This window comes from Puma concolor, chromosome B1 (genome assembly GCF_028749965.1).
Source record: "Puma concolor isolate L17-30 chromosome B1, mPumCon1.1.hap2, whole genome shotgun sequence".
Classification (NCBI taxonomy): domain Eukaryota; kingdom Metazoa; phylum Chordata; class Mammalia; order Carnivora; family Felidae; genus Puma; species Puma concolor.
Window position 1 is genome coordinate 35,914,957 of NC_141670.1, and position 117,734 is coordinate 36,032,690.

Here is a 117,734-nt window from a genome sequence, read left to right on the forward strand (position 1 = left end):
AGCAATTTAAGGTTCACACAAACTGAGTGGAAAGTAGAGATTTCCCATGTACACACAGCTTCCCCCACTACCAATATCCCCTACCAGAATGACCCATGTGTCACAACTGATGAACCTACATTGACACATCATAATCACCCAAAGTCCATAACTTATATCAGGGTTGATGCTTAATGTTTCACATTCTACAGGTTTGGATGAATATATAATGACATCTATCCATCATTACAATATCATACAGAAATGTCCTTGCCCTAAAAACCTTCTGTGCTCTGCCTGTTCATCCCTCTCTCTCCGCAACCCTGATCTTTTCACTGTCTCCATGGTTTTTCCCTTCACCAGAATATTTGGAATCACACAGCATATACCTTTTCAGATTGGCTTTTCAGTTAGTAATAAACATTTAGGTTTCTTCCATGTCTTTTTGTGGCATGATTTTTTTTTCTGCTGAATAATATTCCATTATCTGGATGTACCACATTTTATTTATCCTTTCACCCACTGAAGGACATCTTGGTTGCTTCCAAGTTTTGGCAGTTAACGAATAGAGCTGCTATAAACATCTGCATGCAGGTTTTTGTGTGGACATAAGTTTTCAACACATTTGAGCAAATAGCAAATACCAAGGAGTGTGACTGACTGCCAGAGAATATGGTAAGAGTAGGTTTAGTTTTTGAGGAGTCTGGCTAAAGGGTTATCAATTTTGTCTTTTCAGAGAAAGATCCTGAATTCATTGATTTTTTTTTTTTTTTTTTTTTTTTTTTTTTTTTTTTTTTTAGTTTCTATTTCATTTATTTTTGCTCTAATCTTTATTATTTCCTTCCTTCTACTGGTTTTCGGTTTTGTTTTCTAGTCCTTTAGGTGTGAAGTTCGGTTGTTAATTTGAATTTTTGTTTCTTGAGGTTGGCCTATATTGCTATAATCTTCTCTCTTAGAACACCTTTTGCTGCATCCCAAAGATTTTGTGTTGCTGTGTTTTCATTTGTCTCTCCGTGAATTTTTTAATTTTCTCATTGATTTCTTCTTTGACCAACTCATTGTTTAGTAGCATGTTATTTACCTCCATGTATTTGTGTCTTTTCCAGATTTTTTTCTTGTGGTTGATTGCTAATTTCAGACCATGGTCAGCAAAGATGCACGGCAGGACTTCATCTTCTCTAATTTGTTAAGACTTGTTTTGTGGCCTACCATGTAATCTGTTCTGGGTAATGTTCCATGTGCACTTGAAAAGAATGTGTTATTCTGCTGGAATGTTCTGAATATAGCTGTTAGGTCCACCTGGTCCAATGTGTCATTCAAAGCCACCATTCCCTTCTTGATTTTCTGTTTGGGTGATCTATCCATTGATCTAAGTGGGGTATTAAAGTCCCCTGCTACCATTATATTACTATCAATTACTTTCTTTATGTTTGTTATCAGTTACTTTATGTATTTGGGTGCTCCCACCTTGGGTGTATATTTACAATTTTTATATCTTCATGATAGATTGTTCCCTTTATGATCATATAGTGTCCATTTATTTTTTAGTTTTGTTTAACATTTATTTATTTTTGATAGAAAGAGACAGAGAATGAGCAGGGGAGGGGCAGAGAAAGAGGGAGACACAGAATCCGAAGCAGGCTCCAGGCTGTGAGCTGTCAGCACAGAGCCTCACGTGGGGCTTGAACCCACGAACCCTGAGATCATAACCTGAGCTGAAGTTAGTTGCTCAACCGACTGAACCACCCAGGCGCCCCATATCGTGTCCATTTTTGCTTAAAAAATTTTTTTAACTGGAATAAAGCACACATAACCTTTGCTACTTTAACCATTTTATTATTTTAAGTAATCTCTACCCCCAATGCGGAGCTCGAACTCACAAGATCAAGAGCATGCTCCACCAACTGAGTCAACCAGGCAGCCCCTTGACTTTTATTAGTCTTTCTTTTAAAGTCTATTTTGTTTGATGACAAGTAGTGTTATGCCAGCTTTCTTTTCACTTCCATTTGCATGATAAATGCTTCTCCATCTCTTCACTTTCAGCCTGCAGGTGTCTTTAGGTCTGAAGTTAAGTCTCTTCTAGGCAGTATACATGGATCTTTTTTATACATTCAGTCAGTGTTACCTCTTTTGGAGTGTATGTAAAAAAACTGCCAAACTGTCTTCCTAAGTGGTTGTACCATTTTGCATTCCTACCAGCAATGAACAGAAGTTTCAATTGTTCCATATCCTTGTCAACATTTGATTTTGTCAGTGTTCTGGATTTTGGCCATTCTACTGGGTGTGTATCTTGTTTTAATTTGTAATTCTGTACTGACATGTGATGCTCAGCATCTTTTCATATACTTATTTGCCAAGTGTATATCTTTTTTTTTTAAGTTTTTAATGTTTATTTTTGAGAGAGAGACAAAGTGTGAGTGGGGGAGGGGCAGAGAGGGAGACACAGAATCGGAAGAAGGCTCCAGACTCTGAGTTGTCTGCACAGAGCCTGATGACGGGCTCGAACCCATTAACTGTGAGATCATGACCCGAGCCGAAGTCATATTCTAAACCAACTGGGCCACCTAGGCGCCCCTACCAAGTATATATCTTTAATGAGAAGTCTGGTCATGTCTTTTGCCCAATTTTTAATCTGGCTGTTTGTTTTCTTCCTATTAAGAGTTCTTTGTATATTTTGGATAAGTCTTTTACCAATATTTTTGGCAAATACTTTCTCCTAGTCTATGGGTCATTTTCTCATTCTCTTGATTTTCCTCATTTTTTAAAAAAAACAAAATAAATCCAGACAGGAAAACTAAGAAACTCAGATAAAGCTAGGTATGGAGCCACAAAGTGAAAGTAGGGTCTTCTCCAATAATCTCAAATCACTGAGAAATTTCAGGCACAAATTTTGTTTTCAATGTAGAGAGACAGTCATTTAAAAAAACTTCTTCCTTTTTCACACCATTCAACAAAATGTTGCCCAATGAAAAGGGCCCTATAACATTGTACAGAAATTAGGTTCTGTCTAGGGGTGGCTAGATGGTTCAGTCCGTAGAGCATGTGACTCTTGATCTGGGGTCATGAGTTCAAGTCCCATGTTGGGCAAAGAGCCTACTTTTTAAAAAATTGGTTCTCTTGAGAATGAGTTCAAGAAGCACTGCACCATTTCAGAATGGAGTTTCTAAATAAACTGAAAGAGATGTAGTAGTGAAGCAAGCAACCAGGGTGCTTTGGGAAGGTATTTTTAAGGGGGTACAGACACACTGTAAAGTATATGGAAAGAAGGGCAAGCATTAGAATAAGGGGAGAGAAGAGGCCACTCTTGGAGCTTTCACATAGGCTAATAGAAACTGTCTGATGGGAAAACAGATTTGAAAAACAACACATACACACACACCCCTCAATTGTCCCAGAAGACTATTAGTCTTATTTTCCAAGAAATCTTACTACCAGATCACAGTGAAATTACCTAATATTACTGAAGCTGCACCTTGCTTGCTGAGTAATAAATCAGTAATTCTAACAAATGCTATACAGCTCTACAAAGGAAAAGAACTATATCAATATATCAACAGCACTATTTCAAATACAACTACATGTTTATACAAATTTGTTTTTATTTATTTCCCACCCCACAGCCCAATCATTGCACACTAAGACTGAAAAAAAAAAAAGCAAGAGAACAGGAATAAAAAATGAAGAAATTTTGTATTATATTCAAGCATTTGTCTTTTCTGATTATATAAGAGAAAATGAGTATTAGGAAATCCAACTTCAAAAGAGAAATTCAAAATGCTTCCACAGAGAATCAGAAAGCTGATCTGTTGAGACGGAGACCAGTGGTCCAATTTGTTTGATTCAGTGGGTTTTAAATTCCAGGCTTTAGCCTTGCCCTATGTCCCACACTCTAAATGAAACTAGGAGTGCACTTCAGGACTAGCAACACTCATTCAAAGTTCCTCAACCTCTGTGGGGCACTGCAACAAACTGAAAACTTGCTTGCTTTTATTCTTCTAAGGAGTTTTAAGCTAAAGTTTCTCTTCTCAGACACTATTATATAAAATGGGAGTTTCTGCTTTGTCCCCTCCCTGCCATCACACCAAAAAATAAATAAATAAATACAAATTTGAAATGGGTAAATAAAATTGGCGTTTAAAACCAGTTAAAGCAAGTTAAAACTGAATTAACCCTGAAGGGGTCAGAGGATTTTAAAACAGGGAAAAATAAACACAAAAAAACCCCACAGACATATTGACAATTTTCTAAGCTGAAATGTCTGGACTCTCGCAGGAGTGTCATGTTTTCCAAAGCTGACTTTTGGAAATCTTAAGCTGGATTCAGAAAAATTCCTAACAATATGAGCCAACAGCCAGGAATAGGTTATTGAGCAAGGGAAATGAGTGATTCCATTTACAAACACATCAACGAAAAGAAGGCCACACACCCAGGAAAAAGGTTTAAGAAAGACTCACTCCATCATGAATCTTCCTAGCTGTTGAATTTCACCGTGTTCTGATTCTTAATTTAAAAGCTGAAACTTTATTAAAGATCAATAACAAAGAGCCAATGTGTGGGGGGGTGGGGTGGGCGGGGTAGGTGGTGTAGGAAGAAATCAACATGGTACACTGTAAAGCAACTAAAATATACAGAAAAAAACTTCATCTGGCCTTTCGCAGGAGGCCAAGGAATGGCTAAATGCCCCTTTCAAAGCTTCAAAGCCAACTCTAGGCACAGGTGTCATAAACTCAATTCCCAGACAAGATTAGGTCAGTAGGACTTGACTAGCCACCAGCTGGTTTTACTACGTGCCTTTCACACTTACTAGCAATCACAATATCTAGAAAAACTTTGCCTCACAGGTGTTTTTACTACCTTTCTCAGTTGCCCAAATAAAGTAACTCTCTACTTCAAGAAACTTGGAATGACTTCATTCATTATCACCTCTGGCACAGAAATAGGAAGTGCTTAGTAAGCATAACTTACAAGGTGTAACTGCTGTTTCTGCAGGTTTCCACAGCTCATGTTGGCTATGGGGGCTTTTAGAGGTTCCCTTGTATTCACCCCCTCCATATATACAGGACCTGTACTGCCACCACTTGCTCTACAAAGGCAACAAGGAAATTTCCAGCTGATATTTAGAAATGGAACTTACTTCTTGGTGATATCAGGTATAAAACAGAAAAAAAAGAAAAAAGAAATCTTATTCTACCAGGTTGGTAAAAAAACACACACACACACACACACACAACAACCCACCACCAACACAAAAACCCCTTGGGTCCCTCTTGATCCTGCCTGAGTTGCAGCTGAGTTCAGAAGTCTAATCTCCCTAAGCACCCATATCCTGGCTGCCCAGTCACAGGAAGAACAGGTTTTCGCACAGCTGGATGGCTGGTTCATGATGCAAGATCTGTCCTGACAGAAAAGCTAGCTTGTGGGCATACTTGCAGGGAGCTGGGACTCTGATGGTGCCAGGCCAGTTCCAGTACATGTGGCACAGCTTGAAAGTCAACCTGTAGGCCAAGAAGAAAATAGGATCCAAATCACTCTCCACCTTTAATTTTGGGACATGATTAGGTACTAATGGGTGTATGACACACAGCATGCTTTCCAGAAAACTGGGGAACTAAGAAATACATGATGCAACTTTTGGGAATCATTACTTTTAAGTGGAATTATTTCATTTCATTTCTATTTGTAAGTAAGAGGGACATGGGTAAATTCCCTCACTTTAGGTACCCTCATTTTTAGACTGAAACAAGGAAAACAACAGGATTTTTTTTTTTTTTTTTTTGCCTCAAGAATAGGCTGAAGAATGCGTTAAGTACCCCAGCAAAGTACTCAAATAATCTGAGCCCGATGACATTGGGTCTCAAAACTGGCTGTGTGTTGTAATTATCCAGAGTAGTTTCTTTTCTTAAAAGAATTATTTTTTAAAAAAATGTTTGGGGCACTTGGGTGGCTCAGTTGGTTGAGCTTCTGACTTCGATTCATGGGTTTGAGCCCCGTGTCAGGCTCTGCTCTGACAGTGCAAGCCTGCTTGGGATGCTCTCTCTCTCCTCTCTCTGCCTCTCCCCAGCTCATATTTTCTCTTTCTCAAAAATAAATAAATAAGGGGCACCTGGATGGCTCAGTCAGTGGAGCATCTGACTTCAGCTCAGGCCATGATCTCACAACTCGTGGGTTTGAGCTCCACATTGGGCTCTGTGCTGACAGCTCAGAGCCTACAGCCTGCTTTGGATTCTGTGTCTCCCTCTCTCTCTCTTCCTCCCCCCGCCCCTACACTCTGTCTCTCTCTCTCCTAAAAATAAATAAACATTAAAAAATTGAAAAATTGTTTTAAGTAAAATAAACAAAATTTTAAAAATGTTTATCTACTTTGAGAGAGAGAGAGAAAGAATGTGTGCAAGCACATGCAAGTGAGCAGAGGAGGGCCAAAGAGAGAGAATCCCAAGCAGCCTCCCTGCTGTTGGTTGAGCTTCTGACTCACGACCTAAGCAGAGATCATGACCTAAGCAGAAATCAAAATTCAGACTCTTAACCAGCTGAGCCACCCAAGCACCCCCAGAGCAGTTTTTTTTTTTTTTTTTTTAACGTTTATTTATTTTTGAGACAGAGAGAGACAGAGCATGAACGGGGGAGGGTCAGAGAGAGGGAGACACAGAATCTGAAACAGGCTCCAGGCTCTGAGCTGTCAGCACAGAGCCTGACGCAGGGCTCGAACTCACGGACCGCGAGATCATGACCTGAGCCGAAGTTGGCCACTTAACCGACTGAGCCACCCAGGCGCCCCCAGAGCAGTTCTTAAAATACAAATGCCTAAGAATGCTTGGGGTAAAGCCTGGGCATCAGCTTTACCAATGTTTTGTTTTAAGCTCTTCAAGTAATTTTATTTATTAATTTTTTTTCAACGTTTATTTTATTTTTGGGACAGAGAGAGACAGAGCATGAACGGGGGAGGGGCAGAGAGAGAGGGAGACACAGAATCGGAAACAGGCTCCAGGCTCCGAGCCATCAGCCCAGAGCCTGATGCGGGGCTTGAACTCACGGACCGCGAGATCGTGACCTGGCTGAAGTCGGATGCTTAACCAACTGCGCCACCCAGGCGCCCCTCTTCAAGTAATTTTAAAGTGCACAGGAATTACCAATCACTCTTCAAAAAAAATACCATTATGAAAGACATGAAAAAAATTAAAGGGTAAATATTCCAGTCAGGTGGCAGTGACCCCATCTTAGCTAGTTGGCCATGATTAATTATGAGAAAGAGTAAGTTATTGGTCAGCTCACCTCTGCATGTGATCAGGACTCAGGTTTGCAGTGTTGAGAACACAGACATAATGGGTAGGAATGCCACAACCCTGCCGTACGTGATGGGCAAGAAGGTAGAAGTCCACCCTAGGAAGGAAAAAGTACAAAGGAATGATATGGTCAGATTTGGCCAAAGAGAGCTGAAAAAGATCTTGGTGATCATTTTGCCTCCTTCACCTAAGGCTCAGAGAGGTCAAATGACTGGATCAAGGATACACACAGACCAAACCATATTATAGCTCAGGAATCTGGACTCAACAGTATATGGTATTAGAGGGGTACCTGATTGGCTCAGTTAATAGTGTGTGACTCTTCATCTCAGAGTTGTAAGTTTGAGTCCCACATTGAGTGTAAAATTACTTAAAATTGTTAAGAAAAAAAAAAAAGGGATCGGTAGCAGAAACTACCAAATCTGTGTGCAGGAAGTTAAAAGTATACATAATCTTAGGAAAAGAATGTGCGTTCAATACTTTATACTTAAGAGGTAAAAGATTTATTGTTGGTTTGTTCTTCAGTTGTTTTGAAAATATTTTATGACCATAAAATCTGAGGATTCCATTCCACATCTCTCTAGTCAACCTCCCCATTCCAATACCCAAGGAACAAATAACCCCTCCAACCTATTCTTGCTGAAATATAATGTTTTCCCCACTTACCACTCACAGCTTGTTATGGTATGATCTACCACAGTCCCAGGGGAGGGAGTCACAAAGTGCTCGGTAGCAGCCAGGTACAAATTGGTACTGATTTTCTTCTGAACTACAAATACTACCATCTTGGGCTGATAATTCTCAAAAGCTTCAAAACACTTCTGTAGCTGAGGAATCTCATAGTTGGCAACTGTCTTTAGTTGGCCATCAGACACTCCGTCACGGTATACCACAATCTTCTCTGGGAGACAGTGGTTCACCTGAAACGACATCCTCCTGAGGTGAACTATGGAGTCTGGGGTTGATGACCGCAGGCAGTATGAAGCTCACTCAGCACACAGCTTGGCAATCTGGCAGTAGGTCCCTCTGACAGCTGGGCCCAAAGCCACCATGTCAGAAGGGAAGGGAGGAAAAGCTTCTAGTCATTTCTAGACTTCCTCAGGGTAGTAAAACAGACCTGGTACAGCAAAAGTGTTATAAACTATGAAAGTAAAATAAGCCAGTGATGAGTCACATACATAAGGCCCATACTCAAAAAATATGAACAAAGTTGAAAGAAATGGTAGGAAAATTATGGGATGAATCAACCTTCCTTTGACTTGTATTTCACATGAATTACCATTTAGACAAAGAACAAGGTAAGTGTTAGAGAAATTCTAACATAGGACTGCACAACCCACAGATCCATCTTCTTCACATTTTTATGTACAAGCAACATCTAAAGTTGCTAACAAGTGAAAGGATCCCTTACAAAATATTATCCTACAATCAGGTATAATGTGAAACATTTTTACTAAATAATTAAAATTAGCATACAGTTATGGTAAATTATCCATGGATCCAAATCAAATTTGGATGCTGGATTCAATCAGTTTGAAGAATAATGCTTTTCCCATTTAGAGAATATAATTATGTTCTAGCTGTGTTTGATTTCAATAGTTCAAGAGAATAAGCTGTTCTTTTTTTTTCGGGAGAGAGAGAGAGAGAGAGAGAGAGAGAGAGAGAGAGAGAGAGAGAGAGAATGCTCATGTACACAGGCAGGGGAAGTGCAGAGGGAGAGGGGGAGAGAGAATCTTAAGTAGGCTCCACACCCAGCCCTGAGCCTGACACATGATTCTATTTCACAACCATGAAATCATGATCTGAGCTGAAATCAAGAGTCAGATGCTTAACCGACTGAACCACCTAGGTGCCCCTAAGCTGTTCTAACTTTAAACTAGAAGTTCCCTGAAAAGTGCTTTAGTTTAGTCCACAGTCCGTAAGTGGTAGTTTGATTCTAATCAAGTCGTATAGATTATTCACAATTCCCCTCAGAAACCTAAATTATTACTGAATTAAATATATATACACTATACATTCTTTATACATTTATTCTTTTTAAGTTTCAATTCAAAGAATCCTATTTTTTTAAAATGTTCTATTTATTTTTGAGAGACAGAGAGAGAGAAAGGAAGAAAGAGCGTTGAGTGGGAGAGGGGCAAAGAAAGAGGGGGACAAAGGATCCAAAGTGGACTCTGTGTTGACAGTAGAAAGCCTGACGTAGGGCTCAAACTCACAAACCATGAGATCATGACCGAGCCAAAGTTGGATGCTTAACCTACTGAAACACCCAGGCACCCCAAGCATCCTTTTTTTAAAAAAAATGGTTATTTGGGGCACCTGGGTGGCTCGGTTGTTAAGTGTCCAACTTTGGTTCAGGTCATGATCTCACAGCTAGTGGGTTCCAGCCCCGTGTCAGGCTCTGTGCTGACAGCTTCAGATTTTGTGTCTCCATCTCCCTCTGGCCCTCCCCTGCTCATACTCTCTCTCAAAAATAAATAAACATTAAACAAAAATTTTTTAAATGTTTATTTTTGAGAGAGAGAAAAAGTGGGGAAGAGTCAGAAAAAGGGAGAAAGAGTATCCCAAAAATCTGCGCTTACAGCGCAGAGCTGGACACACGGCATGATCTCACAACCAAGATCATGACCTGAACTGAAATCAAGAGTCAGACACTTAATTGACTGAGCCACCCAGGTGTCCCCAAAGAACCCTTTTTAAAAAAATGTTTATTTTATTACGTATTTTGAGAGAAAGAAAGAGAGAGAGAAAGAGCATGCATATGCAAGTGGCAAGGGGACAGAGAGAAGGAGAGAGAGAATTCCAAGCAGGCTCTAGGCTGTCAGCATGGAGCCCAATGCAGGGCTCGATCCCATGAACCGTGAGATCATGACCTCAAACGACTTGAGCCAACTAGACGCCCCTCAAAGAATCCTTTTTAAAAATAATCCCCTAGAATCTTGCTGAAGTTAAAGCTCAGAATTTCAAATATTTTTATAAATGTGTTTTTTGAGACACCTCAAGTATTACATTTACAAATGTGTAATTCACCTCACAGTCCCAAACTGTAATTATTGCTCTTGTTTGTATGACTTTTCTGTTTTTGTGTTGTCTTTGGCTGTCCAGAATCTATTCTATCATTTTTGGTAAGAACGTTTAGTTTCCTTCTCCCCCCAACAGGATACGTCTGCTGGGACTATTAATTGAGGCGCCTTCCCCTAATCCAGGATATCTCAACACTCATGATCTATGGAGCTAGATTATTCTGTTTTGGGGGGCTGACAATGTTTAGAAGTATTCCTGGCCTCTACCCACTAGATGCCAGTAGCAATCGCCCCCCACTAAAAATGCCTCTAGACATTGCCCACTGGGAGGACATAACTGCCACCAGCTGAGGACCACTGCACTAATCAAAGGACATAAAGATGACCCAAGTTATGCCAACATAATGCGCCTCCTTGCTTTGAATCTCGAGCAGATAATGAAAATCACTTGGAGTATGGTCCCTCTGTGGTGGTGTCTCTTTAGGTCCCTGCGTCTGGAACTCCAGGAGCTACCCTGACTCCTGTCCATTTCCCAGTTTGATGTTAAGCCTTCTTACCAATCATCTGAGACTCTCCATGATTTTACCAATTAATTCTCACTTTGCTAAAGCTAACACATTTCTATGACTTCTCAAAGACCCCTTACTGATACACTATGTTAAAAGGTAGATACCAGGGGTACTTAGATCAGGAAGAAACCGTCATTTCAGAGAAGGAAACAGAGTGGCAGTCCAATGGATCTGGGGTCAGGAGACCTGGGACTGAGTATGATTCTGCTGTTCCTTGGCTATGATCTCAGAATACTGTTTCCTCAGTTGAAAAATGGAGATAAACCACCACCTTACCTTCTTGTCAGAGTTGTTAAGGGGGATAAAGTAAAAAATATACACAGTTGACTCTTGAACAACATGAGTTTGAACTGTGTGGGTCCACTTATATGTGAATTTTTTCAATATAGTACATTACTGTAAATGCATTTTCTCTTCTGTATGATTTTCTTAATATTTTTTTCTCTTATTTTATTGTAAGCATGCAGCATATAATGCCTTTAGCATACAAAATATGTGTTTCATCTACTGTTTATGTTATTGGTAAGGCTTCTGGTCAACAGCAGGCTATTAGTAGTTACTTTTTTGAGAAGTCAAAAGGTATACAGTTTTTTGACTGCATGGGGGGTAAGTACTCCTAGCCCTTGCATTGTTCAACAGTCAACTGCATATATTTTTAAAAGTTGTTCAGAATGCACTAGATTAAGGAAATGCAGATATTCCAAAGCATCGAGAAGTAACATAACGAGATAAATGGAGTGAAAAATAGAATCAAATTCATCTGAAGTATTCACTGACATCACCTCTTTCTTTAAAATTTGCTAAGCAACCACTCAGTGTGAGATACTATACTTGGCCCTATAATATAAGCTGCCAGTAGAAGTGAAAGATGATTCCTGTTATCAAGGAGCTTAAAAATCTAGTAATAGTCAACGATGGTAACTCTTCTAGGTCATCTAATCCATACTCTTTTATTTCATAAATGGTTAAGATTAGGGTCTAGACAAGGGTCAGGATATAAGACAAATCACAATACTGAAACATAGATGTTAAATGTGTATTATTAAACCCCTTCAGTATAAGAGTAAATAAATTAATAAATTAATGAGTACCTTGAAAGCAGGACTGTGCCTGTTTGACTTGTATTGCTAGCACTGAGTACGATGGCAAGGACCAAGTAGAAAATAAATATCTGCTGAAAGTTTGAGATGTTCTTTTAGGCATGGCTCCATTCGTTCATAAAATAAACACTTAATGCCACTACACACAAGCAATTGTGTTAGTCTCACAAAATTAAAAAATTACTTTGATACAATCCAAATGTTCATGGAACTCAAATTAGAACTGGAGAGACAGACACATAAAGTAAATGTTTGCAACAAATTACAAATAACATAATAAAGATAACATTTGTTGTCTGCAGGGAAAAGTCAACATTATGCCTCAGGAAAAGGTGTAATGAAAGAATCAGCAGATAATTCAGGCAGCAAAGAAGGGTAAAAGGTTTCCAGGCATAACACAAGCAAAGGCCTAGATTGTGGCTGGACAAGGGGTAAGAAAACAACTAGAGACCACTATATTATCAGTCATACATTTGAAAACTACTCTGGCAACCATCTACAAAACAAATCAAAGATGATTAAGAATGAGTATTAGGACCAGATCACTTCCAGTTGAGGATGTCAAATGAGAACACTGAAACCCTTCACTCTTATGGTAACACCACAAAAATCAAAATAACATAAAAATCACACTTACATATGGGACTATCAAAGACCAGTGGAAGCAAGAAAGCCTCGATGAACTTGAACAGAGAGGAGCCTTCAAAAAGGAGCAGTGAATTTCTGAAGCATCCATGAGACAAATGACAAGAGTGAATGTGGGTAGCAGGAAGAGGCGGCCTGAGGTTGCAGAAATTTTACCAAGAACAGACAAGACTGACAGGATTCTGGGGAGATAGCAGAGGAGGAAGAAAAGGACATTCTCTCCCCACCTAGATAACAAATGTACTAGCAGAATCTGTCTGATGTGAATAATTTTGGAACTCTGGAGTTTGTTGAAGGCTTGCAATTTCCCAGGGAAGATGTGGACAGTGAACTGCGGTTAATTTCCACTCTTGGTACAAAAGCTGTCCTATACCTATGCTCACCCACACTGCAGGGCCCTGTCCTACAAACACTGGGATCTGTTCTCTGAGTGCTGCTTCTGATCACAGAAGTGCAGACAAAGAGGCTGGCAGCCATTCTTGTTGCATCTAACTCTCCAGCTGAAGTGACTTCCAGGGTATTTAATGGGCAAGTGCCATCCTCCCCTGACCCTTCATTTTTCTCTTTATCCTTTTTTGGAAGTCAGACATTAAAGACTGGAACATTCAAAAACAACTGCATAAATGTCAAAAATCAGAAAGTGACAATGCATGCTCAGATAAAAGCTCAAAACACTGAAAGACCTTAAGTTCTAGCACAATCATAACCTACACCAGCCAAGAAATAAAAAGTAACAAACAGAGCAAAGGCCTGAAGAAGGGGGCCAATCTGATTTCTAAAGTTACCACATTATTAGATTCAAATGTCTAGTTTGCAACAAAAGTCATAGGGCAAAGAAAGAAACAGGGAAGTATGGACCAAAGGAAAACATTAAATAAATAGAAATGTCAGTGACTAAAACCTCATGGCAGTTACACTGACCAAAGACCTTAAAACAATGGTCTTAAAGGGGTGCCTAGGTGGCTCAGTCAATTAAGTGTCTGACTTTGGCTCAGGTCATGATCTCATGATTTGTGAGTTCGAGACCTGCATTGGGCTCTGTGCTGACAGCTCAAAGCCTGGAGCCTGCTTTGAATTCTGTGTCTCCCTCTCTCTCTGCTCCTCCCCTGCTCACACACTGTCTCTGTCTCTCTCAAAAATAAACATTAAAATAGTAAAAACAAAACTAAAAAACTATGGTCTTAAAGATGCTCAAAGAACCAAAGGGGATGTGGACAAAGTAAACAATGTTTGGAAAAAGTGAAGTATTAATAAAGAGAAAACCTAAAAAGTAAACAAAAATAACTACCAGAGCTGAAAAGTACCATAACTGCAACTTCACTGGATGGATTCAAATACAGATCTGAGCAGGTAGAAGAATGAACCAGCAAACTGAAGATTGTATAATGGAAATTATTGTTCACAAATAAAAAAGACTGAAGAAAAGAGAACAGTGCCTAAAGGACTTGGAGGACACAATCTAGCAGACCAATATTTGCATCTTGGGACTCCCATGAAGAAAAGAGAAAAGGGGTAGAGAGGATATCTGAAGAAATAATGGCTGAAAACTTCCTAAATCTGATCAAACACATGAATATAAACAGTCAAGCTCAATGAACTCCAAGCGATATGAATTCAAAGAGAACCACACTGATACACACAATTAAATTTTCAAAAGCAGAAGATAAAAGAAATCATGAAAACAAGATAGAAGAAAATCATTGCACGCAGAAAAGATTATCAGCAGACTGCCCATCAGAAACTCAGGAGACCAGAATGCAGTGGGTTGATATATTCAAAGTGCTAAAAGAGAAAAACCGCCACTCAAAACTTATACCAGCAAACTATTTCTTTGTCAAAAATAAGAAAGAAATTAAGACATTCCCAGATAAAAGCTCAGAGAGTTTCTTGCCAAGAGACATGCCATGCAAGAAATGGTCAAGGGAGTCCTGTAGGATGAAATAAAAGATGACTCGACAGTAATGTGTAGCCATAGAGAGAAATAAAGATTTCAATAAAGGTGACATATCATTGTATTATCGTAACAGTGGTTTGTACTACATTTAAAAATTTTCTATATGATTTATGACTCAAGTAAATTTAAAGAAAAAAAAAGCATTAGTCTAAGACCGAGTATTATTTAACTTTGGTTTATAACTCCAAATCTTGTCTTTTTTACAAAATTTAAAGACAAATGTATTTAAAAGGATTATCAGTCTATATATGAAGGCATAAAATATATAAAGGTATATAATTTTATGACATCAACATCTAAAGAGGTAGAGATAGACCTGTAAAGGAGCAACGTTTCTATATGTTACTGAAGTTAAACTACTATACATTCAAATTAGAGTGTTTTAACTTCAGGATATTAAATGTAATCCTCACAGTAACCTCATACAAAATAGCTATTGAACATACACAAAAGGAAACAAGAGTCCCCAACAAAATTAACCCAAGGAGGTTCACACCAAGACACATAATAATTGAAATGCCAAAAAGCAGTGGTAAAGAGAATTTTATTTTATTAAAAGAAATTTTTTTAATGTTTTATTTTTGAGAGAGACAGATAGAGGATGAGTGGGGGAGGGGCAGAGAGAGAGGGAGACACAGAATCTGAAGCAGGCTCCAGGCTCCGAGCTGTCAGCACAGAGCCTGATGCGGGGCTCGAACCCACAAACTGTGAGATCATGACCTGAGCCGAAGTCGGACACTCAACCAACCAAGCCACCCAGGTGTCCCTAAGGAGAGAATTGTAAAAGCAACAAGAAGGACGCCTGGGTGGCTCAATTGGTTGAGTGTCCAATTCTTGATTTCAGCTTAGGTCACGATCCCAGGGATGTGAGGTTAAGCCTCATGTCAGGCTCCACACTGACAGTCGAGCCTAGTTAAGATTCTCTCGCTCTCCCTCTGCTCCTTTTCCCCACTCATGTGCTCTCTAAAACAAAACAAAACAAAACAAAACAAAACAACAGATAAGATAAAATAAAGTAAAAGAAAAAAAGAAAAAAAAAGAAGCAAGAGAAAAGAAAACAGTTACATATAAAGGGAACCTCAAAAGCCTATCTATCAGCTGATTTTTCAGCAGAAACTTTGCAAGGCAGAAGGGAATGGCATGATATATTCAAAGTAATGAAAGTACAAAATCTGCATCTATGAATACTCTACCTAGCAAGGTTATTAATTCAGAATAGAAGGAGAGATAAAGAGTATTCCAAACAAAACTTAAAGAAGTTCGTCACCATTAAATCAGCCTTACAAGAACATTACAGGATATTATTTGAGTGAAAAAAGGCCATTATAGAAGAAAATTAGGATCACAAAAGCAGTAAAATAAATTCTATCTATAAAAATCAGTCAAGGGAATCACAAAATAAAAGGATATAAAGTAGAACATCATATAAATACACCATGGGGTGGGGAAATAAAAATTTAGTGCTTTTAGAATGGGTTCAAACTTAAGTGACCCATAAGATGTTATATATGAACCTAAGGGTAACCACACATCAAAAACCTGTAACAGATACACAAAAAATAAAGGAAATGGAATAAAGGCAGTTCACTGAAGAAGGCCATCAAACCACAAGGCAAAAGAGCAAGAGAAGAAAGGAATAGAGAAGAACTATAAAAACAACCATAAAACAACAAATGTTAATAAATACATACCTATCAATAATTAATTTAAATTTAAATGGACTAAATGCTCTAATAAAAAGACATAGGGTTATTGAATGGATAAAAAAGCAAGATCCATCTATAGGCTGCCTACAAGAGAAATCACTTCAGATATAAAGACACATAAAGATTGAAAAAGAAGGGATGGAGGGGTGCATGGGTGGCTCAGTCAGTTAAATGTCCAACACTTGGTTTCAGCTCAGGTCATGGATCTCATGTTTTATGGGACTGAGCCCCATGTCGGCCTCCATGCTGACAGCACAGAGCCTGCTTGGGATTCTCTCTCTCTCTCTTTCTCTCTCTCTCTCTCTGTCTGCCCCTCCCCTCCTTGCATTCTCTCTCTCTCAAAATAAATAAACGTTACAAAATAACCCCCACAAATGGATGGAGAAGCATTTATCATGAAATAGAAATGAAAAAAAAGCCAGGGAAGTAATATCTGTATTAGACAAAATAGACAAAGGAGGACACTACATAATGATAAAGGCAACAATCCAACAAGAGGACATAACAATTATAAATATTTACCCACCCAACAAAAAAGCACCTAAATATATAAAGTAACTATTAACAGACAAGGAAAAAAATTGACAGTAATACAGTAATAGAAGGGAACTGGAAAGACATTCCATGTTTGTGGATTAGAAGAACAAATATTGTTAAAACGTCTATATTACCCAAAGCAATCTACACGTTTAACGCAATTGCTATGAAAATACCAGCAGCATTTTTCACAGAGCTGGAGCAAACAATCCTAAAATTTGTATGGAACCACAGAAGACCCTGAACAACCAAAGCAACCTTGAAAAAGAAAAGCAAAGCTGGAGGCAACACAATTCTGGACTTCAAGTTCTATTACAAAGCAATAATCAAAACAGTATAGTACTAGCACAGATATAAGACACATATATCAGTAGAACATAATAGAAAACCCAGAAATAAACCCATAACTATATGACCAATTAATCTTCAACAAAGCAGGAAAGGAAAAGGACAGTCTCTTTAACAAATGGTGTTGGGAAAACTGGACAGCAACATACAAAAGAAAGATACTAGACCTGTCTTAATCATACATAAAAAATAAATTTGGAACGGATTAAAGACCTCAATGTGAGACCTGAAAACTTCAAAGTCCTTAGAAAAGAGAGAGCAGAGGCAGTAATGTCTCTGACATCAGCCATAGCAACATTCTTCTAGATATGTCTCCTGAGGCAAGGGAAACAAAAGCAAAAATAAAGCATTGGAACTAATCAAAATAAAAAGCTTCTGCACAGTGAAGGAAATAATCAACAATGAAAGGCAACCTACAGAATGGTAGAGGATATCTGGAAATGACATATCCAATAAAGAGTATCCAAAATATATAAATAACTTATAAAACTCAACCCCCCCAAAATAAATACAATTAAAAAATGGGCAGAATATATGAATAGACATTTTTTCCAAAGAAGACATACAGATGGCCAAGAGACACATGAAAAGATGTCCATCATCACTTACTATCAGGGAAATTCAACTCAAAACTACAGTATCACCTCACACCTGTCCTAATGGCTAAAACACAAGAAACAGGTGTTGTCAAAGAGGTGGAGAAAAAGGAACACTTGTGCACTGTTCGGTGGGAATGCAAACTGGTCCAGCCACTGTGGAAAACTGTATGGAGGTTCCTAGCAATTGCACTACTATTTACCCAAAGAATACAAAACACTAATTCAAAGGGACATATGCACCCCTATGATTATAGCAGCATTATTTACAATAGTTAAGACAGGGAAGCAGCCCAAGTATCCATCAACTGATGAATGGATAACAAAGATGTGTCACACACACACACACACACACACACACACAGAGGAATATTATTCTGTCACAAAAAAGAATATTTTGCCATTTGCAAAAACATGTATGGAGCTAGAGAGTATAATGCTAAGTGAAACAAGTCAGAGAAAGATAAATACATGATTTCACTGATATGTGGAATTTAATAAATGGACAAAAGAAAAAAAAAGAGAAAAACAAAAAAACAGACACTTAAATACAGAGAGCACACTGGTGGTTGCCAGAGGGAAGGTGGGTGGGGAAGATGGGTGAAATAGAAAAAAGCGATTAAGAGTATACTTATCTTGATGAGAACTGAGTAATGTACAGAATTGTTGAATCAGGGGCTCTTGGGTGGCTTAGTCGGTTAAGCACACTGTTGATTTTGGCTCAGGTCATGATCTCACAGTTCATGAGTTTGAACCCCACATCAGGCTCTGTACTGACAGCCCAGAGCCTGCTTGGGACTCTCTCTCTCTCTTCTTCTCTCTTTCTGTTCCTCACCTACTTGTGTAATCTCTCTCAGAATAAACATTAAAAAAAATAATAATTATTGAATCATTATGTTGTACACTTTGAACTAATAATATTGTATGTTAATTACACAATTTTGAAAAAGGAAATGAGAAAGGAATTTAACCATTTCCCTACAAAAAAATGAACTAAACACAAAAGAAGACAGTAATACAGTAAATGGAAGACAAAAAAAGGAATAAGGCATATAGAAAACAAATAGCAAAATGACAGAATTTCTCCCCTTATTAATATGGATTAATCTCTACAGTAAAAAAAAACCCAAGATTGGCAGAATAGATAAAAATACATGATCCAACTATATACTGTCTACAAGAGACTCAATTTAGATCCAAAACACAGATCGACACAGAAATAATGAAAAATGATATTCTGTGTAAATAGTAATGAAAAGAAACTAGGGAGGGCTATACTAATACCAGACAAAACAGACTTCAAATTGGAAAGAAAAGAGACAAAGGTCATTATATATTAATAAAAGGTTCCAAAACTGTGAGAAGATATAACAATTATAAACATGCATACAGTTGATAACAGATCATCAATATATATGAAAATGACAGAATTGAAGGGAAATGTAAACCAAAACTACAATAACATACCACCTCATGTCCATTAGGATGGCTAATATATACACACACACAGAGAAAACAAGTATTGGCAAGGATGTGGAGACACTGGAACCGCTGCACACTTATGGTGGGGTTGTAAAATGGTATAGCTGCTGTGGAAAACAGTATGGCAGTTCTTCAAAAAGTTAAAAATAAGACTTACCATATGTTCAACCAATTCCATTTCTGGATATATACCCTAAAGATTGAATGCAGGCTCTCAAAGAGATGTTTGTATATCCATGTTCACTGCAGCATTATTCACAACAGCTAAAACATGGAAGCAACCCAAGCGTCCATAGACAGATGAATGGATAATCATGACTTCATACATACATACAATGAAATATTATTCAGTCTTAAAAAGGGAGAAAATTCTGCAATATACTACAACATGAATGAACTTTCAGGACATTAAATTAAGTAAAATAAGTCAGTCACAGAAAGACAAACACTGCGTGATCCCACTTATGTGAGGTACTTAGTCAAATCAAAAGAATAGAATGGTGGTTGCTCAGGAGCTGGGGAAAGAGGAGAATGGAGATTAATATGTGCAGTGTTTCAGTTTTATAAGATGAAAAGAATTATGGAGATGGTGGTGGTAATGACTACACAACATTATAAATGTATTTAAAACCAATGAACTGTGTTACTCAAAAATGGTTAAGACGGTAAATTTTATGTTATATGTATTTTACTCAATTAAAAAAAATGTGAAAAAAAAAAAAAAGTAAGAAGAGGCCAGGCAAGCTACTGGCAACTGTGGGTTCAGGAAGGACAGGCTGACATCTGGAAGACCCCTCTAAACAATAATCACTTGCTCGAGTTAGCACTCTGCCCCAATCTCTTCCCAATTCTGCTAAAAAAAAGAGAAGTGAAGGTGGAACTGAAAAGCAGAAAGAACCCATACCACATATTCTACAGCTGCCTGCAACTTTTCATTCCAATAGCAATACCTTGGCTCTTCCGCCTCTAAAGTCAAATACTAGTCAAGAACACTCTAGCCCTACATAGTCCTAGCCACAGCCAGAATCACATCAGCAGCAACAAGGGTTGATCAGAGCTGAGTTCCAGCTTCTTAAGCTCAGGCAAAATAACTGATGAACTGAATATCTGCTGATTACTCATCACGAGTGATAAAGCTGAGGTGGCTTGGTTTTGATTTTCACACTTGAGCAGAAGTAAACACTGGCATTCAGACTCACATACTAGGTGTTTCAATGACCCCTGAGACACTGAACTAGAGAGGCCAGGTAGGTAGTTGGAGATAAGAGTAGGAGTTCAGATGAACAGTATAGGCTAGTGTGTTCTCTGGGGTCCCATCTTTCTCTACTCAGAAGTCCTTGAAACATTCTAGGGAGTCCATAAAGTCAAAAATATGCTGCTGCTGCTGCTGCTGCTACTACACTATCTGCCATTTTCTCTGTAATTCTCTCATAAATATATACTAGAATTTTCCAGAGTAAATGATATGTGACATCACAACAGATTAAATGTAGATTATTTACTTGCGGGGTGCCTGGGTGGCTCAGTTGGTTGAGTGTCCCACTTCAGGTCAGGTAATGATTTTCTGTCTGTGGATTCAAGCCCCACATTGGGCTCGCTGCTGTCAGCACAGAGCCTAATTCAGGTCTTCTGTCCCCCTCTCTGTGCCCTTCCCCTGTGCTCTCTCAAAAACAAACATAAAAAAAAAAGAATATTTACTTGCATTTTGTTAACCCAAATATTAAAAGGCTTTTGCAAAAATGCAAAGCAATGGCTCTCTTCTCACTAAACATTTTGGAAATAGTTATCTTTAATTAAAAATGTTATATTATTGGGGCGCCTGGGTCACTCAGTTGGTTGCGCCTCCAACTTCGGCTCAGGTCATATCATGGTTCATGAGTTGGAGCCCCACATCAGGCTCGCAGCTGTCAGTGTGGAGCTCAGTTTGGATCCTCTGTTCCCCTCTCTCTTTGCCTCTCCTCTGCTCATTCTCTCTCAAAAATGAATAAACATTTAAAAAATGTTATATTATTGGGGCACCTGTATGGCGCAGTCAGTAGAGTATGCAACTCTTGAACTCAGGGTTATGGTTCTAGCCCCATGTTGGGCATAATGCTTACTTAAAAAATATGTAAAATAAAAACAAAAATACACTGAGTTTACAGTTTTTCTTATTTTTATGATATAATTGATACAGGACATTCATTTCAGGTGTACAACGTAATTATTTCATATTTATATATACTGCAAAATCATCACTAAAATCAATCTACTTAACATTCATCCCACATAAAACAATTTTTTTCTTGTGATGAGAACTTTTAAGATCTAGTCTGTTAGCAACTTTCAAATATACAACATGTGATATTTATTAACTATAGTTATAATGCTGTTCTTTACATCTCTTTGACTTTTATCATTTTATAACTTCTACCTTTCAACTTTTTCCAACCGTTTTGTCCACTCTCCTTGCTGCCCACCTCTGCAACTACCAATCTGCTCTCTATGAACTTAGGTATTTTATTTATTTGTTTTTTAAGATGACACATATAAATAAAGTCATATGGTATTTTTCTTCCTCTGACTTATTTCACTTAGCATAATGCCCTGAAGGTCTATCTATGTTGTTGCAAATGGCAAGATTTCATTCTTTAAAAAAAAATTTTTTTTAACGTTTATTTATTATTGAGAGAGAGACAGACAGACAGAGCATGAGCAGGGGAGGGGCAGAGAGGGGGAGACACAGAATCCGAAGAAGGCTCCAGGCTCTGAGCTGTCAGCAGAGCCCAACGCAGGGCTCAAACTCACAAACTGTGAGACCAAGACCTGAGCTGACGTCAGTTGCTCAACTGAGCCACCCAGGCGCCCCTAAAAAAATTTTTTTTTAATCTTTATTTACTTTTGAGAGACAGAGCCTGAGTGCGGGAAGGGTGGGAAGGGGAACGACAAGAATCTGAAGTAGGCTCCAGGCTCTGAGCTATCAGTACTGAGCCCGATGCGGGGCTTGAACCCACCAACCGTGAGATCGGTACCTGAGCCGAAGTCGGACGCTCAACCAACTGAGCTACCCAGCTGCCCCAAGATTTCATTCTTTTTTAATGGCTAAGTAATATTCCATGGTGACATATATACCACAGTTTCTTTATTCATCCACTAATGGATAATGACGTTGCTTCCATATCTTGGTTACTGCAAATAATGCTGCATATACCACTTTAAGTTAGTGTTTTCATTTTCTTCAGATAAATACCCAGAAGGGGAATTGCTGAATCATATGGTAGTCCTATTTTTAATTTTTTTGAGGAACCTCCATACTGTTTTCCATAGAGACTGCATCAATTTACATTCCCACCAACAGTGCACAAGTGTTCCCTTTTCTCCACAACCTTGCCGGTATTTCTTATAGGTTTTTAAGCTTATGTATTTATTTTGAGGGGGAGAGGGGCAATGAGAAAGGGAGAGAGAATCCCAATCAGTCTCTGTGCTGACAGTGATATAATTAACATAGTGCTCTAAATTAAATAATGAGTCACTTAACCGACTGAGCCACCCAGGTGCCTTCAATGTTTTGTATTTTTAAATTTAATTTAAAATAACAGTAAGAGGGGCATCTTGGTGGCTCAGTCGGTTAAGTGTCTGACTCTTGATTTCAGCTCAGGTCATGATCACATGGTTCACGAGATCAAGGCCCATGTGGGGCTCTGCGCTGAGCATGTAGCCTGTTGGGATTCTCTGTCTCCCTCTCTCTCTCAAAAATAAAATAAACTTAAAAAATAGTTAAAAAAAATAAAAGTTCCTCAGTTTTCACTCTGAAGAAGGTAATTATTGATAGATATATACCATATAAACAAAAACTCATGAATTTTGAAGAATGTAAAAGGTTCCTTAGACCAAAAATTTGAGAATGGCTGGATTAGAAATATAAATCTAAATATAGATATTAAATAAAGCCATGATGAGTTTAAAGCTTGCCTGCAATGCTTCAGGTGGTGGACCAGGAATACTGAGGAAACCTTACAACTGAAAAGCTGGACCAAGTACATAAACATTCAGGGGAAGGCCTTAGATCCAGGTAGCATCAGTGAGAGAATGGGGGCTTAAGGAAACAAACCAGGCTTCTGTATCTGTTCTTCCCCTGGCAACAGTTGCTGGTTTTATGATTCCACAAAAGTGCCTAAAAGGCTAGAAGGTTTGGCGGTGTTTTCTTTCTTTTTTTGAACAGCTTTATTTCGTTCTAATTTGCTATACCATAAACTCACCCCTTTTAAGGTATAAAATTCAAAGGATTTTATGTTTATAGAATTTTGCAATCTTCACCACTAATTTCAGAACACATTGATGACCTCAACAGGTAATCTCACACATATTAACAGTCACTCCACATTGCTCCCCACCCCTCTTGGAACACATCAATGTACTTTTTTTTTTTTTTTCTTGGATTGGCCTATTCTGGACAGAATCATAGAACATGTGGTCTTTTGTAACTAAATAATTTCACTTAGCATGTTTTCACAGTTCATCCATACTGTAGTATATATCTGTCCTTCACTTCTTTGTGTTGCTAAATAAATTCCATTGTGGGATAGACCAGATTTTGTTTGCCAGTTCATCTGTTCATGGACAGTTTGGATTATTTCCATTTGCAGCTATTATGAATAATACTGTACGAACATTTGTGTACAGGTGTTTATGTGGACATATGTTTTCAATTCTCTGAGGTATATACCTAGGAGTAGAATTGCTGAGTCATACAGTAACTCTATGTTTACCATCCCGAAGAACTGCCAAACTGTTTTCCAAAGTAGCTCCACCATTTTACAATCCCATCAACAATGTATGAGGATTCTAGTACCTCCAAATCCTCAACAACACAGTATCTTTTAAAACTGTAGCCACTGTAGTGTGAGGTGGTATCTCACTGTATGTTAAGAGATTATTTTTAGACCACTTAAGTTCACACAAAAATTGAGGTGACAATACAGAGTTCCACATACTCCCTCCCCTAACTACAGTTTTCCCCCACTACCATATTACATTAAGATGGTATCGGGGCGCCTGGGTGGCGCAGTCGGTTAAGCGTCCGACTTCAGCCAGGTCGCGATCTCGCGGTCCGTGAGTTCGAGCCCCGCGTCAGGCTCTGGGCTGATGGCTCAGAGCCTGGAGCCTGTTTCCGATTCTGTGTCTCCCTCTCTCTCTGCCCCTCCCCCGTTCATGCTCTGTCTCTCTCTGTCCCAAAAATAAATAAACGTTGAAAAAAAAAAAAAATTTAAAAAAAGATGGTATCTTTGTTACAATTAATGAGCAAATATTGACACATTGTTAGTAAGTAAAGTCCATAATTTATATTAGGGTTCATTTTTTGTGTTGTATGTTCTTTAGGCTTCGACAAATGCATAATGCCATGTGTCCATCATTGCAGTATCATATATAATAGTTTCACAGCCCTGAATATTCCTTGTGTTCCCCCTATTTATGCTTCCCTTCCTTATACTCCTATACCTCTGGCAACCATTATTCTTTACTATCTCCATTGTTTTGTGTTTTCCAGAATGTGCTGGAGTTGGAATCATGCAGTATGTAGTCTTTACAGGTTGGCTTTTTTTCACTTTGTAATATGCATTTCAAGTTCTACCACATCTCATTATGAATTGATAGCTCACTTCTTTTTATTGCTGAGTAACATTTCATTGTCTGGTGGTACTGCAGTTTATTTTTCCATTTACCTGAGGGACATCTTGGTTGCTTCTAAGCTTCAGCAATTATGGATAATACTGCAATGAATACCTTTGTGAAAGTTTTTGCACTGACATAAATTTTCAACTCATTTGGGTAAATACTAAGAAGTGCTACTGCTGGATCTTACGGTAAGGGATATCTTTTTGTTAAGTAGGTTCCACTCCCAACATGGGGCTTGAACTCACAACCATGAAATCAAAGAGTTGCATGTTCTACCAACTGAGCCAGCAAGGCACTTCAGGAGTATTTTTAATAGAGTTTTGAAAAAAAACCTGCCAAATTGTCTTCCACTGTATCTATACCATTTTGCATTCCTACCAGCAATAATGAATGAGAGTTCTTGTTTCTTCACATCCTCATTGACATTTGGCATTGTCAGTGTTTTGGATTTTGGCCATTCTAATGGGAGTGTAGTGTAGTGTTATCTCATTGTTTTAGTTTACAATTCCCAATGTTATATTATTATATTGAGTGTGTGTGTGTGTGTGTGTGTATATATATATACACACACACTTATTTGCCATTTTTATAACTTTTTTGGTGAGGTATGTGTTCAAGTCTTTTGCCCATCTTTTTTTTCCTAATGTCTGTTTTGAGAGAGACAGAACAACTGGGTAACAAGCAGAGAGAGAGGGGGTGGGGGAGGGGGGAGAGGGAGAGAGACAGAAAGAGGAAGGGAGGGAGGGGGGAGGGGAAGGGAGAGAGGGAATCTTAAGCAGACTCCACACTATCAACACAGAGCCCAAGCAGGGCTCGAACTCACAAGCTGCAAGATCATGACCTGAGCCAAAACCAAGAGTCAGATGCTTAACCGACAGAGCCACCCAGCTGCCCCCAAGTGTTCTGGCCATCTTTTAATTAGACTGTCCTAAGTTTTAGAAGTTCTTTATATTTTAGATAATAATCCTTTATCAGATAGGTGGGTTTTTTGCAAATATTTTCTCCCAGTCTATAGCTTCTATTTTCTTAGTGTCTTTCACAGAAAAGCTTTTATTTATTTATTTTTTAATTTTGAGAGAAAGAGCAAAATCAGGGAAGGGGTAGAGAGAGAGACAGAGAGAGAGAGAATCCCAAGCAGGCTCTGCACTGTCAGTGCAGAGCTTTATGCAGGGCTTGAACTCACAAATTGGGAGATCATGACCTGAGCTGGCATCAAGTCAGACACTTAACCGACTGAGTCACTCAGCCACCCCTAATCTTTTTAAAAAGTTTTGTTTATTTAAGTGATCTCTAGACCCAATATGGGGGACGGGGCTTAAACTCATGACCCTGAGATTAAGAGTCACATGCTTTTCTGAGCCACCCAGGCACCCTGGGGAAGTTTTTAATCTTAATTAAGTCCAGTTTATCCTTTCTTTTATGGACTGTACTTTTGTATCTAAAAAAGTCATCACCAAAACCCAAGGTCGCCTAGATGTTTTTCCCTATGGTAACCTGCTATATCTCCAGTTGGGTTTTTTTTTTTTTTTTAAGATTTTATTTTTAGTAATCTCTACGTCCAGCATGGGGCTTGAATTTACAAGCCTGAGATCAAGAGTTGCATTCCGTATTGACTGAGCCAGCCAGGTACTTCTCCTATGTCACCTTCTAGAAGTTTTAACATTTTGCATTTTAAATGTAAGTTTGTGGTTCATTTTAAGTTAATTTTGGTAAAAGGTATGCATTTAGGTTTTTGTGTGTGTGTTTTGTAGGCAGTTGTTCCAGCATCATTTTTTGAAAAGACTATCATTTTGTGGGGCCTGGCTGGCTCAATTGGTGGGGTATGTGACTGTTAAATCTCAGGATGATGAGTTTGAGCCCCATGTTGGGTATAGAGATTAAAAATAAAATCTTAAAAAAAAAAAATTTTTTTTAAAAGCAAAGACCAGGGCTGCCTGGGTGGCTTAGGTCACGATCTCACAGTTCATGAGTTCCAGCCCTGTGTCAAGCTCTGTGCTGACCGCTCAGAGCCTGGAGCCTGCATTGGATCCTGTGTCTCTCCCTCTCTCTGCCCCTCCCGGCTCATACTCTGTCTCTCTCAAAAAGAAAATAAACATAAAATAAAATAAAAAATAAAAAAAGACCACACTTTTTCCATTAGTGTCTATGCTTCTTTATCAAAGATCACTGGACTCTATTTGTAGAAGTCTATTTCTGGGCTCTCTATTGTGTTTCACTGACATCTATTTTTCTGGTCAAGACCACACCACCTGGATTACTATAGCTTTATAGTAACTCTTTAAGTTGAGCAATGTCAGTCCTCCAACTTTGTTCTCCAGTATTGTGCTGGCTATCCTGTGTCCTCTGCCTTTACGTGTAAACTGTATACTTTGTAGATAACCACAAAATAACTTGCTGAGATTTTTATTGGAATTGCATTGGCTCTACAGATCAAGTTGGGAAGAACTGACATATTAATGGTAGTGAGTCTTCTTATCAATGAACATGAAATATCTCTCCATTTATCTTTTTTATCACAGTTTTATAGATTTTCTCATGTAGATCTTATACCAACTTTGTTAGATTTATACTTTATTTAATTTTTTGGTGCCAATAGAAATAGCATTTTTAAAATTCAAATTCCAGTTGCTCACTACTGGTAAATAAGAAAAAAACTGACTTTTATATATTAGCCTGGTATCCTGCAACTTTATAATTCTTGTTCATTCCAGGTTTTTTAGTTGTTAATTCTGTGAGGTTTTCTACATAGACAGTCTATCTGCAGTTTTCTTTCTTCCTTCACAATATTTATATATTTTATTTCCTTTTCTTGTATTTTTGCATTAGTTAGAACTTCTAGTATGATGTGAATAGGAAAGGTGAGAGGGGAAATACATGTTCCCAATCTTAGGGGAAAGTATATACTGTTTCATAATTAATAATAATATTAGCGGTAGGGTTTCTGCAGATGTTAAGTTTATGAAGTTCTCCTATTGCTAGTTTTCTGGGAGTTTTTTTTTTTTTTTAAACATTCTTAAGTTGTTTTGTTTTGTTTTTTTGAGAGAGAGAGAGAGAGAGAGAGAGAGAGAGAGAGAAAGTGGGGGAGGGACAGAGAGAGAGGGAGACAGAATCGAGAGAGAGAGACAGACGGAGAGGGAGACAGAATCCCAAGCAGGCTCTGCACTCCACACTGCCAGCACAGAGCCTGATGTGGGTCTCAACCCCATGAAATCACGAGATCATGACCCGAGCCAAAGTCAAAGGGTTGGACTCTTAACCGACTGAATCACCCAGGCATCCCTGTTGTTGTTGTTTTAATGTTTATTTTTAAATATTTTTGAGAGTGTGCATGAGCAGAAGAGGGGTAGAGAGAGAAAGAGGTCTTCCTCATAGATTTACCATTATAAAACATCCTTCCGTGTCTTTATTAACAATTGTTATCTTAAAGTCTATTCTGTCTGGTGTTAGTACAGCCACTCCATCTCTCTTTTGGTTATTATTTGTATGGTATATATTCTTGTTCTATCCTTTACTTTCAATCCACTGTGTCTTTGAAACTAAAATATGTCTCTTGAAGAAAGCATAACCATGTATTTTTCACTTAATCCATTTTCTAATTTTTTTCTTCTAATTTCTATCTTTTGAATGGAATGTTTAGTCCATTTACAATTAAGGTAATTACTAATAGGGGAAGATTTACATGTGCCATTTCACTGTTTTCCACATGCTTTGTAACTTTTTTGTCCCTCTGTTCTTCAACAACTGCCTTATATTTTCTATTAAACAGACACTTTCTAGTTACCATTTTAACTCCCTTTTTTATATTTTTCAGAGTGCTTTTCATAGAGTTTTCCCTGGAGATTACAATTAACATATTCACTTGGAATAGTATCATCTAGTTGACTAATATAAAATTAATTCCAGCAATATTAAAAACTCTGCTTGAAAAAATAAAAATTAAAAAAAACTCTTGCTTGTATGACTCTATTCCCTCCTCTCTCCTTTGTGCCTTTATTGTCAAATTGCATCTTAATACACTGTATGCACATCCACTCACATTTATTGCTTTATGCAGTTGTCTCTCAAAAATGGAGTAGAAAAAAAGTGACAAAAATAACATTTTTGCTCTCTTTTATATTTATCTGTATGGTTATCATTTCTGGTGCTACTGAGTTTTTCATGTGGACACAAGTTACTGTCTAGTGTTATTTCCACATGAAGGACTCCTTTTAGTATTGCTTGTAGGACAGGTCTACCAGTGCCAAATTCTCCCAGTTTTTATCTGGAAATGTCTTTATCTAAAAAAAAAACTGACATAAATCACATACCATGAAATTCCCCATTTCAAAGTGTATAACTCAGTGGTTTTTAATATGCTCACCAAGCTATGCAGTTACCAACATTAATCCCACATTTTCATCACTCCCCACCCCCCAAAACCCTGTACTCGTTAGTAATTACTCCCCACTCTCACCCACATCCTCATTCTCTGGAAACCAGTCATCTCTTTTCTGTGTCTATGGATTTGCCTATTCTGGACAGTTCATTGAAATGGAAGAATATAAAATGCAGCTTTTTTACATCAAGCTCTTTCACCGAGCTTAATATTGTCAAGGTATCTCTCATTTTTAAACAGTTTTTCCTGGATATAGAGTTCTTATTCAACCTTTTTCTTTCATTACTTTGAATATGTCATCTCACTTCCTTTTGATCTCCATGATTTCTGATGAAAGATCAGGTCTTAATCTTACTGAAGATGCCTTGAATATAGTAAGTGGCTTTCTCTTGGTGCTTTCATGATTCATGCTCTTTCAGCAATTTTAGTGTGATGTGTCTAGGTGTGGATATCTTTGAGTTTTTACTACTTAGTATTCATTGGGCTTCTTGGATAAGTTTGCTACTGGTTTTCATCAAATATGAGAATTTGGGGCTATTCTTCCTTCCAATATTCTTTCTTCTCCATTCTCTCTGTTGTCCTTCTGAGAATCACATTATGTTTATGCTGGTACGATTAGTGGTGTCCCATGAGATCTCTGAGTCATTTTCTTCATTCTTTTTTTCTTCATTTTCCCCACACTGGATAATCTCAATTGACCTGTCTTCAAGATTGTTGGTTATTTCTTCTGCCTAGTCAAATCTGATATTAAACTCCTCCACTGAAATTTTCATTTATTGTATTTTACAACTCCAGAATTTCTGTATGGTTTTGAAAAAATTTTTTAAACATCTTTTTATTCAGATATAATTCACATACCATACACCCCACCAATTTAATGTGTAAAATTTACTGACTTTTGGTATATTCATAGATATGTACAATATTACATCAGAAACATTACCACCCTAACCACCATTTCATCCTCTCTCCCCACCTCAGGCCTAAGCAACCACTGTATACCTTTTGTCTCTGGTATCTCCCTCTCCTGAACATTTAAAAAAAAATTTTTTTAAGTTTATTTATTTGGAGAGAGACAGTACGAGTAGGGGAGGGGCAGACAGAGAGGGAGACAGAGAATCCCAAGCAGGCTCCATACTGCCAGCACAGAACCCGATGTGGGGCTTGATCTCACGAACCATGACATGATGACCTGAGCTGAAACCAAGAGTTTCAGTTTGGAAGTTTCAGCTTGGAAGCTTAACCAACTGAACCCCCCCAGGTACCCCCTGAACACCTGAATAAATGGAATCTGTGGTCTTCTGTTCACTGAAATGACTGGCTTCTTTAATGTGGTATAACATTTTCAAGATTCAAGAAATGCATGCTATTTGACTCACCTGTTCCACATTTTCCCTCTCTTCCTTTTTTTTAAGTTTTTAAAAAATTATTATGCTTTCTCTTATCTTGATATTTATATACTTTTATTATACTTTTAGTGGCTAACCTGGAAATCACAACATAGATCCTTAACGAATCTAGTGTAATATAAATTAGTATATTAAACAATTCAAGCAACTAAAAGCAACAGAATTTCATTTACTTCCTCCTGATGTATGCACTATTGTCATTAATTTGAAATTTTTTTTTTTTAACGTTTATTTATTTTTGAGACAGAGAGAGAGCATGAATGGGGAGGGGCAGAGAGAGAGGGAGACACAGAATCTGAAGCAGGCTCCAGGCTCTGAGCTGTCAGCACAGAGCCCGACGCGGGGCTCGAACTCACAGATCATGAGATCATGACCTGAGCCGAAGTCAGCCGCTTAACCGACTGAGCCACCCAGGCGCCCCTAATTTGAAATTTAAACACACACATGAATATATATCAGGATATATATTATCAGGATAGTATATTATCTTAGATGGTATGTATTCATTCAAATTTATCCCATTTTTGCCACTTTTATTCTTAAAACCACTTCTAAGCTGCTCTCTAGGATAATTTTCCTTCCAGGTAAAGAATGCCATTTAGTATCTTCCTTCAATACAAGCTTGCCAGTGACAGAAAGTCTCAATTTTTTTATTTGTCATGGAATGTCTTTATTTCACTTTATTAAAAATTAGTTTTAGTGAATACTAGATTCTATGATAGCAATTTTTTTTTTAAGATTTTATTTTTTTTCAATAATGTCTACATCCATTATGGGGCCTGAACTCACGACCCCAAGATCAGAGTTGCGTGCTCTACTGACTGAACCAGCCAGGCACCCCTGGCAGTTATTTTCTTTAAGCACTGTATAGCTATTAATTTTATTATCTTGTGGCTTACACTTTTCCTTTTGACAAGTTAGCTTTTAGTCCATTTGTTGCTCTTTTAACGTAACCTTTCTTTTATTTTCCTTTCACTGTTCTTAACGTGTGTGTGTATGTGTATTTGTCTTTCAAGACTTTTATTACAATGTGCCTAGTATACTTTTGTTTTTATACATCCTACTTGGGATTTTGTGGGTATCTTGTATCTGTGCTTTGTTATTTTCTATCATGACTCTTGGAATATTCTTTATTATTGTCTTTTCAGGTATTTCTTCTGTTGTATACCCTCTTTAACTTCCCTCTGGGCCACTTATGCATATATTATATTTTAACCCTTTATCTCCCATCCCTTTGTATCTCAATGTTTCAGTTTGATATTTTTCTTATCTTTCAGTTGACTTTTTTTTTTTTTTGGTTTATTTTTGAGAGAGACAGAGACAGAGACAGAAGAGAGAGAGTTCGTGTGCATGTGCGCAGAAACTGGTGAGGGGCAGAGAGAGAGGGAGACAGAGGATCTGAAGTGGGCATTGCACTGACAGCAGAGAGCCTGATATGGGGCCTGAACTCAACAACCGTGAGATCATGACCTGAGCCAAAGTCAGATGCTTAACCAACTGAGCCACCCAGGCACCCCATCTTTCAGTTGACTATTTACTGCCTCAATTAAGTCTAAACTACTGTCACCCATTTTTATACAAGGAACAGACTCTAATCAAATATGACTAGTAGTGCTTTTATAAGAATATATTAGGGGGGGTGCCTGGGTGGCTCAGTTGATTAAGCATCTGACTCTTGATTTCAGCTCATGCCATGATCTCATGGTTTGTGGGACTGATCCTTGCATCAGGCTCATGCTGACAGTGCAGACCCTGCTTGGGATTCTCTCCCTCTCTCTTAGTCCCTCCCCCACTTGTGCACACATGTGCTCTCTCTCTCTCTCTCAAAATAAATAAATAAACTAAAAAAAAAAAAAAAAAGGAAGATATCAGGACACAGATCCTGATATACACAGGATGAAGACAGTATCTATAAGACAAAAAGAGAAACCTCAGAAGAATCCAGCCCTTCCAAGAAACAGTAAAATATGGCCCATTCACATGAAAAAAAAAGTAGTCAATAGAAACTTCCTGGGATAAATCCAGATGGCTTTACTGGACAAGGACAAGGACTTTAAACCAGTATTTTATTTTATTTATTTATTTTTTATAATGTATTTATTATTTTTTTTTAATGTTTATTTTTGAGAGAGAGAGAGACAGAGAGCGAATGGGGGAGGGGCAGAGAGAGAGGGAGACACAGAATCTGAAGCAGGCTCCAGGCTCTGAGCTGTCAGCACAGAGCCCAATGCGGGGCTCAAATTCATGATCTGCAAGATCATGACCTGAGCCAGAGTCAGACGCTTAAGCGACTGAGCCACCCAGGCATCCCCAAACCAGTATTTTAAATACTGTCCAGGGGTGCCTGGGTGGCTCAACTGACTGGGTGGCTCAGTCGCTTAAGCATATGGTTAAGCATCTGACTTGGGCCCAAGTCATGATTTCACAGTTTGTGGATTCGAGCCTGGCGTCAGGCTCTGTGCTGACAGCTCAGAGCCTGGAGCCTGCTTCAGATTCTGTATCTCCCTCACTCTCTGCCCCTCCCCCATTCGCGCTGTCTCTGTCTCTCAAAAATGAATAAATGTTAAAAAATTTTTTTTCAAATACTGTTCAAAGAACTAAAGAAAACCAGATCTGAAATCTTTAAAGAAAGTATAGGAAGTATCTCACCAAAAAGATCATCAATGAAGAGAAAGAAGTTACAAGCAAGAACCAAATAGAAATTCTGGAGTTAAATGGGGCGCCTGGGTGGCTCAGTCAAGTCAGTTAAGCATCTGACTTTGGCTCAGGTCACGGTCTCATGGCTTATGAGTTCAAGCCCTGCACTGGGCTCTGTGATGACAGCCTGGAACCTGCTTCGGATTCTCTGTCTCCCTCTCTCTCTGCCTCCCACCCCTGGTTTGTGATCTGTCTCTCTCTCAAAAATAAACATTAAAAAAATTTTAAAAAAAATTCTGGAGGTAAAAAGTGTAATAACTGAAAGGGAAAATTCCACCAGAGGGGCTTGACAGCAATTTGACTAGGCATAAGAAATAACCATTGAAGCAGGAGATAGGTCAATTGAGATTATCCAGTATGAAAAAGAAGAAGGGAAAAGAAGAAAAATGCACACAGCCTCTGAAACAATGTGATGTCATCAAACATACCAAATACAAATAACTGTAGTCTCAGTAGGAGAGGTGAGAGAGAAAGGGTCAAAAAGGATATGTGAAGAAACAGTGGACCCGAAATTACCAAACTTGATGAAAAATTTAACTGAACATCCAAGAAGCCTAAGGAATACAAATTAGGATAAACTCAAATTTGATCTTCAACATCAGCTATTCTCTAGGTCTCCAGCCTGCTGACCCACTCTGAAGTTTTTGGACTTGCCAGCCTCCATAAATTATGTAAGCCTTAACGTAAACAAATCTCCTTCTATACACACACACATACACACACACACTACTGATTCTGTTTCTCTGGAGAACCATAATATAGAATTAGCACACAAAAACAGGAGAATAGAATCACATAAGAACAAAGTTTTTATGTACTACCAAAATCAATTTGGTATTAATCTGAACAAGATTGTTAAAAATTAATATGCAAAAAAAGCATTTGATAAAACCCAACATGCTTTCAACATAAAAATGCTCATCAAATTATGAACAAAAGGAAACTTCCTTAACATGATAAAACAAGTTTACGGAAAACTCACAGTTAACATATACTTAATACTGAAACACTTAAAATTATTCCCTAGTAAGTTCAAATTTATAGATTCAAAGCAATCTATAAATTCAGTGCATTCCTTATCAAAATTCCAATGGCTTTTTTTTTTTTTCAGAGATGGAAATCTCATATGAAATTCTAAGGGGCACTGAACAGCTAAAACAATATTGAAAAAAGAAAACCTGGAAGACTCACACTTTCCAATTTCAAAACTACCTAAAAAATAAAAAACAGGGGTGCCTGGGTGGCTCATTCAGTTGAATGAGCTCAAGTCATGATTTTGAGGTTTGTAAGTTTGAGCCCACATCAGGCTCTGTGCTGACAGTTCAGAGCCTGGAGCCTGCTTTGCATTCTGTGTCTCCCCCTCTCTCTCTCTCTCTGCCTCTCCACTGCTTGGACTCTTTCTCTCTCAAAAATAAAAATAAACATTTAAAAAAATAAGATCTATCAACATTATAAAAAATAATAAGTAAAAATAAAAAAACAGTAATCAAAACAGTCTTGTACTGACAAGAATGATATTTAGACCAACAGAATTTAGACTTCAGAGATAAACTCTATGAAGTAAACATCTATGCCCAACTGATTTTTTAAAAATATTTATTTTGAGAGAAAGTGAGAGCATGCACACACAAGCAGGGGAGGCACAGGCAGAGAGCGGGAGAGAGAGAATCCCAAGCAAGCTATGTCAGTGTAGAGCCTGACAAGGGGCTTGATCGTACAAACTGCATGATCATAACCTAAGCCAAAATCAAGAGTTTGACACTTAACTGAGCCATCCAGGCACCCCTATGCCCAGCTGATTTTTTAAATTTTTTAAAAAGTTTATTTAAAATTTTTTTAAATTTATTTATTTTGAGAGAGTGAGCAGACCAACAGGCAGATCCAGAGGGAGAGAATCCCAAGCAGGCCCCATGCTGTCAGCACACAGCCCAACACAGGGCTTTATCTCATGAACCATGAGATCATGACCTGAGCCAAAATGAAGTTGGACACTGAACCAATTGAGCCACCCAGATGCCCCCCAACCAAACAAGGATGCCAAAACCATTTAAACAAGGATGCCAAAACCATTCTATGGAGAAGGAATACAGACTCCTCAACAAGCGGTGCTGGGATAAGCGGATAACCACATGTCAAAGAATAAAGATGGATCCCTACCTCACTCCATATATAAAATATAACTCAAAATGGATCAATGACCTAAATACAGGAGGTAATACTCAAAATTGTTACATGAAAACATAGGGGTAAATGTTCACGACCTCAGATTTGGCAACACATTCTTAGATTTGACACCAAAAGCAAAAAAAGAAAAAGAAAAATACAAAAATTAGACTTTATAAAAACTAAAAATTTTTATGCATCAAATTAACATTATCAAGAAAGTGAAGACATCCTATAGGATGGGACAAAATATTTGCAAATCACTTATCAAATAAGCATTCTGTATCCAAAATATGTAAAAAAAACTCTTTACAAGTCAACAACAAAAAGACAAATAGCTCAATTAAAAAATGGGGAAAAGATCTGAAAAGACTTCTTCAAAGAAGATATACAAATGGACAATAAGCACATGAAACGATGTTCAACATCACTGGTTATTAAGGAAATGCAAGTTAAAACCACAGTGAGATACCACTTCACAATGGTTATAGTTAAAAATGGAAAACAAAGTATTGGCAAGGATGCAGAGAAATTGAGACCCCTATACATTGCTGGTAGGAAAGAAAATGCTGTAACCACTGCAGAAAAGTTTGCTCGTTCCACAAAAAGTTGAATACAGAATTACCTTATGGCCCATCAATTTTACTCCTAGGTATCTACCCAAAAGAAATGCAAATATGTACTCAAGCAAATACATAATCAAGCATGTTACAGCAGTATTCTAAAGTCAAAAGGTGGGAACAAGTCCAAATGTCCATCAATAATGAATAGATAAACCAATTGTGGAATAAATATGCAATGGAATATTATTCATCCATACAAAAAAACAAAACTTGCATGAGCTACAACTACATGAGCTACAACTTGCATGAGCCTTAAAAACACACTGAAGCAATAAGGCAGACACAAAATGTCATGCATTTTACGATTACTTCTATATAACCCAAAATCAATAAATGAGAGACAGAAAAGCACAGTAGACATAATCAGTAAGTAGGGGGGAGAGTAAATGGGGAATCATTATCTTGAGGATCAAAAAGAGGTTGGAAGTAATAAGCAGTTATTTTGGTGTGCTTGTTTGTCTGAGGTGACACCTGGATCCATGAAATGACACTGGGGGCTACGGCAATGCAGAAATGGGTTGAATCTCGATATTTCTCTTACACCCTCAGAAGTGCAAAATGCCAACAGGAATTCTTCTGACAAGAGGAGATACAGAGAATGCAGATGGTTCTGGGGTAGATTCCCTGAGCGGAAGGCCTTGCACATAGTTGGCAAGTTACACGGACCCTGGTAGCTCCGGGAGGCAACAAACAGTTCTTGACATAAACAGACATCTATTGTTGACTGGGCTATGCATACCTGCTGGTAGATATAAATGTTCAAAATACTAAACAAAAGGACTGAAACAGAAGATACTGCACCAATTTGGACTGCCAACTCACATTTCCTCAGACCAAGGAACATATTTTCACCCTCAGAGTAACAGTTTGGTAGAGAATAGAATGGGCAATTGAAACGTTTTTTGTCTAACACCAAAGGGATAAAGTCGAGAAAGGCTGATGTGCATGCTTTCGAGAGTGTGTACTAACATTCAACATGAACAGGGCCCAGAAAATGTCCCTCCCCTTCCCTGGGGGATCTAGAGAAGAGGGAGTGGAGAAGAATGCTAGTATAACAATATTTTGTTTTCCCCACAAAATCTCAATATTCTTTTTTCCTACTGGTTCTCAGACCAGAGCTGAAACTGCAGGTGTTAGAACTGGGATGAACTGTGTATTTGTTCACTAGGTCTACCATAACAAAGTACCACACTAACTGAGTGGCTTCAACAACACAAATGCATTGTTTCACAGGGTTAGAGGACAAGAGTCTAACATCAGGGTGCTGGCAGGGTTGACTCCTTCTGAGGGCTATAAGGGACAATCTGTTCTACGACCTCCCTCCTAGCCTCTGGTGGCCTTAAGTGTTCCTTGGCTTGTACATGGTGATCTTTGTCTTCACATTGTCTTTTGTCTACATGTATCCACCCCTGTGTTCAAATCTCCTCCTTTCATTAAGACCACAGTCATATTGGATTGGGGCCCACTCTAATGACCTCATCTTAACTCCATCTCATCTGCAAAGGTCCTATTTCCAAACACATTCACTAGTACTGGGTGGTGGTTAGAACTTCAGTATCTTTGTTGGGGGTAGGAGGAGATACAATTCAACCTATAACAATCCCTAAGCAAAAAACTGTAATCAGGGATGCCTGGGTGGCTCAGTCGGTTGGGCAGGCTACTTCAGCTCATGTCATAATTTCATTGTTTGTGGGTTCGAGCCCCGTGTCAGGTTCTGTGCTGACAGCTCAGAGCCTAGAGCCTGCTTCGGATCCTGTGTCTCCCTTTCTCTCTTTGTGCCCCTCCCTAGCTTGTGCTCTGTCTCTCTGTCTCAAAAATGAATAAATGTTAAAGAAAAAAAACTGTAGTCGTATATATTTTTTATAACTATATTTTTAAACCTTTATGATAAAATTCCTAAGGGCCTCATGAGGTGCTTTGATCCCCTCTAGCAAAAATGGAGGTTCACAGGAAATACAACTAAATTGTATTTAGCTAGGGGCGCTTAGGTGGCTCAGTCAGTTGGGAGCCCGACTCGGCTCACGTCAAGATCTCACTGTCCATGAGTCCAATCTCCGCATTGGGCTCTGTGCTGATGGCCTAGAGCCTGTTTCAGATTATGTGTCTCCCTCTCTCTCTGCCCTTCCCCCACTCACACTCTGTCTCTCTCAAAAGTAAATAAACATTAAAAAAAAAAAAAAAACCTTTATAAACTGTATTTAGCTAGAGGTCAGAGAGTTCACTAATTCTGAACCTGTGTAACCCTTCCCTATTAATGAGAATGGATTAAGGGGGAAGCACCTGCCATCCTAGCACTGCTGTCAGCAATCTACACCAGCACAGTGGCCAAACCTAACACTGGCTCCAAAAGTAGAAATGTTAGGGTAGAACTGGAAAGATGAAAGAATGGGAGCTGAGGATAAAAGAATGAATCAATCGTTATGCAATATTGTATTTGTATCTCAAATAGGCTTAGAGTAAGAGATGATCCTATTGTGTGTTAGCTCAAGTATACCAGCAACCTGAAAGGGTGAAGCCATGTTGCTGAGACTACTTTTGCTTTTAGAACCTGACAATGTCAAATGGAAGTCTGGAAATGTAACTGGCATAGTTCTGGGAGACATTTTGGTCATGTAATATGATGAAAAACTAATTATTCATGCCTGAGTGGGACTCTAGCAACATGCCACTATCTTTTGACTCATATTTCAGATTATATTTACTACCATATCACAATGTGATGTGACACTAACCTCACTGGTAAGATTCAGTTATATTACTTACACAAATCTTATGATAATCCTGATACTGATAATCAAATATATTGGGAAATTGGGTTAATGCTTCTTCAGGATATAAAACTGATGGAACAAATGACCTGAGAAAGCACTAGATTGGTTAACAAACCACCAGCTACTTTCTATGCCAAAGAGTTCTGTACAAATTTATTGTGTACAAACAGTGGCAAAACAAGGGTGGGGGGAAGGCAATTAAATTAGAACAAAAATATGAAAATGTATGTAACAGCTTTAAAGAGCAGATTAGTTGTTTCTTTAAATCTATCCTTACTCCACACTGGCTCCTCCACTTATAAGGCATATTCATAATGATATACTGGACAAATGGAATGCAGTGAACGTGATACTGCATAACTTTCAAGGCTAAGGTATAAAAGCAACATGACTTCCACGTGACTCTCAGTTTCTTGGAAACCGTACATCTTGAACTCTGCCACCACAATGTGAGGAAGCCCAAACTAGCTCATGTGGAAAGACCACATGAAGAGGCACCAGAGCCCACTGCATCCTGTCCAACTTCTTGACTTAAACGTTATAAATGCTCACGGCATGCTACTAAGTTTTATGGTAAATCTGTTACACAGCCATCAATAACCAAGCAGTGCTCAAGTAATTTACAACCCGGAGAAATAAGGATGCAAATAACTAATATAAGGCAGGATATAACATCCACTAGACAGAATATAAACAAAGGGCCTTGGAAGAGGAAGGAACATAAAGAAATAAGTCTCTTTACGGGAAAAAGCAGTGGGGAGAAATGGAAAAGCCTTCACAGAAGTAATCTTTGAGCTAGGCCTTAACAGACAGAACTTGAAGGAAAACCATAGCATCAACAACAAGGAAAAGGAAGGTGTGGGGAGGGAGTTAAGATGGCAGAGAAATAGGGGAACCAGGATTTTCCTTGTCCCTCAAACACAGCTGTATTGAGGTCATTATCACTTGGAACACCCAGGAAATTGATCTGTGGAGTGGCAGAAGGATCTCCACAGTTGGAGGGAAACAGCTTGGCAGGATCAAGGCTTCCCCTCACCTTTCCTTTTGTTTCCCAGGGTTACTTCAACAAATGAATCAAAGCATACCTGGTTGAAGGTCTAAACACCCCACTACTACAATCAAGGAAGAGCTCTACAGAGGACTGACTAGTGGGATAAAGCAGCCAAAGCACAACAGAGTGCATGCAACACACGCCTGAAACGCTTGCTGAAGTGCCAGGCTTTAGACAGTGTTATGACTCCTTCTTAATATAATACTCTCAGGTGCAGGACACATAACAAGCTTTTAAAACATGCAAAAGACAGAAACTTAGCCAAAATGATAAAACAGAGGAATTTTCCCCAAAAGAAAGTTCAACAAGAAATCACAGCCAGAGAATTGCCAAAACAGATATAAACAATATATGTGAACAAGAATTTAGAGTAATGGTCGTAAGACTAATACTTGGGCTTTAAGAAAGCACAGAAGACACCAGAGAAACTCTTGCCTGCAGAGATCAAAGACCTAAGAACTAGTCAGGATGAATTTAAAAACGCTATCACTGAGATGCAAAGTAAACTAGTAAACTAGTTACAGTGACTAGGCAAGGATGGAAGAAGCAGAGGAGAGAATAGGTGAAACAGAAGATAAAATTATGGAAAATAATGAATCTGAAAAAAAGAGAGAGAGGAAAGTACTAGATCATGAACTACGTGATTCCATGAAATTAAACAAAATCTGTATCATAGGAGTAACAGAAGAGGAAAAGCAAAAGAAAGGAGCAGAAGATTTATTTGAACAAATTATAGCTGAGAATTTCCTTAATCTGGAGAAAGAAACAGGCATCCAAGTCCAAGAGGCAAAGATAACTCCCTTCAAAACCAACAAAACAGGTCAGTACCATGACATATCATAATGAAACTGGCAAAATACAAAGATAAAAAGAGAATTCTGAAAGCAGCTAGGGACAAAAGGTCCTTAGACTACAAGGGTAGACACATAAGGTTAGTAGCAGAACTGTCCACTGAAACTTGGCAGGCCAGAAGAGAGTGGCAGGAAATATTCAGTGTGTTGAATAAGAAAAATATGCAGCCAAGAATCCTTTATCCAGCAAAGCTGTCATTCAGAATAGAAGGAGAGAGAAAGACTTTCCCACACAAACAAAAACTAAAGGAGTTTGTGACCACTAAACCAGCCCTGCAAGAGATCCTATGGGGGACTATGTGAGTGGAGAGACCATCACAACAAACACGAAATGTACAGATAACAGAATGGTACTAAATTAGTATCTTTAAATTATGATTCTGAATGCAAATGGACTAAATAAAAAGGCACAGGGTATCAGACTGGATAAAAAGACAAGATCCATCTATATGCTGTCTACAAGAGACTCATTTTATTTAATATTTATTTTTGAGAGAGAGAGAGCTACAGAGCACACGCATGCATGCTGGGGGGGGGCAGAGAGAGGGAGACACAGAATTGGAAGCAGGCTTCAAACGTTGGAGCTGTCAGCACACAGTCCAATGCAGGGCCTGAACTCACAGACTGCAAGATCATGACCTGAGCCAAAGTTGGACACTTAACTGACTGAACCACCCAGGCACCCCTAAGAGACTCATTTAAAAAAAAATTTTTTTTTTTTACATTTTATTTATTTTTGATAGATAGAGACAGACAGAGCACAAGCAGGGGAGGGGCAGAGAGAGACGGAGACACAGAATCCGAAGCAAACTCCAGGCTCCAAGCTGTCAGCACCGAGCCCGACGCGGGGCTCGAACCCACAAATTGCGAGATCATGACCTGAGCCGAAGTTGGACACTCAACCAACCGAGCCACCCAGGCACCCCTCTGAGAGACTCATTTTAGACCTGAGGACACCTGCAGACTGAAAGTGAGGGGATGGAAAACCATCTATCATGCTAATGGACATCAAAAGAAAGCTGAAATGGCCATACTTGTATCAGACAAACTAGATTTTAAAGACTGTAACAAGAAATGAAGAAGGGCATTATATCATAATTAAGGGATCTATCCATCAAGAGGAGTTAACAATTGTAAATATTTATGCCCCCAACATGAAAGCACCCAAATATATAAATCAATTAATCACAAAGAAACTTAATTGATAATAATACCATAATTGTAGCAGACTTTAATCTTTATTTATTTTTGAGAGACAGACAGAGTGTGAGCAGGGGAGGAGCAAAGAGAGAGGAAGACACAGAATCCGAAGCAGGCTCCAGGCTCCGAGCTGTCAGCACAGAGCCCGAAGCAGGGCCAGAACCCATGAACCACGAGATCACGACCTGAGCCGAAGTTGGATGCTCAACTGACTGAGCCATCCAGGTGCCCCAATTGTAGCAGACTTTATTTATTTTTTTTAATGTTTATTTATTTTTGACAGAGAGAGAGAGAGATACAGAGCTTGAGCGGGGGAGGGGCAGAGAGAGAGGGAAACACAGAATCCAAAGCAGGCTCCAGGCTCCGAGCTGTCAGCACAGAGCCCGACGCGGGGCCCGAACTCATGGACTGCGAGATCATGACCTGAGCTGAAGTCAGATGCTCAACCGACTGAGCCACCCAGGCGCCCCTAGCAGACTTTAATACTTCACTTACAACAATGGACAGATCATCTAGGCAGAAAATCAATAAGGAACCAAGAGCTCTGAATGACACACTAGACCAGATAGACTTAACAGATATATTCAGAACACTTTACCCTAAAGCAGAAGAATACACATTCTTCTTTAGTGTGCACATGGAACATTCTCCAAATAGGTCATATTTTGGGTCGTGACACAGCCCTCAACAGGTACAAAAAAACTGAGATCATACCATGAGTATTTTCAAATCATATTATGAAATTTGAAATCAACCACAAGAAAAAACTTGGAAAGCCCCCAAAATACATGGAGGTTAAAGAACATCCTACTAAACAATGAATGGGTTAACCAGGAACTTAAAGAAGACATAAAAAAAAAAAATACATGGAAGCAAATTAAAATGAAAACATGACAGTCCAAACCCTGTGGGATGCAGCAAAGGCAGTCCTAATAGGAAAATACAATGCAATTTAGGCCTATCTTAAGAAAGGTCCCAAATACACAACCTAACCTTACACCTAAAGAAGCCAAAAAAGGGGGCGCCTGGGTGGCGCAGTCGATTAAGCGTCCGACTTCAGCCAGGTCACGATCTCGCAGTCCGTGTGAGTTCGAGCCCCGCGTCGGGCTCTGGGCTGATGGCTCAGAGCCTGGAGCCTGTTTCCGATTCTGTGTCTCCCTCTCTCTCTGCCCCTCCCCCGTTCATGCTCTGTCTCTCTCTGTCCCAAAAATAAATAAACGTTGAAAAAAAAATTAAAAAAAAAAAAAAAAAAAAAAGCCAAAAAAGGAGCAGCAAATAAAGCCCAAATCCAGCAGAAAAGGGGAAATCATAGAAATTAGAGCAGAAATAAATGTTACAGAATCCAAAAAAATAAAAAAACAAAAACAGTAGAACAGATCAATGAAACTAAGAACTGGCTTTTGGAAAAAATAAACAAAATTGATAACCCCTAGCCATACTTCTCAAAAAGAAAGGACCCAAACAGATAAAATCACAAATGAAAGACAAGAGATCACAACGAACACCACAGAAATACAAACAATTATAAGAGAACTATAAAAATCATATGCCAACAAACTGGACAATCTGGAAGAAATGGACAAATTCCCAGACACACACACACACACACACACACACTACCAAAACTCAAACGGGAAGAAACAGAAAATCTGAACAGACCCATAGCCAGCAAAGAATTTGAATCGTTTATCAAAAAAATCTCCCAAGAAATAAGAGTCTTGGGCCAGATGGCTTCCCAGGGGAATTCTACCAGACATTTAAAGCAGAGTTAATACCTATTCTTCTCAAACTATTCCAAAAAATAGAAATGGAAGGAATGCTTCCAAACTCATTCTATGAAACCAGCACTACCTTGATTTCAAAACCAGAGACCCCACTAAAAAGGAGAATTACATGCCAATATCCCTGATGAACCTTGATTCAAAAAAACTCAACAAGATACTACCAAATCGAATTCAACAGTATATTAAAAGAATTATTCACCACGATCAAGTGGGATTCATTCCCGGGCACAAGACTGGTTCAATATTCGCAAATCAGTCAACATGATACAGCACATTTGAAGAAAGGATAGGAACCATATGATCTTGTCAGTAGATGCAGAAAAAGCATTTGACAAAGTACAGCATCCTTTCTTGATAAAAACCCTCAAGAAAGTCGGGACAGAAGGAACATACCTTAACATCATAAAAGCCATATATGAAGGCCCACAGCTAATATCCTCAATGGGGAAAAACCGAGAGCTTTCCCCCTCAGGTCAGGAACACAATAGGGATGTCCACTCTCACCATTGTTGTTTTACATAGTGTTGGAAGTCCTAGCCTCAGCAATCAGACAACAAAACGAAATAAAAGGCATCCAAATTGGCAAAGAAGTCAAACTTTCACTCTTCGCAGATGACATGACACTACATGGAAAAACCTGAAAGATTCCACCAAAAACTACTAGAGCTGATGCATGAATTCAGCAAAGTCGTGGGATATAAAATCAATGTACAGAAATCAGTTGCATTTCTATACATCAATAATGAAGCAACAGAAAGAGATATCAAGGAATAAGTCCCATTTACAATTGCACCAAAAACCATAAAACACCTATGAATAAACCTAAGCAAAGAGGTAAATGATCTGTACACTGAAAATTATAGAAAGCTTATGAAAGAAAATGAAGAAGACAAAGAAATGGTAAAATATTTCATGCTCATGGATTGGAAGAACAAATACAGTTAAAATGTCAATACTACCCAAAGCAATCTACACATTCAGTCCAATCCTTATCAAAATAACATAAGCATTCTTCACAAAACTAGAACAAAGAATCCTAAAATTTGTATGGAACCACGAAAGACCCCAAATAGCCAAAGTACTGCTGAAAAAGAAAACCAAAGCTGAAGGCATCACAATCCTGGACTTTAACCCGTAAAAACAAACACATAGACCAATGGACTAGAATAGAGAACCCAGAAATGGACAAATAAATGGCCAACTAATCCTTGACAAAGCAGGAAAGAATATTCAATGGAAAAAAGACAGTCTCTTTAGCAAATGGTGCTGGGAGAACTAGACAGCAACATGCAGAAGAATGAAACTGGACCACTTTCTTACACCATACACAAAAATAAATTCAAAATGGATGAAAGACCTAAATGTAAGACAGGAAACCATCAAAATCCTACAGGAGAATGCAGGCAGCAACCTCTTTGACCTAGGCCACAGCAACTTCTTACTCAACATGTCTCTGGAGGCAAGGGAAATAAAAGCAAAAATGAACTATTCGGAACTCATCAAGATAAAAAGCTTCTGCACAGCAAAGGAAACAATCAACAAAACTAAAAGGCAACCAACAGAATGGGAAAAGATATTTGCAAATGACATATTAGATAAAGGGTTAATAGCCAAAGTCTATAAAGAATTTACCAAACTCAACACCCAAAAAAACAAACAATCCAGTAAAGAAATGGGCAGAAGACATGAAGAGGCGCTTTTCCAAAAAAGACATCCAGATGGCAAACAGACACATGAAAAGATGCTCACCATCACTCATCATCAGGGAAATACAAGTCAAAACCACAATAAGATATACCACCTCACACCTGTCAGGAGGGCTAAAATTAACAACTCAGGAAACAATAGATGTTGGCAAGAATGTCGAGAAAGAAGAACGCTTTTGCACTCTGGTGGGAATGCAAACTGGTACAGCTACTCTGAAAACAGTATGGAGGTTCCTCAAAAAATTAAAAATAGAACTACCCTACGACTCTGCAATTGCACTACTAGGCATTTATCCAAAGTATACAGGAGTGCTGATTCAAAGGGACACATGAACCCCAATGTTTATAGCAGTGCTATTAACAATAGCCAAATTATGGAAAGAACACAAATGTCCGTCAATTGATGAATGGATTAAGAAAATGTGGTATATATATACAACGGAATATTACTCAGAGATTAAAAAGGCTGAATTCTTGCCATCTGCAACAATGTGGCTAGAACTGGAGGGTATTATGTGCTAAGTGAAATAAGTCAGTCAGAGAAAGACAGATATCATGATTTCACTCATATGTGGAATTTGAAAAACTCAACACATGAACATAGGGAAAATGAAGGAAAAATAAGATAAAAACAGAGGAGACAAACCATAAGAGACTCTTAAGTACAGAGAACAAACTGAGGGTTGCTGGTGGGGATGGAGTAGAGGTTAAATGGGTGACAAGCATTAAGGAGGGCACTTTTCAGGATGAGCACTGGGTGTCCTTATGTAAGAGATGAAATCACTGGGTTCTACTCCTGAAGCCAACACTACACTGTATGTTAACTAACTTGAATATAAATTTAAAAAAAAAGGAAAAGGAAAAAAAAATGAAGGTGTTAGAACTTGGTGACAAAGTAGTGTATCATACAGGTCTCCTTAGAGACAAAATTCAACTTTTTTTTTTTTTCCTTATCTCTAACACTGAAAAACATCAAACTGTTTGAAGGACAGTGTAGGGAACATTAATCTAAAAGGAAACAAGGTGGAGTTCTAGTGACTGACTGTAATAATATGAAATTATTAAATTTCTTGCTGTTAATCTCCATGCAAAGGGCTAACTCTGACCCTAAGAAATGAAAGCCACTTATCAACGCTTCCTTTGATGTACTGGCCAAGGCAAAACCCAGTATTTTGCTTGCTCATTGTGCCAGACCCAATATCAGTTTAATGACAGCAATTCTCTATGGTTAGCATTCCTGGGAGTTCTAGGGGTGATTATAGGGAGGCATTGGTCTTGAACCAAAATGAAAAGTGCCTAATAATAGTCATAAAAAGCTGAGTAAATTCAAAAGCTTTAATTGCTGAAATTTACCCTCACTTCCCTGATAAGGGCATGAGATTATATCTATAGGCATCAGGCTTATTACAATCTGGGAAATAATCATTACTTACCCAGCAAAATCAAAGCATTTATCTCTTTATGCTGCTCTGTACAAGTAGAAGCCTGAAGGCAGTCCCTTTGAGCTGCCTGTTCAGCAATGACTAACTTTTGAGTCTGTTTAGGAGATTCACCTCCAATATGGGATCCCTCCCACTAAATCAGACTTCCTCTTAAAGTGGTCAGATAGGTAGTCCTTAAAAACAACTCTAGAATTTCTGTTCCCCTTACCTCATAAAACTTTTTTAAGGAACCCACCAGGCATAGCTTCAGGCTATCCACAATCTCCTGATGAGGCATCTGGAACACCACTCGTGAATACCATTTTGTGAGTGTGCTGTGGAGGAGGTAGTAAAGAGAGAGAGAGAGAGGTGAACACACACTCACAGAGGAAGGCTCACAGTCTGAATGTCAGCACACAGGCACCTTTATGCACCGATACGGTATCTAGTAAATGCATTTATGTTACGGATAAAAACATACGTTAATATGAGAAAAGATATATATGTAAGTCATACACAGAATGTAAAAATATAGGCATAATTGTGGCATTTGATACAAAACTGCTTCCAACTGAAAAAATTTCAGATATCCACCAACAGAGGACTAGTTAAATAGTGTTCTGGCATACAATAAATTCCATGCAGCAGTTAAAAAGAATTGGTTGAGATTCTTTGTATTGATATGTGAAAATATCTGCAATATACAATTTAAGTACATAAAACAAGTTAAGAAATAGTATACATAGCAATATGCCATTTTGTAAACATACATGCACCACCTATACGTGTTACTATGCACATAAGTGAGAATTTGAAAAGTATATATACTTCAAACCTTTGGTGGTGGTCAATAAAAGATGGTCCACGAGGAACCCTCACTTTCTAAATTTCTGCAGGTATCTGCATGAACAGGTCTTGTTTTTAATCAGAACAAACAAAAAAATCCCTCATTCCTAGGGGGAAAAAACACCAAGACAGAGCCCCCATTCTGAAGAAGACCAGACCACATTTGAGGCAACAAACTTACAGACCTGACAAGCTTGCTAAACAGACTGCATAAACTAATAGAAAGATAAAGGAGAAAATAGAGTTTAGTATTCTTTTCTAAAGTATACTTTTACTATAATACAAAATATTCAAAAAGTATTTGCTGGATTTACAATAAGATTAGGCATCAAAATGAGGTAACCAAACAAAATGGAACTGAGTAGACTTACAGATTGATGCTTGCAACAAAGCCAACCACGGAGCGCATGCCTCGGTTGGGGTCATGGTAAACATCCATCCCAATCACCATTAATTGTTTCTGGGTTAGAAAACAAAAAACAAACCAGAAAAACCAAGCAATCCATCACCCCATCTTCAATTATTATCTGAACCCCAAAAGCAACATATGAAAATGAATTCTGGAGGAAGAAAGAGACTGTAATCAACTTGACATTTTTTTAAACACTATGAATAAGTCAGAGATCTAGAACAAGGATCAGCATGCTTTTCCTGTAAAGGACCGTACGGTAAGTAACACTGGGCTTTGTGAGCCACAGTCTCTGTAGGAACTACTCAATTTTGTCTGTCATTACAACACAAGAGCAGCCACAGTTAGTCTATAAAGAAGTATAGCTATATTCCAATAAAACTGCATTTAAGGACAATGAAAATGGAATGTCATATAATTTTCATGTGTCAGAAAATATCAGTCTTATTTTTATTGGTTTCAGCTAAGGTTATAGAAACCATTCTCAGCACGTGGGCTACACAAAAGCAGGCCATGAACCATTTAGACCACTAAGCATGGAGAATAAGGATAACTCTATGAGGAAAACTAGGAAAATAGCTAGGTAGGAGTCTCTGGAGAGCTAAATTGAATGAAGAAACATCTCAGCATCACTCACCAGAGGAATATCCACTCCCCAGAGCTCACCACCCAATTTACAATTAATCTGAAGTAAAATTTTCTGGGCCACACTCCGAAGCCTGGTTGGCTGACCAATGGTTCGAACATTGATGACCTATAATAAAGGGGTGTGGAGAAAGGGGACACTATAAGCCTGTCAGACGATATAAACAATCCTGAAGTAAACACTACATTTGTTTAAGAAACCCCAGTTAGCAGGCAATACACTATGCATGACTAGCTCTAATTCTAGGATTTCTATGTAGGCATGCACGCGCACACACAACACACATCAAAACAAAAAGACAACCAAAACCCAAAAACTTTCAAAAGGATCTCACACAGAATAAATTAAACAAACAAACAAACAAACAAACCAACAAACCTACTTAGGATTAACAGCTTTCCCCTTTCAGAGTGAAGCCTATACTCTCAGAACCCAGTCATGTGAAACCACCCAGCAGCTCACTGTCTCAACCAGCAAGAGTACTCATTTGTGGATATGAAGGCAGTATTTATTTACAAAGAGCCTCTGCTTTTCACCAGGTTACTCTAATAAGGGGAACTTTCCACCAGAAGGGTTACACATGATGGCTTCTAATAGTAACTTCAGTTTTTGAACATCTGTACCCCTCTTTTCAAAACCTCAAGGGAGGTTATAGAGTTTCCATGTATGCCTCCTGCCTAGCTCTCCACTCACCTGTGAGGGCACAGGAGCCTGCACACAGCACAGCTTTTTAATAGCCCCATAGAGATCGTCACGTGTTCCCATGATGATGCAAACAACCATCTGTATCTTCCTCTTGAAGAGATAAAGTACATATAAGTCAGGCTTTGGAAGTCGCAGGGGACCTTGATGGGACTCCAGCTGTGGGCAGTCTAAGAGCCTGTGAAGTCATAGGACCTTTAAGGCAAAAGGGACTGAAACAAAGAGGGTAGACACTCCAACCCCGAACAGGTCCTTGAACCTTTGCTGGATTCAGGGCTTCTTTGTAGAAATACGGGATAGAATACCATAAATTATCTAGAGGTGGCCCTGACTACCTGAGTTCTTCCTTAGGAAAATTAAGATGCCTGAACAAAGCAGGCTTGAAAATTTGCAAAGATTACTTTTTAGTTGCTGCTTTCAATTCCCTAGAATGCTTTTACCACTCTCTTCAGTAAACCAAGCACCTTATTACATTCATACCACAAAACTGAGCAAACATGGAATGCAATACCACAAGAAAAGATTCAGAGCCAAGTACAAAGAAATGAAGCTACTGCCAAATCTGTAAGTGGCTTTTCCTAACTTCCTGGTTAGGAGAGAGAATGATATTCCCAGCAGCATATCTCATATAAACATCTGTGATCCCTCACCATTTAAGAGATCCAACACTGGAAACACAGGATCTTTCAGCATAAATAAAGAAAAGTAGCACTGAAGGGAAATGAAAGTGCCAATCCTTTATGCCAGAAACAGCTATTAATGGTAAATCAATAATATATTATTCCAAATCAAGATTAGTGTTAGATTAAGACTTCTCAGAGAACACACGTTCCAGCAATCACATCAAAGAACTTCTGAAGTCACGTAGAACACAGGCTGCACACTGGGAGCCTATGGGTTGGATCTATCAAACACATATAGCTTTTTAGTCCCTGCAATGAGTTACATGTTTTTTTAAATTAACATTTAAACATATGGAGGGGCACACACATACAAATCCAGATTTTTTGTTTCTACTGAAAAACAAATAAATCAAAAATTAATTTGATAATGCTGGGCTTTTATCTGCAGTCATGGGGTTGATTACTCTCTTAAGTTCACTATAGTCCCCTCCTAGCCCACTACACTTGTGTTTCTCATCTGGCTCCTGTAGACATGTGTGGGATAATAAATAAATAATAATAAATTAATGAGTAAATAATAAAAATAATAATAAAATATAATAAAACAGCATGCCCTAAAGACGACAAAGAGACAGTAAGACCAAGATGAGTTAAGTTTGGTAAACATGAATGAAACTTCTATCCATGCTGCATGAAAACTGTTGGAAGTACACTCTTCTAAAGAGAACATGAACAAGTATGAGATTGGGGAGTTGATGCACTACACTGGGCAATTCTTCTGAAAGCACAGCAGAATTATCAATGATCAGGCTCAGGGGGTAGCCATGGCAGAGTACAACTAGCATGGGGAACCAGAAGGAAATTACAAAGACAGAATATGAGGGTGCTGCTCTGGGTGATAACCCAGAGTTGGGGATCAGAGAGATCCCAGAAAAATCTAATTCCAGTACTGATCTCACAACAATGGACTCTTCAAGTCACAGACTAGTTACTTCCCAAAACATTTGCTTTCCTTTGTTCCTTAAGCTTCTTCCTCTGTTTTGTGTGCAAACAGGTAAGAACCGCAGGCTTGAACTACTGAGTTATGAGTGCTATGACCTGCTCAGCTGCAGCGCTCACAATCAGCTATCAGGACCGAGCTGATGGCCCAGGTGCCAAGTTCATCGCCAGAGCAATTCAAATCTTAAGCCAGACCAGACCGTGACAGTGCAGTACTGAATTGTGCAAAATGGCACTGGGCCCAAAAAGTTGCTTTCTGAGCACAACATGTTCTATATAGATAACAAACTAAAGTTAAGTCAGCTATTCTCTCCGTCAATTACGTGAAAAAAGAACACCAGAGTGAGAGAGACTACTGCCAACATACAATGAGAGAATCAATTAACCAAAGGGCATGAAGACTACTTGGTATAGTATTTCATGTGTACATGAGTAAGACACAGATTTCTGGGCATCATAAACAGCAGACTGATAAGCAAGAGAATTTAAAATCAAGTATGCAAGTATTTTAAAACAAGCATTCTAGGGGCGCCTGGGTGGCGCAGTCGGTTAAGCGTCCGACTTCAGCCAGGTCATGATCTCGCGGTCCGTGGGTTCGAGCCCCGCGTCAGGCTCTGGGCTGATGGCTCGGAACCTGGAGCCTGTTTCCGATTCTGTGTCTCCCTCTCTCTCTGCCCCTCCCCTGTTCATGCTCTGTCTCTCTCTGTCCCAAAAATAAATAAAAAACGTTGAAAAAAAATTAAAAAAAAAAAAAACAAGCATTCTACTCATATACTCAAATTAGTTTATTACCTCAACTCCTAGCATGGATTGAATGCTTCTGACATAGGTCTCAATTCGATCATCCTTTAGTTCAACCCAGGCTGGTGGGCTCAGGCGCATACCAATGGGGCCAGCTATCTTTTCCAACATATTAACCAGTTCTCGGGCCTGATCCATTGCTCTCTTTGGGTAAAACAGTGCCCAGAAATGCATGGGGACCTAGGAATAACCACAAGCTATTTTTAGCACTTCCCACAACTTAAACACTCCAAACTCACACCCAAGAGATATTAGTCTAGAGAAGAAACTGCTTTTAATTCTCTCTTGCTTGAGTCCTTTTTGATCTAATTCCTATAACTAACATAGTTGTGGGTGATAAGTAAACTGTGGCATACTCCCACAGTGGAACACTGTATACTTGTAAGTATACTTTTCCTTTAAATATATTTCAGGGGCGCCTGGGTGGCGCAGTCGGTTAAGCGTCCGACTTCAGCCAGGTCACGATCTCGCGGTCCGTGAGTTCGAGCCCCGCGTCAGGCTCTGGGCTGATGGCTCAGAGCCTGGAGCCTGTTTCCGATTCTGTGTCTCCCTCTCTCTCTGCCCCTCCCCCGTTCATGCTCTGTCTCTCTCCCAAAAATAAATAAACATTGAAAACAAAAAAAATTAAAAAAAAAAAAAAGTTTAAAAAAAAAAATATATTTCAATAAAAAGTTTTAGAAACAGATGTACTTTATGCATGGCCAAAAAGACCACATTAGCCAAAAACATTTAAAAATACTGATACACAATTTTGTTCTTCAGTTCTCTTGGTGGGAGACTGTTTTAATTACTTCTTTCATGGATAAAAACATCTTCAAGTAACTCCCCAGGGAAAATCCAGGAAGATAAAGGAAAATAAATGGGAGACTGGGTATTAGGCTTGCACTACATGAATTACCATAGCAATCTATTTCCTTTTCCTAAGTCTATGGCCAACCAAAGTGCTTCCCTCTAACAACTCGTCAATTTGCTCTATTTGAAGGACCCCTGTTTAGCAGATAATTCAGGATGGGAATTCAGTTGGTACTCTCCCTCAAAAAGAAGACACTGAATCATCCCTGCTTTCTAATTTCCATATTTTTAGTAATACTGGTCCTCTCTTCACCACCTTAAAAGTCACTTACAGTCAAGATGGAAAGGTCTCTGGTTACTTCCTTAATCCAGTTTAGTTCCTGAGATGTGATAAATGAAGTATTTCTTAAGTTAATTCTTTCCATTGGCAGAACACGTCCTTCAATCTATAACAGAAAACAAAGTATACATGACATGAGTCATTTGCAAACACTAATTTAGGAAAAAACACTGACACTGTTCTCTCTTGGGCCTTGTCAACTCCACTGTATAGACCTGTTCCTGTTATAACCCCTGAGAATGGCACAAAAATGAAACTGCTAGCAATGAGTCCAGGTCAATAAAACCCTGGACAAATACAGGTAAAATTTTTATAGGCAAGGCTTTTTAATTATTGAAGTTTCCAACATGGTCTCCCAAAACAAGGATTAGAAAGCATTATCTCTTTAGAAGTAGACAATGCATATAAAACAACTATAATTTCAAGATAAATAGGAATATAATCTTTAAAAATATTTTAAGGGACAAATTGCAAGTAGAAAATTAAAAGTAAAATTTCTTTTTTTAAAAAGAATTCTTCTAAAGTTTATTTTGAGAGAGCGAGCGAGCACGCACACATATGTGCAGGGCAGAAAGAGAGGGAGACAGAATCCCACGCAGGCTCCACACTGTCAGCGCAGAGCCTGATGTGGGGCTTGAACTCACAAACTATGAGATCATGACTTGAGCCAAAACTAGACGCTTAACCAACTGAGCCATCCAGGTGCCGAAAAGTAAAATTTCTCAAGAAGGCTGAACATAAACTATACCTACTATTATACTCTAAAAAGAAAAGCAGGCAGGAAAAGACATAAATATAATGAAAGAACAAATTAAAGTTAGGAATAAGTCAATCAGATCTAAATATCCAAACACAGGAAAATAATTTAGTTGATATAACAGCATAATGAACCATTTTGCCAACATTGAAATCACTTTTTTCTATAATTTATTTTTTATAATCTACACCCAAGTTAGTTAGCACATGGTGCAACAATGATTTCAGGAGTAGCTTCCTTAACTCCCTTACCCATTTAGCCCATCCCTCCTCCCAAAACCCCTCCAGCAACCCTGTTTGTTCTCTATATTTAAGAGTCTCTTATGTTTTGTCCCCCTCCCTGTTTTTATATTATTTTTGCTTCCCTTCCCTTATGTTCATCTGTTCTGTGTCTTAAAGTCCTCACGAGTGAAATCATGTATTTGTCTATGACTAACCTTGCTTAGCATAATACCCTCTAGTTCCATCCACGTAGCTGCAAATGGCAAGATTTCATTCTTTTTGATTGCCGAGTAATACTCCATTGTGTGTGTGTGTGTGTGTGTGTGTGTGTGTGTGTATATATACATATATACATCTATATATATGTACAACATTGTGTATACAATGTGTGCGTGTGTATATGTATATATATATGTATATATATACGTATATATATATGTACCACATCTTTATCCATTCATCCATCGATGGACATTTGGGCTCTTTCCATACTTTGGCTGTTTCTGATAGTGCTGCTATAAACATTGGGGTGCATGTGTCCCTTCGAAACAGCATACCTGTATCCCTTGGATAAATACCTAGTAGTGCAATTGCTGAGTAGTAGGGTAGTTCTATTTTTAATTTTTTGAGGAACCTCCATACTCTTTTCCAGACTGGCGGCACCAGTCTGCAGCCCCTTTGTAACAACAGGTAATATGATCCTGTTTTTACAAAAAAATAAATAGTAATGTATGCATCATAAAAATTGAGTCTGGGGCGCCCAGGTGGCTCAGTCAGTTAAGCATCTGACTTTGGCTCAGGTCATGATCTCAAGGTTCATAGGTTCAAGCCCTGCATTGGGCTCTGTACTGGCAGTGCAGAGCCTACTTAGGATTCTCTCTCTCCCTCTCTCTGCTGCACTCCCACTGCTTGCGCTCTCTTTCAAAATAAACTAAAAAAAATTGAATGCATCTACACTTAGTGGTGATTATCTCTGGGGATGTATAATTACAGAGGATTTTGACTTTCTATGATCTCTACCATTTGCTTATTAAAAAATAACAGAGGTGGGGCACCTGAGTGGCTCAATTGGTTGAGCATCTGACTTTGGCACAGGATCTCACAATCTGTGGGTTTGAGCCCTACATTGGGCTCAGAGCCTGGAGCCTGCTTCAGATTCTGTCTCTCCATCTCTCTCTGTCTCTCCCCTGCTTGCACTCTGTCTCTCTCTCCCAAAAATAAATAAACATTAAAAAAATTTTAATACAAAAAAGTAATAACAGGGGCGCCTGGGTGGCTCAGTCAGTTAAGCATCTGACTCCGGCTCAGGTCATGGTCTCACAGTTCCTGAGTTCAAGCCCCACATCAGGCTCTGTGCTGATAGCTCAGAGCGGAGCCAGCCTCAGATTCTGTGTCTCCCTCTCTCTCTGCCCCTCCCCTGCTTACACTCTCTCTCTCTCTCTCCCAAAAATAAAAAAACATAAAAAATTAAAAAAAAATATATCTACTTATTTCATCTATAATCAAAAGAAATTTCAATGATTTAATTACCATTATCAAAATCTAACATAAAGAATAACAATGCCCATATTAGCATGAGTGTAAGGAATCAAACTCATGATATGAAAGTAAAAACTTGAACCTTAAACCTTGAAACTTGAGCCTAGAAGGCAACTGGCAATATACAACAAAAGCACTAAAAACATAAGTGTCCCCTGACCTAATAATTCCACTTCCATAAATCTGACTATGAAAATAAACATGTAAAAAGATTCAGTTACAAGGCTCTTCACTGAATAACTATTTCTAACAGAAAAATACTAAATTCAATTTGAATGTAAAAGAAAAGGAAATTGTTAATAAACTATCTGGCAGCCATTAAAATATTCAGAAAAATATTAAATGACATGGAAAAACTGAGGGGAAAAAAGGAAACTATATGAATACATGCTATGTGTCAGTGTGCGTAAGCATGTAAGCATGCACATACATACACACACACAAATCCAATGAAGGTTATGTACCAAAATGTTAAGAGTAGTTATCCTGATACAGCAAGATGAACTTTTTTCTTCTTTGGTTTATGTTTTCTATGTCTTCAAACTGACACTTAATAACACGAAAACATGTTCAGGATATGATATTAAATGAAAAAGAAGATGTAAAACCATACACAATATAATCACAACTTTGTAAGAAAAAGATTTATTCTCACAGAAAAAAGTGTAGGGAAAGGAAATACACCAAAGTATATTTTATGTTATTTTGTTATGTTATGTTATATGTTATGTATTTATTTATTTATTGAGAGAGAACATGTGTGAACAGAGGAGGGGCAGAGAGAGAGGGAGAGAAAGAGAATCTTAAGTAGGATCCACGCTCAGCTCAGTACAGAGCCCGACACAAGGCTTGATCCCACAACTTCGAGATCATGACCTGAGCCGAAATAAAGAGCTGGACACTTAACAAACTGAGCTACCCAGGTGCCCCTGAAGTTATCTTTTATAAATATCTAAAATAAGTCACCGAGATATCATCTTTGGATGATGAAATTACTGATGTTTTTATTTCTTTATATTTTCTAAAATTTCAAATTTTCCTTATTCACTATCCATTACTTTTATTAAAACAGAGAAAAAGAAATTAAAAAAAAATTTTTTTAACATTTCTTTATTTTTGAGAGAGAGAAGAGTGTGAGCAGAGGAGGGGCAGAGAGAAAGGGAGACACAGAATCTGAAGCAGGCTCCATCCAGGCTCCAAGCTGTTAGCACAGAGCCCGATGTGGGGCTCGAACTGTGAGATCATGACCTGAGCTGAAGTTGGACGCTTAACTGATTAAGCCACCCAGGCACCCCGAGAAAAAGAAATTTTTAACAAGGAGTCAATTCAAAATGCAAAAGAATTACAGAAAAGACAGAATTAATTATTTTGGTATAATCTCGAAAGCAGGTGAAAAATAATAACAGCTAATGTTTACTGAGCACCTGCTATGTGTCACATATTATACGAAAGATGGTACCATTTAAGTTTTTATAATTCAATCATTATCCTCATTTTACAGATAAAGAAACTACAATATGCTATGCAATTTGTTCAAAGTAATTAAGATGGCAAGTGGTAGAGCTGAGATTCAAAGCCAAATAAAATTTTTTTTTAATGTTTATTTTTGACAGAGAGAGAGAGAGACAGAGGGGGGAGCTGCAGAGAGAGAGGGAGGCACAGAAGCCAAAGCAGGCTCCAGGCTCTGAGCTGTCAGCACAGAGCCTGACGTGGGACTTGAGCCCACGAACCCTGAGATCATGACCCGAGCCACAGTTGGATGCCCAACCGACTGAGCCACCCAGGCGCCCCCAGATTCAAAGACAAATAAGCAGATACTGAAGGCCAAGGACTCTACCATCTCATGCTGCCTCTACCCTACGGATCACGTTGCATAAAATACAACATAGCAGATTCCAGCAAACTGCAGGTAGAAAGGGCCGTAAGAAAATTCGATTGTGTAAGACTAAGACTCTCTATGCCTACAGAAAGCATGACAATAGTATATTCAAAGAATCACAAGTTACTTCTTGGAGAAGAAAAAAAAAAGAAAAGGACATACAGAACCTTAAGAATTATTTGGGTTGGAAACCTGAAAATGAGGTAAATTGTAAGTCAATATTCCTTGTGCCATCTGCCTGACTAAAAATTAACACCTCGGAGCCCTGGGAAATATAGAAGAAAAATCTGTAAGAGCTAGTAGCAAATTAAGATAAGGAAATTCAAATATTATGACTAGGACCCAAAAAAAGTATAATAATAAAGCAAAACTCCAAAATAAAGATAAGGTAGGGAGCTATCAGCCAGTTTCATTCATTAAGCTCTTAAAATTGCTGGTCAATGCTGGTTCCTACTCCACTACATCCTCCAGTTCACCTTATGTACATCCTTCTGGAGACAGAGTCCCCAGCGCGCCAATTCATTGCTAGCTGTCTCATTCTTCGAAATTCTCTGCAGCAAGCATTCCAAAGCATTATGGTGCTGTTTGGGGCTCAGGTTGATCTGCTGGGTTAAATCCTAAATAGAATTAAGACAGAGATAATGTTATAAGTATTACTTTCTCCAACATGAAGTTAAACCCCAATGTGTCTAAAAACATTTCCAAAAGAAAACCTCTTTCCCATTGAAATCTGTAGAATTTTCAAATACCTCCAAGGATTTTAATAAACATCTGTCAGGAATGTGAATGAGGTCTACAGTTAAAATTTTAACCATAAAAGAATTTGAAATGTTATTGTTTCTTTCTCCCATATGACCTTATCTCTTTCTCAAAGCCAGGTTCTGAATTTAAAATTCCTAAGAAAGTCTATGAAACAGGAGCAAAGGGGGCTTGATTATACCTATTTAATATTTCAGAAAAATATGGGGGAAAGCGTTCTGTACCCAGCACAGAGTCAAACATAACAGAATGGAAAATCACATCCAGTCTTAATCTTCATGTCATACTACAGAGCACTATATTTAATGTCACCAATAAGACACTTTTTGTCCAATGTTTCAACAATAATAAGTGCTTTCTAAATGTTATTGTTGAATGAATATCTATCTAGAAGGTGTATATGAAGACTATCACATAAGTGAGTTCTTTATTTTTCTGAGACCAAAGAACAGTACAGTTGTTCCCTGCGAGGCAGTCATTAGCACCAGTCAACGTGGCTACACAGATAGCTCTGTGATCATAAAATCATTAGGTGACTGAGCCTTGTAAGGAAGGAGCCTTGACCTATGTAAGAAACAGAGAAGGAACAAAAGTAAACATGAAAGAAATCTCTTACAAGAATGTTAAGCTTCACTTCAGGCTCTTGACGATGTTACTGAAAATAGTCTGTGGTATTGGAGACAGGAATGGATCCAAGGGTAACACAGACAAGGGCTGAAAAAGTGAGGCAGCACAGTAGTTCAAGTGTGGAAAGTCCCAAGCGTTGCAGACAGAGTGGAGGCAAAGCACTCTGGCTCTGGATTCATGCTGCTGCGCACGTCTCTGCTTCTCAGCTATTTCCTACCGGGGCTGAGCCTGACACCTCCTGGACACTCCAAGCCCCAAGATAAACTTTTATCCTTTCACGTCAGCCTCTGACTTGTGGATTGCCTTTTGCTACATTATCTCCTCCACTCCTTCAAATAGACTGAAGGCTTGTAGCAATGCTAGAAAAACTCAGTGCTCTCAAAAAACCTCTTATGATCATATGACTAGCTTACAGTCATCTATTTGATTGGTTAGGGTTAAAACAGAGATACTTGTTTCCTTTTACCTTATAATCCAATCATTCCATTGTTCTAACACTCTTCAAAAGGGAAATCTGATCAGCTTTTTCATAGCGTGTCGGAAGGGACATTGGATCATGTTTTATAGAAAGGAGAACTGGAGCCTGGAAGACCAGACCTACCCAGGTGATGCCACAAGCCTGCCCAGGTCTAGCTCAAGCTGCTATCAAAAAGGACTTCCATTCAACATGGGCAGTTCTCACCTTCATGGCTCTGAAGTCCTTCTTCATCTTCTCAGGGATTCCAGTCATGAATGAAAGCTCAGGCAGCAGCAGGATTTCGCCTTTCAGCAGCTTTGAAGAGAGAATGGAAAGCAAAAATAAGGAAGTAGAAGATTGTCTTGTTCCCGTGACCTGACAGACATGCCATGCTCATGGCTGGGCCTGCAGGGACATAACTGGCACACTAGGGAACATAAAACCCCAAAGAGGGCAATGAAACACTGCAAGTATTTTACCCTTTTCCCTTCAGTCACAATACTTTGAGCCTGTTGTATTACGTAAAGGGAAAAAAAATATTTTTTAATGTTTGTTTATTTTTGATACAGAGAGAGAGTACAACCAAGGGAGGGGCAGAGAGAGAGGGAGACATAGAATCCGAAGCAGGTTCCAGGCTCCCAGCTCTCAGCACAGAGCCCCATGCTTGAACCCAAGCTTGAACCCATGAACCATGAGATCATGACTTGAGCCAAAGTCAGAACCCTAACCAACTGAGCCACCCAGGCACCCTGGTAAAGGGGAAAATACTGATATGGTAAAAAAGAAAGGAAAAACTAGAAGAAAACAATCTGTCCCTCTTGGGCCTCCATACAAGCTAAGGTGATACCTCCATCTCATCTAACCCATTGATCTTCAGCTTTCTCACCTAAGACCGAGGAATCAGCATCAAGGCACTTTCCCCTGGCCCCTAGCCCTGTTTGTTAAATGTCTACAACTTCCCTAATGGATGCAGTGCTCTAATCTTTAGCAGCAAATTCTTTCTTCCTTAACCTAACTTGCTCATATGGGTACTTAGCTCCTCACTACGGGGGCTTCAAAAGCAAGTCCTAGCCGTGCACAGCATTCCCCAACCACATTGTAACTCTGCTCCAGGGTCCCCAGCACCATGGATGAAGATGAAGAACTTAAGCTGGAAGTACAAATCTGACACTCCCCACTCACCATCCCTTGGTTATTCTGTCTCTCACTGGGCCTGTGGATCAGCAGTGGCTGGTCCTCTTCCTTAATTGTGATCCCATAGTTTTTGCTAGAGCAGGGCAGAGGCAGGAAAACATTTCAGAAGCAGCATCACTACTCTTAACAGCAACACAGTCTGACTCTCTTAACTAGCACTGAGGCACACAATTTGCATAATACCCTTGTCAAGAATCCACTAGAAACTCATTATAGCGTATTTATAGCTGGAAAAGGCAGGCTCAAGTTAACACTGCAATTAAATGGAGGAGAAACTGTCTAATAGTCCAGGGAAAAATTTGCTTAAAACTGTATCAGGTTGAAGGCTTGGGCAACTGGAAAGGCAAAATGATAGTCAAATGATTAATGACTCGAATTTCATCTCTCCAACCAGACTTCTAAACCAGCAAAAGAAATATAATTCAAAGCCCTGGCTTTAATTTATAAAGTAACTTCCAAATGCACTAAAGGAAATGAAATTGTAAGGGTAGCATATTGAAATCAAATCCCACAAACAAACTCATTCAACCTTAGGTGTATTACCAATCCAATTATTTTAAAAGTGTCCTGCTGTTTGCTACTATGGAACTCAATATCCTGCAATAGAATGGTAGATTACATTCCACACCCTCCCAAAGGCACAAGCCCAGTCAGTCTCTTCTTTCCACCTGTAGTATTCCAAGAATGTGATCTCCTTCCCATCAGACATTGTGAAGCTATCTTTTGGTGTCTTATTCCAATCCACATCATCAATGCGATAGGTACGATTGTTGTATCGGGTTATAACAATATTGCCAACCAGAAGCTTAGTGCACTCATCCTGGAAGTTTTCTTTGTTCTGCTGATACATGGCATGCCTTTGGAAAGAGACAAAAGACTGTTCATATTTGTACATGCAGAGCACAATGAAAAGGATAGGGGATGCAAGTAAGTACCTCAGGGATATGATCACAGCTATATAGCACCAGAAGGCTCCAGTTGTCTCTTTAAAGAGATAGGACTCTCATCTCTTTTCTTTAACATTACCAAAAAAATCAAAATCAATAAAAAATAGTGAAAAGGTAAAAGTCAAAAACAGCAACTACAAATTAGTAAAATTCATAGTTTGCCTTCAAAAAGGGTATTTATTCAAACAAATCAAACAAAATAATTATTTTGTATCATCATTATTAGGATAGTCTACAGTGGAACAACAAAACATTCTTTCAACTATATTTGCCCTTTTGAGCTAATGGAAAGGATTACAAATACCTATCATTATACAGCACTGGTGAAGATGCTGAAGATGCAGATAAGCAGACTCACCACAGGCAAATGTACCCTCAAGGTAACCTCTAAACAATGCCGTGAACAAGCCCAACACAGGTAACTCACAGGAAGCATGTGTGAATATGCCCAGGGAGTCCAGGAAAGTTTACAGAGGCAGCTGATACTTGAAGAAGCAATCTGCCAAGCAGAAATGCCAGGGGGCAGAGGAATGAGTGACACTCCAGGCAGAGGCAGCAGTATGCAGGGGACAAGCAGGGATCTGGGGATGGGGAGGACAAGGAGGTGGAACAGGGACAGAAGATGGTAAGCACAGGCTGAAGATAGGCAGGGACCAGATGTGAATGTCCTTGTAAGTCAAGGATCGGAGCTTGGACTTTGTTCTGTGGGTCAGTGTCACCCAGGGTATATTCTTCAGAAACACTGGTCCCTTGAGAAGTTGTGAGAAGTGTGGAAAAGGTTGTACAATCAAAAAAGTTGAGTCCATTCTGCATATTATAAGCCCTGCTTAGAGATTCACTGCATACATTAGCATATCAGGCTACTAAAGAAACATACTTAGCTTGATTTACCTCCAATGTATTTAACCAGATTCCTCCCACCTTTTTCCTTTTTACCTCATAGAATGAACATTCAGTTCATTACCACTCTGGATAATTAGTGTCCTGCAGAACTCTCCCTAAGAAAGACTATAGTAAGTGATGAAAATCAGACACCTGAAGCAGTTCAACATTGATGACAGACCCAGAGCCAAAATGCCTGGGTTCAAATCTTGCGTCTTACACTTACTAGCCTATGAAACTTTTGAGCGAGTTACTGCTCTTTGTGCTTTGGTTTCCTCATGTGAAAGTGGGTCAGTGAAAGAACCTAACTCATAGGGTTGTTGAGAGAACACAATGACTTTATATAAATGAAGCGTTGAGAACAGTGCCTAGCACAGATAATAGAACTGTGTTAAGTGCTTGCAAATATCATCTCCATCATTGCCATTAGTGCTTGATACATGCCGGATGCAGGTGTGTGTGTGTGTGTGTGTGTGTGTGTGTGTGTGTGTGTGTGTGTGTGTGTGTGGCCTTATTCTGTCTGCTAGGTTAAATACAGAGGAGAGATGGCTACAAACACAGTTCGCTATATATATGTAGCTGTGGAAGTCAAAAGTAACCACTAGTATACAATCTATATTCAAACACTTTTTAAGCTGTAATTTATTTTCAAAATCTTCCATGACAGTTTTTAATATTCTCTCACCAAAGCCCATTCCCCTAATCATTGTCTTTTGCATTAGAAAAGGTAGGTGGGAGATGTGGAAGAGGGAGGCCCAATCAAGAAAAAGCTAAAAATGGACTGAGGAAGGCAGGAGATAAAGAATATAGACCTATATCTTGTTACTCCAATATTCAACATTGAAAAGTAGATAAAAATCAATGATTTTTAACTGTACTATTTTACTCTGAGATTAAAATAAAAAATTAAAATAAAAAAAAATCATGCTGAAAAGAAAGCAGACCAAATAACAAAAAAACAAAAAATGAGTCTATGCCATATAATTCTACTTACAATTTCTAGAAAATTCTAGAAAATGCAAACTGATCTCTAGTGGCAGAAACCAGATCAGTGCTTGCTGCCCATTGTGGGTAGAGAGAGGTCTGAAACAGACATGAGTAAATTTTGAGTGGGAAATGGGTATGTTCATGATCTTCACTGCGATGTTTCATAGGTATATAAGTATAGTAAAACTCATCAAATTGTATACTTTAAATTTTTTTTTTTTTCAACGTTTATTTATTTTTTGGGACAGAGAGAGACAGAGCATGAACGGGGGAGGGGCAGAGAGAGAGGGAGACACAGAATCGGAAACAGGCTCCAGGCTCTGAGCCATCAGCCCAGAGCCTGACGCGGGTCTCGAACTCACGGACCGCGAGATCGTGACCTGGCTGAAGTCGGACGCTTAACCGACTGCGCCACCCAGGGCCCCCAAATTGTATACTTTAAATGTATAAGGTTGATTGTGTCCACTGTGCCCTACTAAATCTGAAAAAAGAAAAAACAGAATAGAGTAAGATCCAAATGAGACTGGAATATACATTAGGATTGAGTGTCCAGTGATCACTAGTGGCATTTCAAGTTAGTGAGGGGAAATATATCATTAAAAAATGGATAAGAACACTTGCTAATCATTTACAAAATAAATTCTTATTAAGTTAATGTTAATGTGTAAGAAATTAAGTAATAAAAGTAGATGATAACAAACATTCACATCCTCCTGGAAATCAAAAAAGAAATCATCACAAACTTTGGAAAAGATAATTTTGTAGCCACAGTAACCAGTAGCCACAAAATCCAGTTTAAAAAAAATTTTTTTAAGTTTTATTTATTTTGGGATAGAGAGAGAGAGAGAGAGAGAGGGGGAGGCCGAGGGGGAGAGAGAGAGGGAGAAAAAGAAAATCCCAAGCAGGCTCCGCACTGTCAAAGCAGAGCCTGACGTGGGGCTTGAACTCAAGAACCCTGAGATTGTGACCTGAGCAGAAGTCAGATGCTTAACATATTGAGTCACCCAGGTGCCCCTAAAAACACTTTTTTAAATGTTTATTTATTTTTGAGGGGGGGGGGTAAGTAGGGGAGGGGCAGAGAGAGAGGGAATCCCAAGCAGGCTCTGCACTATCAGCACGAACATGAACCGTGAGATCACGACCTGAGCTTAAGTCAGACAGATGCTCCACCGACTGAGCTACCCAGGCACCCCCATAAGATCCAGTTTTAATACATCTGTATCAAGTCATCTCTTGCAAGCTATCTAACCAATGTCAACCCCTTGTTTCTATACATTGAGGAACGCCTTAATCCAATAAGCATCCCACAGAGTACTAATCAATCAACAATAGACTGCCTGAGCAACCACTTTCTACTGCTTGCCCCTCTGCAAGACTGCCGTCCTGAACTCCATACCTCTCCAATACTCTATGTAAGGTCAGCAGTCTCTTTTTACTGCAATAAGCAGGAACTCAGCCTTTTCTTTATTTCAGATAAAACAGAAGTCTCGGGGCGCCTGGGTGGCGCAGTCGGTTAAGCGTCCGACTTCAGCCAGGTCACGATCTCACGGTCCTTGAGTTCGAGCCCCGCGTCAGGCTCTGGGCTGATGGCTCGGAGCCTGGAGCCTGTTTCCGATTCTGTGTCTCCCTCTCACTCTGCCCCTCCCCCGTTCATGCTCTGTCTCTCTCTGTCCCAAAAATAAATAAAAACGTTGAAAAAAAAAATTAAAAAAAAAATAAAACAGAAGTCTCATCATTCTTTGGCAATTCTGAAGGTTTCACCAAGGTAACTATGGAAGCTCTTCCTCAGCAACACTCCAGGAGTTTCAGACCAACAGATGCACTCACTGGGCCTTTTGTGCTTAACTCTATTTGTCCACCAGATCTGCTGCAGTGAGTCAATCCCAACAACAAGCTGAGCTCTGACTAGTTTCATTAGGCTTTGGTTGCCTAATGACCTTTCAGGTTAGAAGTCATTGTTTGGCAATCCCTATCAAAATAATGCCAGCATTCTTCACAGAACTAGAGCAAATAATCCTAAAATTTGTATGGAATCAGAAAAGCCCCTGAATAGCCAAAATAATCCTGAAAAAGAAAACCAAGCCTGGAGGCATCACAATTCCGGACTTTAACCTATATTACAAAGTTATAATCATCAAGATAGTATGGTACTGGTACAAAAACAGACACGTAGATCAATGGAAAAGAATAAAGAACCCAGAAATGGACCCACAAATATATGGCCAACTAATCCTTGACAAAGCAAGAAAGAATATCCACTGGAATAAAGACAGCCTCTTCAGCAAATTGTGCTGGGAAAACTGGATAGCGACATGCAAAAGAATGAACCTCGACCACTTTCTTGCACCATACACACACACAAAACTCAAAATGTAGGAAAGACCTAACTATAAGACAGGAAGCCATCAAAATCCTAGAGAAGAAAGCAGACAAAAACCTCTTTGACCTAGGCCACAGCAACTCCTTACTCAACATGTCTCTGGAGGCAAGGGAAACAAAAGCAAAAATGAACTACTGGGACTGCATCAAAATAAAAAGCTTTCGCACTGCAAAGGAAACAATCAGCAAAACTAAAAGGCAACTGATGGAATGGGAGAAGATATTTGCAAATGACATATATGATAAAAGGTTAGTATCCTCTAAAAAGAATTTATCAAACTCAACACCCAAAAAACAAGTAATCCTGTGAAGAAATGGGCAAAAGACATGAAAGACACTTTTCCAAAGAAGACATCCAGATGGCCAACTGACACATGAAAAAATGCTCAACATCACTCATCATCAGGGAAATGCAAATCAAAACCACAATGAGATACCACCTCACACCAGTCAGAATGGCTAAAATTAACAACTCGGGCGACAACAGATGTTGGCAAAGATGTGGAGAAAGAGGAACCCTTTTGCACTCTAGTGGGAATGCAAACTGTTACAGCCACTCTGGAAAACAGTATGGAGGTTCCTCAAAAGATTAAAAATAGAACTACCTTATGACCAGCAATTGCACTACTAGGTATTTCTCCAAAGGATACAAGTGTGCTGTTTTGAAGGGGCACGTACACTGTTTATAGCAGCGCTATTGACAATAGTCAAAGTATGGAAAAAGCCCAAATGTCTATCAACTAATGAATGGGTAAAAAAGATTATGATACACACACACACACACACACACACACACACACACACACACACATATACACACAATGGAGTACTATTCAGCAATCAAAAAGAATGAAGTCTTGCCATTTGCCAATAATGTGGAGGGAACTGGAGTATATTATGCTAAGCAAAATTAGTCAGAGAAAGACAAATATCATATGACTTAACTCATGTGGAATTTAAAATAATGAACATAAAGGAAAAGAAGCAAAAATAATATAAAAATAGGAAGGGGGGTGCCTGGGTGGCTCAGTTGGTTAAGCGTCGGACTTCAGGTCAGGTAATGATCTTGCAGTCTGTGTGCTGGAGCGCCGCGTCAGGCTCTGCGCTGACACACAGCTCAGAACCTGGAGCCTGCTTTGGATTCTTTCTCTCCCTCTCTCTCTGCCCCTCCCCCGCTCGCATTCTGTCTCTCAAAAATAAATATTAAAAAAAAAACACAGAAGGAGACAAAACGTAAGAGACTCTTAAATACAGAGAACAAACTGAGGGTTGTTGGGGGGAGGATGGGGGGGGAGATGGGCTAAATGGACAAGGGGTATTAAGGAGGACACTTGCTGGGATGAGCAATGAGTATTTTACATAGGAGACGAATCACTGGATTCTACTCCTGAAATCATTATTGCACTATATGCTAACTAACTTGGATGTAAATTAAAAAAGAAAAAAAAAGTCATTGTTTGGACCCAAGTCTTTGTTTTGAAAATTATTTTTGCCATTAACTTGATTATTCTCCATTTGCTTACTTTGCTTTTGCTGTTATTTGTCTAGATGCATAAAGTCTTCTTTCATATGTTTTTGTTTTGCCCTAGATTTCCTTGTCTCTGTTAAATGTATGAGGGTGTTCTATAGAGAATGCATGGAGGCATAAACCAGATAAAGCCTCCAAACTAAGCTAATCCACTTCAGAGACATCATACTTGAAGGTCCATTAATCCAGCAACCAATTTGTAAAAACGCAAGTGGTCAAACGTTAGTTAGGAAGGCACTTCTTGTCTTGGCAATTTGTGAAAGAAGCTCACTGTGTTTATTTAGTTCAAATTCCAGGGTCAATGATAGTTGGATCACTGATCTCATGGCCCTTTCTATCTGTGCTTGGAACCTGAAATACGGTTCACAAACACACATCCTTAGACAACTTTAGTGCTTCTCTTTCTTGTTTGTCATTAAGTTTGCCTATGTCAAAGGTCTCAAACTCTGCCTGGAAGAATTTCTCCTTCCAATATAAAGGTATACCATAGTTGTTCTGATTCTGGCACTTTCCTTGATAAATGTAAAAAAAATTTTGAGTTAAAATTACAATGTCGAAAGCGCACACAGAACATTCTCCAATGTGTATCATATGCTAGATCATAGAACAAACTTCAATAAATATAAAAGGATAGAAATACAATTCTGTTGTCTGGCCACAATAGAATGAAATTAGAAATCAAAAACAGAAGAAATTCAGAAAACTCACATATATATGGAAATTAAACAACACACTCCCCTAAATAATCAATGGATCAAACAAAAAATCATAAAGGAAATTAGAAAATATTTTGAACTAGATATAAATGAAGACACAACATACCAAAATGTACGGGATACAGCTAATTACTTAGAGGGAAATTTATAGCTGTAAAAGCCTATATTAAAAAGAAAAAATATCCCAAATAAACTAACCTTCCACCTCAAGACACTGGAAAGAGAAGAGCAAACTACACCTTAAGTATGCAAAAGGAAGGAATAAGAGTGGGAATTAATGAAATAGAGAACATAAAATAAAGAAAATCAACAAAACCAAATACTGGTTTTCTGAAAAGGTCAACAACACTGACAAACTTTTAGGTAGAGTACCTGTGAAAAAAAGGAGACTTGGATTTCTAAAACCTGGAATTCAAGAGGGGACATCACAATTGGCTCATAGAAATAAAAAGAATTGTAAGGGAACACTTTGAACAGCAATATGCTAACAAATTAGATCACCTAAATAAAATGAACAAACTCCTAGAAAGACACAAATTACCAAAACTGACCCAAAAATAAACAGAAAATCTGATAAATATCTAACATGTACAGAAATTGAATTAGTAATTTCAAAACTGCACACAAAGAAAAACCAAAGCCCAGATGGCTTCTCTGTTGACTTTCTACCAAGCATTCAAAAGAAAATGAATTCTAATCCTTCACAAACTCTTTCAAAAAACAGAGGAAGGGAATACTTCCCAACTCTTCCTATAAGGCCGGTATTACCGAGATATCAAAATCAGACAAGGCCTCACAAGAAAAATACAGATATTGTTTAGGAATACAGACAAAAATCCTCAACGAAATACAAGCAAACCAAATCTAGCAACATATAGAAAAAATCATACACCATGAGCAAGTAAGATGTATCCCATGAACGCAAGGTTGATTTAATATCCAAAGATCAATTAAAAAAGGATTTTTTAAATAAAATTTATTTATTCTGAGCAAGAGAGCAAGCAGGGGAGAGGCAGAGAAAGGGGAAAGGAAGGAGGGGGAGGGGGAGAGAGAGAAAGAGAGAGAGAGAGAGAAGTCCAAGCAGGTTCTGCACTGTCAACACAGAGCCTGACGTGGGACTTGAACCCACGAACTGTGAGGTCATGACCTAAGCCGAAATCTAGAGTTGGACATTTAACCGACTGAGCCACCCAGGTGCCCTAAAAGCAGGATGTTTTTTATTTTATTTATTTTTTTAAATATTTTTTTTCAACGTTTTTATTTTATTTTTGGGACAGAGAGAGACAGAGCATGAACGGGGGAGGGGCAGAGAGAGAGGGAGACACAGAATCGGAAACAGGCTCCAGGCTCTGAGCCATTAGCCCAGAGCCCGACGCGGGGCTCGAACCCACGGACCGCGAGATCGTGACCTGGCTGAAGTCGGACGCTTAACCGACTGCGCCACCCAGGCGCCCCAAAGCAGGATGTTTTTTAAAAAACGATCATCTCGGGGTGCCTGGGTGGCTCAGTCGGTTAAGCGTCTGACTTTGGCTCAGGTCATAATCTTGCAGTGAGTTCGAGCCCCACATCGGGCTCTGTGCTGACAGCGCAGAGCCTGGAGCCTGCTTCTGATTCTGTGTCTCCCTCTCTCTCTGTCCCCTCCCCTGCTCATGCTCTCTCTCTCTCTCTGTGTGTCAAAAATAAATAAACATTAAAAATTTTTTTTTTAAAAATGATCATCTCAATAGAAAAAGCAATTGACAAAACCCAAGAGCCTTTCATGATAAAAACACTTCATAAACTAGGAATAAAATGGAACTTCCTCAATCTGAAAGAGGGCTTCTAAAAAAGCTCACAGAGGGGTGCCTGGGTGGCTCAGTCGGTTAAGAGTCCAACTTCGGCTCAGGTCATGATCTCACAGTTTACGGGTTCGAGCCCCGCATCAGCTCGGACCCTGGAGCCTGCTTTGGATTCTGTGTCTCCCTCTCTCTCTCTGCCCCTCCCCTGCTCACTCTCTCCCTCCCTCTCTCAGAATAAATGAACACTGAAGGAAAAAAAAAAAAAAACTCACAGATAACATACTTAATGGTGAAGAGTAGAAAAGAAACTGACTGAGCACTACTTTCAAAATATATCCAGGGTGCACCTGGGTGGCTCAGTTGGTTAAGCTTCCGACTTTGGCTCCAGTCATGATCTCCCAGTTCATGGGTTCAAGCCCTGCATCGGGCTCTCCACTGGCAGTGTGGAGTCTGTTTGGAATTCTCTCTCTCTGTCTCTCTCTCCCCCCTCCCTCCCCCTCCCCGCCTCTCCCCCACTCACACTCTTGCTCTCAAAAATAAATAAACTTAAGTTTTAACACACACACACACACACACACACGAAACCAGGAGTCAACCACTTCTCACCACCTCCACTGCTGCCATCTTCATGTCGCCACTGAGACTCCTGATTGGTCACCCCACTTCTATCCCTACCCTTTTAAAAGTCTCTCCTCCGCGCAGCAATGGGAGGGATCATTTTACAACTCAAGCCACATCATGTCACTCCAGCCACAAGTCCTGCACTTCACTCAAAGTAAAAGATAAAATCCTTACAGTAGCATTCCTATACTGTCATTTCCTCCATCTTCCCCTTCCTCCCACCACTCTTTTACTTGCTCTGCTCTAGCCACCCTGGGTTTCCTGACACTCCCTGAATGAGCGAGGCATATTTCTGTCTTTTAAAGGACTTTATCCTAGCTGTCTCTCTGACAACAAGTCCTTTCGACCATATATTCACCTGCCTAAATCCCTCATCTCCTGCAAGTATTGGCACAAACAAACTTGACCACTCTATTTAAAATTACAGCTCTCCAACCTACCCCATCCCACCCCTGGTACTCCCATCTCTCCTACCCTGTGTTCTTTTTCTTCCTTCCAAAGCTCTCAACACTTCCAGTACGCTATACAATTCACTTACTGACTACAATGTAAACTCCATGAGAAGAGGGATCTTTGTTATGTTAACTGATACATCTCAAGGCTCTGGTATGTAATTGGAGCTCAAATGCATATTGAATGAATCAATCAATTTATCAGATAAGCAAAGATTTATAAGCCTGATAACACCCAGTAGTTGTACACAGATGGTGAAAAAAATGAACTAACGTCTTCTAGAGGGTAATTTGTCAACGTACATTTAAGTATTTTTATTATAGAAATATTTATCAAGCTTCTATAATGTTCAGCCTTTTCATTAAGTGATTCCACTTCTAAGTACATAGCCTTAAAGACTCCGCGATGAACGCAGGTTTAATCTATAAGATGAGATTTCGTGAAGCCATTACAAATTGTACACACATCTATGTTTACTATAGTAAATGATTCACTATAGTAGCACATTTAAACAAAATCCAGGGTGTCAGTGTGTTTTTTTTTTAACTTTTTCTTAACGTTTATTTATTTTTGAGAGAGAGGGAGAGAAAGAGAGCGCACATGCACACATGAGTGGGGAATGGGCAGAGAGAGTGAGCGATACAGAATACAAAGCAGGCTCCAGGCTCTGAGCTTTCAGCACAGAGCTGGAAGCAGAGCTTGAACTCGTGAGCCATGAGATCACGACCTGAGCCAAAGTCACATGCTTAACGCTTAACCGACTGAGCCATCCAGGTACCTCAGGGTGTGAATGTTTTAAACCAAGCCTTCTTAACCAGAGCATTAAATACAATTCCTCCTCAAAGTACAGCAAGTAATACCTACCTCAGCAAGACTTATCAATAGAGCACATATATTCAGTACCCTTAATCAGTTGTACAATTTAAAACCCAAAGAGAACAATGGCCAATCTGTATTTATTACCAGCTATTATTAAACTTTTCAGAAAATTGTTAGCTTGTTAAAAGGTGATCCCACCATTCACTCACATTACATCCAGCACTGAATCATTCCGAATGACCTTATGGGAGACATCAGCTAGCAGAAAAAGACCTCCATCTGTTCTTCGGATACTAGCTGCATAGCCCGGCCAGATCTGCAACCTGAAGAGACAGGTGAGTTTTATCTCAGGGTTCTAAAAGGGCCACAGATACTTCCCTGCCCCATTTGAAACAAGTGAGTAAATACCACCCGCCTCCCTAATAACAATGGAAAAAGCACCACAAATCAAATTAAATCAACATCATTGTGAACTTACTAAAAAAACTAAATTGTGGAATAGATTTAACTGATAAATTGTATTCACAATCATAAAATACTGTTGAGATTTCTGTACTAAATATGGTAATCACAATGAAAAATTTCTTTCCAGAACATTCAAAAGTAAGGAAGAGAAAAACACCACTGACCTGTGCTGCTGTAGAACCATAGCACTTGTAGGGTCATAAAAGTTTCTCCCTACAAGCTTCATATCTAGAAGTTTCATTACCCTGAAATAAAGAGCAAAAATGGGTCTTCTAGAGAAGAATGAAAAAAAATTAAGCTCTATTACTCTTATATTTTCCTTTTAAAGCCTGAAATGCCAAAAATGTTGGTGTCCTTTGCACAATATAGCTTTTATGCTGAGAACACCCTTGCCAAACGAAAAAGAAAAATTATCAAAGCATTTACCCTGGAGTACATACAACTGACAACAGCTTGTCTTAGTTACTAGGTAACCAAAAACTGAGTTGATTTCCCAAGTTCCATTTACATTATTTTTCACAATTAACTAAAAAGAACGCAAGAGAGTCCATTTCTGTTTGTAAAGATCACTCTGGCATAGGAAGTTATGTTTGTCCTGGTAGTTCAGCTTATTAGTTAGAAATCAGGTTCTGTGTTTCATTTAAAAAGAGGTGGTGCAGGAATAAGTTTTATGAAAATTTGGATCTTATAAAAAGTTAAAAACATATGAACTGTCTGTATCCAAAAATTCAAGGGACCTAGAAAAAATTCTTCCAGCAAAAATTTTTGTGCACTACCACTTTGAATAGCCCCGTCAGTAACACCATTAAATTACGCAATATAAACATCTACTTTTAAAGTTCCTGAATGATTCCAAGGAACCCATCCTGCTACTGACCTTCATTATACCCAAATCTGGCTAATCACGTGACATAATTTTTTAATAAGTTAGCCTCAATACCATCCATTTATTTATTAAATGTTTCCAAACTCATCTCTATAGGAACTGTGGTATATAATACCATCCAAGCTTCTTGAAGAGCACTGTTACAAACACAAGACTGTGATTAAAGAAAATAAGCTGTTTTCTCACCGACGGAAAACAACATTGTAGAAGGGAATGCACAAGTCAGAACAGGGCTCCAGGATCTTTGTCAATTGAATCTTAATGCTGATCTCTGCATCATCAGTTTTCCTTTGACTTTTTAACTCAAGGACCTAACAAATAAATATATGCAAGTAAAAAAAAAAAAAAAGACAAAACTACCAAGCCCTAATCTCATCAAATGTGTTCTAGAAAACACTAAAATATCTTAACTATATTTTCCACTTTCCCCTCACCTTGCTGTCCACACTGAACAAAATCATAGCAAGACAACAAGGATTTAAGAAAGGATTTGGTAAGAGAAATGTAATGGAGAACTGACTAGCAATAGATCCCTTTCCATCTGAAATCTTAAACCATTTCCTATCACTGAGTTCACAGGCTTCAAACCACTCCTCTTATTTAAGAAGGGACTTCTTGGAGAACTCAGATGAAAAAGTGGCTTAGTTTGACATTTCGTTGTTATGGAGAAGTCTGTCTTCCCTCTAAGAATAGGAAAGAACAACTCAAACGTCAGGATGTCTATGACTTCCTACCACTCAAAACACCAGAACTCTCTTAGGTTTCATTCCAAAATACATTTCCTATTTGGTCTCACTTGTTTCTGAAGTTTAACAGGCAGATAGAGAATGGATCCATCAAAAGCAGTAACGTTGCCGGTGACAGCTTGATGGTCCTTCAGCATGCCAAACCTCATGCTTTTGCACTCCACATTGGGGCTAGAAAACAAAAAGGATTTTACTTCAATTTGCTCAAATGGCAACCTTTACTAAATAGGTTTGTTAAGAACCAGTCAGTTGTAACTACTGCTCCATCTAGTGGTCGTATGAAAAATTCAAATACAGTTTACCTGACTACAAAAGGAACTTCAACCCAAGAATACCTGCCCACAGAAAAAAAACCCACTACCCAAAGACAACTGCCTTAGCATGTCAGCATATGTTCTTCCAGATTTTAGAAAAGACAGACAGAAAACTTTTTCATTAAAGGACCTGATAGCAAATATTTTAGGTTTTACAGGCCACATGGTCTCTGGTATAGCTACTCAACTTGACCAACACGTACCTAAACACCACAAATGGTATGTACACCAATGAGCCTGGTTATGTTCCAGTAAAACTTTATTATAAAATAGATGGTGGGCCAGATTTGCCCTGCAGGCCAGTCATAGTTTGCCAATCCCTGCTCTAGAACCTGCAGAGATACACACTTTAAAAAGAACTTTTTAGGGGTGCCTGGGTGGCGCAGTCGGTTAAGCGTCCGACTTCAGCCAGGTCACGATCTCGCGGTCCGGGAGTTCGAGCCCCGCGTCGGGCTCTGGGCTGATGGCTCGGAGCCTGGAGCCTGTTTCTGATTCTGTGTCTCCCTCTCTCTCTGCCCCTCCCCCGTTCATGCTCTGTCTCTCTCTGTCCCAAAAATAAATAAACGTTGAAAAAATAAATAAATAAAAATAAAAAGAACTTTTTAAAAACATGATTTTATGGGGTGCCTGGGTGGCTCAGTCAGTTGAGCATGTAACTCATGATTTCCACTCAGGTCATGAACCTGGGGTCATGGGATCCAGCCCCAAGTCTGGTTCCGCACTGAGCGTGAAACCTGCCTGGGATTCTCTCTCTCTTTCTGCCCCTCTCCCCCACTTGCACTCCAAAATTAACAAAAATAAATAATAAATAAATTTTACTTTTTTCACTTGTGGCAATTTCTACACTTTATTGATTCATTGTCACAAATCTTACAGCTTTGAAAAGCTCCAGTAGCTACTTTGGTACAATGACTGTCCCATTTCATCTCAGTAACACACCATCTCTTATCTAACTGCAAAATTTAAACAAATCTAAGGCTTAAAAGGGTGAAGTATGTTCAAGTACATGATGAAAGATTCAAAAATTGGGGGCTCCTGGGTGGCTCAGTCAGTTAAACGTCCAACTTCGGCTCAGGTCATGATCTCACAGTTCGTGAGTTCAAGACCTACACTGGGCTCTGTGCTGACAGCTCGGTGCCTGGAGCCTGCTTCAGATTCTGTGTCTCCCTCCCTCTCTGCCCTTCTGCTGCTTGTGCTCTTTCTCTGTCTCTCAAAAAGAAATAAATGTTAAGGGGCGCCTGGGTGGCTCAGTAGGTTGAGCGACCGACTTCGGCTCAGGTCATGATCTCACAGATCATGAGTTCGAGCCGTGCATCGGGCTCTGTGCTGTGCTGACAGCTCGGAGCCTGGAGCCTGCTTCGGATTCTGTGTCTCCCTCTCTCTCTGCCCCTAACCCACTCGTATTCTGTCTGTCTCTCTCAAAAAGAAAATAAACATTAAGAAAAAATGTCAAGAAAAAAAAAAAAAGTTAAAACAAATTTTTTAAATAAAAATGTCAAGTGGTAATCGAACATAGCTGTCCCCAAAACTAAACACGCACATGCTAACATCACATTTCAAAAAGCTTCTCTAAAAAAAATTCATATACATGAAAGGCACTATGTCCTGAACACAACACTTAAAATTGTCTTTCTGGACTCCCTTCACATAATACAAGGAAGCCACAGGATGACCACTCCACTAGAATACATCTTCTGAGTATCCTCTTCATGGCCTGGCATCCTCTTCATATTGCAGCTTCAAAGGTCCAGATCTACAATCTTAAAATTTATAAAATCCATGTCTTTTTCACTGTCAGTCAATGCAGAGACCTGTGAGGACTCATACTCCTTTCTGCATCATGAACATTTGTCAATCCATTTCCACAGAAAGGGTTCTTTCCTCTTGTTAATGCTCATTCCTTTCCCTTACATTCCAGAGCAGGGACATTCCCACTACCCTCCCTTCTCAGGGGTTCAATTTTACCCTCTTTTTTTAGTTCCTTCTCTTCATCTGTAACGTGCTCAGCTTTAAAGCAATCATCCTGGTACTCTCTTTAATTATCATTCCATTTCTCATTCCTCTTACATACTTTTTAAATAAATGGCCAATTTAGTGGCTGTTTCTCATGGCCTATGCTCTCCTTGGTTTTTTTTTTTTTTTTTAAGTTTTATTTAGTTTGTTTAGAGAGAGAAAGAGAACAAGTTGGGGAAGGGCAGAGAGAGAAGGACAGAAGATTTGAAGCAGGCTCTGTGCTAAAAGCAAAGAGCCCGACTGGGGGCTTGAACTCACAAACTGTGAGATCATGACCTGAGCTGAAGTCGGATGCTTAACCAACTGAGCCACCCAGGTGCCCCTCCTTGGTTCTTTTAGTCTAGTTTTTTCTCCATAACTCTAACAAAGCTACTAGGAAATCAACAAGGGTGCTCTTGAAAGTAAATTCAGTTAACTTTTTTTACTGTGGCCAAAGTCAACCACCTCCTTCTCATTCAAAGGAGCCCTTCCTTGGGGCGCCTGGGTGGCTCAGTCAGTTAAGCGGCCGACTTCAGCTCGGGTCATGATCTCGAGGTCCGTGAGTTTGAGCCCCGCGTCAGGCTCTGTGCTGATAGCTCACAGACTGGAGCCTGCTTCGGATTCTGTGTCTCCCTCTCTCTGACCCTCCCCCATTCATGCTCTGTCTCTCTCTGTCTCAAAAATAAATAAACGTTAAAAAAAAAAAATTTCAAAGGAGCCCTTCCTTTGGTCTTTATAATCTATCTTCAGGGTATTTCCTCCTAACTGTTCCTTTCTTCTCTCTTACACTCTATGTATTCCTCTTGTACCAATTAGCAGCTGTGCTTCAAAAATTCAGTCTTCCATTTTCCTATTTTCTCCCCAAAGATACTCCAAAACACTCATTTTCACAATTCCAGCAATAACCTCCAGCTAATAAGTTTCCTGAGATTTTAAAAGAGAACACAAACTAAAATGAATTCTTAATTTTTAAGAATGAGAAACCGTGAAGTTACTGACATAATATTAAAGTTATTCTCTCTGATTTTCTCACTCTTAGATTTTTTTAAATGTCTATTCATTTTTGAGAGAGTGTAAGTGGGGGAGGGGCAGAGAGAAAGGGGACAGAGGATCTGAAGCGGGCTCTGCGCTGACAGCAGCAAGCCCCATATGGGACTTAAACCCACGAACAGTGAGATTATAACCTGAGCCAAAGTCGGACACTCAAGTGACTGAGCCACCCAGGCACCCCTCACTCTCAGATTTTGTCGTAGACTTGTCACTGGAGAGCCATCATGGTAGGAGCTTTATTGCAAGGAGGATCTGCGTTTTGTGAGATGTGGGTCTCACGCCACTGGGGGAGAGGGGTCTCTCCTTAAGACAAGGAATACAAAATAATAGATACAAAATAAGTTAAAAGATTATGGAAGGGGTCTATGCAAGTAAAAGGCCCTGCACTTAAGCTTCATTAACTTCACAGAAAATCCACCTTACAGGCGCATAAAATGGTAAAACAAAAATAATAAAATCTAAAATGGTAACATAGCTAAATATAAATAACGTTAACCTTAAATTTAATGCAAAGACCAGAGTTTGTGCATTATTGTAGGCAGAAGTTCATTATGAAACACACAGAAAAATATTCAGTTTTTCCAGGAAAACTATTTCATTAATGCTAAGAAGTGAATACAGAGAAAAAAGCTGTGAATACCTGAAAGTCACATGATATTGATAGACTGCTTCATTATGACACTGTATTTTGATAAGATTCAATCCCAAAGATTGAGGTGTACCTTTTGATCCTTGCTTCACAAAAAGCTCTCTGAAAAATAAACAAAAGCATGCATATATACCCAAAACAAAAGTGCAAGCCCATACCACAAGAAAATAAATAAAAAGAAATAAAAAAACATTGAGGGAAATAATATTTTACACTTAGCTTACACAAGACACACAAAAGCAAGCTTTGAAGGCTAGAAGCTAAATTCTTACCAATCTCTAATTAGAGAGGCAAGTTCACCTTCTTTGCTCCAGTAATATAAATGGAATAATCTAGGCCAGATAACTAAAAACACAAAAATTAGTTCCACTAAGATAAACTGCTGCAATATCTTTCCTAGATGACTTCCTTATCTTCAATGTGACAAAGAACTGCTGTGCCTGAATTGAGAAGAGAATGAAAAATCACTTGAATCACTCTCTGGTATATGCTATCTATACCATCAACCCATTTTACTTCATCAGGAATTGTCCCACCTCTTGTCATTCCCCCCACTGGCAAAAAAAAAACCAAGAAACACAACAAACAACCCTCCAGTAGCTACCACCCACTAAGGAGCTTAGATACAACAGAAAACAGTGTTTACAATATTATGAGAAGGCCTCTCCCCACACCAATGCCAAGCAGAGAAGGCAGTGCTCCAGACTTACTTTCCCTTGTGTTCTACAGTCCCAAGTAGAGGGTGATCCAGAGAGTGTGGTGAGGATGGGGGCAGAGGTGGTGGTGATGACAGCTGGGCAGGATCCCGAGAAGTCAAGCTGAGAGTAGCAGGAGCCTTGTATACTCCTCTGCCTATACCACCAGCTGCTCTTCCCAAAGGGAATAAAGACATATCCGAATTCCCTCTTCCAAGCATTCTGAAACATTGAAAAGAGAACAAATCAGGATTTTCTTGACCGTCTACAACCCATCTAAATGATTCCTCCAAGTCTACATTCTTTTCCTGGAGGAGTCAGCAACAGGGACCCAACCTTGGGATTCTCTCCAGATCCAATACACCTACATGACTCATTTCACTAATTTCTATTAATACTGACTCTCAGGGCCAACTTTCATGGCAGAACTGAGGTAGAAGTTAGAATCAGCCAGGTTAAAGAACCACACAATCAGGTTAACTTAACAGAGCAAATGGAGTTGTAAACTGCTCAGTGGAGAACTACTTTTTACCCTTTTCTAATGACTGATTACATCAGTGGCTCCTAATTATTCTTGCAAAATATCCATTCTTTAATATAAAACCATGCATTGTTTATAAGATAATACAACCCTTTTCAGAGTTTCTCTCTGGATTTACAGAGCTATTTCATCTGAATTTGACACTTACCTGAGAAGGCAACTTTACCTACCTATTCCAACCAACACAGGCCTCTGCCATCTTGTTATCCCCAGCTGCCAGCACTGAAGGATCCGGAAAAGTGGGATGGGGTTCTTCTTTGTCCTTGCGTACCATACTGGTAGACAAGCCTCGACCTAAAATGCCTCTACCTGAATGGAAGGGCCAAAACCCAACTGTAACTGTGAGCTGAAGATGTTTTAAAGTACAGTTATTTTCCTGAAGATAAACTGTACGAATTTAAGAACAAAGCAACCATACATACATACCAGCACATTTTTTTTCAAATTAGTTTTTCACATACCTAATGGAGGCATTTCCCGTTTCAGAGGGGTCCGAGACACTGTTTTAAGGCCCAGTCCTCGGAACATGGAGACCAAATCCACACATTCCTATGAAAAAGAGTAGAGTTATTCTAAGATATATTTCAAAAGTTATTCTAAGATGCAGAATGTATTTCATTTCTAAAATGAAGTAACAGTGTTATTTCAATGACTGGAAGTGATGCACATTCTGTAATGCACATAGTGAAGTGTTTAAGAAGATGTAATAAAAATCATCTTTGAATTCTATACATGTTACAACCATAAAGGAAAAAATGCTTTATAAAAAAATTATAGGTATATTTAATAAACCCTTTAAAAAAGAAAACATTTATTTATTTATTTTGCAGGAGAGTGAACACGCATGGCGGGGGGAGGGGAGGGATGGGAGTGGGAGAGAGAAGCCCAAGCAGACTCCATGCTCAGTATGGAGGCCAATTCAGGGCTTGATCCAATGACTTTGAGATCATGACTTGAGCCAAAATCAAGAATCAGATGCTTAAGGGACTGAGCCACCCAGGCATCCCAATAAACACTTTTAATAAACACTTATAACTACATGTGACTATATATGACATTTATAACTATGTCATATTAGACTGTCAAGCATATATACAGCTATAGCCCATGATTTGATGTATAGAGTAACAGAGTGCAATTCTTCTAGTTTATTTCCTATATACCCAAGGTAAGAGAAAACACATATACTAGTTAATATATTTTCAGAAAAACTGGATCATTTAAAAGTATCTGAAGTTTGTGGGGTTTTTTTAACAACCTCTAACAAAACTTGCTGTTTTCTTGCGGCAGTTTTGAAAGTTGACTGCTGTTATACCTGTTAGAGCTGCCACTTATAGACTCAAGCAAGTCATCTGAGTAAAAACACAACATAACCTCATCAATTTTTCTTCCTACAGAATATTACATTTGACACTGTCAACTCTTAAAATTGTCATAACTGTTTATCAGCTTCTTCCTATATGTGCTAACTCCTTATTCTTTGAGATTTTTAAATTACAAATACCACTCTTAAAATTACTATATAATTAAGAAATTAAGAATGCATATACATGCAAGAGTACACACATTAAAAGCAATGGCTGAAGATCTTTTTATTTAAGATTTGGGCAAAGAGCCTTCTGGAAAAACTTTCTTAACAATTATTACCTCAGAAGCAGGACTGTCTGCTAATATCACAGAGCCCAACCCAGCATGAAAATCTAAACACTTAGAAAAGAACAACAAGCTATTATCTTTAAACTTGTCATTTGTGTATATGCATTTATATGTATAGATGCTAGGGAACTAAAGCATTTACCCAACTCTATTTAGCATTCTTTATGAGGCACTTTTTCTAAACTCTTGCAACTTTAGGATTTGAAACAGATGCCCGGCATGCAATTACTTGTTAAAGAAAAACCAACCCAACCCAACCAACCAACCAAAAAACCCCAACCATTTTTTTTTCATACAGGGCTTCAGTTTTCTAAGCACTTTGAAATCTCTTATTTCCTCTGATGATAAGCTGTATGCTGCTACATCTGCATCCAGACATGGTCTTACCCTTTGTGCTGGCCCACTCCGTGGGCTTGGTTCCCCTGGCTTCCCAAATACATGGCCTCTGCCTGTAGATCCTGCCCTGCCCAGCGCTGAGTCCAAAGGTTTAGGAGCTTGTGGCCAAGAGCCAGGCATCCGTACACACTGAGATGGGTTCACAGAAGAGCCCCTGAAGGGTGGTTGGACAGGATCCATTCAACGGCTGCAGAGGACACTGGTGTCGATCCTATTCTGATAAATTACCTGCCAACATTTCATTTTATAAAGATTAAAGATTCCCAATTGTTTTCCTTCTCCTTCAAGACAGATTCACAAAGCATTAAAAACATAGTTGGGTTTTTTTGTTTTAGAGAGAGAGCACATGCACACAAAAGCCAGGGGTGGGGGAGGAAAGAGGGAGAATTTTAAGCAGGCTCCACGCTCAGTGAGGAGCCCAATGCAGCTCAATCCCTCAATGCTGGGATCATGACCAGAGCTGAAATCAAGAGTCAAACTCTCAACTGATGGAGCCACCCAGATGCCCCAGAAATATAGTTTCTTTAGGTCAGACCAGTAATACAACCAGCCTCCTTCCTGTATCATGTTCACTTCAAAAGCTCTATTTATGGGGCGCCTGGGTGGCGCAGTCGGTTAAGCGTCCGACTTCAGCCAGGTCACGATCTCGTGGTCCGGGAGTTCGAGCCCCGCGTCAGGCTCTGGGCTGATGGCTCAGAGCCTGGAGCCTGTTTCCGATTCTGTGTCTCCCTCTCTCTCTGCCCCTCCCCCGTTCATGCTCTGTCTCTCTCTGTCCCAAAAATAAATAAATGTTGAAAAAAAAAAATTAAAAAAAAAAAAAAATTAAAAAAAAAAAAAGCTCTATTTAGCCCAGAATATTTTGAATATTCTCCATCAGCAAGCCCTTAAAAGCCAAGCTCTCCTCAAAGGTACTTGTATTTTCTACCCAAACAGCCTCTCAGAGAACCCAGTCCTGCGCGTTAACTACCTATTGCACAAGGAAGCACTTTTTATGTATGGACAGGATTTTGGTTTATGAACAAATTCACAGTTAACATAATCATACCACAAAATTATTCTGTCAGTAAATAGTTATGGGTTTTGCTTTGTTTGGGGCCTCTCTTTTCTCTACTAGACTCGTAATTTTTTTCCCAGTCTACTTTCACATAAACTATTCCATCTCCCCCTTGATCTCCATAGTTGCTTCTCTGAATCTTTATCCAATTCTTCTCTATAAAACTCTTCTTTCAAACTCTACCAGAACTGAAGTCTCTAGGATGCAGACTCTTCTGCTTTGAGCTTGCAATACCTGTTGAGTCTCACGGGTGACATTTAACACTCTTTTCTCACCCAGGTAACCAGGGATAAGACTCTTCCTGGCTCCTCAAATCTCAGGACCATCAAGCCTCTTCAAAATCACTTTATAATCTATAGAAGTCAGGACTCCTTCTTTAAAGAGCTTCCTTCATTGCCCTGACCCACCCCTGATCCCTTAACTGACAAGGAAACCTCTTAACTTTTGCAAACTTGCCTTAAGTATTAGCTACAAAAAATCAGGCCATCCACATACAGAAAAGACTGACAGAATTCCTAAGTCAATACTACAGATGGTTACAGTTCAGGATCTGGGAAAAAACAAACAAACAAAAACCACAAAACAAAAAAAACAAACTTTTGATTTTTAACTAAACTATAAATGTAAAACTAAAATGGCAGGATATGCCTCCCTTCCTTAAAGGCTACAATAGTACTCCCCTTTAATTGTTTAAACTCCTTTTCAGTTGCCCTGGCCTCCTTTCTCACATCTTCCCAACAGCACCCAAAGAATCAGTTGTCTAACCAGCACACACTGAGAGGCGCTATAATACCTACCAATTACAGGATTTCTGGAATCCTCCTCTTTCTCAGCCCTTCCCTCATCTCCATCATCACTTCTAGGGATTCAGGCTCCTCCTACAGTATGCCCTCCCTTAGTATGGACTTTTCTCCTTTGATTAGTGAGCAGAGAGCCGGTTGGTTAGAAGGCGCGATAGGGACGGGCCCCAGGTCAGGCCTACCTTCCCGAACTCTCCAGGTGGGAGCTCTGGGCTGGGGAACTATGACTTGGGGCCTAACCAGAAGGGAGGCCTGTGAAGGCGAACCCTACTCTCCCACCCCAGAACAAAGTCCTATTCCCAAAACCAATAGCTCTGTCGGGGTTCCCACTCCCCGTTTCCGTCTAAGTAACTTTCACGCTCTCCTCTGGCCACAAGCTTCCCACCTTTTCCAGTCCTGCGTTCCTCCCACACACCCAGCCTCAAATAACGACTTCCCGCCCCCGCCCTGGCCCCGGCCCAGGCCCCGGCCCAGGCCCAGGCCCCGGCCCCACCGGGGACCCACAGCCCCTCCCGACTGGGGTTGGTGGGTGGAGGGCGGAGAGTCCGCAGTGGGCCGAAAGGAACCCTCCCCGCCCCCACTCGCCACCTGGAGCTTGAGCGAAAGCCCACCTGGCCTGCCTCGGGAGCAGCTGCGCCTCCCTGGCCTTCCAAACCTGCGTCCCGTCCACTCACCAATCTCCAGCCGTCGCCCCGCTCTGCTGGCCTTCAGGAGAACCCGGTGCTCAACGCCCCCGACACGCCAAAAGGCCCACATGCTCCAGACCAATTTCTGGTCTTCTCGCGAGGCCTCAAGGGCTGAACCCATTGGCTAAACGACGTGCCACTCACATGATGCAGCCATCTCATTGGCTCGTCTCAGAAAAGAACCTCTCCCTTTCTAGCAGCTTCGTTCTACAGAAGGTTCATCCCCAAAGAAGTGCTAGAAATGGGGGTCCGGAAGTTAGGGGTAAACCTAATTAAGTGTGTTTTTTCTAAGCTCTAGACTCCGTTCTGTGGGCAACTCCCGTTAAAAAAATTTGTCCATAATGTAAGTGACTTGCCCCATCCTTCTCAGTTAGAGGATATAGGAATATAGGTGGTGAATAAAGGGTAAACTTGAGTTTACATTCCAACTCAAGGTCACCTGATTACGTGATCTCTGTGCCTCGCTTTCTTTATATATGATAGGAATAAAAACATCCATTCACAGGGTTGTATGGAAATACATCATTAATGGGATGATGTATATAAATGACTTACTTACCACAAGATTGCCTGCAATAAATGTTGCTTACTATTATTATTTATGGATGTTTGAATCTGTTAGCCAAGAAAAGCTTTCTCCAAAGTATATAAAAGTATTGGTGGTTAATTTTGCAATTACAGAATATTTTCACCCAAAAAAATAAAGATTTCTCCCCCACTCCAAATATTTTGGCAAATAACTACACCCTTACCTAAACCCAGCTTTTCCAAGGTGGATGGGTTTAAGCTTCAAGAAACCTTGGCTGATGCTGCTGAGACATGCAAATACTCTGCATGAAATAGCACTAGAGAAGGCTTTTCCAAACCTCAGATATTTCATACCTTGTTTTAATCCACACATTCAAGGAATCTCCTCTTTTTCTCAAATCAGAATAGAGTTTGAAAATTATTGGAGCAGGAGGATTTACAAAGCAGGGATCTATCTGCAAGATACCCCTTTACTGTTTGTAGATATTATTTGTTTAACGTTGTAACGTTGTAAGTTCTACCCTACTACCTTCCTGCCTTGCAATGTTAAAATGTTATGTTCTAATAACATATATAGTAGGCAGAATTTTGTTGCCCATACAAATATTTAGTAGCAAGTGCACTCAAAAACAGTAATAAAAACTGTTTTGTAACCTTGGTAAAGTCCCAACTACCTGTCCTTCTGGGTACTTTCATCAAACTTCGCATGGAAGATTTATTCCATACCCAGGAAACAATATTTTAGGGGCAGGATTCAGCAGATCTTCACAACAACAATTCTCAGGTAATGTTCTGAAGCTGTCAGTTTGGGAACATAAACCAAGAGCACCATTACTAAGGGTAATGGTAATATATCAAAGGGCATATTTAGGGTTCCTTGTCATGCAAGAGTAGGTGGCCTCTGTACAGTGTTTCTAGCCAATCCATACATTATGAATACTACTTATTTCACCAAAGAAAAATCTATATAGTCTCAGTGTTGAGTGGACATAAAGATGGTTGAAGCTCTCTAAAGGGTGGACATCTGCTTAGAATCTTTCAAAAGCTAATCAACCTTTCCTGGAGTTTATACTCCCCATCAGGGTACTTCACTTGTTAATTAACCATACGTAGGATATCAATTAAAAATAGCACGCACACATCATACTGTCTTAAGTATTTAAAATTAAATTATCAACGATATTTTCATAAAACCAAATTCATCTACTTAGCCCTGCCAGGCTCTAAAGCTCAGGATGAAGATGACCCTATAACTACCTGCAATCTGATTTTCCCAGGCAATCATGACTTCAAATACTCTGGCCTTTTGTCCTCATAACTACTTCCATTCTGACCACATTTCCAGAGTATTTTTGTTCAGAAAATATAGTCACCACAGCCACAGCATTGTCAAGGGCAGAAAATTACATTGCCTGTTGGGCCTAGAAACTACAGGGAGGATTTACTTGGAAGTAGACCTATGTCTGTAGTACCTCTGGGTTTCAGGTATAAGTAAATACAGATCCTCCCAGGAGAAATATAGCTTCAACCTGGCCTCAAATGTTCCATTAAAAAGTGTCATTAAATATGAACTCACAAGAAAAATAGATACATACAAAACACATTTAGGGTCAATAAATGAGTGAACAGTTCTTTTGTTATTTGCAATTTAAATCTAAAACACACTGGGGCGCCTGGGTGGCTCAGTCGGTTGAGCGTCCGACTTCGGCTCAGGTCATGATCTCACGGTCCGTGAGTTCAAGCCCCGCGTCGGGCTCTGTGCTGACCGCTCAGAGCCTGGAGCCTGTTTCAGATTCTGTGTCTCCCTCTCTCTCTGACCCTCCCCTGTTCATGCTCTGTCTCTCTCTGTCTCAAAAATGAATAAAAACGTTAAAAAAAAAATTAAAAAAAAAATAAATAAATAAAAAAAATAAATCTAAAACACATATAAACACACACACACACACACACACACACACACACACACGGCTCAATAAGAAGACAAAACAATCCAATAAAAAAGCAGGGGACAAGTGATTTCAACTGATCTTTCACCAAAGATGATATACAAATGGCTAGTAAGCACATGCAAAATATGCTCAATGTCATTAGTCACTAGGGAACTGCAAACTAAAACCACAATGAGATATCATTTCACACCCACCAGAATGCTTATAATAAATAAGACAGATAATACCTGTGATGCTTAATTTTATTAATCAGTTTGACTAGGCCATCTCTGGGGTGCCTAAAGATTTGGTCAAACATTTTGTGTTTTGGATGGGATTAACACTGGAACTGAGAGACTGAATAAAGCAGACTGCCCTCTCTAGTGTAAGTGCGCCTCATCCAATCAGGAGAAGGCCTAATTAGGACAAGAAGTCTGACCCTTTCTGGAAAAAAAGAATTCCTCCTACCTCACTGCTTTTGAACTGGGATATCCACTTTTTCCTGCCTTCGGACTCAGACTAAAACATTGTCTGTTTCTGGGTCTTGAGCCTGTCAGCTCTCAGACTGAAACAGCACCGTATATGTACCCTAATGGTTCTGTTTTTCCGGAGAGCCCTGACTAATAACAGATTTTGGAACCATGAAGTGGGGTGCTGTTGTAACAAATACATAAAAGTTTGTAAGTGTTTTTGGAACTGGGTGATTAGTATAGACGGGAAGAGTTTTGAGGTGCATGCTAGAAAAAGCCTAGATTGCCCTGAAGAAAGTGTTGGTAGAAGCACGGATGTTAATGGTGCTTCTGGTGACATCTGGGACTGAAATGAGGACCATGTTATTGGAAACTGGAGGAAAGGTAATCCTTGTTATAAAGTGGCAAAGAACTGGGCTGAATTGTGCTCTAGTGTTTTGTAGAAGGTGGAACTCATAAGCAATGAACTTGGATATTTAGCTAAGGAGATTTCTAAGCAAAATGTTGAAAGTGAGACCTGGCTTCTCCTTCCTGCTTCTAGTAAAATGTGAGAGGAGAGAGAGAAATTGAAGAAAAGATTGGGGCACCTGGGTGGCTCAGTCAGTTGGGTGTCTGATTTCAGTTCATAATACTGCTTTTGAGTTCAAGCCCCAAGTAGGTCTCTGCGCTGACAGCTCAGAGCCTGGAGCTTGCTTTGCATTCTGTGTCCCTCTCTTGCTTTGCCCCTTCCCTGCTCATTCTCTCTCTCTCTCTCTCTTTCTCAAGAGTAAATATACATTTAAAAAAATTTTTTTAATTGAATGAAAGATTAAGCAAAAAGGAACTAGAACTTGATGATTTGGAAAGTTCTCAGCCTACCCATATTGCAAAAATGGGAAATCTTGCTCTGGAGACAACACCAAGGGTGTGGCTAGACAATCCAGTCCATTAGGAGATTATCTAAGATTAACTATGGAGTTAATCAGCTATCTCAGCAGAAACTGGGAGTAAAGATGGGATTATAACCAGCAGAGACACTGCCAGTTTGAACCAAAAGGAACAGAGCCTGGATGAAAGAAAGGAAGGCTTTTGGACTTCTGGGACTCTAGAAGACAGGACAATACAGCTATTCAGTCTGCTTTATCCTTTAAGGCGAGGAAAGAATAACCCCAAAGGTGACTCAGAGATGTCAGGGCTGAGACTCACACCCCAATCTGGGAGGGAAAACTGTTTCTTCTTTACAGGTTCACAGCTGGAGAGGACAATTACCTCAGGATGAATCAAACTTGATTTAGATGATATCCAGATGAGACTTTGGACTGGGAGTTAACACTGGAATGGGTTAAAAGTTTAGGGGATGGGGTGCGTACTGGGATGGGATGAATGTGTTTTACATGTGATAACGACATGCATTTTGGGAAACCATAGGGCAGGAAGTCATGGACTGAATCTTGCCATCCCTAAATTCATACGTTGAAGCCTGACCTCCACTGTCACTGCATTTAGAGACAGGGCCTCTACAAAGATAATTAAGGTTAAATGAAGTCATGAGGGTAGGGGTCCTGCTCTGATAGGATTAAGAAGAGGAAGGGACACCAGAGATCTCTGTTTCTCTCCATGTGAGCAAAGAGGAAAGGCCCTGTGAGGACACAGCAAGAAGGTAGCTGTCTACAAGCCAGGAAGAGGGCTCTCACCGCAAACCAAATTTGCCAGCACCTTGATCATGGACTTCTAAGCCTCCAGAATTGTAAGAAACAAATGTCTGTTGTTTAAGCACCACTGTCACCACCCTCATATTCTGTGGCATTTTGTTATGGCAGCTGTAGCTGACTAATACAATAATAAATATCAACAAGAATGTGCAAGTGTATGTGCCTGACATTAAGCTTTTTGATTGCTGAGGTGCGCATTTCAAAGACCTCCATCTCAAATACACGTGTTGCCAGCTAAACAACTAGATAAGGAGCCAGGCTGCCTTTATCCATGAAGTTCTTTAGAAAGCCTTGTGGAAGTCTGACTTATTGAGGGCCCCTATTTTTCCCTCCCCACATCCTGATTCCTGCTCTTATGTTTTAAATTCACCAAAGAGTAAACCCACACAATGCCAGCACCCCACCTTTGATCCTAATAAAGGTGGAAGTTCAGGTCCCCCCCTACCCCATACACACACACCTTGTCTCTCTCCTTTCTTTGTCTCCCCTTGACCTTGCTATGTGGCCCTCAGGCATTTTGTATACCCTCCAGGACTTGTGAATAATAAACAATAAACTTTGTGTTTGGTTTTGTTTTTTTTCAAAGTTCCCTGATGGTTGTTGCTGAGATGTGTCTTATAATGATAAGAACCACAAGGGTGGGTCCAGCCACAACATTAGCTCCAGTCAGGGAAATGTCTGTGGGGGCCCGCCACAAGTAGAACAGTGAATGCCAGGTGAGTACCCCCCGGCATTCCTAGCTGACAGCATCACTATCAAGAGGCTCATGTAGCAAAACCAGAATCCCCATACATGGCTGCTGGGAATGTAAATTGGTGCAACCACTTTGGAAAACATTTGGCAGTTTCTCAAAAAGTTAAACAAAAAATTTCACTTGAACCAAAAATTTCACTTCTTGGTAACTACCTAAGAGAAATGAAAACATATGTCCACCCAATGCACGCACGAGAGTGTTCATAGCAGCATTACTGATTAAAACCAGAGCATAAAAACAACCTATCATCAACTGGCAAATGGACAAAATGTGGTACATCGAAACAATGAATAAATGTAGCAATAAAAAGGAACAAACTATGCCAGATGCCATGGATAAACCTCAAAAACATTATGTTTAGTGAATTAAGCCAGACACAAGAGACCACATATTGTATGATTCCATTTAGATGAAAAGTTTAAAAAAGACAAATGTGTAGAGACAGAATGTCGTCTAGCAGCTGCCCGAGGCTGGGAGCAGAAATGAGGAGGAGTTATTAATGGACCTAAAGGATCTTACTAAGATGATGAAAATGCTTTAAAATTGATTTATGGTGATGTCTTTACTACTCAATAAATTTACCAAAAATTATTGAATTTCATACTTGACTAGGGTAAATTTTTGATATGTAACATAGACTTTAATAAAGCTTTTTAAAAAAACACATTAAGAAATAAGCAGAAACTACAATGAACAGAATAAGACCCACAAATATCTCAAAATAAGAATCACTAGACACAGTATAAATAAATCTGTAAGATGTTTCAAGAAATGAAAGTGGCAATTAAAATCACGAGTCAAGAGGAAAGTCTATCAAAGTTGACTAAGCAGACTTGAAAAAGAACCAAAATGGAACTTCTAAAGATGAAGACTATAAAAGTTGAAATTAAATATTTAGGAGAAAAATTACACAAGGGGGTAGACATGGCTGAGGGGGGCCATCATGAATTATAAGAATAATCTGCAGTAATTGCCCAGAATGTGGCACTGATGGAAAAGCTGAAAAAGGGGTTGAGATACATGGAGAACAAAGTTAGAACAGAGTCTGAGAAGGAGATAATAAAAAGAGGAAAAACAATATTTAAAGAGTTAATGGCTGAGAATTCTTCAGAATTGATGAAAGATGCAAATCTTAAATTTTTGTTAAGTTTATTTATTTATTTTTGAGAGTGAGTGAGAGAGCAAGTGAGAGAGAGCACAAGGTGGGAGAGGCAGAGAGAGGGAGACACCGAATCTGAAGCAGGCTTCAGGTTCTGTGCTGACACCTCAGAGCTTGACACAGGGCTTGAACCCACAAACCAGAAGATCATGACCTGAGCTGAAGTCAGACGCTTAACTGACTGAGTCACCCAGGCACCTCTGAAGAAACAAATCTTAAGAATCAGAAAGCCCAGTGAATCTCAAAAGAAAAGTAAGAAGAAATCTACACTTAGCACATCATACTACATACATACATCACATTGGGCGGCAGGATATCAAAACCAAAGAAAAGATCTAAGAAAAAACACATTCCCTACAAATGAAAGAAAATGGGCTCAACAGAAAAAGCCTGGAAGACAGTGGTATAATATATCCACAGGCCTGAAAAGTTAAGAGGGGAAAAAAAAAACATGACAAAACACTGTCAACCTAGAAATTGCATATCTAATGAAATTTTCTTTCCAGAACAAGAGTGTAATAAAACATTCTGAGACAAACACGAAGAGAGATTTACTTCCAACAAACCCTCTCTAACAAATTCTAAACACTAAAATGAAGAAAAATGAACCCAAAAGAAAAATCTGAGATGAAAAAAGGAGTCATAAGGAAAGTAGTTGTCTGAATCAAGTAATAATAATAATGTCTGATAGGTGGGTAGCTTAACAGGAATTCCTCAGAAGGCAGAGCCTGAGATAAAAGTTTAAGTGCAAGGATTTTATTGGTATGTGTGATCTTAGGGAACAAGAGTAAGGGACGGAGGAAATTGTAGGGCAGAAGAGTTCATTCAAGGATACATGATTAATTTGGCCACTGCTACAACGGTCTGGTTGCTCCATTCCTCAGGACCATTTAAGAAACCATATGAAGTACCTATCAAGACTACCCATCTTGGGGTGCCTTGGAGGCTCAGTCGGTCGGTTAAGCATCCAACTCTTGATTTGGGCTCAGATCATGATCTCCGGGTCGTGGGATTGAGCCTCACGCCGGGCTCTGCACTGAGCATGGAGCCTGCTTAAGATTCTCTCTCTCTCGGGGGCGCTTGGGTGGCTCAGTCAGTTGAGCGACCGACTTCAGCTCAGGTCATGATCTCACAGTTGTGAGTTCAAGCCCCACATCGGGCTCTGTGCTGACAGCTCAGAGCCTGGAGCCTGCTTCTGATTCTGTGTCTCCCTCTCTCTCTGCCCCTCCTCCACTCATGCTCTGTCTCTCTCTGTCTCAGAAATAAACATTAAGAAGATTCTCTCTCTCTTTCAGGAAGGGATTGATAGGTGTGGCCAACTGAGGTGCCTGGGTGGCTCAGTCGGTTAAGCATCCGACTCTTGATTTCCATTCAGGTCATGTTCTCACATTTCGTGGGTTCAAGTCCCTCGTTGGGCTGTGCACTGACAGTGCAGAGCCTGCTTAGGATTCTCTCCCTCTCTGCCCTTCCCCCACTCATGTGCACTGTCTCTCAAAATAAACTTAAAAAAATAGGTGTGGCAAAGGAGATATTCAAATTAGTGAAAGTGTTTTGTAGAAGAGTGTAGTATTAGATACATAATATTATTCATTTGTTAAACTCATGGAACTGTACAACACTGAGAGTGATGCTGATGTAAACTATGGCTCGGTTAATGATAATGTACCAATATTAATTCATCAATTGTATGGAACTGGAGAGTGTTATGCTAAGTGAAATAAGCCATACAGAGAAAGACAGATACCATATGGTTTCACTCTTATGTGAATCCTGAGAAACTTAACAGAAACCCATAGGGGAGGGGAAGGAAGAAAAAAAGAGGTTAGAGTGGAAGAGAGCCAAAGCATAAGAGACTCTTAAAAACTGAGAACAAACTGAGGGTTGATGGGGGGTGGGAGGGAGGGGAGGGTGGGTGATGGGTATTGAGGAGGGGGCACATTTTGGGATGAGCACTGGGTGTTGTATGGAAACCAATTTGACAATAAACTTCATATATTGAAAAAAAATTCATCAATTGTAATAAATGTACTTCACTAATGCACAATGATGCTAATAGGGGAAGTGAGGGGGGAGTTGAGGAGGCTAGGTTATGTAAAAAATCTTTATACTTCCTGCTTAATTCTTTTGTAAAACTAAAAAAACTCTAAAAATAAAAAAAAAATTTTTTTAATTTAAAAAAGATTCTCTCTCTCTCTCCCAGGGGCGCCTGGGAGGCTTAGTCAGTTGAGTGTCCAACTTTGGCTCAGGTTATGGTCTCCTGGTTCATGAGTTCGAGCCCCACATTGGGCTTGCTGCTGTCAGCCTGTCAGTGCAGAGCCCAGTTGGGATCCTCTGTTCCCCTCTCTCTGCTCCTCCTCCACTTGTGCTCTCTCAAAAATAAATAAACATTAAAAAAAAAAAAAAGATTCTCTCTATCTCAGGGTGCCTAGGTGGCTCAGTCAGTTAAGCACTGACTCTTGATTTCGGCTCAGGTCATGATCTCACAGTTTGTGAGTTTGAACCCCCCATCGGGCTGTCCCCTTCACTCTGCCCCTCACCCACTTGTATTCTCTTTTTCTCAAAATAAATAAACATTAAAAAAAAAATGCCCCCCGTCTCTCTCTCTCCCACTCTCTCTCTTCCTCTGCCCCTCCTGGGATTCTCTCTGTCTCTCTGCCCCTTGCTCACTTTCGCCCCCTACCCTCAAAAAAAAAAAAAAAAGACTTCATCCTGGGGGGAGGGGACGCTACCTAGGAGAGTAAGGGGGATGCATGTATCCATTGATTCTCTCCTTTCCCTTGGTCAAAGGTTCACCTCATGGAGCGTTAACCCCTCATACCTTCTAGGTGCACCAAGCCAGGTGAGAGAGAGCATGTCCCTATGCTCTTCTGTGCTTTGGCATCATCCCCTTCTCAGGGGAGAAGGTAGGGGATGGACAGGGCAAGCCTGAGGCTAGGCATTATCAGATTGTAATTGTGTAGACCTGGTGAGTGCCCACAGAGAACTGTTCACTACAGAGCTGGCTGTATAAAGAGAAGTAAGGCCAAGAGGACTTGTAATGAGACATAAGAGGTGTCCAATACAGTGAAGTTAAAAAAAAAAAAAAAAGGGAGAGCCAGGAGGTTGAGAAAAATAATAGGTAAGAGGGAGGTAACTAGAATTAAAGCATTATGAAGTTCTGGAGGAGAGTATAATAATTAACTTTACACTCTATAAGTATGCATATTAAAACTTTAAAAATTTTGTTTATTGAAGTATAATTAACATACAATTTAAAATTTTTAATTAAAAATTGAGGTGTAATTGACATAAAACATTACATTAGTTTCAGGTGCACAGTATAATGATTTGATATTTGTACACATTGTGAAATGATCACACAATAAGTCTAGTTAACATTCGTTACCTTACATAATCACAAAAAATCATTTATTTTCTTGTGATGAGAACTTTTAAGGTTTACTTTTAGCAACTTTCTTTCTTTGTTTTGAGAGAGAGAGAGAGAGAGAGAGAGAGAGAGAGAGTACATGCAAGCAGAGGAGGGACAGATGGAGAGGGAGAGAGAATCTCAAGCAGGCTGCACACCCAGCGTAGAGCCTGATGCTGGGCTCGATCTCATAACCGTGAGATCATGATCTGAGCTGAAGAAATCAAGAGTCCCACACTTAACCAACTGAGCCACCCAGGCACCTCCCCTACTTTTTTAAGTAGGCTTCACACCCAGCATGGAGCCCAAGTCAGGGCTTGAACTCACGATTGTGAGATCAAGACCTGGGCTGAGATCAAGAGTTGGATGCTTAACCAACTGAACCACCCAGGTGGCTTCCTCTCTTAACAACTTTCAAATATGCAGTACATATTAACTATAGTCAGCATGCTGTGCATTACATCCCATGACTTATTTATTTTATAATTGGAAATTTGTACATTTTAACACCCTTCATCCTTCTCTCCCACCCTGCCACCCCCATTGCCACCTTTGGCAATCACCAGTCTGTTCTCTGTATCTATCAGCCTGTTTGTATTTTAGATTCCACATATAAGTGAGATCATATGGTATTTGTCTTTCTCTGACTTATTTCACTTAGCATAATACTCTCCAATTCCATCCATGTCATCATAAATGGCAGGATTTCCTTCTTTTTTACAGTTGAATTATATATGTATGTATTGTATATATACAGAAATTCCAAATACATATATATATATATATATACACACACACACACACACACACACACACATATATTTGGAATTGGGAATTTCTGGATCACATGGATCATGTGGTAGTCCTATTTTAAGAATTGTTTAAACAAGTAAATGCATATATTTCCAATCAGTAGGAGGAAAAATGAGAAAAAACTCAATCCAAACAAAAAGGCAAGAAAGAAGAAAAATAAATCATAGAAAAAATCTGGACAAAGAGAAAGCACAAATTAAATGGTAGAAATAAATCCAACAGTGTTAGTAATTACAATACAAATGGACTGAACTTTCCAAATAAAAGACAAAGATTATTGGGCTAGATTTAAAAAACAAAATCCAGGGGCGCCTGGCTGGCTCAGTCAGTTAAGCGTCCAACTTTGGCTCAGATCATGATCTTGCAGTTCGTGAGTTTGAGTCCCACGTTGGGCTCTGTGCTGACAGCTCAATAAACATAAAATAAAAAACAAAATCCAAAAAATAAAAAATAAAAAACAAAGTCCAATGATATGGTGTTTAATAAATATTAAGTAGAGATAGACATAAAACATAATAATAGAGGAAGGCTGAAAGTCAAATGCTTTAAAAAAAAAAAAAAGCGGGGCGCCTGGGTGGCGCAGTCGGTTAAGCGTCCGACTTCAACCAGGTCACGATCTCACGGTCCGTGAGTTCGAGCCCCGCGTCGGGCTCTGGGCTGATGGCTCAGAGCCTGGAGCCTGTTTCCGATTCTGTGTCTCCCTCTCTCTCTCTGCCCCTCGCCCGTTCATGCTCTGTCTCTCTCTGTCCCAAAAATAAATAAACGTTGAAAAAAAAAATTAAAAAAAAAAAAAAGAAAAAAGAAGCTGGTGCTACTGTATCAATTTCAGACAAAATAACCTTAAAGCAAAAGTATTATTAGACAAAAAGTGGGTCAATTAATGTCAGAGGATTCAAGGACAATTCCAAATTTCTATGCATCTAATAACATAGCATCAAAATATGTAAAACAAAAACTGATGAAAACAAAGAGAAATAGAAAAACCCGCCAACAAACTGGAAGTTGACAACATGCATCTCTCAGTAATTGACTGATCAAGTAAACCAAAAAAATCAGTAAGGTTAGAGAAGACTTGAATAACACAGATCACAGGCTTTATTGGTTTTGTTTATGTACTTGTTGTTTAACAAATATTCATATGGAGTTTATTATGTAGCAAGTGCTATTCTATTTCTGTTTTTTTTTTTAATTTTTTTTCTTTTTTTAACGTTTATTTATTTTGAGACAGAGAGAGACAGAGCATGAACGGGGGAGGGGCAGAGAGAGAGGGAGACACAGAATCGGAAACAGGCTCCAGGCTCTGAGCCATCAGCCCAGAGCCCGATGCGGGGCTCGAACTCACAGACCGCGAGATCGTGACCTGGCTGAAGTTGGATGCTTAACCGACTGCGCCACCCAGGCGCCCCTCTATTTCTGTTTTAATGTTTATTTATTTTGGGGGCACCTGAGTGGCTCAGTTGGTTGGGTGTCTGACTTTGGCTCAGGTCATGATCTCACGGTCCGTGGGTTCGAGCCCCACATCAGGCTCTATGCTGACAGCTCAGAGCCTGGAGCCTGCTTCAGATTTACTGTGTGTCCTTCTCTCTCTGTCCCTCCCCCACTTGCACTCTGTCTCTCTGTCTCAAAAATAAACAAACATTAAAAATTTTTTTAAAATGTTTATTTTTGAGAGAGAAAGTCAGTAAGAGAAAGGGGTAAGGGCAAAGAGAGGGGGTACAGAGGATCCTAAGCAGGATCCATGCCAGACTCAGGGCTTGAACTCACAAACTGTGAGATCATGACCTGAGCTGAAGTTGGACACTTAACCAACTGAGCCACCCAGGTGCCCTGCAAGTGCTATTCTAAAGAAGTTTTGTCAAGAATTGGAAAGAAAGGGCTCTGGTCTGAGTACCTTCCAGAGTCAAGGTGGTGTCATTAATCACTTCAGCTAAATTCAAGGACAAATTTTATAGCATTTTTTCTAATAGGACAACTCCCATCATGAAGATAACTCCCCACGTAGTGCCACACAAATAACAAGCTAATTATCTCCCAGTAATAAAAGACAGGCTCATTTTGAAGAGGTCTCTACAGTTGTCTAAGAGCCACATGATCTACTAGTCATGTTCTCATGGTCTCTTATTACTCACCCCAAAGTACATACAAGTCACTATGATTTGGGGATACAGGCAAGTTAATGCCTGGCTTCCATGTATCAAAAGTATTCATGGTGCTTCTGGAAAAAAAAAAAAAAAGCATGGTTTATAATTGTTGGGTCCCCCTAGTAGGACCCTACATCAGTCACGGGTACAGGCTGACAGTATCTCCAATGTGACCTCCCAGCAGGATTGTAATCCTTAGGGTTCATAGTGTTGTTCAAAGAATTGAGTCTAATCCTTGTTTTTGGAGGGACTGCTAGAAGGCAGTCAGTTCACCCTCCTCTACCTGTCCACACCACCAGCCAAGTGGCATTCATCAATCCATCCAGTGGAATGACTGATCAATGGCTACAGGAATGATGGTGAAATCCGGAGGTGCTGATGGGTGCTTCATGTGGAAGGGGAAGAAGCTAGGACCGGCCCCTGCTCTTTCCCATAAACCCTAGCTAAGATTAAAGAGAAAGGTGATCAAATGGAGGTCAGAGCTATCTTGCAGAGGAAGGCTGACTCAGCAGTCAGTTCAGTGTCAAGGGCTTGTGACAGGTGTAGAGAAGCAAGGTGCTTTCCTTTGCGGGGAAGTTCCAGAGGCAGTTCTGACAGACAAAGATAATTAAGGTCTCACCCTCTCCCATGCCTTCTCAGGGACTGAAGTGGTCTTTCCCTGGCAAGTAATTCATTATTCTCTCTCCACTGTTCCCATTCCAGTAACTGTAAACCTACTATTTGTCACACCAAGACCATTTGTCCAGAACGGTCAGGTACAAGAGGGACAAGGGTAATTTTATAAAATTTAATTGGTTGTGTTCCTAGTGCTGGGTAATTTATTTCACAGCAACTCAGGACAAAAGAAACACCTAACAATCCCATTATTAGTTTGTGAGGTCCCAGTATCTTAACACATATTTATGTTGTCATAGCTTGTAACCATTTGAAAAAATAATACATATAAATTGGAAGAAAAATAATACTTTAATTCTATTTTTAAGTAACCATAATTATTTGCTAATGGGATGTTCTGAGTGCTGTACAAGTTCTCAAACCTTGGAGTCAGATTGGACACCACCATATTCATTGCTTGTTCCACACTGATATTCACACGGTACATGCTTTTTAATCACAGCAACAGCAGGAAACCCAACTTTGCAAAGATATGACATTATTAAAAGGATAGTACTCTAATGCTGGAGCCATGATCTACCTTGTACTAGCAGTTCACAGTCTCCTACAGATGTCGAGGGTGCTTCTCTTGAACATTTAAAATAGTCTGTGGTGTCCCATGGGCTTACTGCTGCAGCACCCTGGAGAGCCTCCTGATACAGTTTGGGAACTGGGGTCTAACACAAAATCATTTACTTTTAGGCACAAAATTCTTGGGGGAGGGATTCAGATTGTCACATTTAATATTCCTTACTAGTGTGAATGTTAACAAACCGTATAACAAGTTAATATTTTAAAAACTTAATCAGCATTAAATTTGAATCCCCAAGGCCCCCTTTTAGCTGGGCAGCCACCAGAGGGTGAAGCTACCAGGTCTTCCAGGGTTGCCTTCAAGAGGAAGAAACATTACATGCATAAGAGAATCTCAAATTCTCAAAGTAGGCCTATGTAACACCCCACCAGTGGTTAAGAAGAAACGATTGCTTTCTAAAACAGTCAAATTTAGTGACCACACTGCCTAACTAACATGCCTGAATCAGGAGGAGGTGATGGAGGTAGGGTCAGAAATTGTTTTGAGTTGATTTTTGAAGAATCCACTCCAATGCTCAACAATCACAGATGCCTGTGGATGGTGGATGGTACAGAAGGTCCATCAATAAATACCTTGAGTGGCTTGAGCGCTCACTGCGATCAAAGATACATCATGGTCAGACTGCAAATGTCTGGAAAGCCAGAAACATAACAAATATCAATTTCAAGTGTTACAATGGTCTAGCCAGAGTCAACTGATTGGACTCAGCACTGCAGCAACATTGCAACCTAAAAAAATTATCAACAGTGGTAAGCTACCACCGGTAGCCCCAGGAAGGGGGTCAAATGTTCGATGGTCTCAACTGTCTCACCCTGTGCAATGGGCCTTCCTCACGGAGAGACAAACGGTTCAACTTTTATTATGAGTCACAGGCCTGGCATACAGTAATAGCTGGTGCATCTGAGTCCTTTACTCAGTGCCCAGTTTATGCTGGTGGGTATGCTGCGTGTCTGATTTAATGATGGGTCCACACAGCAAAGGTGACTGGGTGGTGCAGGCTCAACCTGCAGCTTGACTCCAGTCGGTCTCAAAGAATGGACCCTCACCATGGGCACTTACATGAATGATCCAAAAATTTCCATCATCAGCCATGATTTGTTTCCATGGTTCATGGCCCCAAAGAGGGAAGTCTTTAATCTGCCAGTCTGTAGTTTTCCAAGTGGCAGACCAAACAGCTAGGCCAGTGTTAACAGCCAGTAGAAATGTAACAATGTTCAACAAGGAGTACTGGCTGGAGCTGTGAGGACAGCTTTGAGTTCTGCCCTCTGAGAGGAGTGACCACATCTGTTTTCCATTCCACGTAGCTGGCACCGGTGCCGACCAGCCACAGCAGTCCAGTGGACATCATGGGTTTCAGCATAGCCAAACCATCAGTGAACCACGCCCAGGCATTTAGGGGAGCCTCTGTGGATTGAGAGCCCCACTGAGCAAATGGCTTTGCTTTAGCTATGGAGTGGAAGATAACATTTCCCCCAAAGGGATAGATGTTTTCTTCATGTAAAGCTGAAAATGCCATTGAGGCCAGGCAGCTGCAGACTTAAATACACCATTTCCATCACAACAGTGAGACTTGTCGGGCCCCTTCCCAAGTTATTAGTTGTCACAAGGCCGCCATCAGTGTGTGTTCTAGCACCTTCAGGCGCTCAGCTTTGACAAGAACTGCTTTTCAAAAGAGGTATACCTCTTAGCCACATTAGGGAGGAAACCCCTCACCTCCACCCCCAACAAGGGGTGCCTCATGGTGAAGGCAGCCTCCTTGGAAAATGATCAATCAGGAAAATGATCATTTAGAGAGATTTTTAGCTCAAAGGGGCCTTAAGGTTATGATGTCCCGCCAAATACTAGCAGTTCCCTGATTCAGCATTCCGGACTGGTCTAATCCCTTTGGGCACTTATGAGCATTCACAGTACATTCATGGAAAACACCAGTGCCAGTTACACACTCAGCAGTGAAAGCCATGAGAACAGTACACGGAATTGGTCCAAAGCCCTGCCTACAAGGTCAATGAGATCCTTTCTTCTCTCTGGAAAAGTGAGGAACGTTCTTCCCTTGGGAGGAAGAAAGGAGACTTGAAAAGTCCTTTTTTGCACTTGCTCAGGAATATGGTTATCAATTCTTTAGTACACACTCTTACAACCTACATAATGATAGTCATCCCTTCATTGTTTCAACAAACATTCATTTGGTGCCTATTATGTGCAAGGAACTATTTCAAGTTCTGGGGATACACTAACGAGCAAAACAGTCTCTACTGTCACATAGCTTATGTTCTAGAGGGAATATCAAACAAACAAAAAAATAATATGTCAGATGGCGGTAAATGTTATGGAAAAAAGAAAAGCAGGAAAAGGGGCATAAGGAGTGTCTGAGATGGAACTTCACTAATTTATGCAGCACAACCAGGTTATGTTGTCTCAAAGACCAGAAGGAATGAGAAAACAAGATGTGAAGATGTCCAGGAAAGTGGGTTCTAGCTGGGGTTGGGGGGGTGGGGTGGTAATAATGCAAAGACCCTAAAGCTGGAGGCTGCCTGCTCTGTTTCAAAAGTGGCAAGGCCTGTGCGGCTGGAGTTGAGTGACCCGGGAGGGTAGGACACGAGGTCATGAAGGACATGTGAGGGTCCCGTGAGGTCTTGGTAGATTGAACAGACCTGGCTTTTACTCTGAATGAGGTGGAAAGTGGCATAATATGGCACATTTTACCAGGATCTCTCTGGCTGTGTGTTGAGAACAGACTGGGGCAGGGGGGCAGTATAGAGGCAAGAGGATTGTTTAGGAGGTAATCATGAAATCCCAGAAGAGAGAATGCTAGATTGGAAGTGTGGTGAGAAGTGGTAACATTCTGGAGAAATTCTTTTTAATTATGATTTTGAAAAATATAACCACAACACTATTATCACGGCTTAAAAAATAACAACTATTGATATTATCAAGTATCTAGTTGACATATAGACATACCAGATTACCTCATGAGTTATTTTTACATGTGTGAGAAATGTCAATGATAAAGCTGGATATTAGTTAAAGCAGTGAAAACAGAGTTATTCAGTAACTACTGACAACAGGGAAAAGAGCTGAGCTCCATTCTGATTTATGAAGAGGCTACTTGGCATTTTAAAGGGAGAATGAAGGCAAAGGGGCAAAACAGGGCCTCATGCTGAAAATTACAAAGGGTTGGTCACTGTCAATGTGATTAGGCCAGCAGTATCTGTTAGCTGGCAATTATGGAAGTTAGGAATCTATCCTCCCAGAGACTGGGAGACAGAAGCCCTCTCCTTCCTGATTATATTTCAAAGGAAGGCTTTCAGGTCCTTGGGACAGAGTTGGGAGTTATAGAAGATATACATACATCTCAAAGGGACAGAGGAAGAATTCACAGTTGTAAGCCCTTTTTAGTGAGTGCTCTAAGAAAAAGAGATGGGGCCGACGTCAGGTGTTAGCTGGAGCAAACAGCAGTTTTTGTTGTTGTTGTTTTTTGTTTTGACAGCGCTGAGCTTTTCCAAACAGGAACTCAAAAGGCGCTGGGTTGTCTCAGGGATGAGGTCTTGAGATGTTACATGCCAAGTTAAAATTTGGTCAAGACTCTTAGGTCAGGGGTTTGAAGGGAGTGTTCATGCTGAGAGTTTTCTGCAGTTCTCAGAATCCGTATCAGTTAAGGATTGTAACTGATTGACAATTGTCTTAAATTTCTTTTAATCTATAGGGTCCTCCTTCATTTCTCTCTTTTTTCCCTTACAGTTTGTTGAAGAAATGGAGTCCTGTAGACACAATCAAGATTTTGCAGACTGGACTCTCTTGGGTGATTTTAATGTTTTTTGGGTCCCTGAATTTCCCCAAATTTGGTAGTTAGGGTTGAGTTGCCTAGTAGACATTCAAGAAGAAATGGGAGAGTGGCCAGTTGGATATAGGGCCGGGGGACAGGAGAGATCCAACTGGTGATAATAATTAAAAGTCCTAGACATAGTTCAAACCATGATCCTGGCTGTGATTGCTGAGGGGATGACAGGACAGGAGAAACCCTCTAAGGCCTGAATCCTGGGCACTCCCATGTTTAGAGGTCGGGAGATGGTGAGGGAGGGACTAGGAAGGGTGAGGAGCACATCCAACATGAGACAAGAAGGAACAGTTAGGGCAGTGACTCCAAAGCCAAGAAAAGAAGGTACATAAAGAAGGAAGGAGTGCTCAACTGTGTTAAATGTGGTAACAGATTCAGTCAAGTAAGGATTGCAAATTTACTATTAAGTTTGGTAAAGACGTCACTGGTGACTTTGAGAAGAGCTGATTGTTATGGGTTCAAGAGGGAATGGATGAGAGCAAGTGGAGACAAGTAAAGACAACTCTTTCAAGAAGTTTTACTGAAAAGGAAAGCAGAAGAAAAAGGTTAACTGGAGGCCAACACAACCTTGAAGGAAAATTTGTTGTTTTCAAGATGGATCCGTAAGAGCCTATTTGTATCCTGTGAAACTGGTCTGTTTTTTTTTTAATTTTTTTTAATGCTTATTTATTTTTGAGAGAGACAGAGTGTGAGTGGGAAAGGGGCAGTGAGAGGGAGACACAGAATCTAAAGCAGGCTCCAGGCTCTGAGCTGTCAGCACAGAGCCAGACATGGGGCTTGAACTCACGAACCACGAGATCATGACCTGAGCTGAAGTCAGACGCTTAACCAACTGAGCCATCCAGGTGCCCCAAAACTGATCTAATAGAAGGGAAACTGGGGTATTGTGTAGGGGGGGTTGCTGGAGCAATACCCTTGGAATAGGCAAGAGGAGACGGAATTGAGTGCCCCAGTGAAGGGTATGGTCTCAGGGAGGAGCAAGACAGTTCATCCATAGTAACAGGAGGTGAGGCTGTAGACCCGGACACAGATGCAAACAGACCCATAGATGCTGTAGAGGGAATACGTGTTCTGAGTGCTTCTATTTTCTTAGTGCAGTAAGAGGCAGGGTCATCAGCTAAGAGTGAGAAGGGGAGAGGTACTGGAGGTTTGAGGACACAGGAATAGGGATTCACTGGTCCTCTCTGGGGAGTGAGGAAAGTTAAGTGGACAAGGAAAGCTGGTCTAAAAGTGAGATCATCAGCTTGGCTGGGTGTTTCTCCAGCCAAGTTTCAGCCCTCAGGGGAAATGCAGAGTAGGTAGAGCTTTCCATTTACCTAAAAGTGGGATTTTGTCCCATGAATAAGACAGGAGAGAGGGGCAAGGGCACTGAGAGTGTATGCAAGGAAGTGGTTATAACAACCACGCATGATATCTACACAGACAATTGAGGGTTTGCTTATGCAAGTGATGTGCCTTCGCAGTTCTTCTCTGTCACAATTGGGACCAGCAGTTGTTCAGTTATTCTTAAAGTAAGTTAAATAGATGTGACAGAGGCTGTTTGTCATTCCTCAATATCCTGTTTCTTTCATGATCATGAACCTTGACTTTTAGGAGTGTATATGCTCATTCAAGACAAAGACCACATTTCTCAGCCTCCTTCAAGGCCAGGGGTGACTATGTCTCTACTTTCTGGACAAAGGTATATCATCATCAATATCATGACACAGCTCCCAGGAACCTCCCTAAAAGAACTGATACACACCCTGTCATCTGGCAAGGGGTGGGGGGTATGAACTTTTCATTCATCTAGCTGCCTAGAGTGGGGATGCAATGGCTAGAGCTCTGGTCTTCAACTGAGAACATGAGGATGAGGTCCACACCCTAGACACCATAGGGAGATAAGCTGGAGGAACCCTAGGCCATTGGGACTTTGTGGAGCTGAGCTGCCATACCAGCTCAGACTGTGCATCTTTACAGTTTTATAAGTGAGAAATATAATTTTGTTTAAACTACTGTTTTGGGGGAGCTCTGTTTCTCATAGCTGATCTAATCTTAACTGACATTTTGGGCAACATTTTTAATGAAAGAAGCATAGCTATTTTAAATATTTTAACATGACACTTATACATTTATCTTGCCTACACTTAATTCAACAGCACTTTTTATTGACTCACCTTTATTAAGTCTTCCCACAGCAGTTACCTTAGTTTAGAAATAAGAATTTTGTTTTAATGCTTATATTTTATCAGTTTATGTAAAACTTAGTTACACATTTACCTTATTTTCATCAGAAACACTTTCTCTTAGCCCTCATACTTTATTAGTTTATACAACGTTTAACTGAATTACGTAATTACAACAGTGAACACAGCTGGCAAAAATGAGCTGAGTAAAACACGACTTTGGGGAGCATATAATCAATTGTGGGAGCAGTGTATTCTTCCCACATTAACCCTCTCTGATGTTTGATGGAAGGAGAGAAAGAACATTAGTTATCTATCCAGACAGCCAGTTGAGTACAGGTCAGATCTGCTACTTGGCATCTTTTAACATTTATATAGTTGTTTTTGTTTGTTTGTTTTTTGTTTTTTAAGTAGGCTTCATGCCCAGCATGGAGCTCAACACAGGGCTTGAACTCACAACCCTGAGATCAAGACCTGAGCTGAGATCAAGAGTCAGATGCCCAACCAACTGAGCCACCCAGGCACCTCCTACATTTATACAGTTTAACACAGAATCTTGACTATGCATTCAACTTTACAAGTGTGCGACCTCCTCTTATACACTGCTAATGGGCATGTGAATGGATAGGAGTACTCTGGAGGTATTTATCAAAGCCTTAAAAATGTTATAGAATTGGCTCAGCAAAGCCATTTTTAAAAAAGGATCCTAAAAAATAATTGAGGCATTTGCAAAAGAATTCCTGTGGTTATCTTGCCCTGGGGAAAGGTTTAAGAGCCATGCTCAGTACAGCTAGTTTTAAGTACTAACTGCGTTTTCATTTGGAATATACTGTGTTAAAGGAATGAATCGGTGAGAACTTTAACTTTGGATGGCAGCATGACATGGTCACAGAAAGCTTTTATTAAAATTTTGGGTCCTTGGGGCACCTGGGTTAGTCAGTTAGGAATCCGACTTTGGCTCAGGTCATGAGCTCGTGGTTCATGGGTTTAAGCCCCGCATTGGGCTCTGTGCTGACAGCTCAGAGCCTGGAGCCTGCTTCAGACTCTGTCTCCATCTCTGTCTCTGCCCCTTCCCCACTTGTGGTCTCTTTCTCAAATATAAATAAAAAAACTTAAACAATTTTTTTTTTTTAAATTTTGGATCCTGAAGCCAACTGTGGTAAATACAGCTTACCAGCACTCAAGTGCCACCTGATTATCCGGGGTTAGAAAAGGAATACCACATTTCCCCAAATCTCTTGTGCTGGGGTTCTGGATGTGAATTAGATTCTACCAATTGAGATCTTAAAGGGGGAAGTGAAAGCCATCTTCACACTGCTTTGGCTGTATTCTGATGCCAAAGCTGTGGAGTCTGATTCTTCTGTTTCTCTCACACCTAACATCTACTCTATCAGCAGACTAAGCCAGCTCTACCTTTGAAAGAACTATCTACAGTCCAAGTACTTCCAGGCACATCCGCTATTCCCACCTTGGTCCACACCACAACCATCTGCTGCCTGGATGACTGGAGCAGTCTATGATTTGGTGTCACTGCTTCTACCTTTGCCTCAACACAGCAGCTGAAGTGAGCCTTTTAAAACTTAGACAACACTTGCCACAGTGAACAATTTCACTTATGATAAAACCAAACTCCTTACAGTGGCCTAAAGCCCTGGCTGACCTAGACTGCACACCCCACAACTCCTCTTCCACTGGTCTCCCGTGGTTTCAGCTCTAGCCAGCCTCCTTTACTGTTGCTGATTCTAGCTGTCCTCACTCCCTGATCCTGCCAGTTCACATCCTCAAATGACACTTTCTCAACTTCCTATAATGTGTTGAGCTGCCACCTGTAGATTCCCCTTACCATTTTAAAAAAATTTCTAAGCACTTGTCACCTTCCAAATACCATGCAACATATTTACTTATGCTTGTTGTCTGTCTCCCTCACCAAAATGAAAGTTCCAGCAGGACAGAGTTCTTTCTGTTTCACACTGATGTATCCTAAGCTACAACTGTATCTAGCACCCCAGAGGCACTCCATCTGTGTGGGTTTTTTTCTGCAGGTGTTTCAGGGTCCAGTCTTTCTCTCTGTGGCTCTTCAGAGGTGATTGAGACTGGGGATTTCGTGATCACTGGAATGCAGCATGCAGTGTGTTCTGTAACTCAACTGCTCTATGGCCAGATTCTCCACCCTCTCGACTATGGTGGAGGCTGTAGCTCCTCTGGTGGTCCCTTCTCTGGCGTTCTGATTCCTGAAGGCCCAACCTATTACTCCTCCAGCTTTCCAATGAGTCTATAAACACTTATTTTCCTGTATTAAACTTTTCTGCTTAGAATAATTGGAATGGTTTATACAACAATAAATTCAAAATGGGTGAAAGACCTAAATCTGAGACAGGAAACCATCAAAATCCTAGAGGAGAACACAGGCAGCAACCTCTTTGACCTTGGCTGAAGCAATTTCTTACTGGACACATCGCCAGAGGCAAGGGAAACAAAAGCAAAAATGAACTGTTGGGACTTCATCAAAAGAAAAAGCTTCTGCACAGCAAAGGAAACAATCAACAAAACTAAAAGGTAGGCTACAGAATGGGAGAAGATATTTGCAAATGACATATCTGATAAAGGGTTAGTATCCAAAATCTATAAATAACTTAGCAAACTCAACACCCAAAAAACAAATAATCCAGTTAAGAAATGGGCAGAACACATGAACAGACACTCTTCCAAAGAAGACATCCGGATGGCCAACAGACACACGAAAAGATGTTCAACATCACTCATCAGGGAAATACAAATCAAAACCAAGATGAGATACCATCTCACACTGGTCAGAATGGCTAAAATTAACAACAAAAGAAACAACAGGTGTTGGTGAGGATACAGAAAAAGGAGAATTCTCTTACACTGTTGGTGGGAATGTAAATTGGTGCAGCCACTCTGAAGAACAGTATGGAGGTTCCTCATAAAGTTAAAAATAGAACTACTCTACAATCCAGCAATTGCACTACTACTAGGTATTCACCCAAAGGATACAAAAATACAGATTCTAAGGGGTACATGCACCCTGATGTTTATCTACAGCATTATCTGCAATAGCCAAAAGAGAGCCCAAATGTCCATCGACTGATGAATGGGTAAAGAAAACGTGGTGTAAATATGCAATGGAATGTTACTCAGCCATCAAAAAGAATGAAAACTTGCCATCTGCAATGACATAGATGGAGCTAGAGTACATTATGCTAAGTGAAATAAATCAGAGAAAGACAAATACCATATGATTTCACTCATACGTGGAATCTAAGAAAGAAAACAGATGAACATAAGGGCGGAGGGGGGGGAAGAAAGAGGGAAACAAACCACAAGACTCCTACAGATAGAGAACAAACCAAGAGTTGATAGAGGGAAGTGGGTAGGGGATGAACTAGATGGGTGATGGGTATTGAAGAGGGCACTTGTTATGATGAGCACTGGGTGTTGTATGGAAGTGATGAATCACTGAATCCTACTCTTGAAACTAATATTGTATTGTAGATTAACTAAAAATTGGAAAAAGAATAATTGGAATGGTTTTTATTTTTCCACTGAACCCTGAAAAACACACAAGATACAGTTGTCAGGCCAATGATGATCAGGACTACATTTTTTCTGACTAGATCTTAGATGTAAATGAGACAAACAGAAGAAAGCCCAACCTCTGCTTCAGTTCGTGTGGAGTTGGACTCATGACTGCTCTAATACAAGGGAAGGAAAGAAATGCTTCAGAAAAGTGAAGTCATAAGTTGGCCACACAGGGAGTTACTAGAGTTGGCATTCTCTCTCCATTTTTTCTGAGGATAACCCTGAGACCCAGCTGCACTCCAGTCCCTATCCTCTATTGGAGAACTTTGGCAGCTGAACCATGTCCAAGAGGAGCTGTTAATACTACATCTGTCATTAGCTACAGCCATCTGAAGAGGGCAAAAGCCCAAACCGTGAGTGTCTTGCACTAGGATGGCGGTGGAAGCACAGGATGAACAGGCAATTGTGCATAATACCTTAGAATTAAGCCTCTTTTCCTTTAAAGAGCTAAGTGTTAAGTGATCAGTTCAACTGGACCATAGGGGTAGTCTAGGATTAAAAGATCCTGTCTTTAATTCGTTCAGCTAGCTCAGGCATATCTTTTTTTTTTTTTTTTTAATGTTTATTTATTTTTGAGAGAGAGAGAGAAAGCACGAGCAGGGGAGGGGCAGAAAAAGAGGGGACACAGGATCTGAAGTGGGTTCCACGCTGACAGCAGAGAACCATGAACTCACAAACCATGAGACCATGATCTGAGCGAAGTCGGACACTTAACTGACGGAGCCTCCCAGGCTCCCCTACCTCAGACGTATCTTAAGTAAAAGATGTTCATTAACAAAGAACTATATATACTTTCAAGCAAGATAATGCACATAAGACAGTATAATGTTTATATCATCATCCAGAATATACACAATTTTAGAGTCTGAAAGAGCGTGTACTAAAATGTTAAAACTGGTTTATTTAGAAGAAAAGGTAATTAAACATTTAAAAAATTCTACCTAGATATACTTCAACTCTATCATTGCTGTTTTTTCCCTACTAACAAAACTCTGTCTCAGGTAACAGGATGCCAAAGGCCAGGAGACAAACTGATCTACCCATCCCTCTTGGTCAGTGCCCCATCCTAGGGTAGTTATGTGGCCCAGCTGTCAGAGACACAGGGGCAAGTCTCTTTGGGCCTCTGAAGGAACTTCCTCCCTAAGAGCATAATGAGGAGAAAGTTCCTTTACTGCTGTTTACTTTGCTTCTTGCTGTCTTTGGACGGTTATTTGAAGAAATGACATTGTGTAGCAGCCACTTTGCAGTACTGAGGCTAGCAAAACCAAAGGATCTAAGAAAAATCTTGATAACGTTTTGGCTGCCGCCCAAGTCTGGAGCCATTTATCTCTAGACTTCTCCTTACAGGTGATAACATCCTTATTGCTTATGTCACTGTCCACCCAGTTTCCTGTCACACTTGTGCCAATCTCATTCTGCAAGAAACACTTGTCTGTCTGGCAACAAATAAATGCTTTATGGTGCTCGCTTCAGCAGCACATATACAAGTAAATGCTTTACGTTCGCTCTAATTGAAAAACAACCCTATTAAAAGTCTACTATGACCTCATTTTTATAGAAAGCAAGTAAAACTGAACTTAGGAAGGGTAACCAATTTTCCCCAAAGTTACTGGTGGAATTGAATTAAAACCCAACCCTGACTCTAAAGCCTACACTGTGTCACTTACAGTTAAAAAATGAACAAGTCTATAGCTCTCTCTTTTAGAATCGTAACAAAATGCCTACACGCAGATGCAGGTAGTAATAAATTTGCACGCATTTGCACTCACACCTATGAACTTGACTCTAGGCTTTTTACTCTCCTTATTTGCATGTATTTCTTGGTAGAAATGTATACTTCAGAGGCTTGGTCAAGAAAGTAGACTTGGGGGGGCGCCTGGGTGGCTTAGTCGGTTAAATGTCTGACTTTGGCTCAGGTCATGACCTCACAGTTCGTGGGTTCAAGCCCCATGTTAGGCTCTGTGCTGACAGCTCAGAGCCTGGAGCCTGCTTGGGATCCTGTGTCTCCCTCTCTCTCTCTCCTTCCCCGGCTAGCGCTCTCTCAAAAATAAATAAACATTTAAAAAAAAATTTTTTTTAAAGAAAGTAGACCTGGCGTGCCTGGGTGGCTCAGTTGGTTGAGCGTCCCACTCTTGATTTCAGCTCAGGTCATGATCCCAGGGTCATGGGATTGGGCCTGTGTCGGGCTCTGCACTGAGTGTGGAGTCTGCTTGGGATTCTCCCTCTCTCCCTGCCCCTCTCCCTCACTTGCACATGCTCTCTAAAATTAAAAAAACAGACTTGCTTCATCTTTTTCCACACTTTCACTGATGACCTCCAATCTGTACACCAGGGACATAGAGACAGGTCACGGGGACTCTGATGCAGGATCATAATATTCAATCGCTAAGATACTTGAAATGAATAATGTGAAAGTGGTACACACTCTTCCTCAAGCTTTCTTAGAAGTCAAAGAGCTAAAGACTGCAAGACACCAAACAGCTAAGGAGGCAGGGCCTTTGAGTTAGCCCAAAAAAGCAGAAGATTTTTTTGAACCAAAGAAACAGAAGAGAAACAGAGAATTACAAGAGGCCCACTAGCAGTGCATTAGCTATCTAAAAGACAGCACTGAAGCCCGGAGAACAAAAACTCAGCGTTAGACAAAACAGAACTTTCATGGTATATGCCTCCACAGAAGACTTCTGTCCCTTATAATGAAGACACCAGAGCAACACTACCAACAGAGCTCATGTGACCTCTTAGCTACAGAAGGGGCAATGTTCAATCACCCCTCATACCTGCTGGCTAGGCAGTTTGAGGGGCTCAGGACAGGAAAACCCCAGCTGTCATGAATAAAAAACAGACTTGAGGGACAGAAAGGTGAGACCAAAGGAATGTATATCCATCCAAAACCTCTGGGACCACCTAAAAGTCAGGAGGAGGCACTCTTATGAGCCTGTGTGGTCCATCGCTGTTCCAGAGGTGGTTGGCTAAGCTCTCAACTTGGGACCATGATGTCACCCAAGGGTAACTGTAGGGTGCTGGAAGGAGTCTCTGACTTTACCTCTGGTATAGCCTATAGCTAGCACCTCACTACAGTGAACAGGGAGCTGTGACATCAGCATCTAACAACCACAGACACTGCTGCGAGCAGCCTTCCCTAATCCCAAAGATGTCTCCTACCACTGAACCAGGGAAAAAACCCAGCCTGTGGACAAGGGAAGAGAAGCTGCTCCTCCAGAAACTACACTGGAAGGTTCAAGAGTGTAATGACCTGGTACAAGAAACAAGATCACAGACCCATGAACTCAAAGGCCATTGTGGCCAGCTGGGATTGAGATGCAGATCTGGTGACGGTAGGACAGGAGGTAGAGGGGGGCCTCTCAAATTCAAAGCTTTGAAGTGGGAGGTCATCTGTCAAGTGTCAAAGAGGCGGCTCTCCAATAAATCCTAATTTCTCTTATCAGAGGTTGTTCTTCAGCAGTATTTGAGTGTGGTTATAATTGAGTGGTCACAGGATTCTGTTGGGAAATATTTAAATGGAAGTCAAAAGAGTACTGCTACTTATTGGAGGAGTTGGGGGGATAGGGGAGAGGAGTTGAGGGATAGAAGGAAGGAGTCCCGGGACCATGATGTCACCCAAAGGCAAGTGTAGAGAGCTGGGAGGAGTCTCTGACTTCACCTCTGGTAGAACCTTTGGCTTGCAACTCACCACAGTGAACAGGCAGCACTTAACTGCTCAGGAGAAAATGGGCAGAGAAGGGCCTGAACCTATACCTTGAGAGCCTCAGGACCTAGGGGGGGATGGGAGGTGCAGCAAGAAGGCAGAGATACAGCAGCTCTATTCACTTCTCTCAAGAGATTCTTGAAGCCTCTATTTTGTTTGAAAACAGACTCAGGCAAAGGGAAGGGAAACTAACATTTATTGAGTGCCTACTGTGTATATCTGGCCTTGTGCAAGGAATTTTCATCTACAACATTCCATTTAATCCTCACACCAACCCTGTGAGGTAGGTATTATCCTCATTTTTGTCCTATGAGGAGTATGAGGCTCAGAAAGGTTAGGTAGTTTGTCCAAGGTCACACAGCTAGTAACTGATGGAACTGGGACTGCACACTGAGTCCCAGACTCAAAAATTCCCTGCTCTCTCTCCAATACTGTTTCTTGGGAAGGAGGAGGGAGCAAAAGCAGCAGCAGTCTTTACGCTTCCTACCCTGAGAACAAGACAGTCAGCAAGAAAAGGAGACTGGGCTTTCCCATAGACCCTCCCCTCTCTACCAGGGGAGGGTGCAGTCATTTGAAGAGATAAGACATAAATACAAAAATAAATAGAAAGGACAAGCCCCCCAGCATCGAGGATGTGCAGGATCCATGCTGTGGGAAGGCCATTGTGCCATTCACAGCTGCTGTGGGAGGGAGCCACGTGGGCCCTATGGGGAAAACTGGGACAATGGCCGCCAAAGGCTGGAGTGGGTGGGCTAAACAGGCCCCTTCTGGGTCGCACAGATTTGAGAACAAAACGTCTGGAGCAGGCAGCAGCCGTGGGCACAGTCACCATCATCCTCCATCTGCTCATTTTACCGGTGTTTGTGATCCAAGAGGGACTCAAAATCGGGGGAACATACAAGTTTGTGCTTTATGTGTCCCAGGACTGTCATCTCACCCGTCCTACTGTCTCCAAGGCCCACGGACACCAGCTCCTGCCAACCAACAGAGACAGTGAGGAGAAACAAACCAAACAGCTCATTACTCAGTCCTATGATTCTCATGTGATAATCCCCAACCCCTACAGGCTCTCACCTGCAGAAAGGAGCAGGTGGTTCCCATCGTTACATCTAGAGTCACCTTGCCCAGGAGGAGCTGCACCTTCCCTGACTTGCGGATGAGCAGCTTGCCAACCTGACCCTCTGTCAGGTCAGCCAGGGTACAAGCATTCTCTGCCAGCCTGGCTTCCTGTGGAGAGAATCAGGAGATGGACGCTGGGTAAGGAGCCGCTTCCTCCATCCTTCATGGATGAAACCTTTTCTAAAGGAAGGCAGCAGCAGCAAAGGTTAGAATGAGCTCCTCAAGAAGGCCTTTTCCCAAGGCTGCCTGTCGTTGGCCGAACGACAAAACCCAAAGCAAACAGATGAACGAATGGACAAAATATTCATAATTGCTGACATTTTCTCATTTGTACATGTTTAAAATATTTCATTGTAAAAAGTAAACACGTGTAATTGGGGTTGAAGTACAAAGCCCCAAGCCCCTCGTGGGTAGAAAGAACAAATGTGTATTATTTTGGCATTTCAGCTTGGGTGGCACACTTTTGCTTCCCCAACAGGTTGCTGTTTCCCTTCCTGGTCCCCCCGCATTTTCACAGAACTCACTCCTGAGCATACCCGGTCTTTCTCCTGCTTTATAACCACCATCTGTCCATCCTCGCTCTGCACTTCGGTCTTGATAGGCTTGATGTCCTGGGTAGGCGGCTGACCAGGGAGTGTGTCTGGCAGCTGAAGAAACAGCAACTCTTCATCCTGGGTGAGGCTCAGCTCCCTGAGCAGCTCTGCCACAGATACGTCCTTTGGAAGGCTTGGGGTCTTTCTGGCTGTTCTGGGAGGAACCTTCATCTTGGCCTCCTCCTCCTCATCCCGGGGCTCCTCTTTCACTGCCCAAGATAACAAATGGAAGAGCTATCAAGTGGCCACCCTCTACGTCCTCTCATTGTACCCATCCCTTCATCCTTGTCTGCTTCACTGTCACTCAGCTAGGAAGCTGGAGGGTTATGGCTATGAAGAAGGACCCAGGAGTTGTATGACTTACCTAAAAAGGATTATCTGAGGCTGACCCACAGATCCATGGCAGCATGAACCCTCTGCGAGTGAGAACTTACAATCTCTGTAAGGTCATGTATTTTACAGCTAGAACGTGGGGGAGGGGGATCTGCTTATTAGTCTGGGAGGTTCATTCCTAGGGAGGATTCAGGTGAGGGGGGGGCATCCACAGGAAAGGAGATGAGACGTTAATGGACACAGAGTACCTCTCACAGCAGGTACATCCACCTCCATGTCCTCTTCCTTGGGGCCACCCAGCCAAGGCTTAACATCTGGTTCTTCATTCTCTTCCTTGAAAAGCCATCCGGAGTGAGCCAGCGGCAGCTGAACAGGCATGTTTCGAGTGTCATTCCTCAGCCCAGGGTCATCGATGAACTACCAGAGAAGAGACGGGGGGTCACGTGGTCTGGCTAGCATACACACAGGTGGACTGCAGCCCACCTCAGCCTTTTCTAACTGAAGATTCCTCCTGCTCACAGGCTTCCAGGACATCAGAGAGTTCTGCCACCAAGCTCGGCCCCCCAGAAGCCCATTCCTCCCAGTCTGCCGGTACCTACATCATCCTTCTCCAGCATGCGCAGGATCTGTTTCGTTTCTTCATCTGTCTCCCTCTTCTCTTTTTTGATGTTGATGATATGAGAGGGCCCCATGTCTGACACATCCACTGTCTTATCCCAGTTCCCTGTAGGAAATCACTCAGTTCACCAAGGGTAGGGAAGAGGCCAACAGCAAGGAAAACTAAACTGGGAGCAAGGTAATTTTACTGCCCTTGCCCTTCTCTCAGGCAGTCTGAACTGAAATCCACTGATTCCTTCCTCCCGGAACCCCAGCAGCTTGGTACCCTTTTTCTTCATCATTTCAGCTGGGCCCTGCTCAAAGATGGAGTGGGACTGGATCACTTCTGGGCGGCCCCGCCCCCGTCCATGCCCCTCTCGCTGCCGGTCTCTATCCCTGTCACGCTTCTCCTTCTTGATGGTTACTTCTTCCTTGGGCCTAGAAAAGAAAATGGATTAAGGAAAACCACTCATTCACTCCACCTCAAAGAATTGGTCTTACTTCCTCACACCACTCTGCTCCTCCACCTGAGTGGATAAGTAGAGAGCCAGTAACTGTATCAGAAACAGAACCCAACACTAAGTTTAGCTAGCACCTTTTCTACCTGATGGGGCAGCGTCCTTTCAGTTTGCTTTGCTTTACCTTCTTGCTTGAGAAGAACTGTATTAGAATTATAACTCAAACGCTGAATTACAGAGACTGCCCCCAATGTGGACTTTTTACAATTGCCTGAAAGCAAAAGGTTGTAATACAAAAGAACATAAGTGAAAACCTGATACATCTTTGTCTAAACTAATGGCTCTCAACTCCAGCTGTAAATAATCACTGTTGCATTGCAAAAAAGTTAAATCACCATTTCTAGAAATGGATTTCTAGGCATCAATATTTTTTTAAAATTTGCACATTAGAATCACCTGGAGCCAGGGTTGAAAATCACTAGTGAAAAAAACTAAATATGCACACTTAGATGTCTGAGGAAATAACATACCTAGTTATTTCCCAAAAGACCGAAATTCAGAGCAAGTAAATAAGGGGAAAGTTTTTAGAAGGCCCAGCTACTTACTCTTCCTTGATTTTCCGACTGATGATATTTGGGGTGAAGGTTTTCTGAAAGTAAAATATGGGAGTCACTGATTTGGTAAGTTCTGATCCCAAAGTACAGAGAAAAATGACAACTCTTAAAGGGCATCTTGTATGGACCAAGACTACCACTCTACATTCCACACTGTTGCCAGTGATTTACAGAGACATACATGTACTTAAGAGGGAAGAACAGCATGTCATGGTAACAGTGGGCTTCCGGAACAGGATACCAAAAACCATTAAGCTAGCAGCCTCAGCTTCTGCCCTCTGAAAAGAGAGCCCTCGGGATTTCTAAAACTTATTTATCTAATCTCACTTCTTGTCCTCAAACAGCTATAGAAACCATTGAGTATCACAGGAAAGAGGTCTAGCAGCAAGGCTCAAGTAGGAAGTAGGCCAGCACTCACAAATGGATGATAGCCTTAGACTGCCACCAGCATTTCCCAATGCAAACAAGTCTTCAAACACTGGCTGCTTTATGCTTGTTATCCACCCCACCCCCCAATTTCAGGGGTATTCCTATATCTACAGTCATAAACACAACAGAAAAGGTCACAGAGCCTCTTATGCTGTGCCTAGGATTCATTACACTCTAGATAAAAGTTTGCCCCTTAGGATCCACGGCCAATTCGGAACTCTAAAACTGCAGGCAAAATTTATGCCTGCTGGCTTCCATGGTTTCTTAAAGGTGTCTAAAACATATAAAAAAGGTAAATAAACAATGCTCAAGTTGCTTGGGAACTAGTTAGGATTCTCGGCCCTTCAGCCATCTCTGAGAAACATGTCAACATCTTGTACCCTGTATCTAGACTTAAAGGTAGGGCAGGCTCCCTTGAATTTGTTGGCCAAAGTCTGGGGACAAGATTTGTTAGGCCCAAAGCCACGCCTGGCACAAGGCAGGCCCTACGTGAACATCGGTAGAACCCCAGGTCCTGGAATTCAAGGTAGTTGGGTTTCTTTAGAAAGGTGCCATCGGGTACCTTCTTAACTCCTCCGAGGGTGAGGTCCCTGGAGCGGATGGAGGGAAGACGACCTGGGGTAAGTGGAGGGGCCGGCCTCCGCCCGATAAGCCCCCGGGCCCCAGAGAGGAGGGGTCGGGGCCCTCCCGGACCACTCGGCTCGCCTGCGGCGTTTCCTTGCGACATGTTGCCTGGGAGAAGAAGATGAAAGGGGCAGCAAAGTCACTCGAGGGGGCGGACACGCGGACCCTGGGCGGAACCCTGCCCACGTGGCCACCCGCCCCCCAGTCAGTGCGTCCCTCCCTTTCCACGTGGCAAGACTCCCCGGACCACCCACTTAGAGAGCTTGGCTAGCCCTCTGCCCAGGACCCGGGTCAGGCACAAGGCTGAGACGCACCCCAGCGCCCCCGAGCTGTGGCTCCACACCAGGCGCGTCCCGACTTCACCTCCGACGCGGCCCGCAGCCGGCCCTGAGTCTCTCCGCCCGGCGGAAGTCTGCGTGGCAGGGTCCGGGCGCCGCCATCTTGCCGCGGGGCGGAAGTGAGGTCGATGGGCGGGGCCGGGCCACAGTATTTATCCGGCGGCGCCTCGCTCCCCTCCGCCTTCTCTTCCCGGTTCTTCCCGGAGTCGGGAAAAGCTGGGTTGAGAGGGCGAAAAAGGAACAGGGGTGTAGGTTACCCTGCGGTTCCGCGTTCGGGGGTCTAGGCCAGCGGCGAGTGGGTAGACGCGTCCAGCTCGGGGTCCGGGGGTCTTGGCACGGCACGACCCAATATGGGGATTTGCCGTGGCGGAGCCTCTGGGAGCAGTGGGGTAGCGGCTCCGGACAGGGCGAGGGGCCGAGAGCGAGATCCGGACTCAGAGTTGAGGATCCCTGGGTCCGGTCGAGTTGCGGCTGCGGGCTCGATGATGACCTTGGAGTGGTCATTGTACTCTGGGCTCCGGCCTCGCCCTCGCTTGGGGGGTGTCCCTTCCCTGGATTCCTGGTGGGGTCCTGTAGTGGGGCTGTGGGCGCAGCGCTAGGGCAGCTGTGGCGGACTCTTGTTCCAAGCCCGGAACCTGAAAAACGAAGGTTGATCGACTGGGAGGCAAGAATTTAAAGAACTTTTATGATGATTCCAGCATTTGTAATTTAACATAAAAAAATGCCTTTACTGTTCTTCTCCCCACCCCCAAACCATGTAAAAATCACTTAATACTGCGGAAAGTTTGAGGGAAGGAAAACATTTCTGCTACAATTCCACATAGAATACTACTTTTAAAACTTCTGTAAAATATTACAATCCCTTTCATAGAGCTGTCATATTGTACTACAATTTTGAATCCTTCCTTTTGAAATAACATTTCTTTGTTGCTGCATCAAATAACTGATGTAATTCTCAATGCCTATGTCATGATTTGCCTATTTTCCTATTTGGACGCTTAGGTTGCCCCCCACCCCCACTCCCGTAAATAATGCTGTGGTGAACATCTGGTGCATCTAATGTTTTTTCTTCTTTTGGATTATATTCGTAGGACTAGCTTTTTTTTTTTTTTTTAATGTTTATTTACTTATTTTAAGAGGAAGAGAGCTGAAGCAGGGGAGAAGCAGAGGGAGAGGGAGAAAGAGAGAATCCCAGTCAGGCCCTGTGCTGCCAGCACACAGCTGGAGATCAGGACCTGAGCTGAAATCAAGAGTCCTATGCTTAACCAATTGAGCCACCCAGGCACCCCTCCGTAGGACAACTTTTCAGACTTGTGATAACTGGCCAAAAGAAGATGTACTCTTTAAAAAAAAAAACAAAACAAAAAACAAATTGAGATAGTAGGTATACATGTGGTTTTAAGAAATAATAACAGAGGTCTCAAGTTTCCCCCAATGGAAACATACAGCAAAACTATAGTACAATATCACAACCAGAATATTGACATTGATACAGTGGAAACATAAGACATTTCCATCACTCCAAGGAGCCCTTTTTGTTGCCTTTTTATAGCCACACCTCCCACCTTCCGCCCACACTGATCTGTTCTTCACTTTTATACTTTTGTTATTTCAAAAGTAGAACTCATTCA

The 117,734-nt window shown here is 40.4% G+C and overlaps 2 protein-coding genes across 2 annotated transcripts; both read right to left on the minus strand.

The window, feature by feature from the left end:
• Nucleotides 1-3,650: 3,650 nt before the first annotated feature.
• On the minus strand, nucleotides 3,651-85,725 carry PIWIL2 (piwi like RNA-mediated gene silencing 2). Its single transcript, XM_025932952.2, has 23 exons — nucleotides 83,545-85,725; nucleotides 81,008-81,244; nucleotides 79,426-79,513; nucleotides 79,135-79,273; nucleotides 78,439-78,645; nucleotides 77,720-77,830; nucleotides 73,774-73,894; nucleotides 73,164-73,288; nucleotides 72,256-72,336; nucleotides 71,836-71,949; nucleotides 61,185-61,373; nucleotides 60,505-60,589; nucleotides 59,548-59,637; nucleotides 57,956-58,096; nucleotides 53,076-53,189; nucleotides 51,943-52,131; nucleotides 49,520-49,621; nucleotides 48,818-48,934; nucleotides 48,143-48,231; nucleotides 47,155-47,260; nucleotides 7,926-8,179; nucleotides 7,249-7,356; nucleotides 3,651-5,474 (listed from the first exon to the last, which is right to left on the minus strand). Exons 2-23 carry the CDS (start codon nucleotides 81,194-81,196, stop codon nucleotides 5,318-5,320), a joined length of 2,916 nt encoding a protein of 971 aa, XP_025788737.1. The 5' UTR covers nucleotides 81,197-81,244; nucleotides 83,545-85,725; the 3' UTR covers nucleotides 3,651-5,317.
• Nucleotides 85,726-111,177: 25,452 nt separating this feature from the next.
• POLR3D (RNA polymerase III subunit D) lies at nucleotides 111,178-116,227 on the minus strand. The gene is made up of 9 exons (XM_025933071.2): nucleotides 116,080-116,227; nucleotides 115,704-115,873; nucleotides 114,704-114,747; nucleotides 113,927-114,078; nucleotides 113,643-113,767; nucleotides 113,292-113,460; nucleotides 112,654-112,919; nucleotides 112,073-112,225; nucleotides 111,178-111,972 (listed from the first exon to the last, which is right to left on the minus strand). Exons 2-9 carry the CDS (start codon nucleotides 115,866-115,868, stop codon nucleotides 111,850-111,852), a joined length of 1,197 nt encoding a protein of 398 aa, XP_025788856.1. The 5' UTR covers nucleotides 115,869-115,873; nucleotides 116,080-116,227; the 3' UTR covers nucleotides 111,178-111,849.
• Nucleotides 116,228-117,734: the final 1,507 nt, after the last annotated feature.

Bases quoted from the DNA above. Each gene is read 5' to 3' on its own strand.
- POLR3D (XM_025933071.2), bottom strand. From the start codon at position 115,868: ATGTCGCAAGGAAACGCCGCAGGCGAGCCGAGTGGTCCGGGAGGGCCC. The intron at 114,079-114,703 runs GTAAGTAGCTGG...TTTCTTTTCTAG, and splicing joins AGTCGGAAAATCAAGGAAGA to GCCCAAGGAAGAAGTAACCA. The intron at 112,920-113,291 runs GTACTCTGTGTC...TATCTTGGGCAG, and splicing joins GGATGTACCTGCTGTGAGAG to TGAAAGAGGAGCCCCGGGAT.
- PIWIL2 (XM_025932952.2), bottom strand. From the start codon at position 81,196: ATGGATCCTGTCCAACCACCCTTCAGGGGCTCTTCTGTGAACCCATCT. The intron at 78,646-79,134 runs GTAGGTAAAGTT...TCAATGTTTCAG, and splicing joins GCCTGTGTTGGTTGGAATAG to AATGCTTGGAAGAGGGAATT. The intron at 53,190-57,955 runs GTGAACTGGAGG...TTTCTGTTATAG, and splicing joins TCCAGAAGGATGTACATAAG to ATTGAAGGACGTGTTCTGCC.